Source organism: Pteronotus mesoamericanus, unplaced genomic scaffold (genome assembly GCF_021234165.1).
Source record: "Pteronotus mesoamericanus isolate MK-2021 breed Mesoamerican mustached bat unplaced genomic scaffold, CSHL_Meso_final contig_457, whole genome shotgun sequence".
NCBI classification, from domain to species: Eukaryota; Metazoa; Chordata; class Mammalia; order Chiroptera; family Mormoopidae; genus Pteronotus; species Pteronotus mesoamericanus.
The window spans coordinates 19,517-163,695 of record NW_026555168.1 but is presented as its reverse complement, the minus strand read 5'-3'; the positions used below and the strand labels follow the sequence as shown (position 1 = coordinate 163,695).

At 38.6% G+C, this 144,179-nt stretch overlaps 1 protein-coding gene and 1 pseudogene across 2 annotated transcripts; both read left to right on the top strand.

Annotated features, from left to right (window-relative positions):
- Positions 1-37,614: 37,614 nt before the first annotated feature.
- SLC36A4 (solute carrier family 36 member 4) lies at positions 37,615-86,350 on the top strand. Of its 2 annotated transcripts, XM_054577695.1 has the most exons (11): positions 37,615-37,794; positions 52,308-52,431; positions 53,526-53,616; positions 54,814-54,902; positions 56,197-56,292; positions 58,115-58,199; positions 63,022-63,249; positions 65,238-65,336; positions 73,008-73,177; positions 74,928-75,097; positions 85,197-86,350. In XM_054577695.1, the coding sequence occupies exons 1-11, from the start codon at positions 37,743-37,745 to the stop codon at positions 85,502-85,504; spliced, it is 1,512 nt and encodes a 503-aa protein (XP_054433670.1). In that variant the 5' UTR covers positions 37,615-37,742; the 3' UTR covers positions 85,505-86,350. The 2 variants fall into 2 exon arrangements, with proteins under 2 accessions (XP_054433670.1, XP_054433671.1); XM_054577696.1 differs by lacking the exons at positions 37,615-37,794; positions 54,814-54,902 and having other exon boundaries at positions 52,409-52,431.
- Positions 46,840-50,631, top strand: LOC129074005 (eukaryotic translation initiation factor 2A-like; annotated as a pseudogene).
- Positions 86,351-144,179: the final 57,829 nt, after the last annotated feature.

Genomic DNA, 144,179 nt, shown 5'->3' with positions numbered 1-144,179 from the left:
GCATCTCTGTTTTGTTGGTTAGGTTCCGCTTATAGGTGAGATCATATGGTATTTGTCTTTCGCCCCCTGGCTTATTTCGCTTAGCATAATACTCTCTAGTTCCATCCATGCTGTTGCAAAGCACAGTAGTTCTTTTTTTCTTTCTGCTGCGTAGTATTCCATTGTGTATATGTACCATTACTTTTTGATCCAATCATCTACTGATGGGCATTTAGGTTGCTTCCAACACTTGGCTATTGTAAATTGTGCTGCCATGAACATTGGGGTGCATAGGTTCTTTTGTATTGGCGTTTTGGTATTCTTAGGGTATAGTCCCAGCAGGGGAATCACTGGATCAAAAGGCAGTTCTATTTTCAGCTTTTTGAGGAAATTCCACATGGCCTTCCACAGTGGCTGCACCAGTCTGCATTCCCACCAACAGTGTCCTAGGGTTCCCTTTTCTCCACAGCCTTGCCAGCACCTGTTGTTTGTTGATCTGTTTATGATGGCTGTTCTGACCGGTGTGAGGTGGTACCTCATGGTGGTTTGATCTGCATTTCTCTGATGGCTAGTGATGCTGAGCATCCTTTCAAATGCCTCTGAGCCCTCTGTATCTCCTCCTTGGAAAACCGACTGCCCAGGTCCTTTGCCCATTTTTTGATTGGCTCATTTGTCTTCTCGGAGTGGAGTCGAGTGAGTTCTTTATATATCTTGGAGATCAAACCTCTATCTGATGTATCATTAGCGAATATATTTTCCCATTCGGTTGGCTCCCTTTTCATTTTGCTGATGTTTTCTCTAGCCGTGCAGAAGCTTCTTATTTTGATGAGGTCCCACTTGTTTATTCTTTCCTTTATGTCCCTTGCTTTAGGAGACATGTCGGTGAAAAAATTGCTGCGTGGGATATCTGAGAGTTTCCTTCCAATGTTCTCCTCTAGGACTTTTATGGTGTTTCGACGTACAATTAAGTCTTTTATCCATCTTGAGTTTATTTTTGTGTATGGTGTCAGCTGATGATCCAATTTCAATTTTTTGCATGTAGGTGTCCAGCTCTCCCAACACCATTTGTTGAAGAGGCTATTATTGCTCCATTTTATGCTTCTGCCCCCTTTGTCAAATATTAGATGCCCATAGAGACCTGGGCTTATTTCTGGGTTTTCTATTCTGTTCCACTGATCTATGGGTCTGTTCTTGTGCCAGTACCAGACTGTTTTGAGTATAGTGACTTTGTAATATAGTTTGATGTCTGATATTGTGATCTGTCCTACTTTGATTTTCTTTCTCAAAATTGCTGCAGCTATTTGGGGTCATTTATGGTTCCATATAAATTTTTGAAATGTCTGTTCTATTTCTGTGAAATACATCATTGATATCTTAATAGGGATTCCATTGAATCTATAAATTACTTTGGGTAGTATGGACATTTTGATGATATTAATTCTTCCAATCCATGAGCATGGTATATGCTTCCATTTATTTGTGTCTTCCTTAATTTCTTTCTTCAATGTTGTATAGTTTTCTGCGTACAGGTCTTTTACTTCCTTGATTAAATTTATTCCTAAGTACTTTATTTTTCTTGTTGCTATATCGAATGGTATTTTTTTCTGATTTCTTCTTCTTCTATTTCATTGCTGGTGTACAAAAATGCCTTTGATTTCTGAATATTGACTGTGTATCCTGCTGTTTTGCCGAATTCACTTATAGGTTGAGGAGTTTTTTGGTCGAATCCACAGGGTTTTCTATGTACACTATCATGTCATCTGCAAACAATGATAGTTTTACTCTCTCCTTTTCTATTTGGATGCCTTTTATTTCATTTTCTTGTCTGACTGCTGTGGCTAGGACTTCCAATACGATATTGAAAAGAAGCGGTGAAAGTGGACATCCTTGTCGTGTTCCCGATCTTAATGGGAAAGCTTTTAGTTTTTGCCCATTGAGTATGATGTTGGCTGTAGGTTTTTAATATATGGCCTTTATTATGTTGAGGAATACCCCATTTATTCCCATTTTGCTGGGTGTTTTGATCATAAACATGTGCTGTACGTTATCGAATGCTTTTTCTGCATCTATCGAGATGATCATGTGGTTTTTGTCTTTTATTTATGTGATGTATTACGTTGACTTGCGTATATTGAACCATCCCTGCATCCCTGGGATGAATCCCACTTGATTATGGTGGATAATCTTTTTAATATATTGCTGGATGCGGTTTGCTAATATTTTGTTAAGGATGTTGGCATCTGAGTTCATCAGCGAAATTGGTCTGTAGTTTGATTTCTTTGTAGGGTCTTTATCTGGTTTTGGGATTAGGGTGATGCTGGCCTCATAAAAAGAGTCTGGGAGTCTTCCCTCCTCTTGGAGTTTTTGGAATAGTCTGAGAAGGACAGGAGTTAGCTTTTCCTTAAATGTTTAGTAAAATTCTCCTGTGAATCCATCCAGCCCAGGGCTTTTGTGTGCTGGGAGTTTCTTGATGACTGCTTCAATTTCCCCAGCTGTTATCGGTCTGTTCAAGCTTTCTGTTTCTTCCTCCTTCAGTGTTGGAAGATTATACTTTTCTAGAAATGTGTCCATTTCATCCAGGTTTTCAAATTTCTTGGCATATAATTGTTCATAGTAGTTTCTCACAATCCTTTGTATTTCTGTGGTATCAGTTGTGATTTCTCCTCTTTCATTTCTGATATTAATTTGGGTCCTCTCCCTTTTTTTCTTGATGAGTCTGCTTAAAGGCTTGTCGATTTTATTTCTTTTCAAAGAACCAGCTCGTGGATTGGTTGATCCTTTGAATTGTTCTTTTCGTCTTTTATGTCATTCAGTTCTGCTCTCATCTTGACTATTTCCTTCCTTCTACTTGCTCTGAGAGTTATTTGCTGTTGTTTCTCCAGTTCTTGAAGTTGTAGTGTGAGGTCTTTTATTTGAAATGTTTCTATCTGTTTTAGGTAAGCCTGTATTGCTATGAACTTCCCTCTCAAGACTGCCTTTGCTGTGTCCCATAGGTTTTGGACTGTTGTGTGCTCATTTTCATTTGTTTCCAGAAATGTTTTGATGTCTTCTCTTATCTCATTATTGACCCATTCATTGTTCAATAGCATATTGTTCAGTCTCCATGAGTTCGCAAGGTTTTGAAGTTTCTCTTTGAGGTTGATTTCCAGCTTCAAGCCCTAGTGGCCCAAGAAAAAGTTAGGTATTATTTCAATTTTCCTGAATTTGCTGAGGTTTGCTTTGTGTCCTATCATGTGGTCTATCTTTGAAAAACTTCCATGCACATTTGAAAAGAATGTGTATTTTTCTTCTTTGGGATTTAAGGTTCTATATATGTTCAGTTAAGTCTATTTGATTCAGGGCATCATTCAGCTCCAGAATATCCTTGTTGATGTTTTGTTTGGAAGATCTGTCCATTTTTGACAGTGGGGTGTTAAAATCCCCTACTATCAGTGTGTTGCTGTCTATATCTTTTTTGAAGTCGTCCAACAATTTCCTTATATATTTTGGTGCCCTTCTGTTGGGTGCATACAAGTTTACAATGTTTATGTCTTCTTGGTAGATTCTTCCTTTAAGTATTATAAAGTTTCCCTCTGGGTCTCTTTTTATGGCCCTTGTTTTGAAATCTACTTTGTGTGATGTAAGTATTGCAACCCCTGCTTTCTTCTCTTGCCCACTTGCTTGGAATATTTTTTTCCATCCCATTACTGTCAATCTGTGTAGGTCTTTTGCTCTGAGGTGGGTCTCTTGTAGGCAGCATATGTGTGGGTCATGTTTTCCTATCCATTAAGCTATCCTGTGTCTTTTGATTGGGGCATTTAGTCCATTTACATTGAGAGTTATTACTGATAGAAACCTATTCATTTTTTCACTTTGTACCTGTGTTTTTCTCTCTCACTCTTTTTCTTCATCTTCTTAAACCAGTCCCTTTAGCATATCTTGTAGTGCTGGTTAGGTATTCTTTTAGCCTTTTTTTGTCTGGGAAACTCCTTATTTCCCCTTCTGTTTTAATTGAGAGCCTTGCTGGGTAGAGCAGCCTTGGTTCTAGGCCCTTGCTTTTCATTATTTGGAATATTTCTTGCCATTCCCTTCTGGCTTGTAATGTTTCTGCTGAGAAATCAGCTCCTAGCTGTATCGGGGCTCCCTTGTATGTTACTTTCTCCTTCTCCCTTGCTGCCTTTAGGATTCTCTCTTTGTCTTTGACATTTGCCATTTTAATGATGATGTGTCTCAGAGTGAACCTCCTTGAGTCCCTCTTGAATGGGGCCCTTTCTGCCTCCTGAATCCATGAGACCCTTTCTCTCTTCAAATTGGGGAAATTTTCCATTATTACTTTTTGAAAAAGGTTCTCTATTCCTTGCTCCTCTTCTCCTTCTTGTATTTCTATTATGCAGATATTATTGCATTTCAGGTTGTCCTGCATTTCCCTAAATGCCTCTTCATTCTTTTTGAGTTTTTTTTCCATTTCTTGTTCTTTCTGGGAGGTTTTTGCTACCTTATCCTCCATCTCACTGATTCGATCCTTGGCTTCCTCCAGCCTGCTTTGGATTCCTTCTACTGTGTTCTTCAATTCAGAAATGGTATTCTTCATACCCTCTTGTGTCTTCTTAATAGTTTCTATGTCCTTTTCTAGGTTGATATAGTTTGCTATAAGATCCTGATAGTTTCTCTGCAGTTTCTCATTGTTATCTTTGAGCTCGCTGAGCTCATTGAGCTTCCTTAGAGCCATTGTTTTGAATTCAATATCTGATAGTTCCTTGCCTCTATTTCATTTAGTTCTCTCTGTGGGGATTCCCCTTTTCCACTCATTTGGGGGGAACTTCTTTTTTTTCTCATTTTTGTGAGTCTATTATTTATTTATTTATTTATTTATTTATTTTTCCTTTACTTTTCTTTCTGGGACTGCCTCTGATGATGTCAGTTTTTGACCCTATAGGACCTTGGGTCATTTGTTTGAGCCTTCCAGGAATCTACTGTCTGTGTCTGACTCCTGCTTTGGGCAGCTCTGTGACACCTTTGGCCAGGGATCCACTATTTTTGCGATTGCTCTGCATTCTCATGCAGGCTTCTTGAGCGCACTCGCTGCCCAGGCAGAATCCCCAGCCGGCCCAGCGTACCCGCTCTACATCGCGCGCTCGCCTGCTGTTTGCACCCTGCACTGATCACTTTAGGGTCTTCTATTGTGTGCTTTCCCCACTTTTGGCTCTTTGGGGGCATGGCCTGCCCCCGCAAAATGGAGACTAGGGAAATGGGAAGAAGACAGCTCCGGGACTCTCCGGTTAATCCTGTCTCCAGTCTCTCCTCAAGGGTCTCTATGCAGTTGTGTATCCCCTTTGGCCAGGGATCCTCTATTTCTTCCAGCCAGTCTGCACTCAGCCCCTAAACCCACATACCCACAAGCTGTGTGCGGAGTGTGCAAAGGGCAAGTTAATTGATTCTCTTATGCCTGGGTGAGGTGGTAGCTGAAGAGTGGGAGGTGAGTTATGATCGGGGCTCCACTGGCCCCCATCTCTGTTCTCTTTACAAAGCTTTCCTCGCCAATCTTTCCTCAGGCACCAGCCCACTCTCCTGCCGCCTCTACCCAGAGATCCAAGAGGACGGCTGCCACTGCAAATTTTTGTGTTGGCCCTTTAAATGTCTCTTTGCATCCCCAGCCACCTGTCTCTGGTAGAGAGAGCCCCTTAGCTTTTCAGGGTTGTGTTTTGTCTGTGTGTTTTCCTAATTTCAACTGCTGTAGTCTATGGGTCCCTGTTTATGATTCAGACCTTGTTCTTCTCAGGGGGATCCAACTGGCCATTTCAATGTCCCTCTGGGGCTGGTGCCCATGGGCGCCCAGCCCACTCTCTTGAGCCTCCACTGCACTTCTCACCAGTTGGGATGTGTGAGAGTTGAATCCACTGTCTGTCCCCAGCTCCAAGGCTCCTCTCCCTTTATCGTTCCATTGTTTTCCAGGTGATTTCTCCACTATTTAGTCGCACTTCCAGTTTGGTCTTGGGAGGAGGTCAAGCAGACTCCCATTCACTTCTCCGCCATCTTAAAAACCTAATTTTCTTAGTTGTAGAATTCTACACATATATTTATTGCATCATTAATTAAATTATTTGTCTTCTCTGTGTTAACATTTTTTAAATGAGTGATCCATGGATGAGTTTTGGGAGTTCTGTATGTGTTTTTTTTTTTTTTTTTATAGGGAAAAGGCTCAAAATTTTCTTTTCAAGTTCTCAAAGGGATCTGTTACCTTCTCCCAAATATTAAGAAACTCTTTTATGTCTTGATCTGTTAAGGACTAAGAAAGGGAAGCTATACTACTCAATATAATTAAAATTAACATTTAAAATTATTCTCAAATAAAAATTATGATTACTTTATTAATATACAGGATTCCTGAGAAAGAGTCATATTGCATTTGTTATTCATCCATGCTATGGATAGTGTTAACTGGCCTTTGTTTTATTTCAGGCCCTGGAATGAGACTCACAGAAGGCTGGGCTTCTACAGGATGGCAGAAAAAGGGCCAAATCACTTTATCAAAATTTATCATATCTGAAACACATTGATCAGATTTATTCTATTTTCCACAAGCTCTGCACTCAGTCTTTTATAATCTCCTCTGATGAACTCCCCATCTCTTCTCTAAATACTTCTCAGTTGATGCTCTCAAGAGACTCAGACCCGTTTTGGAAAGCTAATCATGTCCTCAAGGTGACTCAGTTCAAAGTCACTTACTTCCTCAAGTGAGGCAGAGAAATAGATGAACTAAATTCTAGGGTGGAAATGACAACAACTTAACCTACAAACAAATTATAGGTGTACTGTATCTTCTGACATGCAAGTCATACATTTAAAAAAAATTATTGATTGATTTTAGAGAGAGAAAGGCAGGGGAGAGAGAGAAAGATTGATTAGTTGTTCCACTTATTTATGCATTCATTGGTTGATTCTTGCATGTGGCCTGGTGCCCTTACTGGGGATCAAACCCACAACCTTGGCGTATCGGGATGATGCTCTAACCAACTGAGCTATCTGGTGGCCAGTCACAAGTCATGCATTTTTCAACAATGTACATGAAGGATTTAAAGTCCACCTTAAAATAAAACCTGAAGAGTTCTTAAAAGGATCGGTAGGATTGAAATTGTATCTAATATTCTACGAAAGTCCCTCTACCTAACCTTCAAACGTATTAGACATTCTTAGGGCTGACTTATTCATTTGGTACATTCTTATGCTGTATACTTTCAAGGCCCATAAAAATGTTTTATTTTTAATTTTGTTTAAAAGCAGAAGAAAAGATGATGATAATAATAATATATATAATAATGAATCCAGCCTAGATTATATTTACCTTTATACCAATGCAGTCATAAAACATAATTATGGAAGAAGGGACCTATGAAGGTAAAAGCCCCCCTGGTCCATGAAAGTCATCATGAGTCCCTGGAAATAACTATCCATTAAATATGGCGATTGGTCAGTATCTAAGCAGAAGCCTTGTGAAGGTTGTTTGATGTGTATTCATGCATGGTTTTTGTTTGTTTATACGCATGGTTTTGAAGCATTATTTAAAATAGAATATATTCTCTCAGCAGAATGAAAATCGAGGCTGCATATCCTTTTTATGTTTGTGCTTCTTTATTCCTGTTTGCTTCACTCTAGCTCTTTTTCTCCATGAAATTCTTTTACATGCTTATCTTTTTATACATGGCCCAAAAGTCCCCAGATCTACACTGATACTGGACTTTTGTGGACCTGATTTTAAATTCTCTGCTGGAGCATCTTCTAGTCTGGTGTTCATTATATGTCCAATTAGCTGTAGCTCGTCTTCCTCCGCTTATCTTCCCCCACACTCCTGCATGCCCCTCATCCTCTGTGGTACGTATGGCTGGCCCTTCTACAGGCTGTGTTGGGGCAGCTAACAAAATATCTTCTATCATACAGTTTTAATATGACTTGATTACACTCTCAGTAAAAAACAACAACAACAAAACAATCCCAGGAAGAAAAGGGCCTAGTAGAAAGTAGTGGTGTTACTATAAGTATGTCATTATATTTTCTTGTGCCCTTGACTGTCATTTTGCCACATATTCACTACATGGGAAACAGAAGGCTCTTCTCCAGGAAATGCCATTTGCAGAAATTGTGTCTAATCTAGGCATCTCTCAGTGAAGAGCCATATTGCATAATGAGGCTTGGCTCCTGCCTGAAGATTAAGCCATTCTTTAAAGATGAACAGATACCCTGCTGAGTCCTTTTTGGCTGGATAAGTGACCTACCTGAGTAAGTATCCACATCACATATACTCCCGTCACTTTGGAATTGTAATTAGCCCTATTCAGTAATGATTACATATTAGGAACATCTAGTAGATGTGACTTTAAAAGCAAATTGAACTTTATTTAATTATCACAGTATCACATACCACTCTATTATAGAATTTTAATATTCAATAAGCACAATATTATTTCACTATAAATAAGTATGTTTGGTATAGCAATTTGGTATTATCAAGATATATATTGTCTATCTCAAAAAAAGATGAACTCTGAGATACAAAAAACCTTTTATAGTATATTTATATATGTATAATTCCTATTTAAATTGAAGAATAGGAAATCTTACTGTTTTTCTTGATAACAAGAAAACTTTGAGCAAAAGAAGACTAATCAATGGCAATTGTTTTCCTTTCAATATTATCTTACTAATAGAGAAAGAGGAAAAAGTTCTGTTATGGATATTGTATCAGCCAGGGTTAAATTTTTAAGAACAGAATCTATTCAGCAAGTTTAAGAGAAAAGAATTTATTAAGGGTGTTTTATGATTTACTGTACCATAGGGAGGCAAAGAATTTCCCTCTAGGCTGAGCTTCCAAGATCAATTTCTAAGACTGAACTGTGGAACTTGGTTAGTGGAGCAGTTTTCTCTGCGGCGGCCAAGAGGCTGCAGACCCCAGCTGCCTGCTCCGGGACACACTCCTTCTCTCCCAGTGCAGCTGTCCATACCTGCCGAATGATGTGACACCTTGTCTCGCATCCCATGTGGCTTAGTTCTAACTAAATCAAAGTCTTATTTGATTTCACTTGCTTCGTGAAGCTCGAGCTGCAAGGAAGTCTGAGAAGTGTAGTTCTTAGCTTTCTGGCCTCTGTATCTTAAAAGGGGGGCAGCATGGGCCAAAAGTGTCTGCTTAGAATACTTAACGAGGGGTATGCAATTGGGTTATACTGAAAAGTGGTGCAAATCAAATATGCTTATCTTTTGGTTTTACTGTTTTCCCTTTCAGGACCAGAATTGTATTAATCACAATCTTTGGTTCATGATACACTCCCATCAGTGATCTATGTATGGATACCAAATCACTTAATATAATAAAAATTATGGGCCCACCACCAAAATAAAAGCCAGATCTTTGACAGTAACCTACATCTAGTCAACATCCCCTGACGTTCCCCTCCCTAGGAAACTTCCACCTTGAATTTCACGTATTGTTATATGTGTTCTTACAAAATATCATTTTATTTTAGAGTTTTGTTATTAAAATGGGGTCATACTCTATGTGACCTTTTGGCTTTACTTTTTTCATTGAAAGTTTTATTGCTAGATTCATCCATGTTTTTCTGTTTCACTAAAGTTCTTTTCAACTGCTGTATTCTGTTGCTGAATATGACAACATCCCATTGTATGAGTATTCATCCATTTTTCTTTTAATTGATATTTGGACTGCTTCAAAGTTTCAATACTCTGAATAGTTCTGCTTTTCTTTCATATGTGAAAGAGTTTATTGAGGTATTTACCAAAGATGGAACTACTGGGTCATGGGGATATTTTTGTTTGGGTTAGAGTTCTTTGTGTTGAAATTCATAAAAAAATATATAATGTTCAACTAAGTCTGGTTAAAAAGTAGTAAACTAACATAGTTATCAAAGAATATGGAGTATAGGACTTGGAGGGTGTTTTCCCCCCACAATAGGCTATATTCTATTTGGAGAAACAATTAAAAGTTTACTTTTGGCATGTTTATACCTATTCTTCTTCTGAAATACCTCTTACTCCAGGGACCCAGCCCACCCCTCCTACTTGCTGAGAGTAGCCAGCCAATAGAGGTTCCTTGGTATTTTACCCTGGCCAGGAGACTTAGTTTGTTGGAGTGTCATCCCATTTGCCAAAAGCCAGTCAGGGCTTGTACAAGTTCAATCCCCAATCAGAGTGCTTAAAGAAGGCAACTGATCAGTGTTTCTCTCTCACATTGATGTTTCTCTTTCTCTCCCTCCCTTCCTGTCTCTCTCTTTCTAAAGTTAATAAACATGTCCTTTGGAGAGGATTAAAAAAAAAAAAGAAGTCCCTTGCTATTTCACAATCATCCTTCTTAGACTCCGCCCTAAGGACCCTGATCTCTTTCACATCTCTCAAACCTCTCCCTGTTCACACTACATTCTCCATAGCCACTGGTGCACAAAGCTAGTCTGCCACACTGTAGGGAATGCAGCGTTCTAACCACATTAGTAGGAAATTGATAAGGACAAAGAGCGTCCATTAAACCCAGCTTGATTTAGTGTAACATAATCATTAGACTGTGATCAGACTTTTGATTTACATCAGCCTGCTTAAGCTATAGAGAGAACCCTTACATTTCATATCTGTCATGAGATGGGTTTCCCTGGAAAGAGATTCTTAGATAAAGATTTATGTGCATGCGGTTTATTGGGAGGACTGTCAGTTACAACAGCTGTCAGGGAGTGAGGAAAGCAGGATTGAAAAATAGGGGAAGTTACCTGCAAAACAGTTGCAATGGAGGTCTTGGCTCAGTTTCTGGGAGGCTCTGGTGTTGAGATGACAAACTTTGGCTGAAGCTCCTTCGTTGCTGGTTCCTCTCAGCTTCCAGCTTTCAAGGATTTTCAAAATAAATTGTTTGCCCTTCAATCTAGTAATGAATGTATGCCTTTCTTTTCATTCCCACTTCTTTAAGCCTGTCTTTTGCCATTATGATCCTACAAACCTAGCCTGTTGCAGTAGTTTCCTACCACTGACCTTCCCTCAAGTTTCTCTCAGTTTACAGACCTGAGTAAAATGAATGGGCTAGAACTGTGCTGCCTAATAAGTAGCCACTAGCCACGTGCACAGAGGTAGGTACAACACGCACAGAGGAAGAAGCAACTTGCATTAACTAGAAAATAGTAGACTAACCAAATCATGTACTTAAAATAGCCTGTAGTAGTATGATTCAAACTGAGTATATAAGTTCAGAGAAAAAGAACACCATTCCACAGCATGTGTACACAGATCAAAGTGAGGGGCCAGAGGACTGTCTTATGGTGGTTGGATTCCCTTGTCCAACAATATACCCAGATGGAGGCTTAAGAAATATTTTTCTCATTCTACAATAGTAACATTTACAAAGCTGAACTGTACTTTTTTGATTCATCAATGGTTAAGGAATAAGCAGGGGGTCAAAATCATATTTCTTTGAACAGAAACACCTAGATAATTAGGTAATGTTCTAAGTAAAGATCACATGAAGTAAACATCAAAGTTAAGCAAATGACTCTCTCAGTTTCCTTTACTTTGGGAAGGTACCCATGTAGCTCTCTTGGCTTGTGCAAAAGATAGTATAAATTCTTAAATTCATAAAAAGACAATGAGGCTACCTCTAGAAGGTGCAGATCTCAGGGTAAACCACAGGATGTTCATGCCACTGAAATCTGTTTAAAAGGAACTCTGGATTTTAGCTTTTGAGACAGGAAACCAAAAGGGAAGAGAATGTAAAATGGCAAGATGCAGCCTAAAGAATGAGGGGTTGGGGATGTCAAATATCTGGCTATAGTTTCATTTACTAATTTACGAAGTAAACATTTAGACCAGGAAATGCAAAGTAAGATGAATCAAGAGTCCAGTATATCAAATAGAGGAGAGAAGCAGTTGAGAAGGAAACATGCAAAGAAGCCTCAGACATTGAACTTCTGAATAAGGGGGCAGCAGAGCGTAGCTGGGCTCCAGCCAGCTGTGGAGAGCATGGCCCAGCCAAGGAGGGCATGGCCTCTCCACACCGGTCAAGTGTTGCCAAATGGAAATTCAGGCCCTGTGATGGCAGAGTTGCTGATTTTATAAGAGAAACATTTAAAATCTGGGTTCTTAATGCCATTTTAAAAAAAGTCATGGGCAGAAGGAAAGATTGTGTGGGTGAGGGACGAATACAGTATATTTAACTCTAGAACTATTTTCAGAGCTAATGCCACATCCCAGGAATTAGATATCTTAGTATCTGTTACTTGAAGATTTATTAATGGGGCATGGGAGGCGGGGGAAGCTTTTATTAAATCAATAAAGCCTTTTAGTAAATTTTTATTTTATTATCTCATTAATCACAACAACTTTATCTGTTTATAAAACAGTAAAATGTATCTGTATGAGCCAAATATTTCACTTGTAATTTCATTGGTAAAGTTTTATGTGAATATTCATTCATTCATCATTCATTCACAAAGCTTTATTGATACCTACTTTGAGCCAGATACTATATCTCTTGGTTTGTGGATCCCAGGCAATATTTATAAATCCTGTCTGCACTGGTCTGTGGTGCCCAGCTTGTGGTGCACTGCCTTATATCGCCTCGTCACAGTAACGTCTCTATGCTGGTCACTGTACTGAGAACCTCACACAAAGAAATTAAAAGGATACGGATCTTGCCACACCAGATAAAAAGGATCTGGCCCAAAGTGCTGTCTTTGCACAGAGATACCTGGAAGGGACCAAATCCAATATATTTCTTTTGGGATACTGTTCCTTTTGTTTCACTAGCAGCCATTGTTTGCCTAGGGTTCATCATAAGCACGGGCCATTGTTCTTGTTCTTGAGTCTATTTTCTTTTTTTACTAAATTTTATGTTCTCTTTTATCAAATTCAGCTCCAAAACTGCCCCTTCATGCAGTGTAGCATAGGAGGTAAGAATATGGACTCTGAGTAAAGCTTTTACTAGGACTTAACATATCTCCTAGTTAATGAAGGTCCTTTTGGATGTAAGCACCAGAAACCTAGCTCAGGCTGTTTTGCTCATGAAACTGGGAGGTAGGATGTACCTGGTCCAGGCATAGCTCCATCCAGGATGTCACACCATGCTTCTTGTGCACTGCTCTCCTCATCTCCTGCCTTTGCTCTCTTCTTCCTGCCCCTGTGGAGCTCAGACTCTGGCAGGAGAGAACAGGTGACTGCCAGGGTGCCTAGCATCGTGCCGGTGGTGGTCCCTGTCTGGAGTTTCTCCATTTTCTCTCATCCTGCCATTAGATTTTGTACTTCTGAGTTCCCCTCTAGGTATTGCTCTATCCCAGTCAGTGCCAGCCCATTTTGGATGAATTGCTTTCCTATAATACAGCTGTTTAACTTCAGAGTTCTTGACTTCGTGGCTGCGATGGCTGAAATGTCATACTTTTGTACTATAACTGCACACATTTCATCACTTGTACTTCTACTCCTCTGGTTCTATTCCTTTTCACTGTGGTAGAAACCCACATTGTGGCAGGCTTAGTGTCTCACAAGTCTGAATGTACTCTGAAAAACATGCTCTCTGCCTGGTAACACCACTGCAAAAGATTCTGTTCTCCAAGAAGAGGGCTCTTATAGGGTTCCGTTAAGTGGAAAAAGAGTATCTCTAGGAGCTATGGTCTAAAGATATTCCTATTGGTCATAAGTTTGTTTTCCTGTATTTCATTGTCATATATGTCCTATGCATCATCCCTGCTTAAATCCCTGCCTTCTGAGTTGAAAGTTCTCATTTTATACCCCTGAACATATACACAACACAAATTAGGTACTTGTTCACTAAAAGATATACAATAATGTTCATAGTAGCACTGTTTGTAATAGCCTTAAACTGGAAAGAACCCAAATGTCTATCAACAGTAGAATGAATAATTATATTGTGGTATATTTATGCAATGGAATGCTATACACTCATGAAAGTGGCCAAACCACAGCTACACCAAACAATAGGAATGAATCTCACAAGCTAATAATGAGCAAAAGAAGCCAGACACATAAGATTGCATAAAATGTAATTCTATTTATATAATTTCGAAACTGGGTAAAGCCAATGTAGAGTTTTGAAGTGATTCACTTTAGGGCAGGGGAGAGGGATAGTGTTTGGAGGATGGAATCAGGGGGACTTCTGGGTGCTGGTAACATTCTGAATCTTACCTGGTTTCATAGCAATGTGCATTTTGTGATAGTACATCAAGCTACCCACTTATGATTTGTGTACAGTTTTTAACTAAAAAGGGTTTTTCTTAATAAAATTGCCTATTAGCTTCATTGTCAAGGTTTTGTTTCTGTCCCACTTGTGCACGAGAGCTGCTTCTTACCAGGCAGTTCTTGGGGCCATGCTGGGCTAGGAGGGTTGTTTCCTTGAGTAAGTGGCCAAAGTGTGTGTGTGTGTGTGTGTGTGTGTGTGTGTGTGTGTGTGAGAGAGAGAGAGAGAGAGAGAGAGAGAGAGAGAGAGAGAGAGAGAGAAGGGGGGATAAAATTGTTATCCAAATGGGGAAAATTAAGGTTGGAAGAAGGCAGACAATTCTAAAAATAAGTGAGGTCATAATTAGATGATGAAAAAGGAGGCAGAAACTTTTGAGATCAAGACATAGAAAGCATGAGAAGTTACACAGCACCATGGTTACATGCGGACTTTAGAGTCAGAATCATGGGGTTGATAATTCCCGATCCACTACCTTCTGTTTCAACTTGGTCAGGTTACTTAACCTCTCTGCCTCAGGGCCCTCATCTATAAAATGCACGTGAGAAGTCGGTATGATACATGTCAAGCACTCCCAGCCATGCCTGTCCCACGGTTATAACTCAACACATGTTAGTTATAGCTGCTATTACATCTGCATCATTTTTTGTTCTCACAATCCTTATGCTGGAATATGACAGCCCACTGCTTTGGAATTTTAGAGGAAAGCATGAAGACTGTTCTCTCCCTCACACTCCTAGTTCTAAAGTTCCCACATCAGATACCTTCCCTATACATGAATGCTATTACTAGAAAACAGGGTCACATTGTAAATATGACCACTCATGTCATAGTATGTGAAGTGGGGGTTCAAGAAAAGGGGGAACAAGTCAGTTTCCAGGAAAACCAAAACGAGGAATGATTTGGGAGAGAACATAGTAGGCATAGACATCGGTGGCCCACCTTTATTCAAAATTAAACCATCCTGGTGGGGGGAAAGTGGGGACAACTGTGTTTGAACAACAATAAGATAAAAATAAATAAATAAAAAACACTGTACCATGTAAAAAAAATAAATATACCATCTCTTTATACACACAATGTCAAAGCATACCTTAACCTTGAATATTTGTCCCAGATTTAACTCTGTGCTTAGCCAAGTCAAGGTGATTATTTCTATAGTTATGAAAAAACAGGTCATGCTTCATGAGATCAACACTTTTATTTTGTACTTCTATGGCTTTTTATTCTGTTGCTTTTTATCTCCATGCTCTGTTTCTCACTGTTTTATCTCAGAATTTCTGAACGTTCGCCTCTAACAACCAATATAAACCCAGTAAACTATGTAGCAGTCAAGAACCTTGATATGGAAGTGGAAGCACATCAGCACAAGGCATCCAAGGACACTGAGATAAAGTGGAGAAAAACATGAAGTAGCTGGTGAGTGGTGCTGTGGAAGAATTTACCGTGCTGGGGATTGTGCAGTGGGGAGAGGACTGTGAGCTAAATCAGTATGCTAAATCTCAGGTGTTACTGGAATATTAAGTAGGTATATTTGTAAGCAATTATAAACATAAAAAATGCTTAGAATGGTATCTTAAACAGAATAAGTACTAAACAAATATTATTCAAATGGATGTGTAATTGAATGTACAGAGGAAAAATCAAGTATTTACTATCCTTAGCATACAAAACTTTTCATAAATTGTAGAACCTTAGAATTTTTAAACACCACTCTATTCTCTTCAACATGGTTTCAGCCTGCCCATCTCAGAGTCTGAGATTTGGATTAGGAACCACTATGAAAGAAAGAAGAAGTCAACACTGACACATAGATTTTTTTAAGGGAGGACAGATCATTCCAGAATAATGGATAGCTGAAGACAGTTTTTAGCAAAAAAACTATTATGGGAGAATTGGAAAGCACATCAAAGAGGTAATTTATCATGTCATCTCTCCTCTGGCTGTAAAATACAAAAATCATTAGTTAATACCAACAATATTTTACATTTGTATAGTACCTTTAGCTCCCAAAGTGCATTCAAACACACCTCCATTAATCTTCATGAGGAAATGAACATTCTTCAATGAGATCAGAAGAAGTTACTAGGCCAGATGTAATGGGTGATTTTTGAGTTACAGAAGTTCAATGACCTTAAGGCAGAAATATGAAATGGTCTTATAAAAGAGAGCTCCACAAAAATACATCCTCACTCATGGAATAATTTCATACGCAGGGAGTGTTGTTGGGAATTAATTGATATCTTGTCTTTTTTGGAAGCTGTAAATTCATCAGTATTAGTTTGGAAAGTATCTTTCTCTCTTCTTCCTAAGATGATAGCCAGGACAGCCACAAAGTTGCTTAGGATGATTATTCAAGGGGAGAGAGGAAGAAATGCAGAGTGGCCCTGCCTCCTACATGACTTCTCAGAGGCTGGGAAGCATAAGGTGTGTATGTGTTCTGGGACTTACCTTGCACCTGTGCACCACTTGTAAGCAGTATTAGAGAGGTGCAGGACTTAGAGAGGAGGTGCTTCTAGCTGAGGGTGGAGTGATATGGCTGTGAGAGGTATAGCTATACCCTACCCAGAGCAAGCAAGTTTAACTGGTAACCAGAGCTCCACAGACACTATGAACAGTACAAAAGGCAGGGGTAAGGGCAAGAGGCCTTTCACTTCCCTTCCCTTTCAACAGCATAACCATCAAAACTCTGGTATTTGGCTATGAATCAGGAGGTAGAAAAAATTTTAAAAATAATGAAAGGACTTCCAGTCAAGATGGCGGCATAGGTAAACATGGCTCACCTCCTTGCACAAGCACATCAAAATTACAACTAAACTATAGAACAGCCATCATTCAGAACCATCAGGAATCAAACTGAATGAAGCCCTACAACTACAGAATTAAGGAAGAAACCACATCAAGACTGGTAGGAGGAGTGGAATGGGCTGGTCCCACATCCATATGTCACAGATCAAAATCAGGAGGGATATTTTAGGAGTGAGGGGTCTCAGCCCCACACCAGGCCCCCAGCCTAGGGTTCTAGTGCCAGGAAGATAAGTCCCCATAACTTCTGGCTATAAAAACCAGTGGGAATTGAGGCTGTAGAAGACAGAAGCTACTGAACTCCCTGGTAATTCCTCTTAAAGGGCCTGCACACAGACTAACTCAGACTCACTACCTCTGAGCTCCAGCATGGGGAACAGCAGATTGAAATGCATCAGGAATATAGGGGAAGGAACTGAATTGTCTGGCTTGAGGGCAAAAACTAGGGGGCAGCTTTCTCCCAGACAGAAGTGCTGGCAGAGGCCCCTGTTCCTTTTCTGACCCCTCCACCAACAGAGACAGCAGATGGGCTGCCATTTCTGAGACTCCATCAATGTAGCTCACACTGTTTGCCCCTCCCCCAAGGCCCTGCCCCACCCAGCTTTCATACCCAACCAAGCTGTTTCCAGTGGCTTTTCCATAAAAATGGTTTGTCTTTGCCCATGTTTCAGATTTTCCTAAATCCTCTCAAACTAGCAGCATCTCATTTCAACAAGATTCATATCTCTTGTTCAGTTACCCCAGGCCTGGCACTAGCAGCAGCCAGTCTTGGTTAACAGCTTGGCCTTGCCTGGGCACTTCCAAACCCAGCACAAGTAGCAGCTATCTGCAAATCACCTTGCAGATGACAGCTTATGTTGTGTAACACTGGGTAGAACAGAGCTAGTGGCTGACATTGCATGTGCCAACAGCAATCAAGGCTCAAACTACAACAGGAGGGTGTACAAAGCTTACATGGTGGATGTATTTTTGAGTACCCAGCTTTGGTAATAGGGTAGGCTGTGCCACTGGACCTTACAGGACACCTATTACATTAGGTCACTTTACCAGGCATGGGAGACATAGCAGCTCTACCTAGTACATAGAAACAAACATAGGAATGTTACCAAAATGAGGTGACAAAGAAACATGGCCCAAACAAAAAGAACAGAGCAAAACTCTAGAAGAAGAACTAAGCATAATGGAGACAAAGCAAGCTACTAGATGCAGAGTTCAAATACTGGTTATAAGGATGTTCAATGAACTTAGTGAAAACCTCAACAGCAAAAAAAATCCACTCAGAAATGAAAGATACAGTAATTGAAATAAAGAACAAATTAAAGAGAATCAATAGTACTGTGGATGAGGCTGAGAATCAAATAAACATTTGGGATATAAGGAAACAAAAAACATCCAATCAGAACAGCAAGAAGAAAAAAGAATTAAAAAAATGAGATAGTTTAAGGAACCTCTGGGACAACTTCAAATATACCCACATTCTCATCATGGGATACTGGAAAGAGAAGAGAAAGAGCAAGAAACTGGAAAACTATTTGAAAAAATAATGACAGAAAACTTCCCTAACTTGGTGAAGGAAACAGACATACAAATCCAGGAAGTGCAGAGAGTCCCAAACATTATGAACCCTAAGAGTCCCATACCAAGACACACCATACTTAAAATACCAAAGTGTAAAGATAAAGAGAGATTCTTAAAAGCAGAGAAAAGCAGTTATCTGCAAGGGAGCTCCCCTAAGTCTGTCAGCTGATTTCTCAGAAACAACAACAACAACAACAACAACAACAAAACAACTGCAGGCTAGAAGGGATTGGCAAGAAATATTCAAAGTGATGAAAAGCCAGGACCTACAACTAAGATTACCCAGCAAAGCTATGATTTAGAATTGAAGGACAGATAAAAAGCTTCCCAGACAAGAAAAAGTGAAAGGAGTTCACCACCACCAAATCAGTAATATATGAAATGTTAAAGGGCCTTCTTTAAGAACAAGGAGAAGATCAAAACTATGAACAATAAAATGACAATAAATGTATATCTATCAACAATTGAATCTAAAAAACAAAAACAAACAAGCAAAATAACAGAATCATAGATAGGGAGAATGTTTTGATGGTCACCAGGTGGGAAGAGGGTCAGGGCGATGGGTTAAAAGGGTGAAGGGATTAAGAAATACAAATAGGTAGTTACAGAATAGCCATGGGGATGTGAAGTACAGTATAGGGAATAGAGAGGCCAAAGAGCATATATGCATGACCCATGGACATGCACAATGGTGTGGGGATTGCATGATGGAGTAGAGTGGCTGGCTAGAGAAGGCCAAAGGGGGAAAAACTGGGACAACTTTAATAGCATAAACAATAAAATATAATTTAAAAAAATAAAAAATAAAGTACGCAAAAATAATGAAAGAATATTGGACTTTTTGCTAATCTTCGAAAGCTGAGATTTGACTTGATTTATAAATATAAAGACATATAATGGTTCTTCCATTTAAGTTGCCATGAAACAATTATACTTGGGCTAGACTTTACTCAATAAGCATTTTTTGAGCACCTCCTGTGAGCCTGGCTTCATGATAGGTGTTGGGGATGCAGTAAGAAATAAAACAGAAATGATTGCTGTGTTTGAGCAGCTTTTATATCTCTTAGGAAAGACAGGCGATTACATAAGAAATGACAGTGCAATGGACTGAGTGTTACAGTAGGGGAAGTACAGGGATCTGAGACACAGAGAACAGGGGTGCATAACCTCAGCTTCGGGCCAAGGCAAGTATCTCCACAGAGGCCACATTCAAGCTGAGATCTGAAGGATTTTTTTCTGCATCACAGAGCACTTCATTGCCACCACTACTATGCTACACACTTACTGGTTACACAGTATTTGCTATTTCCAAATCTCTCAATCACCATTAAGCTCCTGGAGGTCTGGCAGCATGATGTAAAGAACATTTTTCAAAATCTTTGTATTCCCAGCACCTCTTGCAGATCTCCTGCTCAGTGGGGAAAAAAAGTGAAATGAATGAATAAGTGAGTGAATGAATGAATGGTGTCCTAATGCACTATGTGGCAGAAATGCTGGCGTTCATCTGCAAAAGGCCCAAGCTGGATGCTGCCTCCTAGCTAAGCAGGGCCCTGGTCCAAGCAAACAGGTGACAAACATTTATTAATTAAGGCTATACTGCCACTGTGAGGGCAATCCAGGTAGCACAGGGATTGGACAGGACACAAAAGCCCGCTTTGCTCCTCGGCTTCAGGCTGGAGAGAGAGCAGCACTAGCAATGCAGGCTCTTTGATAAAGGAAGTCCTCCCACCCCCTGGTCCGCCTTCACTCAGGCAGCGACCCGCTTTCCCACAAAAGAGGGCGTGAGGTCTTCCCTTAAAAGTAGTAGGCCAGGTAAGAAAACAATTGCATTTTCATGGCATGACTTTGGGGACACAGAGAAATTATGTCATATCCTTTCTTCATCTGCAGGCTGGAAAGGAGACTTCCAGACCTGCCCAACTTCTCCCACAGCCCAGGTTGATTATTATCTTAGTTCAAATTCAAGGACAAGCCACAAAGCAGCTGGTCTGTGCTTTTCAAAAATACCAATGTCAGAAGAGACAAAGGAATGCTGGGGAAACATTCTAGATTAAAGGACACTAAAGAGCTCTGACAACTAAATGCAAGGCATCATTCTCTCCTGGGTGGTCAATTAGGGGAAAAAAACCCATATTGCTATAAAGATATTATTGGGGCAACTGTTAAAATTTTTATATGCATTGCATATCACATATGTTCCATCATCATTACATTTTCTAAATGATTATTGCTCAATATAAACGAATATCCCCTTTTTGAAAAGGTAGATGGTAAAGTGTTGAGGGGTAGATAGTCCTAATGTCTTATTACTTGTTATCAAGTAGTGTCTCAATAACATTGACAATAATAAAATAGTTATAAAAAGATACACAAAAAGCAAATGTGGCAAAGTATTAGCAATTGGTGAATCTCAGAGTAGGAAATTTGAGTGGTCGCTGTTGTGATTTTGTAAGTTTTCTATAAGTTTGAAACTTGTAAAATTAAAAAAGTGAGACAAATATTTTAAGCTTTTGGGCGTAGTTCTCTCTCTAGCTAGATGACATAAAAATTATCTTCCCTTTAAACTCAGGAGTTTCCCACTTATTTTTATTTTTATGTTTTTACTGTCACCTTTTTCTGTTGATAACTTTCATTTCTCTGGTTTGGGCAGTGGGTGGACGGAAGGGGATGGGTACCATTCGGATTCCATACATTTGAGGCGTGTGGGGAGGTCCCATGATACAGGGGCTCCGAGGGAAGGCCTAGGCTCAGGCGTGGGATTAACTAACTGTCCAGTGGATTTACTTTCTTGAGAGTTGTCCCGGAGGAGTTTGGAAAATAAGAAGGTCCCCCACGAGGGAGACTAAGAAAGGGCTCCCGTGAAGGGAGAATTCGGGGGAGCCACGTCTCAGGAGTATGGAAGTCCAGAATTTCAGTCCACGGGCAACACTGAAATGCCCTGAGGAGTAAAGCAAGCATCCGAAAAGTCCATTAGATTTGGCAAGTAGGCGATCTTTGGCGACCTGGGCAATGTCTGGGGAGGCGGGTGGGGTCGGGGTTAAAACCTTCTGTGGTGCACCGACGAAACTGCGGGGGTGACTTGCGCCGAGTGGGCTTTTCCGAGAAGCCTATTCCGAAGGGCAGGAGAGCAGTACCCCGGAATCCACGGCGACAGTTGGGAAGGCAGGGTTTTGTCTCTGAGTTTGAAAGCTGAAAGGGATTTGTCCACGGGGGAGGAAAGCTGGAGAAGCAGAAAAGGGAGCTGCTTCAACTAGCAATAGCCCAGAGGCAGGGGATGCGGACTGGGGAGGGGCCGGCCCTGAGTAGGGGGTGAACAAGTCCTCCCCCCGGGGGTCTGCGGAGGGCTTAACCTCCTCCCCCTGAGGGTTCTCCCCTCCTCTCTCAAATACAAAAGAGAATGTTCTCTCCTTCCTGGTACCTCCCTGGTGAGCCAGCCACAGCATCTCACAAAGCAGATGTGGGTAGAGCTCAGAATTTGGAATAAGAAAACAGCTTTGATTTTTTTTTGTTTGATCTCTTCACTGTATAATCCTACTCAAGAAGCAATTTCTCCATTTTTAAATTTAAAAAAATTACTCTATTTCATAGTTTTTTTCTGAGAATGAATGACAATATATGAAAACATCCAACAAACTCTAAAGGGAAATGTGATTAGATAGCTTTTGTTTTTCATTTTTTGTTGAGTGTTTGCTTGTTTGTTTTGGTCAGTTTGTAATTATTGTGACAAAGATTTATCCAGCAGCTATTTGTCAAAGGCCTACCATGTGTTCCAGCGACCAGGAGACCTGGCAGTTGCCAAGAACATTTTCTGGAGGTCACAGGTTTATGACAAGACAGCTCACACAGGATCACGTGCTTGTTGCCATTTTGGAGAAAAACGAGAACAAGATACTTCAGCACAGAGATGGACCCCATTGTCTGTGGCTTGGAAATGTGACTGGCTGTGTGCAATGCAAGTCAAAGGGAACCAATTAACAGTTACCACAGTGAGGTGTTACTGAGAGCAGCTTGTATTTTTTGTCCACTAGGTGGCAGCAGAGCCCATAGTATTATCTTAATCATCATTTCTCTTGAACAGTGAGAAGCTTCTGAAAGAGGATCCTGCTGTTCTGGAAAGAGTAATTATTGTGAAAACTATGACACGTGGCCTTGAGATGTCCTGGTTGCTCTCTTGAGATTGCTAAACTCCAGATTTAAAAAGAAAAGTGGATTTTAGTTTTTGACACGCTTAGGTCACTTGAATTTATAGACACAGCAACAATAATACAAAAGAGCTAACGTACGAAAACATTTGCTGTGTGCCCGGCACTGTTACAAGTGTGTAGAGTGCCTGAGACTGCCCCGCTCCTTAGGGGCTTCACGGGGACTGAAAGTCCTGCTCCTGTAACCATAATGCTGGCAATGTAAATGCGTGCTTACAGTTTTATTCCCTGCCAAGGAGAGGGGGTGTTTGGTTAAGCACATCAGTAGCTCAGTCTAGAGCTTTTTACAGGGTTTCATAAACAATATTCAGTTATGACTGCTGTTTCCCAGAGTATTTATCTTCTTTAAAGAAATTTTTTTTCCCTTAGACTCATGTCAGCCCTTGATTGGGTCCCCTATTCGTACTTCGTTCACCTTGGGAATGTCTGATAAGCCGCTGGGTGGCCCATGGAGTATTTTGTCAGAGGCTGAGGCTGAAAAGTCAGGGAGGATGAGTTTGGCTCCTCACGGTACAAATCCTTAACCATCAGCAAGGAAGTGAGAATAAGTATTAGTGGCCGTCATTGGACACTGTCCCCAGGCCCCTGAGTACCTGCTTTAGTCTTGAATATAGATAGCAAGGACTGAGAAGTAAAATGACAGGCCTTTCTGGAACATGCTGATGCATAGTCAGGCCTGCTTTTGTTTTTACTATCAGAGTATAACATAGAAACCAGAGAGCCATTCTAGCGGGCTCCTATAAAGTTACCTGCATAGCTTTATCAATTTTTCAAAATTGATTTTTGAGAGAGGAATGGAGAGAGAGGGAGAGATGGGAGTGAGAGAGAGAGATCAATTTGTTGTTCCACTTATTTATGAACTCATTTGTTGATTTGTGTATGTGCCCTGACCAGTGATTGAACCGAAAACCTTGGTGTACTGGGACGATGTTCCAACCAACTTAGCATCCAGCCAGGGCTACCTACACAGCTTTAAAAAAATTTAATTATTTTTGTCTCTGAAAGAATGCTGTTATGTACATGGACAAAATTTTAAAAGGCACAACAGTCTTACAGTTAAAAGAGTAAGTTTCCCCTCCTACACTGTTCCCCACAGGAGCCCGTTGTAACCACCGTAACCAGTCTCCAAGCTGCCTGGCTTAGGCGCCCTGAGTGTATCACTGTGCTTGCTGAGTCACAGCCGAGATGCTGGCTCTTGATGTGGCAGCTAGAGGTGGCTCAGACAGTAAAGTCTGTTAAGCACGTACGACATTTCATGATGATTCTCAGAGGCTAGGAGGTCAGAGTATGTGGGAAAATAAGCCAGGGGAAATTGGGAATTTATTAAAGGTGGACTTATTAGTGCCTATGGCCTGGGGAAATTCAGTGTACTATCATAATAGAAATGACATGTGTTTTCAAATGAAAGTTTAAACATACAGGAAAGTATACCTCCTGTATAAATAAATAAGTGCATAATGTACCTACATAAGTGTGCATACATATATGCACTTACATATATGTACTTATATATGTGTGTGTGCGTGTGCATCATATATATTCATGTATGTTCATGAATATATATGATGCAGTTCTTCCCTGCAATATGGAGCCCAAGCCCCAGTCTGCAAGTCTCATAGCAACCCAAGAGTTAGCAAACAACGTCTCCAAGAAAGAAGCTGAGACTCTAAAGCTCACCAGGAATCTTGTCCCACAATGCCAGCGGGAACCACAAGGAGGAGCAGCCATTGCAGAGTGGCAGCTAGCCTAGTCAAACTCATGGCAGCCCCTGGCACAGGCACAACCTTGAGCACGTGTGCTAGTTGACCCAGGACATTCTCACTTGCTACTAAGTGTCATTGTTAAAAAGAGTCCTGTTCTAGCCTCAAATACGGTCCCAAGTTTGTCAATAAATTAAATGATCAGTCTGGATGGATTTCCTCAGGGCTTCATTTTGCATTCGCAACGCCTGCAGGGTATTAGAACAGTTCTGACCCCTGAGCTTGGGTGGGCTCAGGTGTCTAGCATCTTACAGACCCAAAGCTACACTCATTGTCTCTCCCTGGGGCCTCTTCTGGAGCCAGCAGTCCCCTGTTTCCGGGGTCCTGGAACACACGAGGGCCAATTCCACTGTGAGGCTAGACCACGGCTTTATGGGCTGCAGCCAGGACGGTTGCTGCCCACCTGTGTCCCAGCCTGGGCCCAGTAAGTCATTGCGAGCCTGCGCTGATGGGCAGGAGTGAATATAGCTGAGAATATTCAAAGGGATCAGAATCAGACCTGGATCGCTGGGCTATGGCACTGCTGGGGACGAAAGGCGAGGAGCCAAGATCAGGGGCGCTGTGTGAAATAGAGGTCACAGCTTGGTAAACACAAAGAGTACAAGATGTAGGTTGTAGTTGTGGCTGAGGTACCAGTAGCTTATTCTCACTGGGTGCTGGGCAGGCTGTGGTAAGATTTATTGAGATATTACAAATTATTGTATAGCACCACTCATGGCACATAGTTAAAACTTACTATATGGTGGCTATTTTTAGTTTTTGCACCTCAAAAATCATTGACTAATATCCCCTGGCATATAAGCAAAAGACTGAAAACTAAGAAATGGATTTCTTGTACTGTGACTAAATGTTGTGGAAGTTGAGTTTGTTCTGCTGACATTGTTCATTGATCCAGATAGGCAGTGTGGAAAGATAAGCATTTGGGTCTACAGTGGCTAAAACAGAACACACGCAATGATGATAAGAGCATGTCTGCCAGGATGAGGCCACTATTGATCTGTCACGGGCCTTGCAAGGTGGCATCATGACCTCAATTTACCCCCACAGACCAAAAGCCTAATTTTATTGATCAATGAAGAGAAAGTTTCTCTCTAAGGATTCGTTCCATACATTAATCAAATTTACAGGAGGGATATATAAACCATTGTATTTTTTGAAATTTTACGTTTTTATTGTTTTTATTTTTCTTTGTCATAGTGTAATAAAATGGATTAAAGAAGGTCCGGCATGGACCAATGCTGCCAGTGTGCAGGAAGTCGCTAAATGCTAATGAAGAATCTAAAGATAAGGAAATGGATGGCTTTCCAAATAGAAAATTGTATACAAAAAATTCATACCCTAGGCCCACTCTTGAAGGCAGGTATTGGGCACCAAGGCAATGTTCCAATTTATCCTCTTATTCTTACCTTAATATTTATTGAGTGCCCAGTGAGACGGTGCCGTGAAATGGAGTGCCCAGTGGGATAGTGTGAACAGATTTCTGTGCATCAAGCTTCCATTCTACTCTCCATTGATTTACCTGAATGGTGTGTGCATTCTGTGAAATGCCTCTCCATGTTGCGTATGTCATACTTCTTTGTCTGCACTTAACTCTTTTGTCACACAAAACTCACTGACACAACAGCAGCTATCCTCACAATCAGCCGATGAACTGCAGGAGCTTGCTGCCGGGGATGTCATCATGGGGCTATGTGTCATTATTGCTCTAGGCTCCTCAGTGAAGAATAGCATGGCACTCATGTCTATGACCAGACTTATGGCTTATATATTGGCAGTTTATTTACCGTATATTTTAAGGGATGGAGATGTTTTGTTTGGTATGCATTTTAATAGTTAGAAATGACTCTCGTAAACAGGACATCTATCAAAGAAGGACCTTATAATATGTATCCTCACATGCAGTTGGAGAATTTTATCTGGCAGGAAAGAAATGCATTTTGTAGCAAAAAGAAATTTCAAAAACAAAACAGAGACATTGGGCAGGAAATTAGCAATGTCTGCCCTGATAGAGAATTAACAGATTAATTTTCAATGAGAACTTTTTGTCAGAACACTGGAGTTTTTATGATCGGTGCTGGGGTCCATGAGCTAGACTCCAGCTGGGGTGACCACCTGGTTTTGCCGACACTGCTCCTGTGGCCACAGTTGATTGGCCCCAGGATGGTAACAGACACAAACTGGGCTGCGAGTCGGAGACCGGATTGAGAGGCACAATATTCACCGGAGCAAAGCTGCATTAAAGGCTGTGCCACCTAGAGCAGGGTTTGTGGGTTCCTAGAAGGACACCAGCGCTGGCCTGGTCCCTTCTCCCCCCGAGTCTTTCCTGTTCATCTCTCCCAGTGACTGTCTGGGCGCTGTCAGAATCCTTCTTCAGGCACTAGTCTTCACTTCCTTTTTCTGGTTAAGCTAGCCACAATCCGCTTCTGTACTTTACATCCAAACACTCTTAGGCAATTCACACTCTTACCCTTTTTCACAATTTAGAAGTGTCGGATGCTGAAGGAACCTTCGTTGCTGAAATCTTTTTTCACTTGTCTTTGACGACTTTGCATTCTTGTGACTTCTCCTGTAGCATCTTCTTTCCCCTACCCCTTAATGGGAAGCTTCCCCAAATTTTATGCTTGGGAATCTTTTTTACATTTTCATTTATTCAACAAAAATTTGAATGAGCCAAAACCCCTGTCACCTCAATTCAAATGACTCCAAATAGAGCCCAAGTTCTAGATGGAAATTTCTGATTGCCTGGTGTCTGTCTCCCCCTAATGTCACCTATTGTCATCTCAAACGCAGTAGTGTGTTCAAAACCAGACTCATCATTTTCACCTTACAATAGAATCTTTTTCCTGTTTTTTCCTATCTCCACCATGAACACCACCAGCCCCTTAACATGGGCTTAAGTATCAGCGTCATCTCAAATTCCCTCTTCCCAGGTGGCCAGTGCACAGACCTACTGATTCTAGCGCTGTGGTTTGTTCACTTCAGCAGAACGTGCCCACCGCCACCGCCCACCAGGCCTGCTGACTTTTCACTTGCTGTTGCAGGGACTTACTGACTCAGCCTTCTGAGGTCAGGCTGTGTCCCAGACTATCTTCTACCTTGCTGGCTAAGTCTTCCTAAAACTCAGATCTAATCATCTTATTTCCCAGAAAAGAAGCCTTTCTATGAGTAGTTCTCACCCTGGGGTGTACAGCAAAATTGGCCAGGAGTTTTGAAAAGGTGCAGATTACTAGACTCCAAATAACCCAGCCTCAAAAGTGGGGCACGGGTGTGTGTATTCCGAGAAAGCTCCTCAAGGGACCCAGATGTAGATCCATGGGTCAAAGCCACTGCTGTAATGAAACCTCAATGCCTAGTCAGTAAGTCTCAGGTTTCTCATTGCAAAACTTAAGGCATCAACTTTTGTTTTGTGTCTTATCTCCCTTCATTCCTTACATAGCCCAAAGTCTGGCCAAAATGGATTATAATATTTAGTGTTTCCTGAATGCCTCCTGACATCATGCCTTCCATTTGTCTTTTCTTGCTACGAGGAACATCCTTTCTTCATTTCTGTTTCTTTCAATTATACCTTTTTTCCAAGAGCAAGCTTAAATGACACTAATTTAGATAAAAATACATTTTAAGTACTGAGAATAGGTCTTGAGTCATAATAAGCCTTCCATAAATACTAGTTAATGTCATTATGATAATGATAAATAATAAATTCTATTTCCATGAATCCATACCATCCCTCAAGTCACAACTTCTTTCTCCTTCCTCTGTATCTTCATTGCCCTTTGTTTCTGCTCCTTTTAGGTATTTCTCAGGTTCTGCTTTGCTCTACAGTTACTTTTGCCCCTGCCTCACCTCTCTTGGCAAAGAGCAGCTTTGTTGGTGAACTCTGCCTTGGTCAGAGACTACATTGTATTCAAAATTCTTCAGTTCCCACTTATCCAAATCCACAATGAAAGTGTTGGCATTATATCCCAGTGAACAATATTAGAAATATGGACCCACCTTGTTGGGTAAGGGGCCAAAGTGGCTTTCTGGGCACATGCTCCCATGTTGGAAGGCATGTAACGTACTGTTTAAACTAGGACATTGGAAACAACAGAGCAAATTCGGATTATCCCAGGCAAACTGGAACATTGGCTATCAGAGAACAGATCATCCCACTGGAAATGGAGTCAGTGACAGCTACTACTTTCAACAACAGATAAGTGCCAAAGGAGGAGATAAGGTGGAAATCCTGAGAGCAAGCACTAAAAAACTCTAGGTATGCCTGAATAATCCTGAAGGGACTGAGCAACAGCTAATGGGTTGATTTAATAAACCCCTAACATAATGCAAGAAGAGCAGGCTTCTCACTTAGCAAGTCACGTGTTGGGTCAGTTGAGGAAAGCCAGGCCGCTCCTGCAAATACTGCCTGGTGATGGCGGACAGGCATTGACTCCTATCCTCCTGGCAGCAAAGCTGATGCCTGAACTTGAGAGTCACACTGACTGTGTCCAATGTCTTCTGGACTCTCCAGTCAAGTGGACATGCCAGGGTTTCTCCAAATCCTGACCTTCTCTTCAAGGCTCACTGCGAGATGAGTTCCTTTGTGAAGTATTCCCTGTCCTCCGAATCCTATTTATTTCTCCATCCTCAGAACCGCTATAGCCTTCCCTACTACGTACAGACTTGGAGATTTAAGGGGCAATACATCACCAGCTCAACCAGAAAGTATTTCTCTTTATTTTAACCCTTGCAGATTTGAGAAGTTGTTCAGTCCAGTTAATCCTTGGCATATATAGCTATGCTTTGATAACTGTTCTTTTACAATGGACCATTTTGTCTTCCTAAGTTGATTGGTAGAGGAGTTACAGAATATTGGCCCTCCTCCATCCAAGGACTCCATTATCAAGGAATATTTGTTGATTTTGAAAGGCTTATTTTTTTTTTAATGTAGAATCATCTTTATTTTGTTCTGAATGAAACAGACATGTAGCAAAAATTACCCGGGCTTTCCCATAATTTCTGAACATATTGGCCAAAAAATAAATAAATAAATAAATATATAGCTACCATAATCTGGAAAACACATCTGACTTCTCAGAGGCATAGGGCATGGAGTCAATATTTTAGGGCCTAGAACGATGCCAGAAGCCTAAAGTATGCGGAGGGAATGAGAGAATGAATAGAAGCTTTGACATCTATCAGATCAGAGTCAGGGCCCTGGTTTTTACTGACTGTGTGACTTTGAGATTCACTTCTTTTCTGTGCATGTTTGTTTATGTATAGGGAAAAAAGCATATATACTATATATTTGTGGTTTTATAGTATGTATCTGGGGGTCTTGGAACTTATTCTTCGTGGAGAGGCACTGTTTAGAGTACAAGGCTGTAACTTATAGTCAACTCCAGGAGGCACCCTCTCCAGTGGAAAAGCTATCCCCCCACGAATGGAACCTGTACTCTGGCCCCATCACTAGTGTGCTAGTTCAAGTCCAGCAGATTTTACCCATGAAGCTCTATATTTCAGAATTAAATTTTGGTATTTGACATGAAAATAAAGCTATAATTAAGAGCTTTATTTTTAAAATTCTGAATGTTGTGATATAAATAGCGTTTTTTAAAATTTCCTTAAAACGTCCCACTTGAATGACCACCAATGAAGATAAAGTCAAACTTGTTAGATAGTAAAGAGTCTTTTGGCACAACTAATGGAGGTCCAAAGAGCTGACTAGAAGATTAATTAGGAAACATATTATGCAAAATGAACTATTCCTTGTCAATTCATCACTTCTCTGACTTAATTCAGTGGTTCATCTTTAAGAAATCAATCATTGACCTAAATTATTATAAAATGGATGCTGTCTTCTGAGAAAATTAGGTCAAAGAGCTTCGCTATTTTTAGGAGGGAAAAATCAAAGAATGAACAATTATGTCTTATTATGACTGAAAAACAAAATGGACAGGGATGTACCATATAAATGGAGCTTCATGTGACTGGCAACCAGCTGGGACTTAAAGGAAACAGGTTGGGGGCATTTTCTTTTTCTAGGGACCTCTTTTCTCAAAAGCTTCTAAGGACATGAGCTAGAGTGCAATCCACTAACAGGGATGTCTCTTTCCTACTGAGTGGAAGCTTTCTAACATCCCTGACACTTCTTTTTATTGACAAAAAGCAGGTTATATGTTTGTGTTTACTTTCTCTAATGAGGTCCAGTGGGGATTAGCATCCCTTAGGCTGATTTCCCTAGTGAGGGATGGTTCTATTTTTTCCCCAGTGTGGCTGATAATAACAATGTTATTAACTCATGAAGAGGCTTCTTGAATCCCCATGGAAAGTGTTCCAAGTAGTAGGAATTGTAAGATTCTTCATGCATGACATATGTCTCAGGTGACCTATTTATCATAAGTAAGTCTTTCACATACTCCCTTTGAACTGTGATGAAAAATAAGCTACACAAAAGCTGACAGGTAGAGCCTGTCAAACAAAATCCCAAAATAGGCTTTAGTGTTAAAAAGAAACAGAGAGGACTTTGTAATTTACATGTGAGGATCGTGAATTCTTGGTATCCACAGAAACGCAGACTTCTGTACTCAGCATAACAATAGTTTCATTAGACGATGACACAAGTTAAATAACTTTCTTGTAGGTTAATGTTTAAACAACACATAATGCTTAAAATGGAAAAAAAGCACATTTCTGAAAACCTTTCTTTTCTTTTGAGCCTTTGGAATTACACTTGGGACTTAAGAACAAGCTTTAAAGCCCTTTTTCCATTTATGATAAATTCCAAGAGGAATAAATACCACATGGGAAAGGAAATGTGTGCTTCCTAGCGCTTGCCCTAAGTTGCTTTTTCTGTTGCCCTTCAAAAAGTAATATTTTCAGAAGACAGTGTTGAACATGGTAGTGGGGGCATTCACATAAGTATTAGGCCCCAATAGTGAAGCTCAGTTACATGATTTCATGACCATCTTCCTGATCTTTCATTAGCTGTATGAGAATGAATAGACAGACATGTGCAATGCTCTAGTGACTAAATCACAGCACTGGCCTGGAATAGTACCCACAGCCTGCCAGTCCAGGAGCTAGGTCCTCCTGCAGCGGTGAGGCACAGCGGCTTAGAGCACATGCCCTGGAGTTGCAACTGAACTTGGTTTCTGGGTGTGGGACTTCGGGAAAGTTTCTTAGGCTACCTAAGCTTCAGTGTTTTTCAGCTAAAAATGGGGTGAGGTAACACCTATTTCATAGGGTTATTGTGCAGGAGAAATGAAGTAATACTGAAATGCACTTAGCATGAGGCCTGGCTCAATGGAAGTTAGATCTCCTTGTTATTATATTTATTACTATATTATTTTTTCTGTTTTTATTTTTTTTTTTACTTTTAGACAGAGAGGAAAGGAGGGAGAAAGAGATAGCATCAATGTGTGGTTACCTCTTGCAGGCCCCCTACTAGGGATCTGGCCCACAACCCAGGCATGTGCCTTGACTGGGAATCGAACTGGCAACTCTTTGGTTCGCAGGCCAGTGCCCCATCCACTGAGCCACACCACCCAGGGCACTATACTACTTTTAACAAAATTAACTAGACCATTATGATGTGAGAACTCTTATTTTCTTAATTTTTTGATATGACTATGAAAGAAAAGGTGAAGAACAAGAATCTAGTTAAGGGGACTAAACTTAACTAAACTGGCTGTTATCATTTGACCCCTTTTTTAACCCCAATCCCTGCCCTACTGCCAAATGACAGAAAAATGGAAGTTCCATGGACAATTTTTCCATGATAATTTATAACCTGATGGTCCAGTTCTAGAACAGAATGTCTTCAATAGGACCCTCCTGGGACTGAACAAGGTGAAGGGAAGATCAGAGGACGGGCTTCCAGTTTAACAGCCCTGAGGAAGGGGAAAGAGGTTGATGGATGGGCAACGTGAATGACATACAACAGGGAACCCTCATTCACTACCTATATGTACCATTCTATCCAGCATGCTTTATTTTATTTCGTTTTTGTTTCTTTGTTGTTGTTGTTTTGTTTTTTTGTTCAGTGGTCTGGGTTTTTGGCCCAAATCAAGACAACAGCTGCTTCAGTAACTGCTGTTCTGCTACCTGGCAATTATTGGCCTGTATCAATAACCATTCCCAACAAAGTTATTGAAGTGGTCATGAAAGCCCATAGGGTTCCAAGTTTTAAGAACTTTCTGGGATGAGGATGTCATTTCCTATTGCCTGAATAAATGTTTCTGGAGACAGTGTAGTTGAATCTTGACTCTACTATTGGACTTTGAGCAAGTTGCTTAACTTCTCTCAATTTCAGTTTCTTGTAAAATGGAGATAATAGTTGATATATTTTTTAGAGAAACAAATGAGATTATGATATGTGCATTTATAAGGGGCTTGCTAGGAAAGAGCCTGCACACTCATTCAAAGTACTAATTGAAGGGGTCAGGTAGACAAGGCAGGTTTTTAGGAAAATGCCTAGGCAGGCAGTGGGGAGGAAGAGCATTCCTACCTCTGGGCCTGGACAGGCAACAGGAAGGAATGTTCACAGGAACCCAGGAGAGGGCTGCCTGGCAGAAGCTGTGGCTTTCATGAAGGAATACAGCCGACCTGTAGTGAGGAGTGTGCCAGAGGAATGAGTTCCTGGCCTATTTAACCTCTGTGTTATGATCTCTTCCACTACCTCCCATCATCAAATCTAACTGGAAGCCAGAGCTCAGGGAGCCCAGAGAAACACTCCACAGGATACCTTTCTGGGGCCCAGAGCAAGGTGGAAAAGGAGGGAAAGCAGATCTAGAGGGAAAAATGGAAGTCAAATGGAGAGTGTTATCAGGCGCATCATATTTTCCCTGGTACATAGATAGTACAGTTGATCCTTGAACAACATAGTTTTGAACTGCACAGGTCCATTTATTTGCATGTTTTTTCAGTAAATATATTTGAAAAAAATTTTGGGTAACTGTGAAAAATTTGAAAAATCTCGCAGGGAACTGCACAGCCTAGAAATTTAAAAAAAAATTAAGGAAAAGTTAGATATGTCATAAATGCAAAAATATATATAGATACTAGTCTATTTTATCATTTGCTACCATAAAATATACATAAATCTATTATAAAGACTTAAAATTTATCAAAACTTACTCAGGCCATACATGGCACCATCTGCAGTTGAGGGAAATTAAAGAAATGTAAAGATACAGTATTAAATCACAACTGCATGAAATTTACTGTACTCTATACAGTACTATTGAAATAACTTTGTCGCCACCTCCTGTTGCTATTGCACTGAGTTCAAATGTTGTGGGTATCCCATTAAAATGCCAAGTGACGCTAATCATCTCCACATGAGCAGTTCATCGCTCCAGTACATTGCATTTTGCAGCAAAAAGTGATGTCTCATGGTTCTTGTGTGTTTTTCATCTTGTTTAGTGCAATACAGTAAACCTTGTCTAATACCATGGGATCCATATGAAGTGCCACTAGTAATGGTATGAAGTGCTCCCGAGAAACAGAAAGAAGTCATGATATTATAAGTTGAATTGCTTGATATGTGCTGTAGATTCATGTCTGCAGCTGCAGTTGCCTGCCATTTCAAGATAAATGAATCCAGTGTAGGGACAATTACTTAAAAAAAAAAAAAAAGGGAAATTCATGAAGCTGTCATCATAGCTACTCCAAGTGTGAAAATCTTGCGCTTTTTTGCAAAATACCTTTTAATCTTTATTGAAAATGCAGCTTTTATGTGGGTGCAGGATTGCTATAAGACATACCTTTATACTCCTAATGTGATTCAAGGAAAAGCAAGGTCATTATATGCTATCTTAAAGCAAAAGGAAGGCAAAGGATCTAAAGTTGGAGAATTTAATGCCAACAAAGAATGGTTTGATGAAATTCCCACATGGCATTAACAGAATAATTGAAGAGAAAGGATATCTGCCTAAACGGGTTTTTCAATGTAGAGGAAATTGTCCTATTCTAGGAAAAAAATGCTACAAAGGATATTTAATAGTAAGGACTGTCACCACCATAAAAGAGAACCCTGATAGAACATGATGAAAGCCTGGAAGAATTATACCATTGAAAATGCCATTGTTGCTATAGAAAAAGCCACAAAAGCCATCAAACCTGAAACAGTAAATTCCTGCTGAAGAAAACTGTCTATGTGTTGTACACGACTTCACAAGGTTTATGAGAGAGCCAATCAAAGAAATCATAGAAGAGATTGCAGATATGACCAAAAAAAAAAAAAAAAAAAAAAGGTTGGGGCATGAAGGGTTTTCAAGATATGGATCTTGGAGAAATTGAAGAGCTAATAGACATGACATCAGAGGCATTAAGAGAAGACAACTTGATGGAGAGGACTTCTGAACGAGTACCAGAGGATGAGGAAGACATAGAAGCAGAGCTAAAAAACAAATTGACATTAGGCAATCTGGCAGAAGGGTTCTGATTATTCAAGACTGCTTTTGACTTATTTTATAGCAGGGACCCTTCTATGATATGGCACTGATACTAGAACAAACAGTGGGAGGAGGACTGTACCATATAGAAACATTTTTAGAGAAATAAAAAAGCAAAAGAGTCAGACAGAAATCACAACATATTTCTATAAAGTTACACTGAGTGTGCCTGCCTCCACTTCCTCCTCCACCTTTCCTGCAGCCTCTGCCACCTTGCGACAGCAAGATCAACCCACCTGTCTTCCTCCTCCCCCTTCTCAGCCTATTCAACATAAAGACAGAGAGGATAAAAGACCTTTATAATGATTCACTTTCATTGAACAAATAGTACATCATGATAGTGCAGTACAGTTACTAAACCTATCTGTTGTGCATGGTATATGCCTTTGTGTGAAAATCTAATAACTGTACGAGACATTTTTGTGTCACTCTCATTGTCTAAGTATTCACCATGTGCAAGACTTGTATGGAAGTGCATAGCCTAGCCTTACATAGATATAAGATGAGTAATATTTCATATAAAATTAATAATGTGTTAATTTTTTATTTTATAACTTTGCTTTCAGAGAATTATAATATTGTACAGTATGACCATCCCCCTTCTGTGTGTGTCTCTCTCTTAATTGGAGAAACTGTGTATCAGCTTATCATCATGGATAAGTGATATTTAAAAAAAGTAACAGTGTTTCCAATACTGTATATGAATATGCCTGCAATACCGTATGCCATAGAAATTTTATAATGATTTATTCATTAGGCTAGGCTACTGTGAAGCAATCATATTGCTGCTTTTTTGTTTTCAATGCATGAATCGTTATACCTGTAAATGAATATGGATTTCTTTGTCACATTATATTTTCATTTTTGACGTCTAGTGTTAATAATATATGTAACATCTATAGTGTTTAACAAAAGAAAATATTTATGTACACACTGGCAGGCATGATTCATCTTGTAAGCAGATGACATAAACTTACAATTATCGACACATATAGTACAGCATTGTAAAATGTATTTCCTCTTCCTTATGATTTTCTTAATAACATTTTTTCTCCAGCTTACCTTATTATAAGAATAGAGTATATAATACATGTAACATACAAAATATGTGTTAACCAACAGTTTATGTTACTGTTAAGTCTTCCAGTCCATAGTAGGCTATTAGTAGTTAAGTTTTGGGGGAGTCAGAAGTTATATACAGGATTCCATTGCAGATCACACCTTTTTTCCTACCACACTGCCAGATCTGCTTTTCCTGATCCTGAGATTGCAGGACAGTGACCTTTGATCCATTTTAACACTCGGAGGATAATGTTCCTCTTTCTAGACACTATCTCAAGTATTCTCCCAGCAATGGGTGGTTTTATGAGCAATTACCTGTCTGTTGCCTGTCTTCTCTCTCACTGATCTCTAACCAGGTGCCCCACACCAACACCAGTTAGGGACTATTCCTCTAGTTATAATCTAGTAGAGTTTTCTCCCCAATATCTTTGTCATATGTCAGGAGCATTTTAAGTAAAACCTTTCTTTGGGGTTTGCATGTGTTTATGAGTGATTGGGGTTGACCTAAAGGAAAGCAAAGGGTTTTGGGAAACCATGATTACCACTAGTGGAACCTACAAAAGATGCAACAGGGAGAAAGATTCAGATATTATGTAATTGTGAACCTTCTTAGTCTCGGAATTTAAAATATTTAACACCATCACCATGTAGTTACACTAGTGATCCTCGAAATTAGACCCCCCCAACCCCACAACTTTTCTAAGAAGACCCCGCCCCCGGAAATGGAACCGACAGAAAAAGTGTTGTCTGGTGTCCTGACTTTAAAGAACTATGAAGTGAAAGAATGAAAGCAATGTTAAAATTAAAATAATTTTCCTTATTGAAAGCATACATACTTCATCCATTGATGCAGCAAATATTTATTGGCATCCACATGAGAGCCCCAGCTCCAGCTGCAGATAGAATTCCATCTTTGCCACTTGCGAGTTTTCTATTCTTGGACAAGTTACTTAGCTCTGTGTGCCTTAATGCCCTCATCTATGGAATGGATAGAAACATTAGAATTCTCACAAGTTTCTCATCAGAATTAAATAAGACAAGGCATGTATAGTGCTTAAGAATATTTTACACCCCATCAATATAATTACTCTTAACCTTGATTTCCTTTCAGCACTGCGATTAACGTCAAATATCTTTAAAGAGCACTGAAAAATCCTCAAAGTGAAATTATCTGGCTAAACTAAATTCTACCCGAGTGCACCCTATATCTCCAAATCTGGGCATAGGGAGACTGATAACCAAGGAGTAGTCAACCCCAACAGGGATAGGGGCAAATCCCCTCCTACTTTGTATTCTCCAAGGTTTCTTATGAAATGCTAAAGCCTTGCAAATACATGGGCTCCTCAAATTTAAGTTCGTGGTCATCTTTAAAGACTCCCCTCTCCTCCAACTTCCAGTTGTCTCCAAACGCCCCTGTTCTTCCGTTATTCCGCCTTTCGCCCGCCTTGCCTCCCCTCACTCGGGTATGCTACCTTGGGGCCCTTCGCTGACAGCTGACTCCAAACACCAACCAGGAGAGCCCCTCGCGCCCCAGCTCCTGGGCCGGGCCGGCCCGCCCCCCTGCGCATGCTCCTCAGCGAGCAGGCGGGGAGCGTCGCAGGCAGAGGCGGGCGCAGGGCGTAGGTCTGTTCGGTTGCGGAGATCTCGGCCTGAAGCCCGCCACGCAGAGGCAGGAAAGCGAGCACCGGGGCGGCGGCGTCCTGGAGACCCCAGAGAGATGGAAGCGGCGGCGCCGGCGGCGGTCGAGTCGGCAGGGCACGAGGAGCTAGGTGGGTGCTGCGGGCGGAGAGGGGCGCTGGCCGACCTAGTGCGCGGTGCGCGTCCGTGGGATGCGCCGGGGCTCCTGGCCTGCACTTGGCCTTGGCCGTGGGGGCGAGTGCGGGAGCCCGGGCAGCCTCCGACCCTGCCCCACGCGCCTGTCCGGGGCGCATCCGGGTTCAGGTTGCTAGTCCTTAGACAGGGAGAGAAGCCGTTTTTTGTTTTTGTTTTTGTTTTTTTTTTGTTTTTTGTTTGTTTGTTTTTGGCAGGGCTCTTGGTATTGCGGGTCTGGCACGGGTTTGAATTTATAACCCAGCAAGGCACACCTCCCAGGGACATATGGGATGAGCTGACGTTTGCGAGGTGACTGACGTGGATGTCAGGACCTACAAAAGGCGTTAAAATGGGCGTGTGTGTGTGTGTGTAGGGGGGTGGTCAATGAAGCGAAGACTTGAACCTCTGTAGGTTTAAGAAGAGATTTTTATTTGGGCCCATCGGAGAATATTTCCGGAGAGCAGAGTTCCAAGAAGGCTTGATAGTGCTCTAACTTTAGGCGAGTGAGGAGATATTTATATAGGCAGAAAGGCAGAGAAAAATACAGCTATGCATTAGCAGTTTTAGTTACATACACTCAAGGATTAACAGTTTTATATCAGGTGAGCAGAATACACAGATAAGGTAGGGCCACCAAGTGCCTGTAGTCAGGCGTCATGAGAAGCATTTATTTTTGCATTTTTTTTTTTGAGGCTGGAGAAAGAATAGCCACTTCCTCCTATAGTAATTTGTTGTTTTAATTGGAACTATACGTGGCTAGCCTACGAAAGGCCTTGATTAGGAATTTACTGTGTTCCCTTGGTTACTGATCCAGTTGGAGCAGCTGCTTAAGACACCATTTCCTTTCTCAGTGTCTGTATTTGGGTGTGTGTATTGGGGGTGTGGTGCACTGTGTGTACACATTAAAGGCAAGCCAGGGAATGTAAACCATTGTTATGGTTTCTTGCTGTCAAAAGGAAAACAAAAGTGAGGAACAGGGTAGTAATACTATTGTTTCCCCCATTTATTTGCATTATATTTAGGAATATTTTTAATTTGATGTTAAGTGATTAAAAAAGTTGAACCTTAAAGAAATACTTTATTATAGTTACTAATTGGTTGGCATTCCTGTAATAATGTGCAGGTCACTTTAATTTGATTTCTTTTAAGTCATATAATGGTAGAAATAAACTCAGCATTTTATTGAATGTTTACTGGGAGTCACACAGTGTACTAAGTAAGTGTTTTACATATACATTGTCTCCTTTAATACTCACAGTAATGGGGTGAGGAAGGTGCAACTATTATCCCCATTTTATAGATACTATAATTTAAGCTTGTTAATGGCAGACCCAGATATGAACCTAGGTTTATCTGACCTTTATTTTTCCTTTTTTTCCTTTTTTATTGAATTTATTGGGGTGACACAGGTTAACAAAATTGTAAAGGTTTCAGGTATGCAATTCTACAATATTTTCTGACTGCTTTAATTCATTAATAACTTGTCCAGGTAAGGATGTAGGGAAAGGAGCATTCTCATGCATTGCTGGTAAGAGCAGTAGAATATATTTATTCTTAACAATGCACACTTCCTTTGATCCAACAATTCTACATCTATAAATATTTCCCAAAGAAATAAGTCATGTAACAAATACTTATATCAAGAGATATTCATTACATTATTTATAATAGAGAAAAACTGGTAACTATCTAAATGTTCAGTTAAAGAAAATTGTTTAGGTAAGTTGTGGTAGGGCAATATAGCCATGTACTGAATAGCCATTAAAAGTGATATGGAAAGATATTCACTATATACATTTTTATTAATGGGGAAAAAAAGGTTCCAGATTATTTTAATTTTGAAAAAAGTTATGTCTGTTCATTAATTCAACACATTTATTGAGCTGCTCCTCTATGCCAGACACTGTTGTAGGCACGTGGGATGCTTTCATGAACAAAACAGAGCAAGATTCCTGTTCTCATGGAGCTTATATTCTAGTAAGAGGAAGCAGACAATAATCAGTTAATTATATAGTACATTAGGTGAAAAGTGCTATGGGGAAAAAAAAGAGCCAAGTAAGGGAAATCAGGAATGCGGGTGGGGGCAGGATAGTTTATAACATTTTATAAAGCGGTCAGGATATATCTTATTGAAAAGGTGAGATTTGAGTAAAGACTTGGACGAGGTGAGGTAATGAATCAAGTGGATATCTGGGGAAAAACCATTCTAAACAGAAAGAACACCTAGAGTCAAAAGAGAAGTATGAAGGAGGCCAAGGTAGCTGAAGCAGAAGGATTAAGGTGGTGATGAGGCCAGATTATGTGGGATCTTGAAGGTCATGTAAAGACTATGGCTTTTACTCTGAGAGAATGGGGAACCAAGCAGGGTTTCAGCAGAAGAGTGACATGACCTTACTTAAATTCTAAGAGGGTTGCACTGGCTGCTGTGTGAAGAATAGACCATAAGGGGCAAAAGTAGGAGCAGAAGGGTACTTCAGCAGCTCAAGAAAGAGATTTTCATGCCCTTCATAATGGTATGGGAGAGAAATAGCAGGACCGTGGATATATTTTGAAAGTAGAACCAGAATGATTTTCTGACAGATTGGATGAGAGACAAGGAATTTTGATCAACTAAGATGCTATAGTGGTTTTATAATATTCTTTGATGTTTCTCTCTTCATGAGGGGGAACTTAATTTACTTCCCTTTGAATTGTCGGCTGAATTTAACTTGCTCCTAAAGAGTAGATTATGGTGGAAGTGAACATGTGTGACTTCACAGCTAGATCCTAATTGGCATTGGGCCTTGCTTTCTCTCTCTTGGATTCACCCCCTTGGGAGGAGGCCAGCTACCATGCTGTAAGCAGCCATAAAGAAGAGTCCATGTTATATGGAACTGAGGCTTCCTGACAACAGCCATAGATTGTTACCTAGCTGTAGAAAACCAGCATAGATGGGTTAAGCCACAGGAGGAGCTGTTTGGGTGGTCATCAGGAAGTTTAGTTTGGGAAAATGTTAAGTTTGTCATGTCTGTTAGACATGAAAGTGCAGAGGTCAGGTAGGCAATTGGATTATGTCTAGAATGAGTGTGAGTTTCTGGAAATTCAGAAGTCATTGGCTTAGTAATAGTATGTAAAGCCATGGGGCTAAATAAGAACATATGGGAGTGTGTTTGTTAATTCTCTAAAATGTTACCAGTGGTAATTTCTGGGGATGGGGGTTGTGAAGTAATTTTAATTACGAAATATTGCTTATCTACCTATTTCCTGATTTTCTACAATGACCAAATATTTCATTTACAAAAGAATTTAAATTATGTTATAAGTAGCTTAATGTCTGCATTTTATTTCATAGTCTATGGGGACCTTTGGAAGGTTTCTTGCTGTGCATATTTTCTCCACCTCAGAAATGAATAAAATAGTTACTGTTCCCATCTTATACGGATACCAGTTTATAGATTTAGGTGGCAATATTATATTATTTTAAGAAAAGGAACTTTTTTTTTTACTTTCTTTTAGTTTTTCCATTGCCAAAATATAAGTAAATGAGTATTTTTATTTTGCTGTTGTAAAGTAATGCAAATTTATTACTTTCTTCTTATTTTTTACATTTTTCAGAGAAAGACATTTTGATGTATTTCTTTTCTTTCATTTTTATTTAACTTTTTAAGACATTATTGCATGGACACCAGAAGACAACAAATGAGCCAACATTTTAAAATGCTGAAAGCAGCCCTGACGGGTGTGGCTCAGTTTTTGGCGTTGTCCCTCATAGCAAATGGTTCGATTCCTGGTCAGGACACGTCTCGGTTGCAGGTTCAGTCCCTGGTCGAGGTGTGTACGAGAGACTGTTGCCTCTCATATTGATGTTCCTCTTTCTTTCTTTCTCCCTCCCTGCTCCCCTCTCAACCACCACCACCACCACCACCACCAAAACAATTAACTGCCAACCTAGAATTCTGCATTGAGCAAAAAATAGTCTTCAAAAATAAAACAAACAAAAACATTATTGTACTCACACTGTGATTATTCAACATTTTCCCATTTTGCATATGATACACTTTTGTCTGTTTTACTCAGACTTCAAAACCATAATTTAATGTTATTGTAATACTTTATAAAGTGGATGCACCGTGTAGTTAATTTAGCAATTTCCTGATTGTTGCACATTTAGGTTGTTTTCAGATTTTTAACGTAGATAATGTTTCAGTTAACATCTTTGTGCAGAAAGCTTTTTCTCCATATACTAACTTGTCAGAAGTGAAATTACTAGGTGAAAAGGGTAAGTATTTTTAAGGTTTCAATACATATTGCAAAAATCAATGTGATTTTTGTTTCTTCTGATTAAAACTGGAAATTTAGGTTGATTTTAGGTTAGGAAATTGAGGTTGAAATAATAGTGTGAACAATATAAGATAGATACAAGCACTGCCTAATTTAAGAATGTTCCAGTTGTATGCACCAGTAATATATACATATGTATACAATGTATAATATTGACAGAAGCTAGTGTTTATTTATAATTTTTCCATTTATAAATATAAATAGGTCTAGGTAGTTTGATGTTTATTGCTTTATAGTGTTTTATTTTATAAAGTATTATTACTTCTTACCTATAGTAATCACAGAGCATTTTTCAGAGCTTCTCAGTTCAGCACTTGGCCAGAAATTACAGCAAGATATTGGAAAATAATAGATTTTATGTGTAATGTAAATTGGATTTTGTAATTTTTAATTACTATGTGTGATTTTTATTTCATATGGTTTAACGGTTAAAGTTTTTACCATGTTAGGTTTTTTAAGTTTTTGTCTCCTCTACTACTCTATGTTTCCTTCTGGCTGGCATAACATATTTTGCTTATCTTTGTATACTCAGTCTTATGCTCAGTTTATAGTTTATAAATGCTCAGAATTATTAATTATTATTAGTAAATTAATTTCTTGTCAAAGATTTACACTTTAAAATTCTGTGTAGCTTAATTTTCTTCTAACATCATTATGTAAGAAAGGGAAGAAAACTAGTGGTTATTATTTTACTATACGCCAGGGGCTAGGCTTCGTGCTTCATATACATTATCTCATTTCATTATTATAAAACCCCTGTGAAGTCGAAGTTATTACTCTCATTTTACACATGCAGAGATAGGCCCAGAAAAAATCCTGATTAAAATATAAATCAGCTCAGGTCACTGTGCACAAAACTCTCTGCTGTGGTGTTGTCTAGTATAGTAACCTTCAGCCATATGTGCATTTGAGATATGGTTTGCCCAAATTAAAATAAGCTGTAAGTGTAAAATATACACTGTTTTTCTAAGAGTATGAAAAACAGAATGTAAAATATCTTGTTAATCTCTTATGTAAATTGCATGTTGAAATGATAATACTTTAGCTATATTGGGTTAAATAAAATAGATTACCCTGTATTTTTCCATGTATAATGTGCACCCACATTTTTGTGCACATTATAAACAGGATTATTATGCCCATTATTATGTCCATGGTATGTAATCATTATACCCAAGTATAATGCGCATCCTTGTTTGTCCCTCAAAATTTGGGCAAAAATGGTGCCCATTATACATGGTAAAATACGGTATTAAAATTAGTTTCACTTGTTGCTTTTTCCCTTTTTTAAAAATGTGGTTATTAAAATTTTTAAAATTATGTTTGTGGCTCCCATTGTGTTTCTGTTGATCAGCACTATTTTAGTGGCTTTCCTGTCTCTTGGTCTACCAGGGTGTATACCATCTGTCCTTTATGATTCTCTGATCTCTTTGCCTACTGCTCTCCCCTTTCCCACTCCTCCCTAGTTACTCTGGCCTCCTTCCCACTTAAACACACCAGGCTCTCTACAGGGTTAGAGCCTTGCCTTTGTTGTTTCCATTGCCTTTATTGTTTGATTGCTCTCCCTTGAGATACCTATATTGTTCACTGTGAGCCTTTCCGTGAGTCTTTAAAATTCCACTTTCTCAGTGAGGCCTACTTTGGCTATCCTCTCTAAAATTAGTAACTTACCCTCCCAATCCCTATCTTTCTCCTTAGCACTTAACACTAGCGTGATCTGTGTTTTACCTTATTTATTGTCTCCTTCCCCCACTAGAATTTGAGATCCATGAAGGCAGGAATTTTTGTTAGTTTCAGTCATTGGTTTATTCTCAGGATATAGTACCTGACATATATTGGGGCTCCATTAATGCTCCTGAAACTGCATTGAAAATGATTACATTCTCTTTTATTGACTACATTCAGTTCGGAGGCATAGATCTTTTGTAATGACGGGCTGTTGTCAGGAGCTACTGCTGAGAGGCAATGACAGTACATTAATAGAGGCTCTCGAGAAGGGCCGAGAACCAATAAAATTTGTGGAAGAAATTGTGCCCCTGCACCAGGTCCTGTAGCGTGCTCTGCCTGCAGTGCTGATGTGCATAAAAGCCATCTTAGTCCTTGTCGCCCTTCTTACTAGCCAATCAAAAGGTAAGCTATCAGGATCTGTTGCACCAGGAAAAGCAACTCCTGTGCCTTAGTTAGCTCAGGCTGCTTTAACATAAATATACCATAAATTGGGTGGCTTATACAACAGACATTTATTTCTCACAGTTCTGAAGGTGCAGAAGTCCTAAATCAAATGCCAGCTGATTTAGTTTTTGATACGAGCCCTCTTCCTGGTTTACAGGTGGGTGTCCTCTTGCTGTGTCCACATATGCTGGAAAGAGAGAGACCTCTATGTTCTTTTTCTGATAAGGGCACTAATCCCATCATGGGTTCCGCCCTCAGGACTTTATCTAAACCTAATTATCTCTCACAGGCCCCAGCTGTCACATGGCATTTCAATGAATGAATTTTGGGGGACAGAAACAGTCAGTCCATAAAATCCTGCTAACCACTTTCATATAAACATCTTTCTGGTTTTCTACAATGGAGGTGGTTCCAGGAGAGAAAACACAGTAATTTTTCACTCTGTACCTCTCTGACAGGCAGTGAGCACTCAGAGGAATGAGCAAGCGGAGGAGGAGGAGGAGGTGACAGTGTGAAATAATCAAGGGAAGGGCATGGTGGAGGTGACCGTATTACGTGATCACATTTCTTCCTTAACATGCTGCTTTTCTTTCATCCATTTTTTCATTCATTTGTTTCAAGTATTGAGGACACAGTGGTAGGCAAGTCAGACATCCTCCTTGTCAGTTAGAGAATATGTACAAGTAAAATGGACCATTATAACACCATGTGTCAAGCTCTGCAGTAGGGAGGTTGTATGGTGCTATGGAAACACGTGGGAGAGAGACTTAAGCCCAACTTTGGGTCAAGGAACACGGAAGGATGAGTAAGTAATATAGTGGTTCGATAAAGTAGGAAGGAAAGAAGAGGGGTATGAGAGAACAGAGTGTGATTCAGGAGGAAATAGTATATGTAAAGGCCAGAAGCAAGAGAAAGGGAGAATGGCCTGTGAACTTGAAGACAGCCATCTATAAGCCAGGAACAGATCCTCCTCTCCTTACCCCTCAGAAGGAACCAACACTGTCAACACCTTGATTTTGGACTTCTAGCCTCTAGGACTGTGAGAAAATAAATTTCTGTTTTTCAAGCCACCTACTTTGTAGTACTTTGTTATCAAAGCTCTAGCACACTAATAACAATGGTTTGACAGCATAGCACACTTTGTATAGAGTATAACAGAAAAGGATATAGAATCTGTTAAAACAAAGCATGACCATATGAGCGGGGACCCAAAAAATCAAATTTATTTATAAAAAACTGTGTATTTATTCTTACATATTTAAATTTCAGCCACCTTCAGAGTACTCTCTATTTGATGTAATACGCCTATTGAGACTTTTTTTTTCCACTGCTCAAAGCAGTTTTTGAACTTGATTTTGAGGCCTCTTAGTGCATCTGGTGAAACAGTTCCTTTTGAGGACTTTTTTCTTCCGGGAAAACGAAAGGTGAGACGGGGTGAACAGGAGGGTGGAACACAAGGGTCATCCCATTTTTGGTCAAAAACTGCCGAAAACTCAGTCCACTGTGGGCAGGTGCACTCATAAATCACCCACCATGAAATGGGCAAATGTGTTGAAAGTCTTCAAAAAAATTTACTGAAACCGAACGTGGCCTCTCACAACAATGCCAGCTGGTACATTGATACAGAAGGGTTCCTAAAATACTCACCTAGTGTGTGGAGCCTGTACTACAAGGGGCCATCCTCTAGAAGATAATTGGGGTTTTTTGGGGGGCCCTCCTCATACATTGGTTTTTCAATCTGTTGATTTTTTTCTTCTTTTTTTGCTGTGCTAAAACTTTTTATTTTGATGTAGTCCCACTTACCTATTTTTTGCTTTTGTTGCCAATGCTGTTGGTGTCATAGATTTGAAATCATTGCCAAAACCAATGTCTGAATGTTTCCCTCTGATTTCTTGTAGGAGTTTTACAGTTTCAAGTTTTACATTTAAGTCTTTATTACATTTTAAGTTGATTTTTGTTGGTAAGATAAAACTCCAGTTTCATTCTTTTGCATATGTATATACAATTTTCCCAATCATCTGTTAAAGATACTATTTTTTCCCCATTGTGTGTTCTTGGCACCCTTGTCGCCGATCAGTTGACCATGTTTGCTTAGATTTATTTCTGGGCACTCTCTTGTGTCCCGTTGGTCTATGTGTCTATCTTTATGCCAGTATTAGACCTCAAATAGCCAAAACCATCTTGAAAAAAAAACAAAGCTGATCACATATCCTGATTTCAAAATATATTACAAAGCTAAAGCATCTTCTAACATCTTAAAGCATAACTTTACTCTTAGGAAAAATTGTTGTGCTGACTTCAAGTTAGCACTGGTATAATGGTGACCTAAATCCTTGTCTCTCCACATATTCTCCCCTCAAACCTGTTAATTCAACAAGTAGCACAAGTAAGCCCATTTACAAAAGTATTCTTTAAGCATTACTAGGAGACCAAGGATTCTATAAACTTCACATTATCTATGAGTAGAAAAATAAATAGATTGCAAGCAGAGTTCTGTTACTGCTGCAAGCATGAAGAGTGAGAAGGTAGGGCTTCAAAATCTCTGCAGTAAAGAGGAGAAGGGAGCAGGGACTTTGGAAAAAGCACAGTGAAAATCTACTTCAGAATGAGAATGTTTAAACTAAAGTGTTAAAAGTCTAAATAAAAAGGTCTGGAAGCTGTAATTCACAGCACCAAGTACAGGGAAGGAATAGACAGGGCAGCCTTGGCAAAACATTGCTTCTGGAGGAAGAGAGAAAAAAGTCAGTGGAGAAGACCCTCAGAGACACAGAGTGATGAGAAAGAAAAAAGAAATGGGGGGAAACAGAAGATTCTGCAAAAATGAAAGAGGACCAGAAGACATGCTAGTTACTCCCGATAGCCACCTAGTAAGTCAGTATCATTCATTAAATAAACTAACTTCACTATATTGACAGGACAGAACAATATCCAACTAGGATCTCTGTCCATGAAATGCCTAGCAATAGGAAAAACCATAAGTAAAGAATAAATTACAAGGTATCCAAGGGAGAATATATTAAAATGAAAATTTAATAGGAGCCGTGGGATTTCAAAGAAGAATTTAAATGAGGTAAGAAAGACATCAAAAGGGTCAGAGAGAAAGTGGTTGAAATGGAAGATAGGCAAAGACAACCCAACACACAACCTCTAAAGAAGAAAATCAAAATATTTAAATTAAGCAAATATTTAAAGCTATAACCCAAGAAAATTTTCCATAAATAAGAGAAAAAAATCTAAATTTACATACCAGAAAGGCCCACTGTGTCTCTGGGAAAATTGACTCAGCACACTCAACCTGAAGATACAATCTTCAGGCCCTCAAGCAAAAAGAACAAATTATAATGACTGAGAAAATTAGTCTGGCATCAGACTTCTCAAGAGTAGCATACAAAGCAAGGAAAGAGTGGAGGAGCATTTTCAAGAAACTCAAGAATAGAACGTGTGCATCAAAGATGATATATCATGCTGTCCATTGTATCAAGGCTGGAGAAAAATAGTTTAAAACAGGCAAAAACTCAGGGAGTACTGTGCACATAAACCCTTCCTGAGAAATCTGTTGGGTTGGCCAAAAAGTCTGTATAGTTTTTTTCCATAAAATAAAAGACATGTTTTTCATTTTCACCAGTAACTTTATTGATTTGGATATTTTGAGTATGTTGACCATCTCCTACATGGATGGCACAGTTTTGATTGTTCTCAGTTAATGTCTTGATTTGATTGCTATCAACTTCAACAGGCCTGCCCTACTGTGGAGAAATCTGCAACACAAAACTTTGCAAACCACTTTTGACACGTTCAGTCAGTCACAGCACCTTCTCCATAACACCGCAAAAATCTGTTTTTTTGTGTTTCGGTTGCATTTTTACTTTTCTTGAAGTAATAAAGCATAACATGCTGAAAATGTTATGTAGTTTCTTCTATCTTCAATATTAAAATGGCTATACAAAAATTCACCAGTTTTGGTAAGTTTTTTAAAAAAATGTATGCTGGTACGACAGCTGTCACAATACTGCCTGACAAAATTATTTCAAATGAAGTTAAAGACAACTAAGTGCTACTAGAGCCATTTTATGGAAAAAAGAAAAACAAATGAACTTTCTGGCCAACCCAGTACTACAGCAGTGATTCTCAAAGTGTGGTCCATAGACCAGCATCATCAGAATCACCTGGGAACTTGTTAGAAATGCGTATTTTCTCAGGCCCACCTCAGCCCTGCTGAATCAGAAGCTTTGGGGCAGAGTACATCACTCTGTGTTTTAGCAAGCCTTGCAGGTCATTCTGATGCAAATCCTACAAAAGGATGAACCTCTTCCAGCCAAGGGATGACTGAGGAAACTGGCAGAGGACTGATAGCAAACATTTAATATATTGATTGTATCTGTAAGTCTGAGACACGCATGGGGACATGATTGGGAAAACAGTGTGTAAAGCATCATATATATTGCCAAAGTAGAAAGAATGCAAGTAAGAAATGAGGGAGTAAGAGACAGAGAATGGCAGAAGTAGAATAAGACCATTAATTGTTGCATAGGTGATGGATACCATTTAAAACTGACAAGCTTTTTCCAGGACGAAACAATACCACGTACACCACTCCTGACAGTACAGGAAGGACTGTACCTGGTGAGTGGACCACCACATTTTACAAAAAGCACAGTGTTTCCAAAGAAGTCTGGGAACAATTGCAAAGACTGTAGCTTTAATAAGGATAAGACCTTGTTTGCCTGGGGCAATGGAGAAAAAATAAATACTATCAGTGTTACTAACAAGAGACTCCTGCACCTCTTCAGTCTCCCAAAGGCGGTTTGCCTTGTGTTCTTGCCCAAAATACTGTCCTGGCAATGTGGCAGCCTTACACTACTTTCAAAGATGGCACAGCTGGGATTCCCAACTTTGTGATGTGGAAACTGGGACATTGTCTTTAAGTCAGAAAAAAATATGCAAAATTGGTGTCCATCCTGATCAGAATATGAAACTATTTGTGCCCAAAATGTTAACATTGAAGTTCACTTCTTTGAAAACAGTAATTTCAATACAATTGCAAATAAATTGCATTATCAAAAAATTATTGATTATCTGGATCCCCCAGCCACACAAGGTGGCTGTCCAGGTTCCAGGAAGTAAGGGTGCAGCTTCGTTTGTTAGACTGTATCAGTATCCCAGCTCTGATGGGCTCATACAGCTTTAGCCAAAAAAGGTCTCTGAGGTGGATAAGGTTACAATGCTATGGAATAAAAATATCTGCTGTGTTGGTAACAGCTAGTGCAGATGTTGTTGACAAGACTGGAACTTCCTACAATGAATAATAAATGCTGTACTACGTTGCAGCAAACAGAGAAGTGCTATAGTGCAATTAACCAAAAAATGGCCTGATTTATGATGTAGTTTGGAATTTTAATTCTACTGAGTTTGGTGCTGTTTTTTATTTTATGCCTGCCAACGTGGCAATTTTTAACTTAGAGTGTGACCCTGTGTTTGACTTTGGAACTAGTCCTCATAATGCAGCCTGCTATAGTCCTCATGGGCATATTATTAGTACTGGCTGGATTTGGAAATCTGAGGAGACAAATCAAAGTGTGGAATGTTAAAAACTACAAACTTATTTCTAAACTAGTGGCCTTTGATTCTCTGTATTACAGTTGATGCCCAGATGGTGAGCATGTTTTAACAGCCTTTTGTGTTCCCAGGTTATGTGTTCGTAATAGACACAAAGTCTGGAATTATACTCACTCTGTCTTGCAGAAGTATGATATTCCATCACATGTAGAATTATGACTTGTTTCTTGGCACCTATTTTTCGATGGAATATCTCCAGCAAAAGCAGTAACTTACCATGCAGTTCATGGTAAGTCAAGTGACATACTCAATGAAGAGTGTAAAGTTACAACAGCTTATAGGCTCCCAGCTTTAAAAAATGAACCAATCACCAATTCTAAACTGCAGGAGGAGCCACCTCAGAATATGAAACCATAATCAGGAAATGGTAAACCATTATCAAAAACAGCCCTTAAAATTTAAAGGTAAGATTAAGCTGAGAAAGCTGCAAAGCGGGAAGCAAGAAGTGATGAGTCCAGATTTGGCACCTACTCCGGCCCCACAGAGCATAGCACAAAATACTCCCAGTCAACTTTTGAAGACCTTGAGATAGACAAAAAAAATCTGAAACCTGAAGAAGAAACTGAAAGCAGTTGAACAATTGAAGGAACAAGCAAACAGCTAGGAAAAAAAAAAACTGGTTGGAGAAAATTCAAAAAAAGAAAGCCCTTCTCTCGGAGCTGCAATATTTGGATTTGGATATTTAAAGATTCACAGAAAATAAGTTGGTTACCAGAAATCAGTGCAAACACATCTTCTATTAAGTTCACTGGTGTATCTTGAATATCCATGTGCCCACATTAATGTTCATCTATAATTTTAAGCACTTATTCAAGATTCTGTATATGTGTGAAATTATTTAATGCTTATTAAGTTGATTTTAGCATCCTGCATCCTATATCATGTGATGTAAAATAGACCCATGAATTTTTAGCCAGCTTGGCAGATTGAAAGACAAATGTCATTGTTTTTTAATAGGGGACAGTAGTTACCATATTAATAAAGACATTCTAAATTTAAAAAACTGACAAACTAGACAATAAAAAATTAAGAAAAAAAGAACTGAGGCCATCATAAAAGCCATAATGACATAAGTGACAAGAGTAATAACTCAACTAAATGTAGTACTTTGATCCTGCACTGAAAAAACTATGAAGAGAACTATATTGGCACAATTGAGAAATTGGAATATGGAATGTAGATTAAATAAAAGTAGTGCATCAGTATTAAATTACCTAAATTAACTGTAATGTGAATATTCAAGAAAATACTTTTGTTATTAGGGAATACATAGGGTAAAGTGGCATGATATATGTAACCTATTCTCCAGTAGTTTATAAAAAGTGATAAACATTTGAGAGAGAAAAAGCAAATGTGGCAAAATGTTAAAAATTGGTGAGTCTGTAAAGGATACATAGAAGTTTTTTTGTACTATTCTTTTTTAATACATTGTGATAAATCTTTTTTTTAAAGATTTTTTAAAATTTATTTTTAGAGAAGGGGTAAGGGAGGGAGAAAGAGAGGGAGAGAACATCAGTCAGCTGGGGACTGAACCTCAAACCCAGGCGTGTGCCCTGACGGTGCATCGAAGAGGCAACCTTTCGCCTTGCAGAGGACACCCAACCTACTGAGCCACACTGGTCAGGGCTTTTGTACTGTTCCTGAAAAATTAAAGTAAATTTGAAATTATTCCAAAATAAAAAGTTATATATCAATCATTTATTCTCAACTAGATCATTTAGGCTGTTCCAGCTCCCTGTTTTATAGGTTTATTGTATTTGAATGGAATAAACTTTCATGTCTTTAAAATATCCTGTACTTCAGACTTCGCTAATGCATACCAGTCATCTCAATAAATCTGAATTTAGTGAATTTTACTAGAACAAGACAGACACTGATGGCTGGTGTTATCTTTCTTCCTCACAGAAGCAAAATCATGCTAGAAATTGATAAAGAAAATTTTGATACTAAAATGTTAATGATTGGAATAGCTTTATAATTTAAATATTTAAAAATACAATTATTACTTATTTATTCAATGTATAGTATGATTTGAAGCTAATGAGGTAAAAATTCATTTGATTATTTCTTTGCATTTCTTATCCCATAATTCTATGATCATTTACTGTAAACCTCATGCAGACAAAGCAGAAAAAATTTACCTTTCACTTTGCTCTGCTTAGTCCAAACAGAATATCCAGGAAATAAATCTAGTTGTTTCTTTTTAAGAATACTGAAACTCGGGGTATTAATGTGAATTAATATAGGGTAGAAGTAGCAAAGATGAGCGCCAGTGCTATGTACTACTTAAAAAAATTAATTTATACTTGCCAGAACCTATTTTTTAAAATAATAGTGAAGTACTTTGTTTTTCTCTTTGAAGATATGGATGTAATGATGCCCTTAATAAATGAGCAGAATTTTGATGGGACATCAGACGAAGAACATGAGCAAGAGCTCCTACCTGTTCAGAAGCATTACCAACTTGATGATCAGGGGGGTATTTCGTAAGTGTTACGGTTTATGTTTCCTTTTTTTTTTCATTTAGTAAACATTGTATGATCATTTTCTACTGGTGAGGCACTTTACTAGGTACTACAAAAGACACAAATGAAAGACATAGTCCCTGCCCTCAAGGTGTTTATAGTCTATTTGGGAAAAAAGAAATACAGCTAGATTACAGAGCAGTATATAGGAATTACTACAATGATGATATATTTCAAATGCTTGAAGGGAGATCTGACTGAGAAGAATAGAAATTTTAAGATATGTTGCTTCTGAAGTGGATAGAAGTTAGACAGTGGGAGGTAGGTAGTAAACCCTTCTTTATGCAATGGAACTTTTTTTAAACCTTTTTCATCATTTTATCATCTTTAATAGATTTGAGTAAGTCCCTATTCTAATAGTAATTTAATGATTAAGCAAAGTAACATTTTAATTGATAAGAAAATAATAGTACAAACCAAAAAATTTTAAGCAAGCATTTTTATTTCATAAATTTGAAACTTGTGCTATTCGTCCTAGTTTATTTATTTTTTTCTTGGTTAAGAGATCTCCTTCAAGTGCCTCTTGGAAACTTTTATTAGGTGAAATCCCTTAGGGAGTTCATAAAGTCTAAAAGTTAATTAGTATTATCTTACCTGATGGCACACATTGTTTTAAAACCTGTGTGTTTTTTGTTTGATTAACTTTCTCTTACACTGATCACAGATCATAGATCAAATATGTTTAGTACTATGATTATAGATGATGTCAATAAATGATGTCTTACCAGCCTAGCTTTAATCTTCAACACTGTTCTGAATATTATAGCAGCAAAGAATGAGCCAGTTATTTTTTATTACTCTAATGTGTACAAAAATAATTTACTTAAATATCTCATTTAATCTCCAAAATAACCCTCTGTATTTTATATCTAAGTGGCAAAAATGGAACTTGAACCAAATATGACCTCTGGCCCATTTAACTTGTGGTTGAATGGAAATGTTGATTCCTTGCCTGGATTAATTTTCAAGTTACCTCCTAATGCTAAAATCATGATGGTGTGATTTTAATAGCTTTTCTTCTAAGATGTTTAAATCTTACAACTTTTATTTTTCAGATTTTTACAAACTCTTATGCATCTTCTTAAAGGAAATATTGGAACTGGCCTTTTAGGACTTCCATTGGCAATAAAGAATGCAGGCATAGTGGTAAGACTCTCTAGTTAAGATACCATTGTCAGCCTTAATGTACAGAAAAAATCACCACAGATTATTATCTGGCCTTGTCAACTAAAATATGGTCAGGTGACAATTAGGAATCATTTAGCCATCATATTGATAAAGTTATGTGAACTATGATAATAGTATCTAACAAAAAAATGACAGTTATTTACTTTTTTCCTACCTAATTAATATGTATTATTTGACGGAAAGATCCTAAAATAGTATTTGATTTTTTTCAGGTATTTTTATATCTTATTATTATTGGATTTTCAGGGATGTAAGCAGTGTACTCATATTAGCAAATACATTTATAGAACAGATCATTTGTATTAGTGAAATTTTATAGTTTTTTCGATTCAGAGTAAAACACATAATTTTCAGGTTTAAAGAACAATAGTAAAAAAAAGAATAATATTTTTTGAAAACAAATATTTAAAGTATTGTTAGAACCAATTATAATTACAGCGAATCTAGATAGGGGAGAATTCACCTATGAAGTAATGAGATTATATTTAATCTTTTTTAAATGATGAGTTTTCTAAGAAACAGTTTTAATTATCATCTTTCTCTGTATTTGACTTTGTCCATCCTTATCTAGAGAAACTTAACAATTTCTGATTATAAAATAAACTTTGGCAATATTTTGTCTGTGTCTCAATAATCCAGGAATAACTTTAATTATAGTAATAAATACTTGAAATTTGTTTTGTACTACTTTTTCAAATAATTATCTTCTAGACACATTTTGTCACACATAGTGTTAAACCGGCAAACTATAGAAGTGGATTGTCCACAATCCAAGATTGATATAGTACTTTTTTAATCATTTGGGTAATGATTAATTGTTGCATATAATTATTATGTCGGGACACTAGTAGTGATAGACTTGCCATCTCGTGTTAAATAAGATGTTGTATTCCATCTGCCTTTGTTGCATATGTATACTGTGTATTCATAGGTTTAGACTGCCAAGTTGATAATATGGAATCATGTGGTTAAGTGTTACTGAAATTCTTTCTGTATCCACTTTATTAGCTTTCCCTTATACAAATAATTACTTAACTATTTTGTCCAACAATATTTATTTACTGCAGATGAGTAGTTCATTGTTTCATTGCTTATAAGGCAACTTAATTTTTGTGAAACTTAAATATTTAAACCTTATAATTTTCTCCCCTATAGCTTGGACCAATCAGCCTTGTGTTTATAGGAATTATTTCTGTTCACTGTATGCACATTTTGGTACGTTGCAGTCACTTTCTATGTCAGAGGTAAATGTGGATTTGTTAAGTATTTATTTTGAAGCTGTGTAGTTACTTAAAGCATTAGTCTTATATTTTTACTCTGCTTGGCAACTACTAGTTGTATTTCCTGTAATTTGTTATATAGACAAGTTTAAGATAATGTGGAAAAAGGTAACATTTCATATGATTGAAATCTAGTCAAAATTTATTTATTTAAAAAAATTGATTTTCAGGAGAGAGAGGAAGGGAGAGAGAGGTACCAATTTGTTTCCTTACTTATTTGTGCATTTATTGGTTGATTCTTGTATGTGCCCTGACCACATACAAGAATCAAGGGATCAAACCCACAACCTTGGCATATTGGGACATCAACTGAACTACCTGGGCCTATTTACTTCTTTTAAAATACAGACTTATTAGTGATTTCTGGTTAGATATATTTACTTCTTTTAAAATATAGTCTTATTTGTGGAATGGTTTCTTAGTGGAATAGAGTGGTTTTTTTTTACTTAGTGTAAGTGAAAAAAATCAGGAAAGATATATGGGGAAATGAAGGCAGTACTGCTTTTAGTTATAGCGTAATCCTCTTTAATTTATTGGTAATTCAGTTGGGGTATAATGACTTTGGTGTTCTTTGGAGATATGTGGATTAGTAGGTAGTCTATAAAATAATATTTTTTTCTTTATCTTTGTGTCATGAAATACCTCTACTGGACAATGGGCCAGCTATTAAAAAATAATTAGCGTCTATTCCAGTAAACTAATATTCTAATCTTAACTCTTTGTTGTTATGGTTTTAAATGTTCTTTAAACTTTGGGCAAGTCATTTATGCTCTTTAAATAACAATGTATACTTGAAAAAAAAATAGGATAGAGGACAGAAGAACTAGTACTACCTCTTGGGGCTATTTTGAGGATTAAATAAGATATATATGTGAAAATATATTATAAAGCCTTGTATAGATGTATTAAATCATGCTATTCTAATAATGAAATAATTGAGACATGAACAATGTAGTTGATATTTTTAGGTAATTGAAATGTTTAAATTGGTGAAGCATAAATATTTATGTCATATGAATTCTACAAATATATAAACTTTTTTATAGTAGATAAAACAAATATGTTGGAAATAGGACAGATAAATATTTAAATTTCATGAGACATATTTTATGAGTATGAAATTCTTGAAATTTCAAAAACTCCCGTTAGAGCATAACTTTGTATTAATTACTTCTTATTTATTTGATGTTCTCTTCAAGGGGAGAATTTATGAACTAACTTACTTTTTTTCACTTACACATATGTTATTACATTTCAGGTTTAAAAAGTCAACATTAGGTTATAGTGACACTGTGAGCTTTGCAATGGAAGTAAGTCCTTGGAGTTGTCTTCAGAAGCAAGCAGCATGGGGACGGTAAGGACTTGCTGTGTTATTGATATCCGGTTATTGAAATTATATTAATTTTAAGTAATGTAATCTGACTAGATACTAAATAGAAGTATGATAACGTTCAGGAAATAAATGTAATCTTCAAAGTTAGATAGACTTGGGTTCAGGTCTCAATTCTACCACTTTTCAATTTTGTGACCTGGTCAAATTATCATTTTGTTTTAGTTACCTCATTATCAAATGAGTTTATAATAATACTTGCATCACAGGCTTACTACAGCAGTTTAAATAAAATGATGTTTATGAAGCAGTAGGCTAACCTATGGTATAAGCATGTTCAGTGATTTTTTAAGTAAAGGAGAAGAACAAGAAAAAAGTTATCTCATTATTTCAGATGAAATTATGCTGTTTAGCTACATGGTTATAAGACATCTGAAGCATATATTTCAGCATACTCTAATCTTATTGTTTAAATGTAACGTTTTTCATCAGTGAACGTGGCTAATCAAAGTCAGATGAATACAGGCCTGGAAAAATAAGCATAGGCAATCAACAAAGTGTTAACTATGGTACAAATGATATGTGTGGTTAAATTTAAAAGAAGAAAAAGAACAGTGTTAATAAAGTAGCTTATGGTTAAATAACACCTTTCTAGGATTTTTAGGAGTTTAAATTTGTTTATGAGCTTCTCAAGAGTTCTTGAAATACTGAGTAGGAAAAGGAAGAAACAGAGTTTCATGCCCTCAGGATTTGCCCCCAGAAGGGTATCTTCTTCCTCCTTCTGCTCCAGTCTAGAGGCAACCTTGTCTGTTTTTTCTATCAAGAAAAATGGCTTTCACATGGAAGTGGCTGGAATGATTGTTGATGGGATACTAAAGTCCAAGGTGAATGAAGAGATTTTAAGGGAATACTTAAATATAATTCATCAGAGAGAAGAAACTTGAATTCATTTCAGGGTACCAAGGCTCCTTACAAATGAGATCTCTGAGGAACCATGGAGAGAACTGTAGAGATATGGCAGGAATGATGCAGGCAAGGGCTCTTCTAGTTTCAGAAGGCAGAAGAAGGTCTGTAGATTCGTGGGCCAGATTATTTGACAGTTTTACATTGATGGTCAAACAAGAGACTATAATGAATTAATAGGTATATGCACTCTTTGTTCCCAGAACAAAATTGAGGAGTATAGGCTGTATATTAACATGAAGGCAAATTTGTGACTTGATTAACTACCACACCCAAATAATGCTAATTTGACTGGTGAGATCCTTTCCCCACTCCCATACACTATTTTATATAGCTGGAATTTTCTAGAGCATGTAATTAAAAACAAGGATGGAGCTAAGTTACTGAAGAGGTCTCCGATGGTATGATTTAGGGCCATGCCTCCTGTGCCCCCCATTTCATATTCTTATTCGTGATTTGATAGTAGAGAGTATGCTCATCATATTAGCAAATGACATGAAGCCGGGAGAGCTGGGAAATACACTGGGATGATCTGAAAAAGACCTTTAGAAGTACGAAAGATACACTTAATCTAAAAGAAATAATATTCTTATTAAATCACTTTATAAGCAGATACTTATAAATTGTTGAATTTCAGAAATAAGTGGTGGGAAAATTTTGGCGTTTTAACTTGATGGGACATTCTTTTGCTCAATAATAACTTAGTGACATACTGATCATAAATGTATTATTTTTGTACAAAATAAATATTTTATGTATTATTTTAAGGAAGTGAAAAGAATGTACACTATGATAAAATGTTCTGAAGTAGTTAAAAAGAGAAAATACATATTGACATTTCAGCAGCTCTTAACGATACTCATTTGAGGGCATCTCTTTTCAGGAGTGTGGTTGACTTTTTTCTGGTGATAACACAGCTGGGCTTCTGTAGTGTTTATATTGTCTTCTTAGCTGAAAATGTGAAACAAGTAAGTATTTTTCTCCTGTTACTGAAGTCATTTTCTTCCAATGCCATGGTCATAGCATCATATTTCCTCTGAGTAAGTCATGGTTAAATATGCAGATGTGTTTCTTTCCTTAATCGTATTCCTTTGTAGATTTTCCTTTTTGCAAGTTGGATTTCTGTTATTATTTTTCGTCTTATTTTTCTTGTCATTATAGCAATAATGCTTGTTCTTTCAGATCAGGACAGGACATAATTTACTGATTCTTAGCTACTCGAGATTTAGATACAGATTTTGGGAGCATATGTTTTACATTGCTAGTTTATAGAGACATTTGTAAAGCTTTAGCCAGCAGCCTAAAAAGTGAAGTACAAAAGTGGACATTACTAAAATCCAAAAATTATTGCTATTGTCTAAAAGGATGCTGTGTCTAGATACGTACAGTGTTCTGTAGTTCTCTCTGTATTGAATTGTTTGCTTTAAGAGGTAGTGGTTTGCAGTGTTAGTAGAGACTGTCAATTTGAACAAATATGCAAAGCACTGAAATAAAAAAGCTCCCCTATCAAAACAATGACAAAGCACATTTCTTTATGTGCTTTAACTTGTAGTTTGCCTTTATTATTCTCATGTTACACCTTACTCTTTAATTAATAACATTCATTAATTATGAACATGTGCATGGTACGGTGGTAGACATTATAGATAGTAATATATAATACTTGTCTGGTACGTATTTTAATGTAAAATTACGATGTGAATATTTTCTAAAGAACCCATATGTATCCATATAAGTCATTTGTTTGACTTGCTTTTCTAAGTATACAAAATGCTTCATTTTATATTTAGACAAGAATTGGCAAACTTTTTCTGTAAAAGTCCATAATAAGTATTTTCAGTGTTGTAGGCCATATGGCCTGTGTCTTAACTCAGCCAGAGACAGCTATACATAAATAAGTAGATACAGCTGCTTTCAAATAAAACTTTATTTGCAAAAATAGGCCAGATTTGGTCTGTGGACTATAGTTTGCTTAAAAGCCACTAGCTTAGATTTCTAATGTTGGAAAGGCTCATTGAGTCAAATCCCTTCTTATAAATAAGACAGTTGATGCTTTCATTAGCATTACTCATTACAGATGATGTGCTTTTAATTTTGTAAGTATTTAATTCCACAAGTTGCATATTTCCAGGACTACTAACTCAGTTGAGAGGCTATTTTTTGTCAAGAACTGGTAAGACATCATCTTACCAATAATATACATACAGTGAAAATGATGCCTTTCTAGGATTGTGCAACATGGTAGTGGACTGTTATTTCTTCATTATCTCCTAAGAAAGCAACCAACAAACTTGATTTGAATTTATGAATAGTAAATAATGCTAATAATGCCTATGATCTTATATTTATAAGCTGTGACATATATCATTTAATCTTTGCAACTACTCTGTAATGTCAGTACTGGGCTCATTTGACGAATGAGGAAACTGAGTCTCACAATGCATGAGCAGTGTGACCTAAGTCAATGGAATTAGGCTAAAATCTAGGGGTCTGACACAGCTGCCACCCAGTGTGTTAACTGTTCATCGCAGGACAGAACATTGTCTGATTTTAGTCGTGTGTGTGTGTATGTGTGTGTGACATAAAGAGTATATGAAGTACATAAAATAAATGTCTGCAAGCTTAGGATTGGTGACTTTCTCCTATAAAATATCAGTTGCTTCCAAAATTAAATGGAAGAATTTAACTCATTTGCACATATGCTAGAATACCAGGTAGAAAAAGTGACTCTCTGGGAGGTAAGGAGAATGCTTGTTATAGATAGAAAGATGAAAGTCCTTTTGAGGCATAAAGAGCAACAAGGAAAAAGACATTCATTGAGACTTGAGAAAAGTTGAAAGGAATAATGAGCCTGTCACCTTTGCAGAGCACACCGATGGTCACTGAAACAGCATCGGCAGAGAATCTCACTTTCTACACAGGCATTCTCCCATGTTCGATAGCCGTCTCCAGTTGTAGACACATAGGCTGATTAAACCTTACCAGTTACTACTACTGACACAGATAAAAACTGTCAGATTATTACTGCCTTAATCTACACAAAATTGAAGTGTGGTATTTTATCAAATTGAAGAATTACGGGTTTTGTTGTACAGATGTGTGAACATCCTGCTCTGTAGCTGCCATCTGGCTGTTCTTGGTCTCATTAAGCCACCGCAGACAATTGGCAGCGTGAAAAAGCTGTAGTGCTTCGGATGATTTAGTCCATTGTGGTTATTGCTCCTCTCTGGTCTTGCTCTAAGATACTTGAGAAAATTTCAGATAGATAAAGTAGTATATATGGGCCTGAAGAGTGGGGAAGGGATACTACATTAGGAAAAAAAATGTAGCGATACCAAAGACTTGGTATGGGCTTTAGAGTCAGAAGATCTGAATTCAAATCCCAGCTCCCTCAGTTTTAACTCACACATGGGACAAGACCCTTACCTCTACTCAAACCTCAGTTTCCCTGTTTATAAAATGGGAATAGTAACAGAATCTCCCCTCGTTCCTCATAAACTTACTGCTCAGCTCACAAAAGGTTTGTGAAAGACTGTAAAATGTGAAGCAGCATACAAATGCAGGGTAATACGGCGTTGATTCTGATTGTGGCTTTGCCGAAACACGTAGTCTGCCTGTGGAATTTTAACTATTAAATTTCCGAATAATTTAAAAGTTAATAAGTAGTGGTTTTTAGTAAATTTGAGCTCTAAGTGGAAACAACTGAATTTAGTAATTTTATTTTATAATATTTATTTCAGTGTTTTGCATTTTGGTAAACATGTGAGATCATAGGAAGTCCTATTAGATAGCCAGTCTCTGTCTCTAGAGGGCACCAAAGGACTCAAATGTTTACCTGAATCTTGCTCTGGGTATGTATCTACATTTTTATTTTATTTTTTAATCCTGAGAATTTTTATAACCATTGTTCTGCCAAAGAATACTAAATTATTATGAGATACTTGTGATAGAATTAATTTCAGATTCCCAAGCACCTAATGATTCAAATAGCCCTTTTAAAAACTGGTTATATAACTGCTTTTCTTTTGTCAGCCAGCTATCCTTGTTAGAGCTTAACATGGATCAATATCTAATCCAATTATTGGAGTTACTTCTTGATGCAGAAGTATTTGGCTCCAAATCATTTGGTTACAGAGAAAATTGAGTCAATAAATAAAATATCTTTTCAAGAGCCAAGTAATGTGAATTACCAATTTAGCTTCTGTTTCAAATTATAGAAAATAGGTAGTTTTGATGGCTAGTTACAAGATAAATGTGAGTTTTGCATTTCTTAAATGGTGCGTGGTGTAACCTGAGAGTTTGTTAGTCTGATATTAGTAATGAATTGCCTATATAACCTGAAGTAGTAGATACATTCTCTGCGTTGAAGATGATGTATACATTTTTATATGCACTAAGTGTTGCTTATCATGGATTATAAATGTAAAATTAATGAAAACACTTGAATTATTAACCATGTGAGAATTTTGTTCTAAACTTCTGATTTGTTGGCCTGTTAGCACTGATTGTATTTAGAGATGTTGGAGTGGAGGCCAGGTGGTTACCTGGGTAGGCCCTGCCTTCGGCGTTGCAGCGTGTTGGTCAGGTTAACCCATAGTTGTTGCAAGTTGGATTCTGGAGTCTCACGCCTAGGTTTGAATTATACAACCACCACTTACTGGCTTGATATTATGGAAATTTTCTTTACACTTCTTAAACCTCAGATTCATCAACTATAAATTGAAATTAATACTATCACCCATTTGAGATTTTAATTGGATGTACAGACACATAGAAAGTACTCAAAAGATACTTTCTATTATTACTGTAAGGTCTAGTTCTTAAGGATTTATGTATCCAGGGACTTGATAATGTCATTGTGTTCAAAGGAGAGTACAGTATTGGGGGCAAATAGATTTCCATGGGTGTTTAAATTATGGTATAATCTGCCTCTGCTGTGAGTTTTTTAAAGTTCTCTGTCATTTTGTTTCTATTTTAGTAAACTGGGTATGTGGTTAATTGAATCAGACAAGTTTTAATATATGGATCCTGTAAATCATTGTATCTATTTTGAAAACTGAATATTGGTTTAAAGTGGCTGAATAAATTTTAAAGTAAAGTTGATTTATTTTATACAAGTTTTTTGCTCTAGCAAAACTTGGGCTGAATAAATTTCAAGGTAAAGATGATTTATTTTATAAAAGTTTTTTGCTCTGGCAAAAATTTATCTACTGTCTAGCATATGACCATGCATGAATTTAGTGGATTCTCAATAGATATTATTGATATGATGATAATGTATAAATGATTTATACAGAAATTTTAAAGCTATGATTTCTAAATTTTGTCTTGCCTACTGTACATTTCTAAGAGGTACTTAGAGCTTTCTACTTTGAAAAAAATAACTTGAGATAGCATACCAGCAGCCATTCTAGACAAGTATGCTTCCCCTTTTGATTATCTCAGAAGCAAATTGAGCCTTTGCAGGGATCATGAAGCATCATGGTTAGTCACAAAGCTTCAAAATAAATTTGTAAAATTACCTTCATAATTTTCTAGTGAACTTGCTCTTCACAGTATAATAAAGGAAGTTACTTTGCAAAGAAAGTGATCCTATTTTAATTACCCTTAAATTTTACATATGTATATTGTATATATATGAAGCTAGAGCATCTTGACAAATGTAAATAACATAAAGGATTTTATCGTTGTGTGTATAGATCATAAGTTTCTTTTTATTTCCCTTTTTATGATTCTAAGTTGATGGAAGTCTCTACCCCCCTGTCTTATTCTCTTGATAATCCTATGTAGGTTCATGAAGGATTCCTGGAGAGTAAAGTGTTTGTTTTGAATAGTACCAATTCATCAAATCCATGTGAGAGAAGAAGTATTGACCTAAGGATATATATGCTTTGCTTTCTTCCATTTATAATTCTCTTGGTCTTCATTCGTGAGCTAAAGAATCTATTTGTGCTTTCATTCCTTGCCAACATTTCCATGGCTGTCAGCCTTGTGATAATTTATCAATATGTTCTTAGGGTAAGTATAACAAGTTTTCACTGTCATGTTTCTTAATAAGTAAATTCTTTGTTTACTTGGGAGGTAAAAATAATGATATGTGAAGACCCCTATTTCATACGTGGCACAGAGCAGATAATTAGTACACTTTGCTTTCCTTTGGGAGGATACTGCTTATTGGAAAAGCATATGATATAGAGATTTAAAGTACAGGCTTTGTAGTGAGATCTGTTGATGAATCTTGGTAAATATGCTTCTGGGGTCTATGCCCTTGCCTCAGAAGATAGTAATACCTCTCCTATTAGGGTTGCGAGATTTAGCATCATGACTTGGTACACTGCCTAACATGAAACAAAGGACTTATTAGTGTTTTGTTTATTCCTTTAAGATTTGAACCAATCACAAAAGATGGGAGTATGGATCTAATCTTACAATTTTCTTTTACTTCTGGACCTTTATTTGCTGCCACCACTGTGGTCCATTGACAGTGCACTGGTCCGTAACCTCTTTTCCCTGAAGTATGTAATAACCTCAACTGATTTCATTGTTTATAGCCAGTGCATTCTTAATCCACTTCCCTTAAAAGAATCTATCGATAGGAACTGCAAACCCCTTAATATTATTTGCAAGATTTAGTGTTTCTGTGTATAAATGTGTTTTCTACTGAGCAGCTGTATAGCTTTCATCTTGTAGAGGGGCCAACCACTCAGAAAAGGTTGAGACTCCCTGTTCTAATCTTCCCCGTTCCAATCTGTCTTACCTACTGCTGCCGAAGTGATTGTTCTAAAATCTCTGATAGCAATGCATTACAAACTCTCTTATGATGGATGTATGTTTCATTTCTGAATTTCCCCCATCTCTGAATTCCAAAATTTGTAGATTCTTTCTTGTAACATAGAAGAGTGGAAAGGGACAGGTAAAACTATCTCAAGGCTTTCTAGAGTTCCTGGTCCATTGGCTGAAGAAGTAAGAATTAGTGGAGCAAAAAAAGAGGTCCTTAAATGGAGGTCCTCGTGGAAACTCACGAGTGGGGGAAACTTGAATAACAGTTTAGTGTTATCAAATGATCCCAACAGTTTAATACCCTTTTTATTCTGACCCTAGCTTATGTTTTTAGTCATGTATCATCATTAATCACAAAATTCTACCTAAGTTTCAGATGTTCTAGAGCTTTCTATTTCCCAAATTTCCTGTGTCCTTTCACACTTCTGTTTCTTAGTTCATCCTCTTGGACTTGAATTCCACTTTCAGTCAAATAAGGTAGAGAACACAGGATAACAAGGAGAGTAGGGACCTGACTTGGTGTAGCTGGAAGAAGCGGCCATTGTGGAGCCAGAGATCTTGCACAGGATGTACAGTTCCCATGAGTTTCCAGATAGCAAGAGTTGGAACAAGGCTACATGAGTCAGGACCAAGTAATCGAAGCCAGAGTCAAGGCATATATGCACAAGTGAATGTTAATAGGTTAATGTCAACTGTCAGGTCAAAAACTGAAACATTGAAAACGGGGAGACCTGTACTAGGGAGCAACAGAGTTATGAGGTACAAAGTAAAAATCAGGAACCAGGTGTCATAGAAACTAAAAGCAATGAAAATAGAGCGGAGAATGAATTTTGTTGAACACCATCCACAGTGGTTAATAATTGATTAAAAGGCTCTCAGCTCAGCTCTTGATTATGCTTATATATTTCCTGTTGTGGCAGGAGCCATACCCAGTGTGAACAGCCTGGGACTTGCAGGTGGAAACAGGTAATGAGGATCATTTAGGTCAGATGGAATGTGTGGGCATGAGGAAATCAGCTGCTTTTGGCCATGAAATCCTAACAGCTTGGCTACATTTAATATAGGATGCTTAAAGTGTTTGTTGAAAGAATTTATATCTTTTTATAATACGTTATTTGCTGTTGTGAAGCTCCGAAATGTTTGATTTTGCTTTTTGATTTTTCATTTAAAATTCTTTAAAATAAGTACAGATGTAACTTACCTTATTTTTTTCTTTCTTTCTCCAGAATATGCCAGATCCCCACAACCTTCCGGTAGTGGCTGGCTGGAAAAAATACCCACTTTTTTTTGGTACTGCTGTATTTGCTTTTGAAGGCATAGGAGTGGTAAGGATTTAGTTTTTATTATTTTTTAAAATCTTAAATCAATGCAAATATTTATGTAGTCAAGCTACATTAAAAATGTATTTTTTTTGTTTCTATTAACTTTATTTGTAGAACACAATTTGCATTTTGGTATGACAGACTGGAAGTGTAGTTTAGTTCTTCTATTTACCGAGTTTAGTTTAGACATATGACTTAAACTCTCTAATTCTCTTTATCTTAATGTGTTACATAAGGAAATTAGATTAGATGATTTTTAACATTTTATTATGGAAAATTTCAAAACACAAAATTTGGAAATATTACGAACTTTTATGTAAGCATCACCTTGTTTCAAAAACCATTAAGTCATAGCCAATATTGTTTTATCTATATTCCATCTACACTGCCAAGCCTGAGTAATAGCCAGACAAATCCCAAACATCATATGGTATAGACTAGATGATTTGAAGTACATTAAAAGTGTTATAATGTTACTATTTCTTAAGAGTCATACACATTCTCCCTTTGGATTTGTGCATATCATATTTGTTTTGAAAAATAATGTTATCATAAAGCTAATTCTAAGAGATTGTAGGGTAAGTGGAGGCAGTCTGATTCCCTCACCCAGGTGTCCGGGTAACTAAGGGAAGCACTTTCTCACAGCCTTGAAGGGGTCCGATAAAGCAGTGTTCTCACAGCCTTGAGTGTCAGTCTCACATATCCTTGGAACTGGGTCGGATAAATGGTTCCCATAACATGAAGTGGGCTCTCATGTGCACAATCATACTACGCTACCTAACAGTTTGGCCTGTCGCTGGCTTTGTTTGTTCTAGTAGAAGGTGAAGGCTTCTCACTGTGTGCGCAGACACAGACATGCGGCCCATAGCCTGCGTTGCTCGTTCCCCCGTGACTAAAGGCACGTCCGGCATCCCCACGGCTCTGCACATTTTCTTCCATTTACCTGAGTCTCGAGTGGACCTGCCCAGTCTTGGCAGCTGCAGAGATACAGCATTCTGAGAATTTTAAGATCTTAAAATACTGTGGAACGTCGGTTCTCAAACCTAATTTGTTCTGGAAAACTGTTCAAGAAGCAGTTTGTTTGAAAACAAATCTCCTTTGAATCTCCTTTGTCTCCTGAGGGATGAATGACTGATCATATAGGTATCAGTGTGAAAGGGTTGTTGGGTAGAGAATCCGGACCTGAAGTTTTTGTTAGACAACCGAGACATTTTTTCTGTGAACAACTTGGTTGAGAACTGAGTTGCTTGAGAACCAAGATGATCGCAAACCAAGGTTTGACTGTATTTTCATTCAAGAGGCTTCCAATTTTTTAAAAGCCTGGAATGTATAGATATATGGAAAATATAGTATCGCTGTCTACTCCATAGCTTGTGTTTCATAGTCTGATCGTTTGTTATGAGAGCAAAACCACTTATAAGCATCTGTTTATATGAACCATGACAAAATATATCTAAAACCAATTTTATACCATTTTACCCTGAATTTTCCTTTAGAGAATCCTCACAAGTTCTTATAGCTCCATTTATTACTGTTACAGGCATATTTCATTCAAATTTTCACTTCTGTCTTTACCTATTAAGCTTTAGTTAACGGTTGGACATTTCCAGCTACGTGTTGTTTCTCTGACACCTCAAATTCAACAACTCTGAAGTGGGACACATACTTTCTTACGCAAAACCCGCTTTACTTTCTCACTTCCTTATTTCTTTTAGTTTTTCAATCACTCGAGCTTGAAACATTGGAGTAATTTTTTTCAGTCTCACTGGTTTTCTCATTCCAGTCAGTGATTAAGGCGTGTTGATTGTCCTTTCATATTTCCCCAAATCTATTCCGTAAATAAGATTTTATGTAATAAAGTACCAGCAATGCTGCTTGGCACAGAGGAAGCCTGTGTAAATGTTAATGTCCTCCCCTTTCCCCTTTTCTTGCTTCAGGGGCACCTTTCTTGACCATGGCCCCTTATTTCAGGTCTTGATTATCCCCAGGGCACCCAAATTGTTCTCTGTTCTCTCTCCTGTTAACCACTTGATATTTCCACATATTTCTGACTTACTCACCTGAAAAGTGGAAATAAAATTAGAGTTATTATCTCATCGGGTTATTGTAAGGATGATGTGAAATGCTACATGTAAAGCTTTTTATTTTTTTCTTTTTTTTTTTTCAAATACATTTGTCTCTGCCTACACCGCACCACTTTCCCTTTCCCCCTCCCTTCCTCCCTCCCTCAGCTCTTCCCCTTTGGTTTTGTCCATGAGTCCTTGCTATATGTTCCTTGACTTTCACCTTCCCTTCCTTTTCCCCGTTGCCCCTCCCTCCTTCCCTCTTGTCTCTGTTGGATTCTTTTCCTTTCAGTGTTGCTGGTCTTATTTTTCTTGCATCTTTGTATTGTTGGTTAGGTTCCGCTTATTGGTGAGATCATATGGTATTTGTCTTTTGCCCCCTGGCTTATTTCGCTTAGCATAATGCTCTCTAGTTCCATCCATGCTGTCGCAAAGTTTAGTAGTTCATTTTTTCTTTGTGCTGCGTAGTAATCCATTGTATAAATGTACCATAATTTTTTGATCCAATCATCTACTGATGGGCATTTAGGTTGCTTCCAACACTTGGCTATTGTAAATTGTGCTGCTATGAACATTGGGGTGCATAGGTTCTTTTGTATTGGCGTTTTGCTGTTCTCAGGGTATAGTCCCAGCAGGGGAATCACTGGATCAAAAGGCAGTTCCATTTTCAGCTTTTTGAGGAAATTCCACACTGCTTTCCACAATGGCTGCACCAGTCTGCATTCCCACCATTCCTAGTGTCCTAGGGTTCCCTTTTCTCCACAGCCTCGCCAGCACCTGTTGTTAGTTGATCTGTTTATGATGGCCGTTCTGACCGGTGTGAGGTGGTACCTCATGGTGGTTTTCATCTGCATTTCTCTGATGGCCAGTGATGCTGAGCATCCTTTCAAATACCTCTGGGCCCTCTGTATCTCGTCCTTGGAAAAGTGTCTGCCCAGGTCCTTTACCCATTTTTTGATTGGATTGTTTGTCTTCTTGGAGTGGAGTTGAGCGAGTTCTTTATATATCTTGGAGATCAAACCTCTATCTGATGTATCATTAGCGAATATATTTTCCCATTCGGTTGGCTCCCTTTTCATTTTGCTGATGTTTTCTTTAGCCGTGCAGAAGCTTCTTATTTTGATGAGGTCCCACTTGTTTATTCTTTCCTTTATGTCCCTTGCTTTAGGAGACATCTCAGTGAAAAAATTGCTGCGTGGGATATCTGAGAGTTTCCTTCCAATGTTCTCCTTTAGGACTTTTATGGTGTTGCAACTTATATTTAAGTCTTTTGTCCATCTTGAGTTTATTTTTGTGTACAGTGTCAGCTGGTGGTCCAGTTTCAATTTTTTGCATGTAGCCGTCCGGCTCTCCCAACAGCATTTGTTGAAGAGGCTATTATTGCTCCATTTTAGCTTCTGCCCCCTTTGTCAAACATTAGATGCCCATATAGACCTGGGCTTATTTCTGGGCTTTCTATTCTGTTCCACTGGTCTATGGGTCTGTTCTTGTGACAGAACCAGATTGTTTTGAGTATAGTGGCTTTGTAGTATAGTGTGATGTCTGGTATTGTGATCCCTCCTACTTTGTTTTTCTTTCTCAAAATTGCTGAGGCTCTTCGGGGTCGTTTATGGTTCCATATAAATTTTTGAAATGTCTGTTCTATTTCTGTGAAGTACATCATTGATATCTTAATAGGGATCACGTCGAATCTAAAAATAGCTTTGGGTAATATGGACATTTTGATGATATTAATTCTTCCAATCCATGTGCACGGTATATGCTTCCATTTATTTGTGTCTTCCTTAATTTCTTTCCTCAATGTTGTATAGGTTTCTGCGTACAGGTCTTTTATGTCTTTGGTTAAATTTATGCCTAGGTACTTTATTTTTCTTCTTGCTATATCGAATGGTATTTTTTTTCTGATTTCTTCTTCTATTTCATTGCTGATGTACAAAACTGCGTTTGATTTCTGAATGTTGACTTTGTATCTTGCTGTTTTGCCAAATTCACTTATTAGGTTGAGGAGTTTTTTGGTAGAGTCTACAGGATTCTCTATGTACACTATCATGTCATCTGCAAACAATGATAGCTTTACTTCCTCCTTTCCTGTTTGGATGCCTTTTATTTCTTTTTCTTGTCTGACTGCTGTGGCTAGGACTTCCAATACGATGTTGAAAGGAAGCAGTGAAAGCAGACATCCTTGTCGTGGTCCCGATCTTAGCGGGAAAGCTTTCCGTTTTTGTATGATACTCCGTTTTGTATCATACTCTGTTGAGTATGATGTTGGCTGTAGGTTTTTAATATATGGCCTTTATTATGTTGAGGAATGCCCCGTTTATTCCCATTTTGCTGAGTGTTTTGATCATAAACGTGTGCTGTACCTCATCGAATGCTTTTTCTGCATCTATCGAGATGATCATGTGGTTTTTGTCTTGTCTTTTATTTATGTGATATATTACATTGATTGACTTGCGTATATTGAATGATCCCTGCATCCCTGGGATGAATCCCACTTGATCGTGGTGGATAATCTTTTTAATGGATGCGGTTTGCCAGTATTTTGTTGAGGATTTTAACATCTATGTTTGTCAGCGAAATTGGCCTGTAGTTTTCTTTCTTTGTAGGGTCTTTATCTGGTTTTGGGATTAGGGTGTTGCTGGCCTCATAAAAAGAGTCTGGGAGTCTTCCCTCCTCTTGGATTTTTTGGAATAGTCTGAGAAGGACAGGGGTTAGCTCTTCCTTAAATGCTTTGTAAAATTCTCCTGGGAAACCGTCTGGCCCTGGGCTTTTGTGTGCCAGGAGTTTCTTGATGACTGCTTCAATTTCCCCAGCTGTTATCGGCCTACTCAAGCTTTCTGTTTCTTCTTCCCTCAGTGTTGGAAGATTATACTTTTCTAGAAATGTGTCCATTTCATCCAGGTTTTCAGATTTCTTGGCATATAATTAATTGTTCATAGCAGTTTCTGACAATCCTTTGTATTTCTGTGGTATCAGTTGTGATTTCTCCTCTTTCATTTCTGATATTATTAATTTGGGTCCTCTCCCTTTTTTTCTTGATGAGTCTGCTTAAAGGCTTGTCGACTGTATTTCTCTTTTCAAAGAACCAGCTCCTGGATTGGTTGATCCTTTGGATTGTTCTTTTCGTCTCTATGTCATTCAGTTCTCCTGTAATCTTGACTATTTCCTTCCTTCTACTTGCTCTGGGATTTATTTGTTGTTGTTTCTCCAGTTCTTGAAGTTGTAGTGTGAGGTCTTTGATTTGAAATGTTTCTGTCTTTTCTAGGTAAGCCTGTATTGCTCTGAACTTCTCTCTCAGGACTGCCTTTGCTGTGTCCCATAGGTTTTGGACTGTTGTGTGCTCATTTTCATTTGTTTCCAGAAATGTTTTGATGTCTTCTCTTATCTCATTATTGACCCATTCATTGTTCAATAGCGTACTGTTCAGTCTCCCATGAGTTTGCAAGTTTTTGAAGTTTCTCTTTGAGGTTGATTTCCAGCTTCAAGCCCTAGTGGTCCAAGAAAAAGCTTCATATTATTTCAGTTTTCCTGAATTTGCTGAGGCTTGCTTTGTGTCCTATCATGTGGTCTATCTTTGAAAAACTTCCATGAGCATTTGAAAAGAATGTGTATTTTTCTTCTTTGGGATGGAAGGTTCTATATATGTCAGTTAAGTCTGTTTGATTCAGGGCATCATTCAGCTCCAGAATATCCTTGTTGATGTTTTGTTTGGAAGATCTGTCCATTTTTGACAGTGAGGTGTTAAAATCCCCTACTATCAGTGTTTTGCTGTCTATATCTTTTTTGAAGTCCTCCAAGACTTTCCTTATATATTTGGGTGCCCCTCTGTTGGATGAATATAAGTTTACAATGTTTATGTCTTCTTGATAGATTCTTCCTTTAAGTATTAAAGTGTCCCTCTGGGTCTCTTTTTATGGCCCTTGTTTTGAAATCTACTTTGTCCGATACAAGTATGGCAACCCCGGCCTTTTTCTCTTGCCCATTTGCTTGGAATATTTTTTTCATCCGTTTACTTTCAATCTGTGTAGGTCTCTTGCTCTGAGGTGGGTCTCTTGTTGGCAGCTTATGTGTGGGTCATGTTTTCTTATCCATTCAACTACCCTGGGTCTTTTGATTGGGCATGCAAAGCTTTTTAAAAAAATATGTGGAACACTGTACACACTCAGTAAATAATTGCTATTGTTGTTACTAGTGTCTTTTACAGTATAGTCAAATCATATAGTCCAAGTCTCTGAAGGTTTGCCTAAAAACTTTTCAATTAGTCTTTTTTCTTTTCCTTCACTTCTTTACATAATTAAAATAATTTATTCATCTCACTAACAGACAATAGACACAGGTGGACAGATATAGAAACAGTTATAGAACTGTGTATACATGGGTACTACACATTTGTTTTCTAGCACTGTCTGCTGAGAGGCCCTAGAAGCAGTGAGACCCCAGTAGCAACAAGCACACTGAGCATCCAGGTCTTGATTTCTAAATATCGTTGCCTACAAAAGAACTAAAGTTCTCTGGAGAAATGACTGATTCTAATGCTGAAGCAAGGAAATTCAAGATGGGTCTGGAACATCTGGTAGTGCCAGAAAGTACGGAAGTGCTCAAAAAAGTAAAAGAATGGAGGCAGGTCAAGGGGCCACAGGAGCCAGCCTGATAGAATTTGTGATGACCAAAGCTAGGGCAATCTGAGTAACAAAATAAATAGCACGGTTTTTTACTTTTACTCAAAGTATTAAAAACTAATGAATCCATGCTAATGTGAACAAATCATTCAATAGGTACATAATTCAGTCCAGTTAGGGGGATTTCCAAATAATTTGTGTAAATGGTCCTCCTTCAGGAGGTGTAGCTTAATTCCCTCATGTCCCCGGAGTGTGGGCTGACTTCCAAAGAACAAGAGTAGATGAGGGGAAAGGAAGAACTTTATAAGCAGAGAAACCTGGTCAACACTGCTTCTACCAAGTGACCAAAATTAACGTCACCTGTGAAAAATCATATTGATTACAAATATGATGAGAAGGGCACTTCACTTCTGCGATATCCTTCTCTAAAACCTACAGTCCCAGTCTAGTCATGAGAAAAACATCAGGTAAACCCAAATAGAGGTACATTATGGTAAATACCTTGCCAGTACCTCAGAACCTTCAAGGCAGCGAAGGACAAGGAAAGATCGAGGAGCTCTCACAGACCAGAGGAGACAAAGGAGACACAACGACAAAATGCAGTGTGGTATTTCCTGATGGGAAAAAGGACAAGTGGAAAAACTAGTAAAATCCAAATAAAGTTTGAAGTTTAGTAGTAATGTACCAGTGTTGGTTGTTAATTGTAACAAATGTACTTTGGTTGTAAAATGTTGACAACGGGGGAAAGTGTTCAAACTTATTTTTTTAAAAAAATGGGTTTGCTTGCTAAGAACTGATTTTAAATATTTTTAAGAGTTAAAAATCCGTAGTGTAAAAGAAATGTGTATAGCATATAGAAAATACTCAAAAATTTTAAGTGTTTAAAAAGAAAAAGATTTACTTATAAAGTATAGAAAGATTAATAAGTATATATACAAGACAAGATATTAGATTGGTTTAAGTTATTTGTATTATTTGCATTCTCTTCTTAGGTCCTTCCACTTGAAAATCAAATGAAAGAGTCAAAACGCTTTCCCCAAGCATTGAATATCGGCATGGGAATTGTTACAACTTTGTATGTAACATTAGCTACCTTAGGATACATGTGTTTTCAGGATGATATCAAAGGCAGCATAACTTTAAATCTTCCTCAAGATGTATGGTAGGTCGATACGAGTTTCTTAACTGGTTTGGGTGTTTTATAGATACAGGTTGCCAATATTTGATGATAAAGGTGAATTCTTGGATTTATAGTTTAAACATGAATTTTTTACTGATTTCTTTACTTATATAATCTAGAATATTTTTATAATCTTCAGGGGAGACCACCTATGATTTATAGATCCTCATGAGATTTTTAAAAAATGATTAAAAATTGTAGGGTGTTCCAAAAATGAGTAAAGTAGAAAAGCAAAACATGGATTCTTTTAATATGGACACTTTAATAAAAAGTTTAACACTTATCCTTGCTGGGTTCCTGATAAAACAACATAACCTGTCACTTATGTCCCCCGCTATTTTACTGGTCGGCTTCAATACTGTATGTATCCTCAATCCTTTCAGAACACAGTACACATTATAAATAAATTAAATAATATGGTGTCCTAATATTCTCTTTATTATTAGAACCATATTCTATTTAAATGAAGCAATATATAGGGTGCATTTGTAATGTGTACTTAATAAAGTTTTTATTAAGACATGCATGCTGAGTTTTGACAGGAAGCTATCTACAATGTAGAAATCTAAAGATATTTATAAAACTGAAAATTGCTGAGCTTTTTTGAAGCACTGGGCATTAAAAAAAGGTAAGTTTACTTGGACAAAACAACAACCCAAATTAATACAACTTTAAAATAGGTTCAATTTCTATACATCCAGAGAAGTTTGCAAGTTGAAAATCATTCTTTGATTTTTTTGAAGAATGAATGAAGAATCATTCTTTAGTCTACAAAGTAGGCATCTAAATTGGTTCTGCAACCAATGCCATACTTACCAATTTTTTTTTAAGCAAGGAGAACTCTGTAACTCAGAGTCCAGTATGAAGTTTTTCTTCTTTATGCAAATGAGTGAGATATCAAAGGCATACAGTATACTAAGTTTTTAAAAAGAAAATTGAAAAAAACAGTGGCTCTTTATGGGGCTCAGCCTAACCTTCAGAAAATTGGCTTAGCTCAAAATGAAATCTTTCTGACAGTATTTCATGAATCATTGCGTGCCACTGCTTTCTAGGCTTGTCAAAATGAGTTGTCCCTCTGTTGTCTAGAAATTTAGAAATAAGTTGGCTTTTTAATATAAATAAGCATTTCATTTGTAATACACTGGTCTTAGCTTGTGTTGGATTTCTTATCTTTCTTAAATAACATGAAAAATAAAAAGGGAGAATGCTAGATTCATACTAAGATAACAGTGTGAATGAACCTGGAAGGCACTATGCTGAGTGAAGTAAGCCAGACAGAGAAGACAAATACTGCATGGTGTCACTTATATGTGAAGTCTAAAGAAAAAAAAAAAGTCCAATTCATACAAATAGAGAGTAGATTAGCGGTTGCCAGGTCTGGTGGATGGGTGAAAAGAAGGCTTGGTGGAAGGGTACAGACTTTCACTTATAAGATGAATAAGGTCTGAGGATCTAATGTATGATACGGTGATTGTAGTTGATAATACTTCATTGTGTAATTGAAATTTGCTAAGACAGTACAACTAGTGTTTCACACACACACACAAAAAAAGTGCATATATGAGGTGATGGGTCTGTTAATTAACTCGCTGGTGGGTATCCTTTCACAGTGTCAATGCATCTTAAATTATCATGTTGTAAACTTTAAATATATTACAATTTTATTTTTAACTTGTACCTCAATAAAGCTGGGGAAAAAAAAGAATGACTAAATTTTGAAATTTTTACACAGGTTATATCAATCAGTGAAAATTCTGTATTCCTTTGGCATCTTTGTGACATACTCCATTCAGTTCTACGTTCCAGCAGAGATTATTATCCCTGTGATCACGTCTAAAATTCAGGCTAAATGGAAGCAAATCTGTGAATTTCTGATAAGGTCCATCTTGGTTGGTATTACTTGTAAGTATCACTATATATTTGTATCATAATAATTTTTTTATTGTTGAATTTTGTATACTGAAGCAACTTAGAGTATATTTTTAAATATTTTTGAACAATTTTATTCACCTAGCTGTGATATATGTTGGTTTAAAATGTTGTTATTCTGCTACTATATAAGAAAAACACAACCAGATGCTATCACACTTAAAAGAACTAATCAAAGTATTATTTTGAAATGACATCAGTGATGTTTAAAATACAGAGTCTGGCAGAAGTAAGGTCAGCTTGAGTATGGTTGGTAGGGTAATAATATGGGTGTAATAATTTATAGTTTTAATTTGAACATTTCACCTAAAATGTCATATGGTGTGTTTGAGTGTGATGCTGTTATATTACAGAATTACATGCTTACTATTTTATAATAAAAGATTTTGTAATTAAAAGGGCTGTTATTTGTGCTGGACCCTGTATATTTAAATTGGATGCATAAGAGACCCCTTATATTGTTGATAGACATTTTACTTTGGTTCTGGTTTTCCTCAGGTTTTTTTTCCTGCTAACTTTTATATATTTCACAGTTTAACTCTCCATAACTGCCTTTGGGAATAGGTTTTGTTTTGATCTTTAATAATTTCAGTGGCTTATTTTACATATATTTGGAATGTATGAAGATCTGTCCAGAAAAAATCCAGCCATTGATAATATAATGAAGGAAAGTGGACTGGAATGCACATGCATGAACAACGACAACTTCACTGTATTAGTCAGTGGGGGTGGTAGGTGCCTTTGGGTGAACATGTGCACTGTGTGGCCGTCACACAAAGTGACTGAGTGAGTAGAGCAACAAATCTGCATCACGTTTTGCATTTAGCTTGAACATTCCCCTATGGAAACCATTCCGATGATTCAGAAGGTTTTGAGGGACAATGCAATGAGTGCAGTGCAAATAAAAGTGTGGCACAAATGCTTCAAGGATGATTGAAACCTGTTAAAAGTGATTCACATCTGAAAGGCCTGCAACAAGCAGAGCACCTGAGAATGTTGAACGTTTATGGGCTGCAATCAATAAAGATTTATGACTGACAGTGCAAAAACTAGAAGCTGACTTGGGGATTCCAAAAACTACTGTGTCCAAGATTTTGATGCAGCATCTTGGCATGAAATGTGTAGTGGTGAAATTCATTCTGTGGCCTGTGCTCCCAGAGCAGAAGGACCATTGTGCTGCACTTGCTAATGACTTGGTTCAAATCACTACCAGTAAACCAGATTTCTTCAAGAAGGTCATAACAAGAGGCGAATCATGGGTCTATGGCTATGACCTGGAAACGAAGAGTCAGTCGTCTGAATGGAAGTTGCCTGGTTTTCCATGCTGTGAAGAACACACGGCAAAATTGTGGCCAAGTCATAAGATCAAGACCATGCTAACTGTGTTGCTTGACTGGGAAGGTATTGTCCATCACGGTATGCCCCTACAGGCCAAACAGTTAACAAGGAGAATGACCTCACTGTTCTTCATTGGTTGAGAGATGCAATACGATGAAAACGGCTGCAGCTATGGACAACCGGTGATTGGCAGCTTCATCATGGCAACGTGCCTGCTCATGCATCACGTCTTGTGCAGAACTTTTTGTTGAAACATCAAATCATCGAGGTGAATCAGCCCTCTACAGCCCAGATTTGGCACCCTGCGACTTTTGGCTTTCCCGAAAAGTAAAATTACCTATAAAGGGAAGAGATTTCAGACTGTCGATGAGATTCAGAAAAATACGATGGGGCAGCTGAGGGCAATTACAACAAAGGATTTTGCAGAATGTTTTGAACAGTGGAAGACACACTGGGATAACTGTGAGGTCCCAAGGTGTCTATTTTGAAGGCGACTGAGTAGTCATTGTCCTATGTACAATGTTTCTTGTCTCTTGTATCTTCTTTGATAAATGTCTCTATTTTTCATAGTACATGGATGAATACTTTCTGGACAGACTTTGTGTATAATGTGTTATTAAGATTTCACATTAGAAAATGCCTCCATAAGCATTAATAATGGGTCTATGAAATGGAATTTGAGTTTGGTAGAGTGGACAGAGTGTGGGTTTTGGAGTCACACTGCCCTGACGGTTCACATTCAGGCCCACCCTTACTTGCTGGTGTCCTCAGAGAAGTTGCGTATCATTTTTGAGCTCCTCTTTCCCCAACTATGAAATAAAGATAAGACTTCCTCGAGGCATTTTTGTAGAGTTTAAAAATATTAACAAAATAGCTAGAAGTTGTTGTTACCATTATTACTATAACTACAAATACGATAACTGCAACACTCAACTAGCTAATGGAATTGGCCTAGAATGACATCAGGGATCAGATGACTGGTGTTCTGGGGGATTGAGCTGCCTTGTACACTTTGTGGAAGCTATTTAAAACCATGTTGGCCCACTGAAGGTTCGGGGATGGTAGACCTAGAAGCTCTGGAAAACTCTGTAAATTGCATTGAGCAGTTTGGGGTGGAGCTTATGCCTAGATGTAAAGAACCGGGGGTGTTACATTTTGAAGAAAAAGCAAAACTCGTTAAAATAGATTAAGCTTATTTTCAAAGCAATTATTTTTATTATAGTTGGCATAAAATACTATATTAGGTTCAGGTATACAACACAGTGATTCGACATTTATATAATACAAAGAGCTAAACCACACTGTCCAGTAACCATCTGTCACCATGCAAATTTATCACACTACTATTAACTATATTCCGCTTCACCTTTTTTTACCCATCTCTCCACCTCCCACTCCTTTGGCAATGAACTATTTGTTCTTTGTTTCTATGAGTCCGTTTTTCTTCTGTTTTGATTTTTTAAAAATTCCACATATAAGTGAAATCATGTGGTACTTCTCTTTATCTGTCTGCCTTATTTTATGTAGCACAATACCCTTCAGGTCCATCCATGTTGTTGTAAGTAGCAGAATATTCCATTATGTATATGTACCATATCTTCATTATCCACTCATCTATTGATGGACACCTCTGTTGCTTCCATATATTGGCTATTGTAAATAATGCTGCTGTGAACATAGTGGAGCATATATCTTTTTAAATTAATGGTTTCTTTTTTTTGCATAAATAACCAGAAGCAGAATTGCTGGGTTGTATGTTAGTTCTATTTTATTTTATTTTTTAATAACCTCCTTACTGTTTTCTGTAGTGGCTGCTCCAATTTTTGGTCCCACTAGCAGTGCATAAGGGTTTCCCTTTTCTCCACATCCTTGCCAACACTTATGTTGACTTTTTGATAATACCATTCTAACTGGTATGAGGTGATATCTCACTGTGATTTTCATTTGCATTTCCCAGATGATTAGTGATGTTGAACATTTTTTCATACGTCTGGCCATCTGTATGTCTTCTTTGGGAAAATGCCTCTTTGGGTTCTCTGCCTGTTTTTTGATTGGAGTATTTATTTATTTTTGTTAATGAGTTATGTGAGTTCCTTATATATTTTAGGTATCAGTCTCTTATAAGATACATCATTTGTGAATATATTTTCCCATTCAGTAGGTTGTCTTTTTGTTTTGTAGGTTTCCTTTGCTATACAGAAGCTTTTAGTATGATGAAGTCCCATTTGTTCATGTTTGCTTTTGTTTCCCTTGCTTGAGGATACATATCCAAAAATATATTACTAAGATTAATATCAGATATTTTACTACCTCTGTTTTCTTCTGGGAGTTTAATGATTTTAGGTCTTAACATTTAAGGCCTTAATCCATTTTGAGTTTTATTTTTGTATATGGTGTAACAGAATAGTCCAGTATCCTAACACAACTTGTTGAAGACTCTCCATTGTAGATTCTTATCCTCTTTCTTGTAGATTAACCATGTAAGTGAGGGTTTATTTCTGGGCTCTCTCTTTTGTTATATTCATCTGTGTGTTGAGTCATGTGCCAGTACCATACTGTTTTGGTTATTATAATTTTGTCCTATAATTTTACATCAAGAAGTGTGGTGTCTCCAGCTTTGTTCTTCTTTCTCAAGATTGCTTTGGCTATTTGTGTGTGGGGGGTTTATTTTTGTGATTCCGTATAAATTTTAGAATTATTTGTTCTAGTTCTGAGAAGAATGGCATTGGTATTCTGATAGGGATTGCATTAAATCTGTAATTACTTTGGGCAGTGCAGTCATTTTAATAAAACTGAGCCTTCCAGTCCATGAGTATAGCATGTCTTTCCATTTATTTGTTTCCACTTCAGTTTCTTTCTTTAGTGTCTCATAGTTTTCAGAGTATAGATCTTTCACCTTGGTTAAATTTATTCATAGATATGTTATTCTTTTTGATGGAACTATAAATGGTTTTTCTTAATTTTTTCCTCTGATTATTATTAGTGTATAGAAATGCAACAGATTTGTATAATTTTGTATTCTGCTATTACACTGGATTCATTTATTAATTTTCTGGTGGATTCTTTATGGTTTCCTGTATATAATGTCACATTATCTGCAAATAATAACAGTTTTATGTATTCTTTTACAATTTGGATGCCTTTTATTTCTTTATCTTTTCTGATGACTGTGGCCTGGACTTTCAATACTATATTGAATAATAGTGGTGAGAGTGAGCATTCTTGTCTTCTTCCTGATCTTAGAGGAAAAGTGTTCAGCTTTTCACCATTTAGTATAATTTTAGCTGTGGGCTTATACATAGTCTTTATCATGTTGAGATAAGTTCCTTTATACCCATTTTGTTGAGAGTATTTATCATAAATGGATGCTGAACTTTGGTCATATACTTTATCTGCATCTATTGAGATAATCATATGATTTTTTATTGTTTGTTTTGTTGATGTGATGTATCACATTAGTTGTTTGGGTGATACTGAACCATACTTTCATCCCTGGTATAAATTCCACTTCATCATGGTGTATAATCCTTTTAATGTATTGTTGAATTTGGTTTCCTAGTATTTTATTGAGAATTTTTACATCTATATTCATCAGGGCTATTCATCTGTAATTCTCTTTTTTGTAGTGTCTTTGATTTTGGTATCATGGTAAAGCTGCCTTATAGAGTGAGTTTGGAAGCAGTTCTTCCTCTTTAATTTTTTGAATAGTTTGGGAAGGATAGGTATTAACTGTTCTCTAAATGTTTGGTAGAATTCACCTATGAGGCTGTCTGGCTCTGGGCTTTTGTTTGTTGGGAGGTTTTTTTAAATTACCACTTCAGTTTCATTGCTAGTAGTTGGTGTGTTCATATTTTGTTTCTTCCTGGTGTAGTCTTAGAAGTTTGTATGTTTCTAGAAATTTATTTTTTCTAGATGGTACAATTTGTTCACATGTAATTGTTCATAGAATTCTTTAATCATCCTTTGTATTTCTGTATTGTCTGTTGGCATTCTCTTCTCTTTCATTTCTGATTTTATTTGGACTCTCTTTTTCTTGATGATTCTGGCTAGAGATTTGTCAATTTTATTTACCCTTTCAAAGAAGTAGCTCTGAGTTTCATTGGTCTTTCCTATCTTTGGTCTGTGTTTCATTTATTTCCACTCTGACCTATGTTATTTTCTTCCTTTTGTTTACTTTGGGTTTTCTTCGTTTTCTCTTTCTAGTTCCTTTAAATGTGAAGGTACACTGATTATTTGGGAATTTTCCTGTTTCTTGATGTAGGACTTTGTAGCTGTGAACTTCCCTTTTAAAACTGCATTTGCTATAAATTTTAAAAAGCTGTGTCTTCATTTTGTCTCCAGTAGTTTTTGATTTCCTGTTTGACTTTCTCCTTGATCCACTGATTATTTATTAGCATGTTATTTAATCTCCCTGTATTTGTATTTTATCCAGTTTTCTTTATTTGATTTCTAACTTTACACCGTTTTGGTCAGAAAAGATGCTTGATATGCTTTTAGTCTTCTTGGATTTATTGAAGCTTGTATTGTGGCCTAATATATGGTTTATCCTGGAAAACATTTTATGTGCACTGGAGAAAAATGTGTATTCTGCAGTTTGGGGATAAAATGTAAAAATGTTTATTAAGTTGCTCTAGTCTAATGTGACAGTTAAGGCCATTATTTCCTTACTAATTTTGTGTCTGGATGGTCTGTCCATTAAGGTAAATGGTATACTAAAATCCCCAACTGTTACTGTATTACTGTTAATTTCTGGCTTTATGTTCGTTAATATTTGTTTTATATACTTGGGTGCTCCTTTGTTGTATATGTAAATATTTACAATTGTTATATCCTCTTCTTTGATAGACCCCTTTATCATTATGTAATATCATTCTTTCTCTCTTTTTAAATTCTTTGTTTCAAAGTCTATTTTTTCTGATACGAGTATTGCTACCCCAGCTTTCTTTCATTTCTGTTTGCATAGAACATCTTTTTTATCCCTTCACTTTCAGTCATTGTGTGTCTTTTCATGTAAAACGAATCTCTTATATGTAGCATATAGATGGATCTTTCTTTTTTTTTTAATCCATTCTGCCATGTTGCCGTGTCTTTTGATGGGAACATTGAGTATATTTACATTTAAAGTAATTATTGTTAGACATTTGCTTATTGCCATTTTGTTCATTGTTTTTGGTTGTATTTATTGTTTTTTGTTCCTTTCTTCTTCTCTTGATCTCTTTCCTTTTGGTAATACTTGCTTTCTTTAGTGTTTTGTTTGAATTTCTTTCTCTTTATTTTTGTTTTTTGTTTTTTGTAGGCTTTTGGTGTGTGGTTACCATATATTTGTCTATATCTATAGCACACATACATATAGCACATTCAGTCTATTTAAGATCACATGTAAGTTCAAATGCATTCTAAAAGCAGTACATTTTTACTCCCCCTCCATACTTTGTTATTAATGTCATGTTTTATATCTTTTTGTTTTGTGTATTCCTTATTTACTGTAGTTGTAGTTAATTTTTCTAGTTTTGTCTTTTAACCTTTTAGCTTTTTAAGTGATGGATTCAATGTGTTTATTATATATTTACCTTTACCAGTGATATTTTTTCTTTCCTGTATTTTCTTCTTTCAGGTTATCTTCTTTTCTGTGTAGAGAAGACCCCTTCACATTTCTTGTAAAGCCAGTTTAGTGGTGTTGAACTCCTTTACTTTTTGTTTGTCTGGGAAGCTCTTCCTCTCTCCTTGGACTCTGAATGATAACCTTGCAGGGTATAGTATTTTAGATTGTAGGTTCCTTTTTATCAGCCATTTAACTATATCCTGTCACTCTCTTCTGGCCTGTAACATTGTCACTGAGAAATCAGCCCATAGTCTTATGGGGTTTCCCTTGTATGTGACTTCTCGTTTCCTTCTTGCTGCCTTCAGGATTGTCTCTTTATCCTTAAGTTTTGCCATTTTAATTACAATATGTTTTGGTGTGTGTATCTTTGGGTTCATCTTGTTTGGGACTATCTGTGCTTCCTGGGCCTTGATATTTGTTTCTTTCCCAGATTAGGAAAGTTTTCAGTCATCAGTTCTTCAAATATACTTGCCTCTTTTTCTTTCCTCTTTCTGGAATCCCTTTAATGCAAATGTTAGTTTCCTTGATGTTGTGTCAGAGATCCCAAGTATTCCTGTTTTTTATTTTTCTGTTTTGATTGGGTGCTTTCCACTACTCTGATTTTCAGATTGCTAATATGTTCTGTGTTAACTTGTCAATTACTTCTAATGTGTTTTTTTTCTTTTAAGTTTTTGTATTCTTCATCTCTGATTGGCTTTTTTTTAAATTATATTTTCTAACTCTTTATTGAAGTTCACTCTGAGTTCCTCTATTCTACTTACAAGTTCGTTGTGCATCCTTTGACTTTCTTTAAATTCTTTATCTGGCAAATTACTTATCTCTGTTATAGTAATTTTTCAGGGTTTTTTCTTATTTATTCATTTGGGGCATATTCTTCTATCTCCTCATTTTGTTTTACTTTATGTTTGGTCCTATGAGTTAGATGAGATAGCTCTTTCTCCCAATCTTGGAAAAATGGTCTGTGTAAAAGTGGCTTCTGCCGGGGGTATCCAATGGATGGCCCATGGGCCGCACATGGCCCAGGATGGCTATGAATGCGTCCCAACACAAAATAAAAAATTTACTTAAAAGCTTTTTTTTGCTTATCAGTTTTTGTTAGTGTTTGCGTATTTAATGTGTAGCCCAAGACAGCTCTTCTTCCAGTGCAGCCCAGATACACCTAAAGGTTGGACACCCCTGGTGGACTCTGGAGTGGTTGATTTGGGCAGGTTGGTTCCAGCGGAGTGGGAGGTTAGGGGTGTGGGGGTTCCGGAAATGTTACTTGGCTAGAAGCTACAGATTCTCGGTGGTGTAGCCTGGTGTGTGCGGGCTTTCCTGCTGTGCCCGGTGGGGCAGCCCCGTTAGTTGGACTGTAGAACTCTGCTGATCCTGCTCTTGATCCAGGTGGAACAGCCTGGTGTGGGGGCCTGCAGTAAGCCCTATTGTTTTGCTGGACTGCTGCTGGTCTGAGCTGGGAGCCCTCGTGTAAGCCTGAGGTGCGGCAGCCTTCTCCCTCTTATTGGAGGTTGGGCAGAGACTTTCTGCTGTGCGCGCGAGGCTCACCCTGTTGTTGTGATTGACTGCTGTGAGAGCCTGGCCAGAGCAAGGTCACCCTTTAGGCATGACCACCACAAAACCCAGTTCCTTCTCACAGTAGGCAGGGCTGCCCTGCATCCATGAGCCAGGGCTCTCTAGTGTTTCTGGTTTTGCTCCCAGTGGGACATCCCAGGGGTACATGCAGCAGTGGCCTGGTGAAGGGGAGCCTCAGCATCCTGTTGGGCTGGCTCATTATAGCTTCAGGTGTGGGGGGTGCCCTGTGCACTTTCTATAGTGGCTCCCTCTTGTTTCCTGCTGGAGCTGGCTCTAGAAGGGGCAGCTGGGGTTGTGCTACTGCAGTTTGCTGGTCAGGCAAAACTCCTGGAAGAGTTCTCAATGGGCTATCTCAAGTGTGGGGGGCTTGTAAACAACGGTGCTCACCAGCTGCTCCATTGCTGACAGGTTCCCTCAGGTTTCTGGTGGGCTCCCGCATTTCCTTAATCTTCTCTGTGTGCTCGCTCACTCTCTCTCTTTCTCCTTTGTTTTACAGAAGTCGTTCATGGGAGAGGGCAAGCTACCTGGCCTCTTTCACTGCTATCTTGGACCCACCTCCTACAGTTATTAAAACCAGGACATTATCATTGATACAACACTACTAATGAATCTACAGACCTTATTCTTATTTTGCCAGTTTTCTTACTAATACCCTTTTCTGATCTAGGAACTGGTGCAACATCCCACTTGATTTAGTTGTCATGTCTACTTAGCTTCCTCTAGTCTTGGCAGTCTTTTTCTTTGTCTGTCTTCACCTTGGCACTCCTGAAGTATCAGTAGTTTTGTAGAATTTCATTCAGTTTAGATTTGTATGGTGCTCGCTTCTCATTAGGTTGAAGTAAAGCATTTTTAACAAGAATTCCTCAGTTGATGCTTTGCATTTCATAATGCATCACATGATGGTCTCAACATGTCTTATGAGTGGTGATGTTGACTTTGATCACTTGGTTAAGGGTGTCTGAGAGATTTCTCCACTGGAAGGAAACCCATTTTCCTTTTATAATGGAGTGTCTTGTAGGGGGATACTTTGAGACTATGGAAATACCCATTCTCATATGGTTTTTGTCCACTAATTTTAGCATCCTTCAGTGGCTTTCCTTGCAATAATTATTACTGTGGTATTTGCCTAATAATTATTTTATATTTCTATTGTTCCTCTATTTGGTTAATTGAAATTCTGGTATAATGAAAAGCTCTCTATTCTCTCTCATTTATTTAATGATTTATTTATACCACACCACCTCTTCTTCCATGACCTGAATGGCATAGCAATGAAAATGCTTTGGGAATAAACTATCCAAACTTATTTGTCCAGAATCTCACAGCAAAACATTAAGAGATTTTTATAAAATAAAATCTATTGACAAGTCAGATCCCAAGAAATGTCACTTACCATTTTGTTTGTTTTCATTTTTAGCTCAGAATAAAATATGACAGATTTTTCCACAAGCAATAGTTTAGTAATACCTACTTTAATTAACTTTAAGTATTGAAATGTACCTGTATTTAGTATTGATGGAAGTATTAAATATTTAAGTAAAGACTTGTATTTTCATTTTCTAGGTGCTGGAGCCATTCTGATCCCTCGTTTAGACCTTGTGATTTCCTTCGTTGGAGCCGTGAGCAGCAGCACGTTGGCTCTCATCCTGCCACCTTTGGTGGAAATTCTTACATTTTATAAGGAACACTACAGTATATGGATGATTCTGAAAAATATTTCTATAGCCTTTACTGGAGTTGTTGGTTTCTTGTTAGGTACATATGTCACTGTTGAAGAAATTATCTATCCTGCTCCCAAAGTTATACCTGGTACTTCACAAAGTCCCTCTCTAAATTTGAATTCAACATGTTTTACCCCTGGTTTGAAATAGCTGATGTAGATTTATGCGTCTTCTACTTTTGTCTCAATTCTGAAAATGACTGAAATAAGAACTAGTAGAAAACATTGCCATAGACTTAAAAATAGAACTGAACTTTGTTTTCTTTTGGCACAGTATTAATATTTTGGCACTAAATTGTAATTTACTAGTAATGATAAACTATGGCAGATTCTTGGTTTTAGCAATAATTTTTTAAAATTTAGTTTTGAAAATTGAAAAAATTAAAATGTTAAATATTTAAAGAATAAAATGGCTTCTATTCCTTATTCAGTCAGAAATAGTTTAACCAAGATCCTTTTATCCCCATGCTATTTTTCCACCCAGTTGAGGGATAACAGGATTTCAACCATAAGAGAATTAAAACTAGGACATGAGTGACAAACCCCAGACTCTCCTAGTGAACGTCCAAGCATATTTTGTGTATATACCTTGATTATGTTTTTATTGGAGAGCCAAATACTTATGATTAGCCCCAGAAAGTATAGAAAACTCTTCATTTACCATAATGTTAGCATCAGAAATCCATAAAACCAGAATTATTTTTACAATATTCTGTAATGGTAGTTGATTTTCATAATGAAAACCAAGAGGCTCTATGCAAGATCTCTCAGCCTTGACATCAAAAGAAGTAATCTTTCGATTCCCAGTCCAAGATTTTTAAAGGTATTTTTCACATCACATCTATAAAGAGAGAAAATTATGTTCAGATCAACTTTAGTGTTGAATCCCATTTATATTTTTAATACTTCAAAGGCCAGTGATCTTTGAACAGTATATGTGACCTGAGCAGAAAGTCAGAACTTGAAAGAGCCTGCACTGCAGCCACGCACACCTTAACAAGGGAAAGAAGCAAGTTTTTTGTTTGTTTGTTTTTTATTTTTATTTTTATTTTTATTTTTCTCCCCCCTTTCCCTGCCCCATCTATTTCCTTTGGTTTGTCAGCAATGACTTTCCTCTTCCCTTCCCTTTGTTTGTTTGTTTTTTAAATATAGAAACCATTTGCTGGTTTAACTGCTGGCTGGTAGATGGTGACCGGCTATCCTGTTTGTGGTTTGAGCTCCTCCTATTTCTTCCCTTTGTAAGGTTTTGTGGGCGCCATCCTTGTTAATGGCAGGAAATAGATATCTGACAAAATACAGGATTTCTGCTTTGTTTCCAGCCCTGTGGCTCTCCATTTATTGATCTAATGGGCAGAGTAAACCATACAGAGATATATGCTTAGGAAAAATAAGACAGTATTAAACTGTCTACTAAATATTGAGATACTCTCAGTTTCTTCCAGAGAAATACTTCTGTTCCATATTCTTTAAACCCAGTTATTAGGCAAAACAAAGAATCCTGCTTTTTAAAAAATTCATACTTTAAAACATACTGAACTTTTTAATCAGGCTGGTGGTACTCAAATCTGTAATAGTACAAGATACCAAGATCACTGTAGTGTATATATTTATTTTTGTATGTAAATGTTAGTCAAATATTTTTTGCTTATCTCAGGAGTGAGTCATCAAGTAAAGTCCTAAAGAAATGTCAGAAGCTTTATTTTGGATATAAATTCATATGAATCAAAACCTTTTTAAAACATTTGCTTAAGTACTGCCAATACCTGTCTGTGATACTTTTATGTCAAATCTATTATGTTGAGATTTTAGTCATATTGAGAAAATATAAAAGAAGTTACAGGAAAAGCAATCATCATTAAAACTAATATTATATAATTTTTGAATCTAAGAATAAATTAGGCATTTTTTAAAAAGTAGAGCTGTATTTCGGCATGTCATCACTTGCTCCCAAGTGCCAGGTCGTCCCTGTGTGCGCCGCCCTGTGCCCCCTGCAGAGAAGGCCCCAGTGAAGAGGAAGGGGGCCAAGAAGCCTGTGGGGTGTCTCAGCTCTTCACTAAAGCCATGTCCACCTCCAAGGAGCTCAGCGGCCTGTTGCTGGCTGCGCTCAAGGAGGTGCTGGTGCCACCGGCCAGGACAGGGCCGGGAACAACAGCCACATGGAGCTGGACCTCCAGGCCGGGGAGCAAGGGCCCTGCGCAGACCCAGGGCATTGGGGCCTGGGGCTCCTTCCAGCTCAGCAAGAAGGCGTGGGGAAAAAAAGTTTGGCAGTATAAAATGATTGAAAACTGTTATTTAATAGAAAGCACTATTAAGTTTTTGTCAGCTGTCTAAATATTTCTAGTCTGTATGTGAAGTTTTATTTTTATGTGTTTACCTGTTTATTTTCCTAATGAATTCATCTAATTCAGTGAAATCTCAATTTGTTTATCATAGCAATAGATAAAATTTAAATTCAGCATGAATAAATGTTGGACACATTATTAACCAGGCTTTCTTAGGCAGTGAGTGCTGAAGTGACACCCAGTGCTTAGAAGTCACTATATTATCAACACTTTGGGTAAAAGAGAAAAGCAGAAATGCAGAAAAGAGGGGCTGAAAAGGGAGAGAGTAGTTTTAATTCTTAACAGGAAATACTATTTAGACATAAAGTATAAATGCATTAATTTAAGGATTTTTTATGATGAGTTTTATTTGTAAAAAAAATTAAGTGGGCAATATTTTTCCTCTGAAAATTTAGTTTTAATAAGTCCTAATATTTTCTAAAGATATTTAGAGCAGATATTTTGATTAGACCAGATTTTGCTTTTATTTTAGGGCTTGGAAAAATGAGAGTGCACCTGCTAAATTTGTGTTTGGTATCTTTGCGCTGTTACATTATAACTAAAATGACTTCAGCATTTCATCTGCCGCCACAGGAAGTCCCCTCTTCTCTGAAAGCTGATCAGGTGCCTGAGAGTCTTTCCCCCTTCTGGGGTGAGGGAGAGAAAAGAAAGCTTTATCTCTGATGAGCTCTAAGTCAGTTCTCACTATTCCCTTACATCCAAAAGGGTTTCACCAGTTTTAAAGTTGATTTGTCAAAACACTGGTTCTTAGATATTTCTCCTTAAATAAGAACTAGGGTTTTTTCTTGATTGAAGACCAATTTGTACAGTATTACCCAATCAAAGAAGTACTGGATTAGCAAGTGCACATTATGTTTTAATTCTGTCCTCACTGGATTCTCCTTGGTTAATACCATTTCTGCCTCTCACCTGGGATACACCTAACAGTTATTATAAGCATCTTATGCAATGAGTGAGTTGTAAATTTCCTAACAGGACCTAATTTCCTTCAGTAATTTCATAATAGTTACGGAAAAGCTCTCTAACTGCAAAGTACTCTAAAATACAAAGTGAAATACTCGAGTTCTACATCCACACCATTTCTGGCTGTGGCAGAGCACTGGTCTCGCTGTAGCTTACCTGTGGCGCCTCTTCCAGGTGGACGTCAGTCAGGACAGCATCTGAATAGTACGCTTGTTTCCTGTTAGTCTATACCCATGGTAGGTCTTGATTTCAGTTCTCTTCTTTAAACGGGAGAAGATGCAAAGTAGAGAGCATAGAAATAATAACTGAAATTACTTAACACCAGTGGCTCAATGAGTATTTTCTGCTGTGGATAAAATAATTTGATAAAAATATAGTCTATTGATAATATAAAATTAGTTTTTTTAAAAGTGAGTCTTATTTTTATCTTTCTGGCTCAACTAACTTCCCCTTCATAAGAAAATTTGAGGAACTTTGATTTTAAAAGTATAGCAAGCTACTTCCTAACATTAAATGGCTGACTGGAATGGTTAATACTTTGGTGGAACTATGGTTAATCTAGTTTATGCCACTAGTGCTCAGTAGGTTAACTGCCTTTCTGAAAGTTATTGGTTTTTACCAGTGACATAAGAAAACATGCTTAAGAAATGATTAGAAGTACTATATATTGCCCTATGATAAATGAAATTATAAATATTCTTAAAATTAGCTAGTTCTTATGCATCCATGTGCACACACACCAGTAATTTATATGAATTAGATAGTACTGATGTACCATTTAAACGGGGTACAGAAAGATATGTTGAAGTATCACTCTGAAAATTATCCCATTACAGGTTTTTTTGATAATAGGAAAATACATGTTCTTATCATAAATTAAGCTGTGGATTTTTTTAGAGTGATTTTGTTAGTTTGAATGAAAACTAAGTGTCATTGCACTTGAGCCAATTCTCTATTTTTCTTTATAATATGAAAAAAAGTCTTAAAGTACTATAACTTCTGAATTTTAATAAAACAATTATTTTGCTTGCAAATGCCTTTTAAAATTTCTTTTATAAAGTTAAAAGACATAGGCAAATGTCATAAGCTGAAAATGGCAGTTTATGTAATATTCTCATAACATTTTACTATCTTTGTGGTTAATTCTTTGTCATGCAATCGTCAACCTTGGAAGCTGATACTTGATGCCTCTAAGAGCCAAAGCTGATTACAAATGAAAGCACACACTGAAAACCGCGACCGAAACTTTCTACACAATAAGTGCAAAATGAGCAGTCTGCAAATGCTGCATTCACAATTTAGTTTTACCACATTCCTAAGGTCAAGAATATGTATCAATCATACTTTAATACATTTTATACCTTCACATTAACAATCCTGGTCTTGTGAATCTGACATAACAACATACCAGAAGAAAAAGACTCTCTGCATGAAGGTACATTGGCAACTTCAGGTTTTAATAGTGAAGAAGTGGAAACAAACTAAATGGTCAACCATAAGGAAATCATAGCTTATGATAATCTAGAATATTATACTAATCTTACACTAATTTTACTAATATTAAGATTAGTAGTTTGGGAAATTTAAATACATAAAATTGCAGTTCTGTAAAAATATGCTTTTGAAACAAGACAAGGGAATAAATAGAAAGGGGAACCATAGTGTTAGGAAAAGAGACTGGTTTACTATTTTTAAATGAATAGTCAAGGGAGGGCTGTGAGAGAAGTTAAGAAATAGATATGAGGAAGGGAACAGGTAGCCTTTGTAGCAGTAGTGCATGCTCCTGGCAAACAACAGAAGGAACACAAAGACAAAAACAAAAAACATGGGGTGGGGATAGTGCTCAGTAGGTTAACTGCCTTTCTGAAAGTTATTGGTTTTTACCAGTGACATAAGAAAACATGCTTATACAAAAAAAAGAACAGTATAGGAAATGGAAAAAAAAAAAAAGAAAAGAAAACATGCTTATACAGAAAGAAATGCGATGAAAAGCCCTATGGAATATGTACTGGACCAAAAATAAGAACACTTTCTAAAATTAATTTTAGTGGAGTTTTTATGCAAAAAGTTTTAGAGTGTTTTGTGGTGTTTTTTTTTTAAACGTACACACAATCTCAAAATTTTACATACAAGTTGGTGCAGTTCACATTTCAAGGGGTCCACAGACCCGAGGAGAAAAATTTCTTGGGAAAGGTTCATCAGTTTTTTTGAAAAAGTGTGCGAGGGAATCAGGTCTTTTGGTCTTCCCAGTTTTCTGGTGCCATGAAGCACAGGACCACCTGGTAGCAGAAGACAGAATGCTTCTCAATCGAAAGCTAACATGTTAACATTGCTAAGGAATTCAGGAGTAATTGTGTTATATCCTCCATCCTGGGTCTTTATGTAGGCTGAAGGATGTGGACTAGACACTGACTACCCAGGATGTACCGAGCAGAGAGGAAAGGTATGGATCAACGTTGAGCAGGTGTAGAGCAGAACAAGAAGTAAACCAAAAAACTGGACAGTGCAGAAGCAAGCACTTTCAGATGGTGAACCTATAAATGTCATGTATCTTTGTAACTCAGGTACTAACAGTACTCCATACGGGCACAGAACAGGCAGTAGCAAATGTGATCTTGACACTTGTCCTAAATCTCCTCTTCTTTCCCCGTGTCAGCTGTACAAAGACGAAGCGTCTTAATGTGGTTCCCTGGCAGGCCTCACTCCCTGCCTCCCCCTGCAACTCACAGCAACGTCAAAGTGCTGATTGCACCGCAAACATGCCCCCCCCACCCTCCATTCTGCATGACTCCATCACCCCTTTATGCTGAAACGACTTCCTTCTACTCCTGCCCCAATTTTTTTCCTGGCCAATCCTTAGTTGTTAAAATTCAGTTGAGGTGTCTCTCCCACCAGGAAGCCTTCCCATCCATCCATCTCCCTACCAGACTGAGTTGTGTATTCCTTCCTTCAAGCTAGCAAATGCCTTTGGGTTTATTATCTCTCTTTCAACAATGTTTGGTAATTCAAAATCTAGTTCAATTACTGATCCTAGTTTATGTGACTGTCTGATTGGCACCATCCAGTGGACACTCATGTGTCTCCCCTGACCCACTGAAGTCCCCCTTGCCTCTTACCCACACTGCAGCCAGGGGATCCTTCAAATAAAAAATGATGTTGAGACCCTCTCCTCCATTGCCAGGGGCTGAAAATCCTCCAACAATTCCCCAGTGTCCCATCTACAAGTCTGTTTGGTGGTACTAACTAGATAGTCACATTGACAAGGACCAATATTTGAACCAAGAGCCAAATTATTCAAGGTCCTGGAAAGAGGAAGACCATCTGGAATGAAAAAGAATTAGTTCTTACATGAAGTATCAGGAATAAAGCTCTGGGATAAAGAACAAATCCCTGGGAAGCCCCCCAAGACAAGGCTTGGCCTCAGTCTACTTCTTACCCGAATCTGATGCCAAGTTCTTTCCAGTCAGTCTGCTCCAGCCTCACCAGTTTTCTTGCTGACCTCATGCCCATCTCTCTCCTTTGGGCCATAAGGCCTTTGCTCATGCTCTTCCCTCTGCCTGGAATATTCTCCAGGCCTCTATCCTACCAACTGATGCCTGTTCATCCCTTAGATTTCAGGTCATTACTGGCCTCCTTGGGGAAGCCTTCCCTGACCTCACAGCCCGCATGACAGACCCCCCCCACCCCTCGCAGCCCCTGACTGCATAGCTGACCTTCATAGCTCACAAATTTACGTGTGTGTTGTATCTGATTCGTTCTCATCTCCTCCATCAGCTCCTTAAGGGAATGACTATGCCTCTTTCATTTGACATTGTATTTCCAGCAACACCACCAACCTTAGCCAGTGTTCAGTAAGTACTTGTTATTAGAATAAATAATGAATAGTAAGTATTCATTATATACTTGTGACTTATTTTTGAGTGGGGCAAAACAACACTAGGGCTGTAAAGTTACCAACGCAATTCTTGTTGAATCAGTAGCATCTCCAATTTCCTCCCAGCTCAGCACAGTAGTTTGGTCTTCAGGAGATGCAGCCTCAGATCTTGGATTTTTGGGGCCTGGAGATTGGCAGGGTGTGGCAGGGAGAGGAGGATATAAAATAGCAAGCATTTTAAACTTTGATGTAGGGCAAACAACATACACTTATCCATTGTCCTATAATTTCATAAAAGAAAGACCACCTTAACACCTAAAAAATAGGAAAGACATAACTTCGGAGAAAGAATAATCATAGCCCTTCCCAGGCAGGGACAGTTGGTGTCTTGACACTGACATTTTTCTACAGAAAACTGCCACTGGTGTGTGGATCTGAATTTTGTCTCCAATACGTCCTGTGTGACCTCAGGTAAGCAACTTCGCCTCTTTGCTCCTCACTACCTCTTTTTTGGGAGCATTGTGAGGGTTAAATGATTTAACCTACATAAAGCCTTTGGTACACTGCATACACACAGAGACTAATGGTAATTTATCATCTATGTCATTCACTAGGCAACAGCGCCCCCTGGTGGTCCCCATTCCAGAGTACAGACGGGCTGCTTCTGCAGAGATGAGGCATCCATCCAGAGGCGGAAGCTGAGGCAGAAGCTGGGAGGAAAGCCGTAAATATTCATGGGATAATTTAAAACAAATACTCACCTGAGGATATCTTTATTGATTTTATAGAGAGAAGGGGGGAGGAGAGAGACAGAGAAAGAAAGAGATCAATGTGAGAGAGAAACATTGATAAGTTGCCTCCCGTATGCAACCAGACCTGAGATCCAACCCACAATCTACCTATGTTCCCTGACCAAGGATCAAACTTGCAACCTTTAGGTATATGGGACAATACTCCAAACAACTGAGCCAGCCAGCCAGGGCTCATGGAATCATTTAAAGCTGGGGCCTTTCTGTCTTCCTGAGAATAAAGCTTATTCCTTGGAAGCTACTGTCCAAGCTGTCAGCTCTAGAAGAGGAGGGAAAACGTAGTCTCTCTCCCTGGCCCCCAACCATGGGGGCTGCTTTGTTTGTGGTGGGGGGAGCTTTTCGCTGGGGCTGACAGGACAGTGGGGCCTTGGCACTGTCACCTACTGGGTGGGGGTTAGGTGTGGGGCCACCGTCAGCCACAGCCCTCCCTTGCTTTCCTGTGGGGTCTGAAGAATGAAAAAGAAATGAAATGAAAACTGAATATGGAAGCCTTTTTATGATGGTCACAAAACAGGGACAAATGTTAAGTTCTGAGCTCTCACTGTTAAAGGTTCTGCGCTTTTGGAGTTACGACCACCGGAAACAGCCCTTTGTCCTCAGAGGAGCCATTGCAGGAGAGCCTGTGAGATCTGGAAGCAGACTCAGGCACTCTCTCTTTTAATATATCTTCAGTGTGAGAGATTGGCACTGATTTTCCATTTGTGTCTTTGCTTGCAGATTTTCAATTACCTGTGAGCCTGGGAAAGTACCTCAGCAAAGGCCAAAGAAGGTTGGCTCTGGGAGTAGGTAGGGTTGTGTTTGAAACCTTGTTCTGACACTTGCTGACTATGTGACCTTGGGCAAGTCACTTTCTCCTTGAACTTGTTTCTGCACCGGTAAACTGAGAATGATAATAGTAGGCACCCCAGGGATTTGAGATGTGACTTGAGTGTGATAATTTACCCCACAGTCTCAGGGGCCAGGCAAGCATGGTGAATGAGAGAAATGTGTCAAGTGCAGGGCAACAGGGAGTGGTGGGAACTGTGATTAACCAGGAGGACAAGCTCCAAGTAACAGGGACAGCTACTGGTTAGCGTCTTCTGATCCAAGGCACTCAGGCGCTTGATCCAAGGCATTCCAGACAACCTCAAAACCCCAGAACTCAGGGGGTTTTGCTCAAGAGTCTCTGGGTAGGCTTTGGCACTGTTGGGCTTAGCTGGCTGGAGAGAAGAGATGTGGTGAGCAGTGAAGTGAGGTGGAAAGAAATGCAGGCCCCATGTGCCAGTTTTTTCAAAGGTTCAAGAGAAATAAGAAATCAGCTTCATTTTTCAATGCTGGCAATTAAACATTGTAAAAACAATGCACCAGGATCCAGACAAAATCCTGTGGTAGCTGTGTAATCTTGGTCAAGTCTCTCAATATCTCTAGGCTTCTGTTCCTTCATGAATAATGAGGATTAAGAATACATCTAGCTCCTGAGCTTACCAATTTATATAAATTATCTCATTTAACCTTTCATTCAACATGATAAGGGAGGTGTTACTATTATCCCTTGTTTTTCAGATGAGAAAACAGAGATACAGAGGAGCTAAGTACTCGCCCAGAATCCCACAGCTAGTAAATGGCAGAGCTATTGTGAGGCTTTAGGATGAAATAATATATGCAATATGGCCAATGAATATTAATTATTGTTGTGTCATTGTTCTTATTATTACTATCATTGACGCAAATGGTTCAAGGTCAGTTCTCATACTTGATGGTCAAAGTAAGCCACTACACTTTGACCTGTCAGACAAAAACCAGGGCCAGCTCTAAGTTATCTGGTGTGTATTTTTGCAGTTAGCTTGTGGATGAATTAATAGTTCCTTTTTACATGGACATTGGCCACCCTGCCTTTGGGTTTTCTGGGATGATAAATAGGTTTATATGCCAGCTATAGTTGATGGATTATCATCTTGGGGTGACCAAGCCAATCATGACCTATACTTTAGAACTTGAGTAATTCTGAAATCAGTACAGATTTGCTCTTCACTGAGTGGGTGTAAAGTATGGGTGACAGACGGCCCTGAAAAGCAGCTGACATGGGAGCAGAAAACTTGCAGGGCCTGGAGAACACTATGGGAAATAGTACTATGTACTATTACTATCTGTACTGTTACGATATGTACTATTAGTATTAGTACTACGGGAAATAGGACTCCATTCCCAGGTACCTGGCTTTCTCATATGTACAATGGGCAATAAAATGAACCAATTGCTCAGATGAAGATGAAATGAGTCTATTTGCAAAACACTTGTTTTTCTACAATGCAGAGCTATCAAGTTCAGTTATTAAGAGGCTCTGTAGTAGTTTGGGTCTGGGGTCAAATCCTGCTTCTTTCACCTCCATGCTCTCAGAGTAACTTTGGATTAAGTTGCTTGACCACTTTGAATCTTACTTAGTTCCTTGTATTGGACTAATAATAGAAGCCCCTGCCCCACATAGTTGTGATCATTAAATTAGACAATGCACATAAAGATAAATTAGCACCGTGCACAGACAGTGTGAGCTCAGCAAGAAGAGGGCAATATTTTTATCCACTTGATTTTTATCCATCCCAAACTGGGCACAGAGGGAGGCTCTCGTGAACACTGACACAACTGTGCAATGAGTCAAATGTGTTCTTCAGGAAACACATGGCACCTTCAAACTGGCTAATTTGAGGACAGTTTAATAAAAAAAATTAATAACACTAAAAACATATTTAAATCATAAAAATAGCTGTTAAAACTACACATGTCATACACTATTTACAAATGTGTGGATGGGGCATCACAAAACCAACATGGGATAGTGCTGTAAGACAAGGCTATGCCAGGGAGGAGCCATTACCGTCTTCAAACAACCAAGATGATGGTTTCAGCACGTCTCCTCCTCAGCCATGTGATGTTGCAGTGCCTCCTAGGAAAATAGAAAGTGAACCCCACACCATTTGGTAGCCTTGACCGTGCGACTTGCTTAGGTCAAGAGAACATTGAGCAGAAAGTGATGTGAGCTGAGGCTAGAAATGTGCTTGCATGGTTTTTCTTGTCCTCTTATGTGCCTGTCATTTGCCACAAGAAAAATGTGCTCCAGGAATCAGAAGGAGGCAACTGATGGAGTAGCTCTCAACCCAACTGGCAGTCTGGATCAAGATCAGCTGAGGCCAACAGTGCCAAAGGTGACCTATGGACCCATGAGCAGAAAACCAAATGTTTGCTCCTATAGCCACTGAGATTTTGATATTGTTTGTAACGTGGAAAAACTGACTAATTCCCACCTTAGTTATGAGGGACACAGAGAGGTGCAGTTACTGGATTGGGCTGCCTGATAGGAGTTGTGACCTCAGTCGAGGGGAAGAGATGACTCACCTATACTCTCTTCCCTCCCTTCTATCTCCTGCTGGTACCTCCCCTTGGCTGAAATCAACTAGAAGTGGAGAGCAAGGGATCCACTGATAGAGCCATAAAGATCAGCCCACTGGCACTGTGCATGTCAGAGAAGATGGAGAATGGCTGTGGACAGATGAATGGGAAGGATCCAGAACAATTAAAAAGGAAGGAGAGTATGGGGGCTCTTAAATTAACAAAGTACTGTGCTAAGGACTTTCTATAAGGAGCCCCACCTACCTACAGCCCTTTGGCTATCTTATTCCCAACATTTTCCTTAGTTTCCTTGGATTTCTCTGTCCTGGCTGGTGATTGGGAACATCCTGTGGGATCTGAAGTTCAGTGGAGTAATCCAGCAGGACATCCTTAAACAGTCTGACAGTTATTTCAGATTTTCTCCCTCCTTAATCCATCAGCCAAACAAGAGGTATGCCCATGTTTTTTTTTTTTTTTTTTTTTTTTTTTTGGTTGAGAGGGAGATTCAGGGAGTGTTTTTTAAAAATTGGTTGCCTCCTAATGTCTTTAGAAAACCATGTGTTCTAAGGTATTGTCCCCAAAAGTCCCAGTTCTATCCTGTCCTCTCCAAGTTTCTTGCTCATTGAGACAGCCAGCTCTCCTGTTTCTTGGGAAGGAGCAGTTTGGCACACAACTGCAGAGCAAGAGTATGGAAGTTTGATCAAAGTGCTTGCAAAGCCCAACTTGCCCCCTTAGCAGCTGGGTGGCCTTGAGCAGGTGACCTCACCTGATTCTTGAACCAGTAGAGATAATCTCAGTGCCAGGTCATGGGATCACATTAGGGATTAAATGAAACATACATTAATGCTCTTAGTACAGTACTTTGTTAATGCCCATTAAACTATTATTATTATTGTGAACTTCCTACATGACATCAGGGTGAAGACTGTGACTCTGGAAAGGACCTGGGGTGGCACAGGATGTTCTAGTGGATACCACAGGACCTGGTTACCCACCCTGTGGTGTTGGGAGGGCTATGCACAGTTCTTCTGTCAGTGAGATTCCACCAGCTCTTGAAAAAGAAAAATCTCTCTCATTTCCAGGCAGGTAGGAGCAGGAACATTCCTCAGGCTTCCAGCACTCTGGGCTGTGCTGGGTGGGGGTCTCCTCCTAGGATCAGCCTGTTGGTGGTCTGGTGCTGTCCATCTATTCAGTAGCCATTCAGTTCACTCCATTCTTGAGATACAGGTATCTGCTAAACCCTGTACAGATACCCTGCAATTTGTGAATTCTTAAATTTGAGTATACTTTTAAGAGGATCAATTCAGTGATGAATTTAGGCCAGCCTGAATCCTGTAGATAAATGATGTATACATGACAAGATGACTGCAGAGGAAAAGTAGAGAATGTCTGGCAAGCTAGGACTATCGGAAGGGAGAGAAGTTATTGTCTGTTTCTGCCCACTTATCGCACACCCATCCCCATTCACCACCAACCCAGACACCCACCCATCCCTCCTCCCACCACCCATTCCATATGACACATAACACCCACCCTATTCTTCATCCACTCACTTCTTCACACATCCACACCCTTCAAACCCACCCATCCACCCCATCCATCCACTAAACACAGCCATCCATCTATCCCTCTGTCATCCATTCACCAGCGACCTACCCACCCGATCCCACCATCCCAGTCATCCATCTATTTATCCATTTATTTCCTCCACCCATCTAGCCATTTATTTACTCACCCACTAACCACCATCCATGTATCATCTTCTACCCAGTCACCCATCCATCCATCCACCCACCAACCACTTACCCTTCTTAGCCATCCACCTGGCAAACATTTATTAATTACCTATAATGTGTCAGGACTTAACATTATGCACCCGGGACACACATGACTAAGACACAGCTCCTTTTCCCAAGAACCTCTCTATCCAGTGTGCAAGAAATACACTCTGAAATAAAAATGACAAGATAAAGCTCAACTAATTTTTTTTAATCCTTACCCGAGGACATGTTTATTGATTTTAGAGAGAGGGGAAGGGGGTGCATAGAGAGAGGGAGAGAAACATTGATGCGAGAGAAAACATTGATTGGTTGCCTCTCCTACATGCCCCATCTGGGGAATTAACCCACAACCTAAGTACGTGAACTGACCCAAAACTGAACTGGCAAACCTTTGATTTATGGGGCAATGTTCCTACCAAATGAGCTGCACTGGCCATGGTTCAACTAATATTTAATAAGCCATGGAAAATACTAGGCAGCATTGTGTAGCGGTTAAACACATAGGCTTTGAAACCAGACTGACTTGACTTTGATCTAGGTTCTGCCACTTGCTAGATAGGTATCCTTGTACCAACCAAAACACTTCATTAAGCCTCAGTTTCCTCATCTGTTAAGCAGGAATAATAATTACATATACTTCAGAGGGCAATGGTGAAACCTAAAACAAGTTAACTCTAAGTAAGGTAACATGTTGTGAGAGGGTCCCATAGCACAGGACTGCAGGCTCCTACAGGAACGGAGAATAGCCCTTGTCGACAGTCACCAAGGCAACGGAAACCTGAGCCACAGCTGTGAGGAAGTGAATTCTGCCCACTATTTGACCTCGGAAGGAAACCCGGAGCTGCAGAAAACAGCCCCCAGACACCCTGATGTAACATTGAGAAGACTCAGATAAGTTCTGCCTGCACTACTGAACTCATAGAAACAGAGATATTGTGTGTTATTTTAAGCCACTAAATTTTAGGTAATTTGTGATGTGGTAAGAGAACTAAGACATTCAGTAACTTGCCCAAGGCTACAAGCTCTTCTGTGATAGAGCCAGGGTTCAGAATATGAGTGAACTTACTGAAAAGTAACCAGCCAGAGGAGTTAAAAGGCAAATGACTTTCTGATTAGCACTTAATTGACCGGAAAATTTATTAATCAGAATCTCTAATTCCTGGAACTTATGATTAGTCAGGGATTTTCTGGATTTGAAATCTAGTGTTCCATGGCAATTGGGGCAAGTACCGTGGGTGCCCTGATGCTGCTGGAGAAATGCTGTGACCGTAGAGCTGGGAGAAGCAAGTCCTACTCCACGTGTTACAAAAAGATCTGATTCAGACAGCCAAGTGTTTCCGTTTTGAAAATGATGGTGATTGCTTATTGAGCAGCAGCCATCTGAGTGTGTGCCTCTGTTCTGTTCCTTCCTATTGGACCCCATGGACTGAAAAAAATTACACCTCTGGATGTATGATTTACTCCTTCTGAAGCAAGAGGTTGACTCGGTTCATGGCGGAGGGCTACCAATTAAATAGCTACTACCACTACCAAAATAACAGTAGCAGCTCCATCATCCAGGCCTTTAGGGAGCCTGACACAGTTTACCTGAGGCAGATTCATAATCAGCATCCTTTATATCATTTCTTCATCATCTATTTATTGCGGGTCAGGAAAACTAAGTTTCTATTAATAAAATGGCAGGTTTCTTTTTTCAAACTCAGGATTAGATACTTCACCCAAACACAGTAAGAATGGAGAGAGAATCACACCTACTCATTCACATCCTGGGACCAACACAGTATCAACGACCTAAGAACATAAGGCAAAATATCCCCTCCTTTATTCTATGATCTCACTTCACTTTTAGTTGGCAGCTTCTTAGGTGATGTATTAAAGGGAGGAACATTTGGATCAAGAGATACATCTCACTGCCAAGAAAGGACTCTGTGCTATGCACCAATGAAGTACAAAAATCCTCAAAAGGCCAGAATTTTTCAAACTTGTCTTCTTGTTTCTTATGTTTCCTGTCAGCTTTAGAGTGTATTTTGCCAGCTCTGAGTGTGTGTAAACCTGAGGTAACTGGCCCCACGTTCCCAAACTGGTCTGAGGGTGTTTTGGCACCGCTTGGCTGACTGGCTTGCCCCTTAACTTTGTCCATCTCTTAAGAGCACTTTGAATCTTCATCTCTTCCTCCCCATCCCTTTGTAAAACAGCTGAGGCTTAGAGAGGTGGACAGATCTACCCCAGCTCAGACAGATCTCAAACTTAAATCCCATACACGCTGCCCCAGAGCCTGAGTTTGTATTCATTATGTTGGATGCTCACCAGTAGAATCCAGCACTGTGTAGGTGCGCCTCTGCTGTAGTTGAGGGGTGATTATATCCAGGGTGAGTCCTCAATGTAGACAGTATAAAAGCAGAAGTGAGTTCTTTGTTGGGAGAAACAAAGCAGGGAAAGGAATAGGAAGTGACACCTACCTGAGCCTCTGCCACAGGTGACACACTCACTGTGAGGTTGAAGAACCACGGTGGTGAATTAAAGAAAGTCCCTGCTCCCTCTCATTGAGCTTGAATTATAATATAAATATAAAAAAATAAGTAAGAAAATAAGTAGCCTGAAGGAAGTGTAGGGTGATGTGGCAGAGAACAGCAGTGGGATCTTTGCAGAGAAACCAGAGAAGACATCTCCATCTCCATCTGAGGAGAGGACAGCAGAGCTGAGATATGAATGGAGAGAGGGAGGCAGCCAGGCCAGGACCTGGAGGAAGAGCATACCAGGCACAGGGAAGAGCAGGTGCAAAGTCCTTGGTGTGGGAATGAGCTGGGCCCAGATAAGGAAGAGGGAGGAGAGAGGCTGAAGACAGTGCATGGTGAAACACAGCAGAGCTTGGTGCGGCATGAAGTCATTGATGAGGTCAGCAGAGCATTTTAGGGGAAGAAAAAGAACATGGATTTTATCCAGCTGGCAGGAGGGAACCATAAAGAGGAAATGCAGGATCCAAGTTATATTTTACAATGATCCCTCTGATTGCTGTAGGGAGAATGGAAAAGAGAGCTCCAAGAACAGTAATATGGAGAACAGGTAGGAGGCGCTGCATAGGGAGACCCTAGCCCAGGGCTTCCTGAAGGTTTTCTTGTTTCATTCCACTTCAGCCACACCAGGATCCTTGCCGGTCCCTTGAATTCACCAAGCTCGTCCTTGCCTCGGGATTTCTAACGTGGCATTCGCTTACCTACAATCCTCTTTCAGTCTCTTTAGCCAACTCTCTAACTCTTTTTTTAGACCCTCTTCTCTCATGCCATTTCATCCTGAAAGCCTCCTCTGTCCAGGCGAGTGCTCATGGTACCTACCTCTTCCTCTTAGTGTCACCCACTGAGCTTGTGACGTCCAGCGACCCCTCCTTTCACCTCCACAAGATCTGTGAAGGCAAGAACTGCATCATCGCAGCCCCACACAGAGGGCAGTTAGAAGGCTCTCATCAAATCTTTTTTGACAAAATAATGTTAAAGTTAGTGGCCATTTGAGATTTATACTGCTGACCCTAAATGATTTTTAAACAAGTAGGGTCAGTCTTTCAAACAAATGGGTTTTTAGCGTAATAGTCATGTCTGGTTGCATGACCTCTAAGTGCTGGGAACGTTGTTAAGCACATGAAGTCTCCAACTGATTTAGTTATCCAACAACCATATAACCAAGGGACATTAACCTTGACTTTTCAGATGGGAAACTGAGGGTGGGAGTGGTTTGGTAACTTGCCTGAGAAAACCTTATTACTATGTAATGAGATACCAATTTGTGTACACGTCTACCTTGGTCTTGACCAAGTACTCCTGAAGACAGGTACAATTCTTCCTTCAACAAGCATTTCACACAGCAGCTTGGGAGCTGGAGGAGGAGATGATGTGTAATTAGCCAGAGTTCTTCCTTCTAGGAGATGAGCGTCTGGTAGAAGAGATGAGACCTGGAGAGAAGTGTCTGTTAGGCTGTAATGAGAGGATCCACATGGCTCAGCCTAGAGAGTTGTTGAGATCAAAAGAATGCAGTCTAACAACCCTGGCAATAATTTCAAAATGACTCACATTCACCTACTGTAATTTTCTAACCCTGGGAAGGGGACTCACAGTCTGCACAAATATTTCTTAAATCTCCTTTTCTATTTCAACCTCATCCAAAACCACCTTTCCCATTCTTAACTGGTGTGCCTCTTTCCCTCTTCCTTTTGCCTTTTGCACTAAGATTCTACATATTGAAGCTCCCAACAGCTGACAAAACCTGAACCGGGCCCTTTGACAATCTAATAAAAGCCATGGCCTTTCTCCTAGAGAAGTATTCAAGTGCATGCATGCGTGTGCATGTGCGCGTGTGCACGCACACTACACTCTGGTTTCACTGGTTTGCCTATTATTTCAGGGAGTCCACAGACCTCTTGAACCTTACCAATAGTTTCTGAGTGAGAACCCCAGCTACTGGTAATCTGAAAGCCTTCAGTTCCTCAGCATTTGCCAAAGGAAAAGCGCTTCTCATCTTATGTGCATGAGAAAACTACGGAACTTCATTTAACAATAGATGCATCCCAAGCAACAAAACCCCATGCTTCCTGCTTCAGAAGCTTGTCTTACTGCACAGTTTCCAGCCTGAAATGGCGTTATCTTCCAGGGAGCAGGAAATCCTCTAATTAAGACAATGGGCCTTAGCAGCTCTCTAGCTGCTAGCATTCTGGTGCAAAAAGCTTGAGCCAACTCTCCTTTTTTTTTTTTTTTTTTTTTTTTTTTTGCTCTGGGTTCAGGTTCTTGATACCCAGGATGCTTTTAATTCAAACATGTGTCATGGTTCTGGAGCTCCACAGTTCTCCACCACTGCAATGCATTAGTCACTGAAGACCATCAGAGGGGTTGGAGAATAATTTGAACTCTTGGTGAAACACCGAAGTTGGCAAATTATTTGTTTAAAAAATAAATTCGAGAACATTCATCTTTCTATAATGGTTCTGTTTTCAATGCCTTGTTTACAGATATATTTTCCTTCAGGTAGGAGATGGACAGTGGGGACCAGTAGAAAATTCCAAATAACTAGCAGGAAATTCTGGCCATGTAGACCTCTGATCCTATCCCTCTGGGAAAAAAAAATCCCTATTACCTACAGGAAAGAGTCCAGATAACCAAGCCTGGCTTGGAGAGGCTTCTGGAACTGAGTGAACACAGACTGTATGCCTTGAAATGGGATCCCTGATTTACATACATCAAATTATTAATAATCTCTGAGCTAAGGAATCAGGCTTTAGACTTAGACTGAATCCTGGGTTTGGATCCTGTTTTATCATTTATAAGCAGTGTAACCTTGAATAATAAACTTAAAGTTCCAGGGCCTCAGTTATTTCTTCTTAAAACAACAACTACTACTACTATTACTATTACTACTACTACTACTACTACTACTACAGTAAAGCAGTAGACTTGCTAAAAAGATTCAATAAAAACAAATTGTAAAAATAACATTATTTATTGAGCATCAGTCTCCCCAGCATCTAGCACATGGTAGCTCCTCAATTAATTCAACAAATATTAAGCGTCTACTTTGTGCCAGATACAAAGGGCTGGGAACTTTCAAGGCTCAAAATGCTAGCATTGCTATTTATTATTATTATTATTATTATTACTATTATTATTCAATTTTCACAATAGCTTATGAGGGAGGTAACCTTATTTTCATCCTCACTTTACAGGTGAGGAAACTGAGACTCAGAGGGATTAAATAACACACACAAGATAAATCAACAATTAAACTGAGGAGCCAGGATTGGACCCCCACAGATCTGACTCCAGAATCCACAGAATTATTGGTGAGGTGTACTGAAGCCTTCCTCAGGACTGTTGGATTCCAGAGGTAAACCCCATGGTGTCTTCATTCTGTGTCTGCCTCAGGGCTAGCAAGGAGCTTTGTATACAGTCATGCTTAACAAACAGCCAAGAAAATAAACTGAATCCTATCTTGCAGCTTTCCTGAATATGCTTTGTGCTTTGTGCTCTAGTATTTACCCCCACAATGGAGAATGCATGTGGGCCTCAGTGGTGGAGACAAGTGGGGGTAACTTGTCTCCATCAAAATGTAACTCATCTTTTCCTCAATCACCTGCTCTTCCTTGTTGGGAAATGTCCTGTCTAGTTTCAGGAACTGTAGCCTTGCCAATGGGCGATAGGGCCCCAAGGCTTGAAATAATCAAGGAGGCCTTGTGAAAATAGTTCACTGAGGAGACAAAACCTGTCCCCGCTGGCAGAGGCACAGCCCCTGCCTCCCTCACATCACCCTGCTTGGCCCTGTGATGGCTGGTAGTCAGTGATGGGTAAGATCCCTTGATGGAAGCGACAACCTAAGTCAGACACAGCAGAAATGGGCAGCAGGACAACAACTTGGGGGACATGGAGAAAGGGCAAAAAGACCTGCACCCCTTAGCTCAGCTTGACGTGGCTAGGGTCCTCATTCTATGTGAAAGAAGTGTCTTTGTCTCTTGGCGGCTCCCTCCCCCTGCCTGGCTCAGGCTCAAAATAATACTGGAGGAAGTCCTAAAGGATCTGGGGGTTTCCAGGGGAAATCAGGCCTAGAAGTAAATTCTTTAAAGCATGCTTTGTTTCTCCCTCAAAAGCTATGATAGCCAGCTCATGCTGGGAAGGAAATTTACATTATTCAGAGACCCTAACCCTAAACCCTTTGGCACTCTCATGTTTATGCTCTCATGTTTACTAGTTTCCTCTCAGACCCATGTAAATTGGCATGTTCCTGCCATTTGTTTTCTTTAAAATATCATCTATTTTCTGTAAACAGTAACATACTGATATAATAAGAACATTCCTATTACCTAGTCCCACTGAGAACCCTTTCATTCAGGGCCCTGCTCCCACCTCAGCTGGTCCCAGACAGTGACCCTCAGAACCAGGAGCCCCGCACTCCCTGTGACACTTCCTCAAGGTTTCTGTCTCAGTGAACATAACACAGTCCACCCACTGCTCACACAAGAGAGTGAGTATCCCTAGTCTTCTCCCCTGTTCCCTGACAGTCATTCAGTTGTCACATGTTGGGGGGTCCTAACCTCCTAATTCTGTCCCCATTGGCTACTTCTCTCCACTATCCCCCTTCCCCACCATTCAAAGTTGCTACTGTCTCTTGCCTAGATACCATTAACTAACTACCTCCTCACTGTTCTGCCTGCTTCCAGGCTGGCCCCCATTCCTTTCCATTCTTTACTGGGCAACCAGAACATTTTTTCCAACCTCAGATCTGACCCAACCTCTCCTGTTTCAGAGCCTGCCAAGGCTCAGCATACCTGTAGTAGTGGTATAGAAGTGGGGCATCCACAAATTGGGGGCAAGCAGGATGACCCTCCTGGGTGTGGAAAGAGGGTATGTGGACTTCAATTTCTGTTTATTTTCTATTGTAGCTCTTTGGGAAGTTATATTTCTTGTCATGTTTCAAAGTGTCCTGCCTTAATTCAGATTCCCTGGAAGAAGAGCCTGAGTCAAAGGTTTGGATACATGTGACTTATTAAGGGGACACACACAGGAGACACCTATGGGAGAGGAAGAAAAGTGCAATGGAGTGGAGAAAAATAGCTAAGCAAGGATGTGACCTCATCTGGAGTCTAGCTTCAGCCAGATCCAACTGGGAGTGCTGGAAGGTTACTTGCACCACAGAAAGTTGACTTTCTATACACCCCTGTCAGCCACCTAGCCCTGGGGTGCTGAGGGGGATCACCTTCCCAGTGAGGCAGCTCCCTTGGGCACAGGCTATTCTTCAGGTATGACAGAGCTCTTCTATGCATGGGGCTATGGCCTGGGAAAGGGAACTGGAACAGGCACTGCATGTGCAGGAGTGCAGGAAGGAAGCATTAGATTATTTACTTGTATTTTCCATTTCTTCCTTTTGCACTTCATGTATTTTATTCATATTTTATAACACAGCACCATAATGTACATAATGTATTAGTATAAGATATGCATGTAATTTAATAATAAACAGATCAATGTCACAGGGGATTAGGATAAAGCTCCTGTCTTTGGCTACCCTAAGAGGTATAGATGAATTGGAATCCACATCTGAGACCCACACCCCATGGCTCCAACCAAGACACCCAGAGAAGCCAGGGCTGGCATGCGCAGGGATGCACCTCAAGTAGCTGGAATCTAGACACTAGAGGAACCTGGGCCTATTTATTTTGGAACCCAGCACTAGAAAGCTTTGGCCCAGTCTCTCCTGGTCACCTCATAGGGAGCATGGGAAGGCAATGATTGCACCAAGGGGAGCCCTCACAGCTGTTTTTAGGTGAACTGATAATTCTGGCTTCTTCCTACCTCTTCTTATGCCTCAAATTTTAATGGGCCCTCCAGATGTTGTGAAATCCACAACGTATCTCATCCCTGGCCAAGAACAGCAGCCAGAGGGAAAAGCCCTGATGATACAGAGGAACAAACAGCATGAAGATGATCTGCTTTGAAACAACAAGAGTTATTCTATGTCTGGCTGGGCCTGCCATGCAAATTACCCTGATCCAAGATTCTGGGCTAAATTCAGCTCACATTGAAACCCAGTGCAGTGAAAAAGGAGGGGCTTGAAAATAAGATACAGTTTGGACCTGGCCCTACCTTGGCCAAATACCAAACCTCACTAGCCCTGTGACCGTTGATACCTGAGGTAATTTCTCTAAACAGAAGTCAAGGTCTTTACAAGATCAAATCAGTTTCCCAAAGCCAAACCCAAGATGGTTACTGAGCTGTGAGCAAAACACTGATAAATGATGACCATAATTAGGCACCTGCTACATGCCCAGGGCTGTGCTAAATGAGATCATATACATATGCACACACACATTCTAATTTAATAATCTCAAAAACCCACAGTTTTTATTTTTTAGATGCAGAAACTAAGGCTCAGAAAGGCTGAGTAACTTATCACAGCTGGTGAGTAAGTGGTGGAGCTAAAATTTGAACCAGGTCAGCTTACCTCTTCACCACCATTTATTGCCTCCCATATCCTCCCTTTGTTGGTATTAGCACCCCCAGTGCAGACTCTGAACCCTTCTGAGGCAGCAAAGGTCTTGTTTGTAGGCATCTGGAAGTCATAATTAGAAAGGAGAAGTTATCTGTAGTAAAGTCTGCATGCTAGCCAGAAATTGGGTGTAGAAATTGCACAATTTCAGTGGTTTGAATGTCTTTATCCCAGTTGGTGCCTACCCCAAATTAAAATCCCCTGAAAGTACTGCTGTCTTACTAAAGTTTGCCTTGTTAATGCTGTAAACATCTTCCTTGCTGTAAAGCAGGCCATACCAATTTAAAGGTGCAGATGTTGAGCAGGAGGGCAGTGTGTGCACATCTGGAGAAGCCCAGTCTTCTCTTGCCAGCTTGCCCCCACGTTTCTGCCAGGAGGTCATCAAGATAGAGGACCCTAGAATAGCAGCTGCTCCCACATAGTAAGCAGCCGCCACATGCTATGGGCTACCCATGGGGGCTGGGAGCATGGGTGTGGAGTCATTAAGACCTGGGTATGTGTTCTGGCCCCTATCTGTGCCTCAGTTTCCTCAGCAGTCCTTACCTCATAGGATGGTACAGTACTTAACTCATGTGCTGAGGTGAGGCTTGAAAGAAGAGATGTATGGAAAGGTACTCAGCACTGGTCTTGACACATAAGAATAGAAGTTCTCCTCTCCCCTTTTCCCTACTCTAGTGGGTATTTTATGTTTTTTGACCAACCAGCATCATTATAATGTTCTGCCTCACTGGATATATTTCCCCTTGTTCAGACCACTCCCCGCCCTCTGCCGCCTCCAATAGAAAAAGTTAAAAAATTCATGTGTAAGCATGTGGTACAATCCTGGTGTCCAATCCTGGAAGATGACATTTTTTTTGAAAAATTTTTATTGAAGAATAACATACATATAGAAACTATTAGTATACTGCTTGTTAAATATTTACAAACTGAACATATTCTTGTAACCATACCTAAAACAAGACATAGAATATTACCCGCTCCCCAGGAGATCTCACTGAAGTCTGTTCCAGTCACTATTTCCCAAATATCTTGACTTCTAAAGCACAGGCTAGGTTTGCTAATTTTTAATTTTATATAGATAGAATTATATAAAGTTATACATACACACACACACAGAAATTAATGGAATTTCCATTAATGAAATTAATGGAAATGTAAATGGAACATAAATATAATAAATATTTATTCTTTATGCAGTTTTTAAAATCTGGATTCTTTTGCATCTGGCTTCTTTCATTCAACATTTTCTGTGATTCATCCATGTTGCTGCATATGGTTGTATTAGTTCATTCATCCTCAATTTAGTGTAATATTCCAGTGTGTGCTCATACCATAGTTATTTTATTCATTTAACTGTTGATATGAACATTTGAGTTGCTCCCAGTTTTTAGCTAATACTAGTAGAGCTTTCATGAATATTCTTATACATGTTAGTTGGTGAACATATGTATGTATTTGTTTTTTTAATTGTATTTTATTGGTTATGTTATTACATTGTCCTGATTTTTCCACCTTTGCCCACCTCCACCCAATGCCTCCTACTCCCTCAGACAATCACCCCACCATTGTTCATGTGCATAGATCATGAATTTAAGTTATTTGGCTACTCCATTTCCTATACTGTACTTTTCACCCCCATGGTTATTCTGTAACTACCTATTTATACTTTTTAGTTCCCTCACCTCTTCACCCATTCTCTCCCACCCCACTCCCATCTGGCTACCTCCTGGTAACTAACTTCTCTTCCCTTGATTTTAAGAATCTCTCTTTACCTTTAACCTTTGGCCTTTTCATAATGATGTGTCTTGCAGCAGGCCTCTTTGTATCCATCATAATTGGGATTCTCTGAACTTCCTGGACTTGCATGTCTATTTCCTTCACCAAATTAGGGAATTTGTCTTTCACTGTGTTTTCAGATAGTCTTCCAATTTCTTGCTCTTTCACTTCCCCTTCTGGCACCCCTATGAGGTGAATGTTGGATCTCTTGAAGTTGTCCCAAAGGTCGTTTATACTATCCTCATTTTTTTAAATCCTCTTTTCTTCTTCTTGTTCTTCTTCTTCTTGCTTGTTTTTTTGCTCCCTTATGTTCCAAATCATTGATTTGATTCTCATCTTCATCCATTCTACTGTTGTTTCCCTGTAAATTGTTGTTTATATCAATTAGTGTATCCTTCATATCTGACTGTGCCTTTTTTATGCTGCTGAGGTCCTCACTAAGTTCCTTGACTATCCTTATAACCAGTGTTTTGAACTCTGCCACTGATAGATTACTTATCTCCATTTTTTTAGTTCTTTTTCTGTAGTTGATCTCTTCTTTCATTTGGGCCATGTTTCTTTGTCTCCTCATTTTGGTAACATTCCTATGTTTATTTCTATGTACTAGGTAGAGCTGCTATGTTTTCCATGCCTGGTAGAGTCACCTAATATAATAGGTGCCCTGTAGGGTCCAGTAGCAGAGCCTCCCCTATCACCCAAGTTGGGTATTTGAAGTGTGCCCTTTGTGTTGGCTGAGTACACCTTCCTCTTGTAGTTAAGCCTTCATTGTGGCTGGCGGATCAGTGGGAAGGGTTTACCCAGGCCAGTCATCTGCAAGGACTGGCTGTTACCACTAACTACCAACCTCCACCCTCTGCAGATGATCAGCTGTGCAGGGGCAGGGTGGTGCTCTGATGTGGTCTGTAGCTGTCCACTGGATGCATTGGCCCTGGAGTTTCCTGGGTGGTTCAGGCCAAGGTCAACCCAAACCCGTGTTTTTCCTGGGGCACCCTGCCTGAGCTGTAAAGCAATCTGAGATGGCTACCACTTGTTCTGGTCTTGGAGGTTCCCTGGTGAAGCCAGGCTGTGACTCTGATCTGGCTGTGGCAAGGGATCAATGAAGTCAGCTGTTGCTTGTTTGATAGGATTTAGGAAGCATTCTTGTGAAAAAGCAGCTTGGGTGGGCCTATAAGTTGGGTGGGGTAGAGCCTCTGTGGTTCTCCAAGGTGGGTCACATAGTGTGGTGTTAACCAGGTTGATGGAGTCTTAGATATATCACCAGCCTACTGGTTCTATGGGGTTAGTGCTCAGCAAAGGGACAATGGCTTCTGCTCACCCTGATGCCAGGCACTTTAGCCTCTCCCTGTATATCACTGGTGCCCTTCAAGCTGCCATCCTGCTGCTGGAGCTCAGAGGGAGTGAGTCTGAGTAGGTAAGCCCATTATGTGGGTTCTCCAAGAGGAACTGCTTAGGTCTCCAGAAGCCTCCACCTCCTCAATCCCTGATGGTTTTTGCAGCCAGAAGTTGTGGGGACTTATCGACCTGGCACTGGAATCCTGGGTTTGGGGGCCTGGTGTGGTTCTGGAACTCCTTGCTCCCGAGATATTCCTCCTGAATTTTTATCCACATTGGGTGTGTGGCCGGCCCATTCTGCATCCACACCCTTCCTACCAGTCGGGATGGATGTAGTTTCTTTAATTCTGTCGTTGTCAGACTTCCATTCAACTTGATTTCTGACATTCCTGAGTGATGGTTGCTCTATATTTTAGTTGTAATTTTGATGTGGTTGTGCAAAGAGGTGAACCATGTCTGCTTATGTTGCCATCTTGACCAGAATCTTTATGTATTTTTTCCTGAGTAGAATTGATTGAGTCAAAAGTGATGAACATGGTTGGCTTCTGCAGATATTCTGAAACCATTTCATAAACTGTTTATACCCATTTACACTGCCATTAATAATGTATGAGAGCTCCAATTGCTTCAACACTTGGCATTGTCTGTCTTATTAATTTTAGCCTATAATGATAACAGTGAGAGATATTACATTAGATTTAATTTGCATTTCTCTGATGTCTAAGGACCTTTTCATGTATTTATTGGCCAGTTGGATAATGTCTTTTGTGAACTTCTTGTTCTTGTCTTTTGCTCATTTTTATTTTGTGTTGTCTGTCTTCTTATTAATTTGTAAAAGTTCTTTTCATATTTTGAATAAAAGTCCTTTTCAAATATGCAAATGTCTATTCCCACCCTGATTTATACTGGTTGTCTTCCATTTCTTTCATGGTATCTTTTTATTACTATTATTAGTTTTAGTTATAGTCCAACTTATCAGTATTTCCCTTTGGTTAGCACTTTTTTAAACTACTTAGCAAATCTTTGCCTACCCCAAGGTCATGAAGACATTCCTCCATATTCTGCCTAATTTCTTTTTATTGTTTTACTTTTCATACTTAGCTGCACAGTCTACCTGGAATTGACTTTTGGATATAGTGTGAGGTAAAATTCAAGATGAATTTTTTTTCCATCTGGATATTCAATTGACCAAGCACCAGGATTTGAAATCGAATCCTTTCCCCTCTGCTTCCAATGAATCCTTGTTATAAGTCAGGTGATTACATATGTGTGAGTTTATTACTAGACTATTTTGTTCCATTAGTCTATATGTTTAACCTTTAGGAAACTTTTATATGAAAGAGAGATTTGTAAAAAAAGTTTTCTAGTGATTGTGAGAGAGGAAAAAATAATTCATTCAATTTCTGGAGGCAGCTGTGGGTGGGTTCTGGAGCATTGGTAGTATGAATAATAGTGTCTGGGGTCTCAGTGGCATTGGCAGAAAGTGTCTCTCCCAGAGCAGTCCAGGGTATAAAGTGGACACTGCTCTTGGGCATGTAGACTCAAAGTTTAATTCTCTATTTGTTGTATAAGGCTGGGTGCAAGAGTTTGAATCCTCCATGCTTACCTTCCCTTAAAACCAATTTGCCCCTTTGTGCCTTCTCTTCAGTAACCTGTGAAGTACAAGTTTTCCTTCTAAGCCTGTTATACACTATTTGCTGCAGTTTAATATATGAGACACTGCATCATAGTCTGGAGCTTAAAAATTACCTCAAAATAATAATTTCTTAGAGGGCTGGTAGTAAATATTCTGTCACAGAGCTATAGGTTGTTGCTTGTTGCTATGAATCAGCCCCCAGGGAGCTACTAGGGGAAATGATTTGGAAATGAATTGAGAACTGGTGTACATGGCTTTCAGGTCTCTGCGGAGGGAAACAGGTTTGGCTTCCCGTGGCAGGCTGGCTTTGTTGCAGAGGTTGGGGGGTAAGGGGACTTTCTCTCTCCCAAAACCTGAGGTTGTGGGTTTAAGCCCTGAGTGGCCTGTTGGCATAACTCACCTCCAAGGTAATGGGATCGATCATTCAGCCCTAATCTTGACCTTCTAATATCTATACTACATGCTTCCGAACAAAGCCATCACTTGTGTTTGCAAAATAATAGTTGCCATTTATGAGTTCTCATTCTATCCCAGGTAGTTTGCTACTCCTTTTCATGTATCATCTTACTAATCTTCAGTGTGACCACAGCCAAGAAAATTGAGGCTGGGAGATGTTAGAAAACTTGTAAAATCAGTCAGCTGCTCAGTGGCAGGGCTATTTTTTGAACCTGCATGTTTTTTTTTCAGAGGCCAAGTGCTTAATCAGTACATACTGCCTCTATTAAACATCCATCTCTGCAGTGAGCCCATTAGTTTGAACCTTTACTAAACTTTTATGCATGCTGTTCTTGTCCCATTATACAGATGAAGAAACTGAGGCTCTGAGAAGTACAGCAGCTCATCCAAAGTTAGCAAGTAAATGGTATTGCTGAGCTTCTACTCCATGGCTCTCTGGCAATACACTTAAAACTTCCTCCTTGGGAAGGCAGGTGGAGTACAGGTAAAACATCACCACCTGCAGAATTGTAGGATATGTGCAGGTTCACCTAGCAGACCTCCTGGCTTGGTGAACTTTGGCCCAAGTGCCCAGCAGGGTCAGATCATGTTTTGGAGAACTTAAGCTTATACAAACTATTTCAATGACTTAGAAAACTTATTAAGACTTTCAGTCAAGATGGATAGGTAAATGCTGTACTTGCATCCTCCCACAAATACATCAAACTTACAACTAAATTGCAACACCACCATCATTGAGAACTGCCTGAAATCTAGCTGAAAAGAAGTCGTATAGCTAAGGATATGAAAAAGAAACCAAGGCAAGACTTTTAAGGTGGGTGGGCAAATGAAATGAGCTGGCCCCATACACAAATGTGGTGGTTAAACATTGGAAGGAATGTTTGGGCTGCAGAAGTCCCCCCTGAGGAGCAAGGAGTCCTAGCCCAAAACCAGGCTGCCCAAGGTTCCAGTGCTAGGAAGAAGAGTCCCCATAACTTCTGGCTGTGGAAACCAGTGGGAATTTTGGTTTTGTGAGTAAGATGGCTTCTGGAGTCTCAGGTGTTTTCATTAAAGGCCCTGCACATGAACTTACTTGGACTCACTGGCTCTGAGCTCCAGTGCTGGGGCAGCAGTTCAAAAGGCACCAGGAACATACAAGGAGCAATTGAATTATCTGGCTTTGGCCTGAGGGCTGAAGGTCAAGCTTCCTCCCAGACAGAAGTGCTGGCAGAGGCCATTATTCCTTTACTGAGCCCTCCCCCACAGAACCAGCAGATGGGTATCATATCTGAGTCTTCATCAGCCTGGCTAACAATGTTTGTCCCACCCTGGTGATTCCTTTGGTCACTGCCTGACCCACACAAGCTATTTCCAGTGGATTTTTCATACAAAGAGCCTGCTTTGGCTGATACTGCAGATTTTTCCAATATCTCTTAAAGGTTCACAAACCCCAAACAAGCAGCCCCTGGTTTCAGCATGCATCTTACTTCTTGCTAAGTGGTTCCAGGTCTAGCACTAGCAGCAGCTGGCCTCAGTTTTCAACTTGGTCTATCTTGGACACTTACAAGCCCAACACAAGTAGCAGCCATATGAAGATCACTTTGGAGCTCATGTCAGGTGGCTTCAGGCAGGCCACAGGTGGCAGTTGATCTTGGCCTGCAATTCCTGGGAGGCCCCAAAGCCAGAGCACCCAGTGGCCACCTTCATACCACACTGGACCATCACACGACCACCGTTGTCAGAGACATATTTAAGGGGTGGACTCATTGGGTACCAGAGTACTGCTAAAGCAGGTCCTGGTCTGTGGTGTCAGCCCCTGCATAGCAGCTCCTTTTCTGTGGTCACAGCTGAACCTCACAGTCAATCCACATGATGGTCAATCCTTCCCATTGATGTGCCAACAACAATCAAGTCTCAACTATAATAAGACATCATGCACAATGCCCATGGGTCAGGAGGGCACACGTGGAGGCCCAGCTCAGGTTACCAAGGAGGCTGTGCCACTGGGCCCTACAAGGTCACCTACTACATAAGGCCACTCTACCAAGACTGGGAGATGTAGCAGTTCTATGTAATATGTAGAAACAGAAATGCAACAAAAATGAGCAGATAAAGAAACATGTCCCAAGTGAAAGCACAGAACAAAACTGTGGGAATAAAATTGAATAAAATAAAGACAAGCAATCTACCAAACTTAAAACACTGGTTATAAGGATACTCAGTGATCTCAGTGAGAACTTCAACAGAGAGATAAGAAACATAAAAATGGAGGAAGAAAACATAGAAAAGAGCCAGTCAGAAATGAAGAATATGGTAACTGAAATGAAAGGTACATTAATGAAGGAATCAACAGTAGAGTAGATAAAGCAAAAGATGAAATGAACGATTTGGATAATAAGGGAGCAGAAAACACCAATCAGAACAGCAAAAAAAACAAAAAACAAAAAAAAACAAACCCAAAATGTTTGGATAGTATGGAGAGCCTCTTGGACAACTTCAAGCATACAGACATTCACATCATGGAGGTGCTAGGAGAAGAGAGAGAGGAAAAAAAATGTAAACCTATTAGAAAAATAATGATGGAAAATGTCCTTAACCTGGTGAAAGAAATAGACATACAAGTACAGAAAGTGGAGAGTGTCCTAAACCCAAAAAGGCCCACACCAAGAAACATCGTAATTAAAATGTCAAAGCTTAAAGCAAAGAGGGAATCTTAAAAGCAGCAAGAGAAAAGCAGTTAGTTACCTACAAGGGAGCTCCCATAAGACTGTAAGCTAATTTTTCAAAAGAAATTTTGCATGCCAGAAGGGATTGGCATGAAATATTCCAAGTGATTAAAAGCAAGGATCTGCAACTAAGATTACTCTCCCCAGAAAAGCTATTATTTAGAACCACTGGACAGATAAAGAACTTCCAAGACAAGAATTAAGAGTTCATTACCACCAAACCAGTCATAGAAGGAACATTAGTCTTCTTTAAGAAGAAGAAGAAGAAAAAAAGGTAAAAGGTATGAATAATATAATGACAATACATACATATAAATCAACAATTATTTTAAATGCTAATGGTTTAAATGCTGCAATCAAAAGACATACAGTGACTGAATGGGTAACAAAAAGAGACCCCTACACACGCTGTCTACATGAGGCTCATTTCAGATTGAAAGTAAAAATATAGAAAAAGATATTTCATGAAAATGGAAAGAAGAAAAAGCTGTGGTAGCAGTACTTACACCACATATAATAGACTTTAAAACAAAGGCTATAACAAGAGACAAAGAAGTACCCAGCAATTTAACTTCTGGGTATTTATCTAAAGAAACACAAAATATTAATTAGAAAAGATATATGCAACCATATATTTATTGCAGCATTATTTGCAATAAAAAAGATATAAAAGCAACCTAAATGTACATCAAGAGATGAAGGGATAAAGAAGTGGTTCATATATACAATGAAATATGTCTCGGCTATAAAAATAATATGAAATCTTGTTATCTGCAACATGAATGGACCTAGAGGGTATTGTACTGAGTGAAATAAGTCAGACAGGAAAAAAAATGCCAGATGATTTCACTTATATGTGGAATCTATACAACAAAATAAACTAACAGCAGAACATAAACAGACTAATAGACACAGAGAACATTTTGATGGTTATCAGATGGGAGGGAGGTTGTGAGGATACATGGAAAAGGTAGAGAGATTAAGAAGTACAAATTGGTAGTTACAAAATAGTCATGTAAAATACAGCATAGGGAATATAGTCAATAATGTTCTCTACAGTAATAACTATATATGGTGTTAGATGGATACTAGATTTATTGAGGTAATCAATCACTATATAAATGTCTAATACTATGTTGTATATCTGAAACTAATACAATAGTATGATATGTCAACTGTAATTTAAAAAAATAAAAATTATTAATAAAACAAGTATGGAAGTACATATTTATTTAGCAAGTGCACTCAGATGAGGGGCTCTGACACCTACCCCTCAGGAACTTCATAGTCCATCCCCTGCGGTTCCCAGTCTCCTATAGGACCCCACCTTGGATGTTAAGTGTCCTACACTCAGAAGGCTTTCCCTGCTTCAGTTAGTCTTAGGGAATCTGGGAGTAGAAAGAAGTACAATGTGGCTGACATGGAGGTGTCTTCTTGTCATCTCTGGACTCCACACAGGACTATAGCTATGACAGGAAAGGGCTCTGCTTGACACTAAGTGCTATTCAAAATGTGGTCTATAAGCTGAGTGTCTGGGAGCTGTTTGCTGACAATCCAGGACAATATCAATCAGACCCTGAAATTACATATAGGTGTTGTTGAAACTCAGTGGTGAGCTGCTTGTGGAGTGAGCTGGTATTACTCATAAACATAGGGCCACATCTCAGTCCATTATGTCCTGGGGAAAAAACACAGCTGGCCCTTTACCACAGTTTGAGACAACTGTCGTCATTTTGAAAGCAACCTATCATCAGCATTTCATTTCATTTCAAACCAGAACAATAATCAAAACAATGACAAAAATGCAAACCTAACCCAGTGATAATTTTTTTGATGTCTGGTTTATTTGCTTTTTTTTCTCATAGTATTTTTTTCTTATACTCTTCTCTCCTGAGACTGTGAGCTTTTCATTAGTTGTTAAAAGCCCCCTAAAAATTAATTTGCTCCCCTAAACTCCTTGTTCATGGTATAATATGCATAATACAATATGTATTATTGTAATCACTCAGGAGTGTACACTTCAATGGCATTAAATGTGTTCCCAATGTTATGTGAACACCACCCACTGATTATACCCAAAACTTTTCACCCTCCCCCACAACAGCTCAGTGCTCATTAATAGTTCTCTCTGCTCCCTCCCTGCAGCCTCTAATAACATTTATTTCTTATGTTTTGTACCTAATATAAATGAAATCATATATATATAGGATATATATATTTATCCTTCTGTGTCTGGCTTGTTTCACTTAGCATAATGTTTTCAAGGCCCATCCATGTTGTAGCGCATATGAACACTTCACTGCCTCTTGTGGCTCAGTGATATCCCATTGTATGCGTACATCACATTTTGTTTGTCGATTCATTTGTTGATGGACTCTTGGGTTGCTTCCACCTTTTGGCTATCATGAATAACACTGCTATGAACATTGGTATATAAGTGTCTGATTCCTGCTTTCAGTTCTCCTGGATATATATCTAGGAGTGTAATTGCTGGGTTATCTTGTTGTTCTATGGTTAACCTTTTGAGAAACTGCCAAAGTGTTTTTCAGAGCAGCTTCTCCATTTCACATTTCAATCAGCACTGCAAAAAGGTTCCAATTTCTCTACATCTCAGTTTTTAAAAAATTATAGTTGTTTTAGTTGGTGTGAAGTGGTTTTGATTAGCATTTTCCTAATGACTAATGATGTAACATCTTTGACATGTGAAGTCTTTTCATATGTTTGTTGAGCATTTGTATATCTTCTTTTAAGAAATGTCTATTTAAGTCCCTTGCCCACTTTTTTCAGTATTTTTGAAAAGCACTTCTATTATATTTTTTCCATTACCATTCAGTCCCCTTATACACCTTACACCCCAGCAGTCACCACACTGTTGCCCATGTCCAGAAGTCCTTTTTCCTTTTTGTCAATTCTTGCAACCCCCTAACCACTGTTAGCTGTCATCCTGCTCTCTGTGAGTCGGTCTCTATTTTCCTTGTTCATTAAATTCCACGTGAGTGAAATCATATGGTATTTGCCTTCCTCTGACTGGCTTATTTCACTTAGCATAATGCCCTCCAGGTCCTTCCATTCTGTTGCAAAAGGTAAAATTTTCTTCTTTTTATGGCCAAGGATTATTTCATTGTATAAAAGCCCCGTAGTTGTTTTATCCACTTATCTGCTGTAGGACACTTGGGCTGCTTCCATATCTTGGCGATTGTAAATAATGCTGCAATGAACATAGGTCCTTATGTTCTTTCAAATTAGTGGTTTGGGTTTAATGGTGCTCTGTTGTTGTTGAGTTTTAGCAGTTCTTTATATATTCTGGATGTTAATTCCTTATAAGATAAATGATTTGAAAATATTTTCCTCCATTATAAAGGATGGCCTTTCACTTTCACTTTCCATAAAAGTTCTTAATTTTGATGACATCAAATTTTTGTTGTTGTTGCATGTGCTTTTGTTGTCATTTCCACCAAGTTGTTGCCAAACCCACTGTCATAAAGACTTTTCTCAATGTTTTCTTCTAACACTTTTTAGAGTTTTATCTCTTAAGTCTTTGATCCATTTTGAGTTAATTTTTGTATATAGTGTATTGTGAGAAACCAGATCCATTCTTTTATATGTGAATATCCAGTTTTTCTAGCACCGTTTGTTGAAGAGATTGTCTTTTCCCGCTGTATTGTCTTGGCAATCTCATTGATAATTGATGACCACATATGTGAGGATTTATTTTGAGTTCTCTGTTATATCCCATTGGTCTACGTAGCTGTCTTATGCCAGTTCCACATTGCTTTAACTCCTGCAGCTTTTTAGTAAGCTTCCAAGTCAGGAAATTTGTGTCCTTCAGTTTTGTTATTTTTTTTCAAAATTATTTTTCAGGGTCCCTTGCAATTACACATGAATTTGAAGATAGACTTCTCAATCTGTTTGGAAAACAACATTGGAATTTTATTATATTGTATAGTATTGACACCTTAATAATATTAAGCTTCCTATCCATGAACACAGGATGTCCTTCCATTTATTTAGGTCTCCTTTAATCTCTTTTAGCAATGTTTTGTAGTTTTCAGCATACAAGTCCTTCATTTTCCTAGTAAGATTTATTCCTAAGTATTTAACTCTTTTTGGTCCTTTTGTAAATGGATTTGCTCTCCTAATTTCCCTTTGAGATTGTTCAATGCTGATGTAAAGAAATAAAATTCACTTTTGAGTGTTAATCATGTACCCTGCAACTTTGCTGAATTTATTCATTAACTTAGGAAGCCACCTGTGGATTCTTGGGACCTTCTGTATAATGGATAATGTTACCTGTGACTACAGAGAGTGTTTTATTGTTTTCCTTTCCAATTTGAACGCCTTTTTTTTTCTTGTCTAATTGTTTTGGTTAGAACTTCCAGTACAATGTTAAATGTCAGCAGTGATAGTGAGCATCCTAGTATTTTTCCTGATGTTAGGAGTAAACTAACATCAGGAAAACTGTTTTTGGTCTTTCACCATTGAGTGTGATGTTATATGTGCATTTTTCATAAATACATTTTATCATATTGAGGAATGTTCCTCTTTTCCAAGTTTTCTAACATTTTTGTCACAAAAGGATGTTTTTTTCTTTTTCTCTTAAATGCTTTTTCTGTATCCCTTGAAATGATCTCGTGGGTTATTTTTCCTTCATTCTATTACTGTGATGTATTACATTGGTTATTTTTTTAATGTCTAACTGTCCTTGCATTCATGGTAAATGATCTTCTTAATATGCTGTTGGAGTCCATTTGCTACTGTTTTGAGGATTTTACATCTGCATTCATAGGGAATGATGATCTGCAATTTTCTTTCCCTGAGATGTCTTTATCTGGCTCAGCCATCAGGGTAATGCTGGCCTCAGAGAGTGAGTTAGGAAGTGATGCTTCATCTTCAAATTTCCAGAAGAGGTGAGAAGAATTGGTGTTAATTCTTCTCTAAATGTTCGATTGAATTCACTGGTGAAACCACCTGGTCCAGGGCTTTCCTTTGCTGTGAGTGATCTAGGTGTGATACGGTTAATTTCGTCGGTGCCCACTTCCCTGCAGATTTAGACCAAGGTACTTCTAGTGTTTCTCCAAGTGTTGCCCAAGGAAAATTGCCTTCATCCAAATTGCCTGAGAGCTGTGTTAGTTTCAATTTCTGTGTAACAAGTTACAACACTCTTAGCTTAAAAACCCCCCACAAATGTATCATCTTACCACTCCCAAGGCCAGGAGTCTGGACATGGGGTAACTGGGTCATGTGCTCAGGATCCACTGGCCAAAGAAGTGGTTTGGGATCCTTTTTCAGGCTCAGTGACAGTTGATAGCATTTAGTTTTTTTGTTTGTTTGTTTTTATTGTTCAAGTACATTTGTCTCTATTTTCCCGCCACCACTTTCCCCTGTCCCACCCACCCCCACCTCCCACCCTCAATCCTTCCCCATTTTGGCTTTGTCCATAGGTCCTTTATACATGTTCCTTGACTTGACTCTTCCCCTTCGTTTCCCTGTTACTTCTTTCCCTCCTCCCCTCTGGCTACAGTTGGTTTGTTTTTCCTTTCAATGTTGCTGGTTATATTTTTCTTGCTTGTTTATTTCTTGAAGATGTAGGACTGACACCCTCAGCGCCTAGTGGCTACCTGCTCTTTTCTGCCATGAACTCTCTTTACAACATGGTAATTTCTTCTTCAAGGTCAACAAGGGCCTGTCCCTGTTATTTTGATCTTTCATTTCTGACCTTTAGGTCCTCTCTTAAAGAGCTCACCTGGTTAAGTCAGGCCCTCCCAGGATAATCTCCCTTTTAATTAACTTGAAGTCAACAAATTAGTAACCTTAATTACATCTACAAATCCCTTTACCTTTTCCATATAATGTCAACTCAAGAGGCAGTGATATCCATCATATTCACAGGCCTCACCTACAACTGAGGGGAGACTACAGGGTGTGTAGATCAGAGGGAGGGGCTCTTGGGGGCCATCTCAGAATTCTTCCCACCCAGACATAAGTTGAAAAAGGCTCATTGTTCAAGTCAGAGAGAATTAATTGAGGAGCCATAGTAGACACACAAACACATATTTAACAATTCTCCCATCTACTTTTAGACTGAATTACACAGATCCAGGCTTGGAGTCCCAGCTCTGCCACTTTTGGATGGAAAGCCTTCAGGCAACTACTTGTTTTTGACACTCAGATTCTTCATCTGTAAAATGGGGTGGATAAGCCCCACCTTGCCAGATTGCAGGGAAAATTAAAGGTGATAATTCAAATTGGTGTTTTTCACCCTACCTTCAGATTAGAATCATTGGGGAGGTTCACTGTGTCACCGCAGATCCACTCAATCAGAATCTTTGGGGTGGGACCTAGGCATCAGCATTGTTTTCAAGGTCCCCAAGTACTTCTGATGCACATGTGATATATTGGTCAGCTACTGCCACAATAATGCTGTGAAACAATTCCCAAATCTCAATGATTTACAATACAAATGTTTATTTTCCTCACTTCTGTGTCTGCAGAAGGGCAAAGGTTTGGCCAATTTCAGTTGAATGTGAACTATATATCCAGATACTCTATGCTGTGTCTCATTCTGGGACACCAGCAGCTCTTTGGGCACGTCCTTGTTATGGTAATGGCAGGAATGCAAGGAACCATAAAAATGTGAGGCCTCCTGGAGCTGAACTGTATTGCTATCACTTCCTTCCACAGTTCATTGGCTAAAGCAAACCACATGACTAAACTCAAAACCAATGGGGCAAGGAAGTCGACTCCACCCACAAGCCAGACAGCAAAAAGCATGGGTACATAATTCTGTTGAGGGAGGATATAGAATGAGGACAATAATCTGATTTACCACAGCTGATAACCACTGACACAAAGGGAAAACTTAGAAAATGCCTAATAAGAAGAGGAGCTCCATAAACACTGTGCCTTCTCCTGGAGAACAGACTCCCTCTGAGACTGTTGTATGGGAGTGATTCTCCCATCATGACTGGAGATCCAGGGAAGAATTGACTTCCCACCCTGGGATTAAGTCAGTCTCCAAGGAGAAAAGTCTGTGCCCTAATGCACCAAATACTTTGATTTACTAGGAAGAAGGATCCCAACTGGAGGCTGCAAGAACTATTATTGGCTGTTATATATCCATCTGCCCATCAAAAATGCTCTTTTATTTGCACACTGTAATAATAACAGTAGATGGAAAATTTATTAAGGTAAATTGTGAGGGTAGCTTTCAAAAAAAAAAATCTGTTTTATGCACTTCATAGTTCCCTGTTTAATGAAAACTCTGCAAGTCCATTTTCCTTAAGGGTTTAGTAAAAATATAATTTGAAAAAATTAAGACAGATGGGGAAAGAACTGAGGGAAGTTATTTCTCCCATTAACTCTTGGGGAAGACCTTCTTGATACTGCAAAATGGGTGGGAAAAAGAAAGTGCAGAAGCTCTCAACAGTTCTTTCAGGTAACGTAAGACTCCAGCCTGGCTTTATAGGTCAAAAAAAGGCACTAATTCTAATTTTTTTCTACATACTTCTTCCTGGTTAATATTCTGTTACCCTCTAATGTGAATTTACCATTTATAAAATGATTGTGTTGTTGGAAATGCTTAATTATAATATACATACACAGAGCATCTCAAATCTTTCATACTGTTTGCTGAATAGTTCTCATTTTGTCACGAACCCTTGGCTGCTGGTTATTACTGGTGTGCACTCTTCCAAATTGGTAAAGGCACAGAGCATTCACACCAGACTTCTGAAATGTCAGCCTCTTAAATGAAGCTACCACACAACACCTTTAACAATACAGAGAAGCTTGATTGCATGTAAAGCAGCAAATTCTCCTGAAAACTTCTGCTAGACAGTTCCATGCTAATACTGCTGTGCTGTCTCAAAAGATGAAGGTGAAGATCCATCAATGTGTAATAGTAAAATCAGCTCCAGGCAAGTGAAGCTGTTGTGGGTTACAGATAAGACTTGGTTTACACTATTGGCCAGTAAGTGCTATGCACAGGAAGACTTAACTACTCAGTGTTGCTTAGGCACAAGCCTGCACAGTTTGAGGTCAAAGCAGTCTGTTTTCAAAATTACTGTTGTAGGTTGTGTTTGACCATTAGTCACACATTAGCTCTAGAGGGACTGCATGAAGCCCGATGAGCTCAGGAAACTTCTCTTACCCTTAGAAAAACCACATACCACCATTTCTCTCATTAGCAGCTCTCTTGAATGTCAGCTCTGCGTTCCTTACATTCTAGCATAGATTGTGTTTCTTCTGACCTCTCGTAGGTATTTTCTGAGTCAGGGGAAACTGATTTGTCCTTGATAGCAAGAAAGACGAAGAGGCAGAGGGCACTGAAGCACAAATGTATAGATTGGAGTATAATTAGAAAACTCATAAGGAAAACAGAAAAATGGGCAAAGGACCTGAATAATAATTTCTCCAAAGAGGACATACAGATGGCCAAAAACATATGAAAAGATGGTCAGTGTTACTCGTCATCAGAAAAATGCAAATTAAAGCCACAATGAAATATTACCTCACACCTGTCAAAATGATGATCATCACTAAATCAACAAAAAACTGTTGGTAAGGATGTGGAGAAAGTGAATCCTCGTGCACTGTTGGTTGGAATGCAGACTGATGCAATCACAGAGGAAAACAATGTGGCGTTTTCTCAAAAAATGAAAAATGGAACTGTCTTGTGACCCAGTGATTTCACTTCTGAGAATATATCCAAAGAAACGCAAAATGCTAATTAGAAAGAATACATGTACTCCTATGTATGGTATATTTACACAATGGAATATTATGCAGGATAAAGAAAGAAGGAACTCATAACCTTCACGACAGGATTGATGGAACATGGATGGAAATGGAGAGCATTATGCTAAGGGAAATAAGCCCGGTGGTTAATGACAAACACTATATGCTCTCACCTATAAGTGGAACCTAATCAACAAAACCAACACGTGAGCAAATAGAACCAGGGACATGGAAATAAAGAACAAACTGACAGTGACAAGAGGGGAGGGTGGGGACAACAGGGGAAAAAGGGGGATGGGTCAAGTTAAGAAACATGTAGAAAGGTCCCATGGACAATGAAAATGAGTGGCGGAGTATTGAATGTGGAAGGGTGGGTAGGGCAGGGGGGAAAATGGGGACAACTGTAATTGAACAACAATAAAAAAATGAAAATAAATTAAAACAGAAGATTTTTTTTCTGAAAGTTTGGGCTGAAAACGTCGGTGTGCATTATACATGGCAAAATATGGTAATATCTCAAAGAGCATAGTTCTTAACACAGTGGGCTTTCTAAAGCAGAGTAGATGTCTCTAAAATGAAGACACATATCTACATTAAACAGAATACAGAACCCAGAAATAAACCCACACTTACATGGTCACAATCCCCAACAAAGAAGGCAACAATACATAATGGGGAAAAGGAGGACTCTTCAATCAATGGTGTTGTGAAAACTGGACAGATACATGCAAAAAAAAAAACAACAAACCCAAAAACAAAAAACAAAACACTGAAGAACTTTTTTATACCATACACAAAAATAAACTCAAAATGGATTAAAGACTTAAATGTAAGACCTAAAAACCATAAAACTCTTAGAGGGAAACATAGGCAGTGATTTCTTTTGACATCAGTCCTAGCAATATTTTCTTCAGATGCGTTTCCCAAGCAGCAGCAACAAAAGCTGTTAGTATGGACCTAAAGGGTATTATACTAGTGAAGCAAGTCAGAGAAAGACAGACATATACCCTGTGATTTCACTTACATGTGGAATCTAAAACAAAATCAACAAAACAAATCAGAAACTGACTCATAGATACAGAGAACAGGCTGATGGTTGCCACAGAGTGGGGGTTAGGGGGAGATGAGAAAAAAGGTAAAAGGGATGAAGAGGTGCAAACCTTAGGTTACAAAATAAATAAGTCACAGCCATGTAACATACAGCACAGGGAACATAGTCAATCATGTCATAATAATTTTGTATGGTGACCTATGGCTACTAGGTTATGATCTGGTAAAGTACAGAAATGTCCAGTCCCTATGTTGTATACCACCTGAAACTAATGTAATGTGGTATGTCAAGTATACTTTAATAAAAAATATATGTATTAATATAAGAATAATGCAATACCAGAAAATATTTTTTAGTTATTAATTATCATGGTAATTATTAGTTTAGTTTGACTAGAATGTGCCCCATTAAAAATTGAGTATATAGACATACACTGCGAAAATGACAAATTTCTTTTAGCAGGCATTAGAACTGGATCATAAGCTCCTTTGGGACAGTTTATATGCCAAATAGTGAGTACTCAGCAGGAGTTCCAAGTAGAAAAAAGAAGAAATTAGCTAGAACAGAGACATTGAAGGTAAAGGCAGGCTGCTTCTAGACGATGTTAGGAAGGAAGTACCTATGACGAATTGGGTGACATCCCAGGTGAAGTGAAAGAAGGGAAAACAATTATGATTTTTACCCACGGTCTTTCCCTTAGAACTAGAAAGCACTGAGATATAATTCTCGCAACGAATTCTAAAATCTATAGAAATCAATTATCCTAACAGTTTTGACATCAAAAATCATCTGCTCTACCTTACCTCACACCACTTACCTTGCTCAGATACCATCAACACAAGTAATGCCCATCCCATCCACAATACCTCCAGTGAGTCTAAAAGGAACTTTTTCAGGAGTAGGAAAGATTTTACCCTGGTTGAAAACAACTTCTGTAAAAAAATACAGTGAGGTTAGGAGGTTCCATAGTTAATTGACATTTTTCCCAACTGGCACATAAACTGTGTAGAGGCAACAAATAATTTGTCACCTATATCTCCTCAGTACTACAGCACATAGCAGTTTATTTTATTTCTGTCCTGAGTACCTATTCTCCACCAATGTTGAGGAAGTCCACCTCAAATTAAACAAAACATTCACTATTTCTGGATATAATTAGAGAAATCTTGATTACAAGGTGATTTTAAAAAATGAAGTAGTTGTGTTCATGCATTGGACGAATTAACATCAAAATGTCCATACTACCCAAACCAATTCATAGATTCAACGCAATCTCTATTAAAATGCCAATGATGTATTTCACAGACATATAACAAACATTTAAAAAATTTATATGGAACCATAAACGACCCCAAACAGCTGCAGCAATTTTAAGAAAGAGGAACAGAGTAGTAGGGATCACAATACCTGACATCAAACTATATTACAAGGCCACTGTAATCAAAACAGTCTGGTACTGGCATAAGAACAGAAACAGAGATCAGTGGAACAGAATAGAGAGCACAGAAATAAACCCATGTCTCTATGGTCAATTAATCTTCGTCAAAGGGGGCAGAAGCATAAAATGGAGTAAAAATAGCCTCTTCAACAAATGGTATTGGGAGAACTGGACAGCTACATGCAAAAAAGTGAAGCTTGACCACCAACTTACACCATACACAAAAATAAACTCGAGATGGGTAAAAGACTTAAACATAAGTCGTGACACCATGAAAGTCCTAGAGGAGAACATAGGAGACTCAGATATCCCACGCAGCAATATTTTCACTGATATGTCCCCTAGAGCAAGGGACATAAAGGAAAAAGTTAACAAATGGGACTTCATCAAAGTAAAAACCTTCTGCACTGCCAGAAAAAAAACATCAGCAAAATGAAAAGGGAACCAGCTGTATGGGAAAATATATTTGCCAGTGATACCTCGGACAAGGGTTTGATCGCCAAGATATATAAAGAACTCACATGACTCCACTCCAGGAAGACAGACAATCCAATTAAAAAATGGGCAAAGAACCTGAACAGACACTTGTCCAAGGAGGACATAGACTGGGCCCAGAGACATAGGAAAGGAGGCTCAGCATCACTAGCCATCAGAGAAATGCAAATTAAAGCCACAATGAGATACCATTTCACACCAGTCAGAATGGCCGTCATAAATACATCAACAAACAACAAGTGCTGATGAGACTGTGGAGATAAGGGAACTCTAGTACACTGTTGGTGGGAATGCAGATTGGTGCAGCCACTGTGGGAAACAGTTTGGAATTTCCTCAAAGAACTGAAAATGGAAATGCCTTTTGACCGAGTGATTCCACTGCTGGGATTATACCCTAAAGAATCCCAAGACACCAATTTAAAAGAAACTACACACCCCAATGTTCACAGCAGTGCAATTTATAATAACCAAGTGCTGGAAGCAACCTAAGTGTCCATCAATAAATGAATGGATCAAAAACTATGGTACATTTACACAATGGAATATTACGCAGCAGAAAGAAAGAGCTACTACCTTTCATGACAGCATGGATGGAACTGGAGAGCATTATGCTAAGTGAAATGAGCCATGGGCTGAAAGTCAAATACTATATGATCTCACCTATAATTGGAACCTAATCAACAAAAGAAACAAGAAAAATATAACCAGCAACACTGAAAGAAAAAACAAACCAACAGTAACCAGAGGGGAGGAGGGAAAGGAGTAACAGGGAAAAGAAGAGGAAGGGTGAAGTCAAGGAACAGGTGTAAAGGACCCATGGAAAAACCGGGAAGGATTGAGGGAGGGAGGTGGGGGTGTGTGGGACAGGGGAAAATGGTGCAGGGAAAATGGAGACAAATGTATTTGAACAATAAAAAAAATGATAAGAAAATTAGTTACTGGTATAATGTAAAATGCAGAGGATATATATATTTTATATTTATTTATAAAATTTTTCATATCTTTCTAATGTAATTCAATTTTACTCTCTTTTAGTAAACAATTTATGTGGGTTAAACTATATAATTTATAATTCCTTAAACTATACCCTATTAGAAATCTTAAATTCTACATTCTAATCAACTTCTCCTCTGCACACATTAAACAGTCTTCAAACTCATGGAGATTTCTAGTCTATTGGCCTCCCTTCCCTCCCTACTCAGCTTGGAGTCTAGATGGCAAGGTTGACGGCTCTCACTGCACCTCACATCTTCATGTCTCACCGTACCTCCCATTTAAACTCAAATGCAAACTACTTCTGCCTTTTGTGTTTAAGGGAAAGAGGTTTTAGTGACAACTAAAAACTGAGGAGCAACACTGAAGATAAAGCACAGCTCAGCAGATGCCACACAGCTGACCTGCAGCTGATCCCGGGTTTCGGCCACGACTTAGAAACGAAGGCCCAGGGGCTCAGGGCACAGTGTAGCTCAGGGTCGGAGCCTGCAATGGCCGACGGGGCTCCCAGTGCATGTGCGGGTTACCTGCCAAGGGTGACGTGACCACATTCCGCCTGAGGGCCAGGTTGAACCCCTTAAAATAATTACATGCTTTTAAATAAAGTAATTACATTAGGTAATTACACAAATATTCCTGCCATATTACTATGAAAAGTGACTAAAGGACATGATGGTATTATTTGTTTGCTTAGAGGATCACAGTGAGAAGTCTCATTTGAAAGAAATGAGAATTTAAATAAGAAGAGACAAAGGGATACCATTATTAAACTATGGGGAGAGAGATACTCATAATTGAATGCATATAACCAAAAATTACAGCAGTTTATAGTTATTTGAACCAACGCAGCAAGAAGAGTTATGGATTACAGGCAAGGTGTTCCACAGAGGAAAAGAAGCCTTTTCATTTTTAACTCCTAGGGTGTGGTGAGTAACTAGCAGCATTTTTAAAAATCTTTGACCCTAAAAACTCTCAGTGATTCATTTAAAGGACTTGCTTCTATACAATTCTCTGCAACAGAAGATTATGCAGAGAAATCAAATAATTAATTCAGCAGAGTCATCTATTATCAATCCCACCAAAAGCTATTAAGTGAAAATGTGGAGGGTGTTGAAGCGATTAGATAAAAATTTAGTTCTGGGTCACTTGTGAATTGTAATCATCAGGACCTTCATATCTGTGTTTACAGTATTGTTTGTGATTTTAAAGAGATTTACATATTGGGCTCTATAATCAATATATCCCTCCAGAGAATAGCAAGAAGTGAACACTCATTCTCTCAACTCATACTTCTCTGAGTCTTCCACAGAGTGACATCAAAGTTTACTAATATAATAAAGCATCACAAAGTGCCTCAACACTTCTAACCGGCCATGGTCACCTAGTTGTAATGGCATGTGTTATATTATTTCCAGTCTCAATTCAATCTTAATGAAAAACAAAACAAGAAACAATGCATAAGAAAGTACCTGATGACACTTTAACTTTTCAGTTATAATAACAAAAGAAAAATAAGAGTGTATGCATCCATGTACACAGTGAAAAGACTATAATCCCTCAGAGCCAAACAAAACATTCTCCATTATATCAAAATAGATAGCTTTTTGTATTTAATGTCAACGCCTATCACTGTTTATCTATGATTCCAACAAATCAAAAAAGCAAAATAAGAAGCTCTTATCCAAACAAAGGGCTCTATAAAATTTAGAAACAATTATATTATGCTTTTCATGTTACACTTACTTAGTGAGGTAACTATTTCCAAAATTAGTTGGAGAACTGAGAAGGAGAAACAGGGAGGTCGAAAGAGACTGGAGCACTGAATCCTAGTACTACTTGTCACAGGGTTAGACTCCAAATGAATAGCAAAGGCTGACTTGCACATTCCATAATCAGCTAGTTTTGTAGAAAAATAAATGGTGAAATTATCAGAAACAATTTTCTGAAAGAGCAGCTGCTGGTGGGAAGTAAAAAGAAGGCACATTTGAGCTTATTTTCCAAATATGCTACTTCTTTTGTAACATCGTTCCTTCTGCCCTAAAGTTATATAAAGCTACAATGGTAACAATATATGGAAAAGTGAAATCATACGTTATTTGCTCTTGAAATAAATTTGGCCTTGACGGAAAGATCAGGTGTAAGCCTGCTAGACGACTGTCTTAAGGGGTGCTAGAAAGTCTCAACCTTTCTCGATAGGTCTGCACGATGGCTGCAGGACTGTCTAAGCAGGTCTCCCTCCTCAAGCCAGTCACCACCAACCCTCAGACATGCTGCGTATGTAAAGTTTAGGTCAGGATCATTCTGCATACGAAAGGCAAATCTTATAATGTCATTCATTATCAGACTATACAAAAGTATTTTCCACTCAGGCAAAAAAAAAAAAAAAAAAAGCAGGTAATAATGTTTTCCTTCATCTGCTTTCACCATACAACTATTCTAATAATCCAAGTATGTAAATTTATTAAATAATCATCCTCGACTGTTTATTATTATTACTATTACTGGAGTAACTCAAAATTATCAAGTAATTGTACATGCCAGACACTTTCTAAGGGCTTATGGATATTAACTCATTTGATCCTATGAAATGAGTATTATTATCCCTTATTTATAGAGAATAAACTAAAACTGGGGTACAAAGAGGCTAGGTAGTTCTGGGCAGCCTTACTCCAAGACCCGTGCTGTGAAGCAATATTTAAACATCATATCATATTGGCTCCCAGTGCTGTTGTATAATAATGAATTCTCTAATTATAGAAGTTGTTGTAAAAGTGCCCAATACCAAAGTACAGTAAGTTGACATTCACTAATCAGGTTCATGTCAGAAGGACACCACTGCGAACAAACCTTTCAACATTTCGTGACTCCTACAAATGCCTCTACTTTTGTCTACTGTGTGCTGGAAATAAAGCTGTGGAAGCCGCCAAGTTTTCAATAACTAATAGGTAATATTAGATAAAATATTAGACAGTATATTTTCAACATATTTGAGTGATAATCTAATTATTCTAACCTGCTTTTTCTTTAAACTTTAGTTATCACATGCATTTCCCTTCCTCCCTTTTTTTCTTTCTTTTTTGCTATTTCAACTTTATAGCAGCTATTTCGTGTTTCTTTCCCACATATCCTGGAATTGTATAGAAAGTTTTTTTAAAGGCACTGGAATAAAGAAAATCAATTTACCACAAGATGGTCTGATATAATTGTTGCAAATAGGAAAAATGAAGACTTTCTAAACCCTTTACAAATATTAATTTTTCAGAATTCCATTTTATAATTTATTCATAGACCTCAAGTCTTTATTCAGTAACCTCAAGCCTTTATAAAATTGTTAATTTATTAAAAATATTTAAAGCACAGTAATTTTTTATAACAGTAAAATACTAATTCATCCAATAGAAAAAGTTAGCCCCTGAACAGCTGGCCTCCAACTCCCTGACCATGTCCTGGAGACACTTGGGGCGAGACTCTGCTCCTTTTTTGCTCAGAACCCTGTCTACCTCCTGCTGCCACTCGAGACTGCACAGCTAGTTGAATTATACTGTTTAATTTGAAATATTGTCCTTCCAGGGAGCCAAAATGAAAATAACATATTGAGGTAAATACTTTTACCATTACTACTACTACCACTAATAATAACAATAAAAGCTATAACTACCATTCACTGAGGACTCAACTATATGTCAGAACTGTCTTTTTTTCCATTTTTACCCATTTTAACTTTTTCAAATGGAGTATTTTTCACTAAGATCAATTATTTTTCATTTACATTTCATTTCTTTATTTTATTTTTAATTCTTTAGTATATTTTTTTGATTACGCTATTATGGCTGTCCCCCTTTTTTCCCCTTTGCCCCTCTTCACCCAGCACCTTCACTCCAGCAATCCTCCTCATTAGTTCATGTCCATGGGTCGTACACATAAGCTCTTTGGCTTCCCCATTTCCTATACTATTCTTAACATCCCGCTGCCTATTTTCTACCTACCAAATATGCTTCTTATTCCCTGTACCTTTTCCACCATTCTCCACCTTCTGCCTTCCTGCTGATAACCCTCTATGTGATCTCCATTTCTGTGATTCTGTTCCTGTTCTAGTTGGTTGCTTAGTTTGTTTTTGTTTTTTAGTTTCAGTTGTTGATGGTTGTGAGTTTGTTGTCATTTTATTGTTCCTAGTTTTGATCTTCTTTTTCTGAGATAAACCCCTTTAATATTTCATATAATAAAAGCTTGGGGATGATGAATTCCTTTAGCTTTACCTTGTCTAGGAAGAACTTTATCTTCCCTTCCATTCTAAATGATAGTTTTGCTGGAGAGAATAATCTTGAATGTAGGTCTTTGCTTTTCATTTCTTTGAATACTTCTTGCCTGTCCCTTCTTGCCTGCAAGGTTTCTTTTGAGAAATCATCTGATAGCCTTATGGAAACTCCTTTGTAGTTAACTCTTTTTTTTCCCCTCTAGCTGCTTTTAAGATTCATCTTTATCTTTCACATTTGGCACTTTAATTATGACGTGTTTTGTTGTGGCCCTATTTGGGTTCAACTTGTTTGGGACTCTCTGAGCTCCCTGGAGTTGTATGTCTGTTTTCTTCACAACATTGGGGAAGTTTTCCTTCATTATTTCTTCAAATAAGTTTTCAATTTCTTGCTCTTTCTCGTCTTTTTTTGGCACCCCTGTGATTTGGAGGTTAGTATGTTTAAAATTGTCTCAAAGCTTCCTAAAACTCTCCTTGTTTTTTTGAATTCTTGTTTCTTCTTTCTGTTCTGGTTGAATGTTTATTTCTTCTTTTTGCTCCCAATCATTGATTTGAATCCCAGCTTCCTTTCCTTTGCTGTTGGTTTCCTGTATACTTTTATTTTACTTTCTATAGGCTTCACTTCTTCCTTTATTTTGTGGCCATACTCAATCATTTCTCTGAGCATCCTGATCATCCATGTTTTGAACTCTGCATCTAATAGGTTGGCTATCTCCTTGTTGCTTAGTATTTCTTCTGGAGTTTTGTTCTGTTCTTTCATTTGAGCCATGTTCCTTTGTCTCCTCAATTTGGTGCCCTCCTTGTGTTTCTGTGTATTAGGTAGAGTTGCTGTGACTCCCTGTGTTGACACTCCTTGTCTGTTGTATGGGGTGAAGCCTTAGGTATTTGCCACTGCTGGGCAACCCACTTTGCTGCATTGAGGTGGCTGTATGTGGGGAAGGGGTCAGAGAGGGAACAATGGCACCTGCTTGGCTCTTGCCCCATTTCCAGTCACTTCCCCTAAGTGACTGGCACCCTGATGTTGATTCACAGAGTGGGCCAGTTTGGGTACAGTCTAGGACTCTGTGGGCCCTTCAAATGGGCTCTCCTGAGAGACCAGCAGTTTCTTCCACCATCCCAACCCCCCACTGTTTTTTACAGCCAGAGGTTATAGGCTTTATTGCCCAGTGCTGGAACCCTGAACTACACAGCCTGGCCTGGGGCTGGTATCTCTCACTCTTCAGTTGTCTCTCCTGGTTTTGATCTAGTGCACATGAATCTGGGACCATCTTTCTGCTGGTGACTGCTGCGGCTGCTGCACCTCTGCCACTGCCCCACCTCTGCTTCTCGGTGCCATACCATGTCCTCTCCATCCCTCTTACCAATCTGGGTGAATGTTTCTTCTTTAAATTCTTGGTTGTTGGACTTCCATACAGTTTGATTTTCTGGCAGTTCTGGTAGTTTTTTGTTTTTAGATTGGTTGTTACCCTTCTTATGGTTGTGTCTGAAGGCTAATCGTGACTTCCTACTCCTCCATCTTGGCCAGAAGACCAGACTGTCTTAAATGCATCTCTCCCTGCCTCCCCCAAACCCTATATTGCCTGTCTGTTTTTTCTCATATATATGTATATGTATGTGTGTGTATACACACAGTATTGAGGGGTGTACTCCATCCTGCATAGTCCCTCCGGCTGCCATAGATAAGGAAATAAGTCATTCCAGACACTCTCGGTCTTCCAGGAAACGGGAGTCGTGACTCCCTAGTCCTCGGGACGGACTCCAGCACAGTATATAAATCACTGAATTGTTACCAATATATGTTAAGTATCTTCTCAGGTTATAAATAGGAAATTGAGGCTTAGAGAAGGTCCAAAATGGGAAGCCTTAGCTTAAACAATGGTACTATACAACATTTTCAAAGCAATCTCTTGTCTCTCTATGACATTGTTTTTTTCACTCATGCTTTCCATTATCTACATAATACAAGAAAATGTCAAGAGGAAAGTTGAACATAGTTTTAAATCATAAACTTGAGTGTTCTTGAAAGTTCAGGCCAGCATGGAGAACCTTACAAGGTGCTTGCTGAGAGTGTCCTTAAAACACTCTTTTCAGGAATTCTCCATTTCCTTTTCCATAAAGAGATCCAAAATGACTGTGTGTAAAGCCATGATAAGCTCCTGAAAGCTGAAATCACTGTCTTTGAGAAACTGGGAGTATTTGTGCCACATAATGTATACTTCAAAGGGTTACCTATCCATGACTGATCTGAAAACAACATCTTAGAATCCACGTAAGCAAGAGAAATGGAAGACATTTACTACTATGCAAGTTTTAAATGTAACACCAAGGCATTTTTACAATAATAACCAGACTGTAACTTCTAAATGATCCCAAATAAGGACTAAAGTTTGGAAAACTACAAAATGGTACAAACTCTGAGAGCAGGCAGAGAGGCCACAGACAATGAATATTTTAGAAGATTTTCTTAAAAATACTCACTACCTGGGACCAGATGAGGATATCTGAGTGATCCTAGATTTTCCTATTAGCAGCCTACTTAGCTAAAGGCCACTTGCTCTGTCTAACCCCTGTTCCTAATAAACATTATTTTTGCGTCTGTAAAAAAAAAAATACTCGGACTTCCTAAAAAGCAGCATGCCTAACTATACTGTCCTCTTAAATGACAACACATTCATCAGTCCTGTCATACCAGATGCCTAGGCTGCTAGTCCTGCTTCAATGCTGCTGGTAGTAAAAGAGGCCACGTCAGCAAGGAAACAAACTCAACCCACTAATTACCCACAATACCTGGCAGGCATTGAGGCTGACTATGCATTTCTGCAGCTGTTAAAGAAATCACAATCCAGTGAATGAAATGCTGGCAAAGTTTCACAAACCAATGCTACTTATTAAAAGAAGAGAAAATAAAGGTTGTATAATTAATTTATATGAACAGAATGCTTCTCAGATATTTAAACTAGGCAATATTGTATAACCCTTCAGGACAACTGTATTGACAGAAATTAAGGTAAAATAAGAAAATAAATAAGGTGATAGGTGTTGGCTAGTAAATGAAAGCTTTCATTTGCTTGATAAAGAAGGATACAGTGACACAAATTCACAGGAACCCAAACTAATTTCTCCCCAAATGATCCCAGAGCAGGGAACGTTAACTCGTTAATCTCAGAAACCCCTTTGCACTCCTGCAAGTTAATAAAGGCCCCGAGAACTTCTGTTTATTGAATTATATCTATTGATATTTACCATATTAGAAATGGAAACTGAAGATCAAATATATATTAAGTAATGATAGATAATAATTCTACTATATATTCTAAATAACATTTAAAAAATAACCACAGTTCTCAAAATAAAATTTAGTGAGAAAATGGCACTGTATTATATTTCTGCAAATCTCTTTGATGTCTGGATTAATAGAGATAGTTGAATTCTCATCTTTTTTTTCTCCATTTGGTTTGTTGTGATGTGATGTTTTGTTGAAGTACATGAAGAAAATCTGCCCTCACACGGGGAGGAGTATGTTCATAGTCTTCACAGATAATTGTGGATTTTTTTTTTGGTATCTCTTAAACCTCATGTACCTCATGAAAGAACGAGATAAAAAAGAGGAAATAACACCTTAATATAAATTTAAAGATCATTTTGATTCACAGATCCTCTGAGTAGATTTGGGGACCCTCAGGAATCTTTATGCCACACTTTAAGAACTGTTGTTGACCAAACTTTCCCTCTGCCTCTCTTTCTTACAACTCTGTATCAGAGAAAGAGCCAGTATTACTCCTCAGGGGTTTCTTAAGGACTCCTATCCTCCCTTTAGTTGAAGACATCTTTCATTCAGAGGAAATATTCCTGGGTCTGTGGCAATATACTTATTAATAAAAGCAGAAAGCAGTCTTGTTCCATTATTCTCTAGTTAAGAAGAGCCACACCAATGGCTGTGTCTTTGACTATACAATTTTGAAAAACCATATTATTTCCTGAATCTAAAATTTCCTTATTTCTACTCACAAAGCCTATTCCAAGCTTTTGTTTAGCACAAAGGTATGGTGTTCTTAGTAAACTAAACCTTCTTTCCTTTCTCTTATAATGATACTAGTGGCTCAGAATGAGAGGGCTACAAGGGGCACTACAGGCCATCATGTATAAGCTCTCTCATTTTAGAAATGAGGAAAGAGAGGACAAAAAGGATAAGTAACTTTCTAAGGGTCACAAAATCCAAACTGAGTTCCATAGCATCCTGAACAGCTGTTTTAGTTCATTTTCCAATGCTCTGGACCACTTCCTTCTTACAACTATAAGAGCCAACCTCCCCCACACACCTGCTCCAAACTTACTGACAGTCACTGAATGAGACCACTGAATGTTTAGTATGAATCAGCACCAGGAAAATGCACGGGAGATACAACAATAAAGAGAATGGGCCTCATGTTTAGGGAGCCTCTAGTTAGCACAGCAGAGTCTCTATCAAATGACACTAATGCCAACACAGTGCTAAAGCAGAATGGAGTATAATATACTCCAGAAACCCCCCACCCCCCACCCCGAGGAAACACATATCTGAGGTAGGTAAAATGCTGTAAAGAGGAAAACACAGAAAGGTAAATTTTTAAAATGAATTTTTACATTCAATATTTCTGAAAATGTTTAGTAAGACCTCAGTTCACTAGAGTAATTACTTTTACATCTTGTTAAAGGAAAGAAACCAACCTAGTGTTGGTCTCTATTTTGATTTTTAATGTCACTGCTGGAAAGAGAAAAACCACACTTGAGAATGAAAAGCCACATGAATCGCACACCATGAGAAGAGCTCCCCGATGTGTGCAAGCTCCTCCATGGCCTGCGATCTGCTCAGGGTCTGGTAGAGCGAATGCACGGACGCGAGGCTGCCCTCCCACAGCTCTCCCTCTTCTTCTCCTCTAGTGGCAGAAAAGACAAGACAACTAGAAAACTAAGAAGAGGCTTTCAGGAAAGTACATGTTCAAACCTGGTGTTAAAGACTTCCCATATCATAAGCTCTGACTTTGATCTAACAATAGTAATATTCGCAAGCAGTACAATGCAGTGAAAACAAAGTCTGCGATTGTACAGACCTAGATCTAGATCCTAGTTCTGCCCATACCTTTGAGCACATTACTGGTTCCTCTGAATCTAAGCTTTTCCCTTCCAGAATTATTTTCAGAGAATACATTTAAAAAGAGCCTAAGTGGCTAGAACATAATAAACACTTGAATGGTGGCAGTATTACTTCTAAAACAAAAATACAGGATTTCAAAGGTATCTAGCTACTGTTAAACAAAAAGCAATGTTACAATTGTGAATAATGTTATAGGTAAGGACTTTCTGGTGGAATGCCTCATTTCTGCCCCCTAACAAGTCTGTAATGACCATTGGTCACCATTTTACAACAAAACACATTAAGAAATGTAAATTTCATACAATTGCTATCGGAGACAAGATTAAAACTCTCAGTGCTGGACCAGGAAGAAAACAGAGGTGTGACAATCAACAACACTGTCTTGAGAGTTCAGCATTAAAAAACTAACCTGAGATCCCAGAGGGAATTGTTTATTTTAAGCAAAGAATTTATTTGAACCACATAAATGAAGAAAAATGTATTACATTAAAAAAATAACTATTTATGTAAGTACCTAGCATATGAGCATACTCCTGCTTCTAAAACAAAAAAATAAAAACATAGTTTTATATATATGTGTGTGTGTGTGTGTGTGTATATATATATATATATATATATATATATATAGGAAAAATTCTCATTAAAGAATCTCTAACATATAACATTGAAAAGACAAAGAATACATTTTCAAAATACAGAAAACAACTGTTAAGCTAAGCACACCCACACTTATGAAAACATGCTTGTCGAAGATAAAACTCCTCTGACCACTCATTTTTCACACGTGCAAAAGCTACACAGGTGTTAATCACTGGATATTGCCCCCTCCCCATTTGCATTGTTTGAGTTTCAACGCTAATTCACATGAATTGTTATTACACAGGGAACTTTTCTGAGAGGTGGGTGGAAATGACTAGAACACGACCTGACTATATCTCCACCAAGTTCTTATCCCTTCACCAGTGTAAATCCTTACACTGGAGTCATTTTCAAGTTTCTTTTTCAGATTACAAAAAAAAAAAAAAAGATTTTATTTATTTATTTTTTACAGTGAGGGTAAGGGAGAGAGAAAGGGAGGGAGATAAATAGTCATCAGTTGCCTCTCCCACACATCCAGACTGGGAACCAAACCTACAATCTAGGCCGGTGCACTGACCAGGAATGGAACCAGTGACCTTTTGTTTGCAGGACAGTGTCAACCAACTGACACCAGTCAGGGCCATTTTCAAGTTTTCAGGAAAAAAGCCATAGCATTAAATATTAAAATACCATAACTTTCTTTTTATAGTACCTGGCATATTTGAAACTGTCATAAAATGTGGAGAATTCTTTGTCTCTTAGATTCTGCACAGCATTGTATAATGTTTTGTGGTGACCAATTCCTTCTGTTCCTTTGCTGTGAGATAATTTTAAAAATAAAAGAAATAGCATGTTTAAAACAAAAAATCTTAAGATATGCATGTATAAATAATTTCACCAAGAGACAAAATTTTAAAACTAAAATTAAGATTTCTCCATTTTAAAAAATGCATGTTAGCACCTTATTAGTTGAATAAGTCTTATTTTTCCCATTGATTTAATCATATATTACATTGTTAGACAGATATATACATTTGTTTCTAGAATGCTCATTTTATTTCATTGATCTACTTGATTATTTCTGTGTTGATGTCATGTCTTCTTAATTGCTGAGGCTTTATAATGGATTTAAATTTTTTAATATTTTATAATGGACTGTGACATTTAAAAATATAAATAAAATCAATCTGCATTTAAAGAAAAAAAGTAAGAAGGAATTCCTACCTTTTGTGACAATATGGATGGAATTGGAGGATATAATGCTAAATGAAATAAGGCAGTTAGTGAAAGACAAATACCATATGATCTCACCTGTAAGTGGAATCTGTTCAACAAAACCAACTAACAAACAAAATAAACCAACTCCAAACTCTCCTTTTGTGGCTCTAGTACCCTCTGCCCTCCCTCTCTCAGAGCCAGGTCTGTCCAGAAAATGTTAATATAACGAGAACTGTATGTGTGACATTGATGTAACCTGGCAGCCAAAGAGAGTGGACTGGAAGGCACATGTGTGAACAATGACAGCTTCACTGTACTGGTCAGTGGGAGCAGTAGATGCATGAGCATGTATACTGTGTGGCCATTGCATTCAAAATGACCAAGCAAGTAGACCAATGAATCTGCATCAAATTTTGCGTTAAGCTTGAACATCTCTTCACAAAAACATTTGGATGATTCAGAAGTTCACAGCTATGGGCAACTCGTGATTGGCAGCTTCAGCAGGACAATGCACCTGCTTGTGCGTCACGTCTTGTGTAGAGTTTTTTGGCAAAACATCAAATCAACCAGATGATGCAGCTCCCCAACAGCCCAGATTTGGTGCCCTGTGACTCCTGACTTTTCCCAAAACTGAAATCATCTTTGAAAGGGAAGAGATTTCAGACTGTTGATGAGATTCAAGAACATATGACAGGGCAGCTAATGGTGATTGGGAGAACTGTGTGAGGTCCCAAGATGCCTGCTTTGAAAGGGGCTGAAGTGTCATTGTCTTACGTACAATGTTTCTTGTATCTTCTTCAATAAATGTCTCTATTTTTCATATTAAAAAAAGTTTTGCAAGCCAAAAGAAATAAAATAAATTTCTCACAGATTGTGCCTGTTTCTAAATGTTCTCTATTTTCACTTATTTATTCAATAACACCTACTATGTTCCAAGAACTAGGCACCTGCTTGTAGATGTGGACAAGTCAGATCAGGTCCCCATTCTCATGGAGCTTATGTTCTGGTTTAGAGAAGATGGACAATAAATAAGAAAAATATCAGGTAGTGACAAGGAACATGCAGAAAATTAAAACAGAGTAACAAAAGAGAGTGGCCATTTTAGAACGGGTTGTCAGAAAAGGTCTGAGATGTGACATTATTAAACTAGAATCCAAATGACAAGTACCAACACAAATGGCAACAGGTCAGAAAGGAAGACACATGTAAGTTAGGTCATTAGGTAGAAGTGGCCTGGCCTGAAGAAAGCAAAGAGAAGGCTTACGTGGCTGAAATAGGGGAGGCAAAGGGAAGTACAGTATACTGTGATTTAGAGAGGCAGGCCAGAAGTAGCTCACAGGCTAAAGTGTTTTAAAAATATGAAAGCATATCTCTAATTTTATGGCAATATAATAGTTTGAAATTTGAAAGACACTCCAAATAATAAAGAAAAGTTTTCTATGAAGGCAGTTAAACATATAGTTAATATAATTTAGTCTTCTGGTGTTCACATCTTCAAAAAACTTTTAAAATTCCAAAATACCAGTTGCTATGTTTCCCCCAAAACACAAAGTAGAGTTCAAAGGACTCTACTATTTGGTGGAAGAATGGTTAAGGAATATTAGTCCACAACAGAAAGGATATCTTCTGGGACCAGCTCTAATGCAAACTATAAGAAACAGTTTACACGAGATTATCCAGGTAAAAGACTTCATTTACTTTCTGGCACATTGTATACAGTCGAGAAATGTCTTCTACTGTTACCTAACACGTTTACGATCAACAAGTCTACACCGTCTTTTAGGGCAGTGACCTGTCCAATTTACCTGTGAATCCCTTTGACTTCGACCTCATTCCTGAAAAACAGGTAATTTTCAGTAATACCTAGAATTTATTTGGCTCTATAAATAGTCTCTGACATACTGACATAATCTCAGCACTGCATTTGTAGTGCTTTACCAAAGCAGAAAAATAAAACACCTGAATTATTTCTGCCTGGTGCGGGTGGAGGTGAAGAGATTGCTGTCTCAAGTGTTACTGGGCCTTTCTCCCACATTGCTCTGTGTTTGCATGTTCGCATTGTATAATGAAAGATTTCAAAATACCTTTGGGTGCTACATGCATGTAACTCCTTTACAAACAGGATTCCAATGCCGTTACCTAGAAAAATGTAATTCACCTACAAAGGGGTTGTAGAATTTTCCCTCCACTGCAGCCATACAGACATCTGGCTCTCCTATATTTCTGTAGATTTTTAAGAGCAGATGCTAAAAACATGGAAACAACAAAAATTGCAGAGGAAAACTATCAGTTTATGAATTTAGCAAATTGGAAATTTGCCAACATGTCGATTCTAACTCTAAGTGCTATGTTATAAAGTAAAATATGATATTGAAATGTAGACTAAAAAGTTTGGATTAGCAACACAAAAGGATCCCAGACAGCAGAATGACTATGTACTTAATACCTGAGAAGAGTTGCTCACAATTTCCTGAATTAAATAAGAAATAAATCCTAGCCTACCAGGCTTTTAATACATGAAAAAGTCATCATTAACAAAACAATCCTGCAAACAACTAAAACTGTTGATGGGGAAAATTTTTTTGAAGTAATGTCTGACTCTTGAAAACAAAATTCGGTACAAATAAAGTTCATGAGGTTTTCTTGGAAAGAAAACTTAAAATTGCAATGTTATAATTGATAATGTGATATGGGTAAAAATGTCCTTTGATGACTCAACTGTGCTGTCAAATTTACATCAGAAAAAATTAATTCTCTTTAAACCCTCTAGGCCAAGTAAAAAAATAGTTAAAAAACTGTAGAACATAGAAAATTGACCAGGCAAATTAACTGCCTCATGATGCTTGCTCTGGAGACTATTTCCTAACAAAAAGTGACTGATATCAGCATTCTTCTGTATTTGTAATTAAACCATTTATATTCATAAACATGAAATCAAGCCCTTGGCTTTGAAACATTCAGTACTTGAGTCTAGCACAGTACCTGGTACAAAGAAAATATTCCAAACTCAGTAAAAGAGGATGATAATACCATAAAGAAGTGAAAAAGGAAAAAAGAAAAATTGGGTAATGGAATTTAAAAAAGGTATAAAGACATATTTTCAGAAAGGCATGGTTGATGGATTTCTTTTTTTAAATTAATTTTTTTTTAATTTTTCACATACATTTGTCTCCATTTACCCGTCACCACTTTCCCCAGCCCCATGCACCTCCACCTCCCCCCTCAATTCTTCCCCACCTTGGATTTCTCCATTTGTCCTTCACACCTGTTCTTTGATATGACCATTCCCCTTCCCCTCTCCGCTACCCTCCTCTTTCCCTCCCTCCTGTACCATTGATTTCTTCTTTATTTCAATGTTGCTGGTCATGTTTTCCTTGCCAGCTTGTTTTGCAGATTTGGTTCCATTTATAGGTGAGATCATATGGTATTTATCTCTCACCGCCAGCCTTATTTCACTTAGCATAATGCTCTCCAGTTCCATCCAAGCTGTCATGAAAGGTAATAGTAGCTCTTTCTTTCTCTCTGCACTGTAGTATTCCATTGTGTAAATGTACCATAGTTTTTTAATCCATCTAGAGTTTATTTTTGTGTATGGTGTAAGTTGGTGATCGAATTTAAACTTTGTGTAAATGTACCATAGTTTTTGATTTATTGATGGACACTTAGGTTGCTTCCAGCACTTGGTTATTATAAATTGCACTGCTGTGAGCATTGGGGTGTGCAGTTTCTTTTAAATTGGTGTCTTGGGATTCTTAGGGTATAATCCCAGCAGTGGAATCACTCGGTCAAAAGGCATTTCCATTTTCAGCTCTTTGAGGAAATTCCAAACTGTTTCCCACAGTGGCTGTACCAGTCTGCATTCCCACCAACAGTGTACTTGGGTTCCTTTTTCTCCACAACCTTGCCAGCACTTGTTTGTTGATGTATTTATGATGGCCATTCTGACTGGTGTGAAATGGTATCTCATTGTGGCTTTAATTTGCATTTCTCTGATGGCTAGTGATGCTGAGCCTCCTTTCCTATGTCTCTGGGCCCAGTCTATGTCCTCCTTGGACAAGTGTCTGTTCAGGTCCTTTGCCCATTTTTTAATTGGATTGTCTGTCTTCCTGGAGTGGAGTCATGTGCATTCTCTATATATCTTGGAGATCAAACCCCTGTCTGAGGTATCACTGGCAAATATATTTTCCCATACAGCTGGTTCCCTTTTCATTTTGCTGATGTTTTTTTTCTGGCAGTGCAGAAGGTTTTTACTTTGATGAAGTCCCATTTGTTAACTTTTTCCTTTATGTCCCTTGCTCTAGGGGACATATCAGTGAAAATATTGTTGAGTGGGATATCTGAGATTTTCCTGCCTATGTTCTCCTCTAGGACTTTTATGGTATCATAACTAATATTTATGTCTTTAATCCAACTTGATGCTCTGGTTTCTCTTCAGATCGTATAAATCTTTCACCTTTTAATCCATCTAGAGTTTATTTTTGTGTATGGTGTAAGTTGGTGGTCGAATTTAAACTTTTTGCATGTAGTTGTCCAGCTCTCTCAATACCATTTGTTGAAGAGGTTATTTTTACTCCACTTTATGTTTTTGCACCCTTTATTGAATATTAATTGACCATAGAGAGTTTGGTTTATTTCTGGACTTTCTATTCTGTTCCATTGATCTCTGTTGTCTGTTCTTACGCCAGTACCAGACTGTTTTGGTTACAGTGGCCATGTAATATAGTTTGATGTCAGGTATTATGATCCCTCCTACTACATTTTTTCCCCTCAAAATTGCTGCAGCTATTCAGGGTCATTTATGGCTCCATTAAGATTTTTGAAATGTTTGTTCTGTGTCTGTGAAATACATCATTGGTATTTTAATAGGGATTACAT

Coding starts and splice junctions, on each gene's coding strand:
- SLC36A4 (XM_054577695.1), top strand. CDS start 37,743: ATGGAAGCGGCGGCGCCGGCGGCGGTCGAGTCGGCAGGGCACGAGGAG. Junction 54,903..56,196: donor AGTCACTTTCTATGTCAGAG/GTAAATGTGGAT, acceptor ATTACATTTCAG/GTTTAAAAAGTCAACATTAG. Junction 58,200..63,021: donor TAGCTGAAAATGTGAAACAA/GTAAGTATTTTT, acceptor AATCCTATGTAG/GTTCATGAAGGATTCCTGGA.